Raw genomic sequence first — 121,896 nt, 5'->3', positions numbered from 1 at the left:
TTTCTTGGTGTTGTGTTGATCTTTCAGAAACTGGCTCTGACGCTTATTTTAAAGGTTTCGAACAGCAGGATCCAAAGCTATTTTCATTGTTTTGTTCCCTCAGATGCTAAGACGAGCTCTTTTCAAGGGCATAGGGTTGGGGGTTTTTTCCAGAAGCTTAAATGCTACACACTTCCATAAGCTCACCAGTCACTACACAATGTATTTATTTATATACATTAATTAGATGCAACATATCTCATTTTTAGCCCAGAACATGGAGTTGGACAGGGACTAGCTCAGAAGGAAGCAGAGGGGATGGAAAACACTCTACCTTGGCCCCAGCCTCCTTGCTGAGCTGCAGCTCCCACCCCGCAGCCCCCTCCATTCCTCTGGAGCCTGCGGGTAACTGGGGGCAGCTGGAAGATGCCCATCAAGTCCTCACGAGCTGCTGCTGGGCAGCACCCCTGCGGCCCCAGAAACCTATAAATGCGAGTGCTCCCCAGCCCACCTCCCCAGAGCAGGGAGGCTGCTGGGATGGGACAGAGCTCTGCCTGCAGGATGGCTTCAGGCGATGGCAGCAGAAGGTAAGGGTCCCCTCTGCGGGCGAGCTGGGGGATCTCGGGGGTACAGCACGACTGCTGAGCAGTTCTACGCGCACCCTCAGCTGTGGCAACCACCTCAGTTCTGCGGGTGGAGCTGTTCCCCCTCCCCATTCTGCTCTGAACACAGAATGACCAGGCTCCTCCCCTCAAAAAGCTCTAGTATTCCACCTGAATTCATGTCCCTATCGGCTCAACACAGCATTCGAGACCTTTCTTCCTACAAGGAAGGAAGCAGCTCTTTAGCAAACCCTTCCCAAGAAGCTTTGGAGGAACGCAACCAACCACACAGCTGTAGGTTGTCCTAAAAGTTTATTGCTGCCCAATTAGTACAGGCGCTGGGGCTTCCCCATGGTGCTCTTGATATACAAAGCACGGACATTCTGCCAGTTCTTCTTCAGCAAGGACACCAGAAAGTTGATGGCCAGGTGGATGTTGTAGACGAGTTCATCCTCTGTCATCTTCACGTGACCGACGGCCACAGCCAGACAGAGCACCTGGGGGACACGGACACCAGGGTCACTCGTGCAGGTAGAGGTTTTGTGGGAACATCAAAGATTAGAGCCAAGCGACTGACAAAACAGCCCAGCGCTGACCTAAACTCATCAGGCTATCAAATGATCTCACATTCTGTCAGCTGGACATGACTTCTCCAGCTTATCCATGGGTGTTTCCACAGAGCTCATTCTATTTGGCACGTGGCTCCCATGAATGTGTCTGGTAGCATCTGGATGCCATCTCTGAACATCAGCTTGCTTCCTCAGAGTGCAAAGGTGACTGAGAGATGGGGAAACCAGGAAGGATGTGTAACAAGCTGTGCTGAACTGGCGCTGGAGCGGGAGCAGACCTCTGGTTTAACTCCGCTCCCACACCCCGCTCATCAGGCGGTGTTGGCACGTGCCCTGCAAACCGCTAACCCAGCGCAGCACAGATGATTAGCTCCAAACTTCACTGCTAAGCATGGCGCCAGCTTCACTTTTTGTTTTAGGCACCAGCCCTTTCTTTCCGCATATAACACGCGGAGAGGCCAAGCCCCTGCCTGCCAGCCTCGCGGAGGAGCTTGTAAGGCGATGTTCCCCACAGGCTGAAGACAAAAGGATTTATGAGCGAGCTGACAGGCGAAGTGTCAGGACATCATTAGCTCAGTTACTTAAAACACTCCAGCATTTGCAAACTATCACATTTGCTGTGTCCTCCCAGTTGTTGTGCCCCCAGGCCCAGATCAGCTGGAGTCCAAGGATGCACCTCAGCTAGCAGAGCTGTTAATTCTGAATAATACCCATGAGTCACATTTAGACTGCTGACACGAGATTCAAAATGCCTGAACAGGGTTATTTTGGTTTTAGGGAGTCAGCTCGCCTTGACGTCTCTTGACAGCAAGAGCCACTATCTGCAGAGCTGCTCCGAAGTTCACTTGCAGAGTCAAGTCCCAAACTTGCCTCTGGCAAAGCACTGCTGCGTGCACAGACCCACGGGGGCATGCCTGGCCTGCAGGCCCCACCCTGCAAGTGTCACCCACTTACTGGAAGAAGTGTTAATTATGACTGATTGTGCTCAGGATTGAAACATCAAGATCATCTCCTAATCATCTGCTCTAAGCTCTTTCAACCACAGATAAATTACACCTCCTTGCCAGCTAGCAGCTGAATGCTGCGGGTACTGCCTCCCTTTGCTGCAGAGATTGTCACCGGCCACTGTTTTAGGAAGATGCTCGAGGGACACCTACAGCCCAGACCCGAGATGGCAGCCACATACAAGTGACCGCCCCCTCACAAATAACCCTCAGGTATGCAGCTGCCTTGGAGAAGAAAAGCCCTGCTTTACCTTCTTCATCTGAAATTTGATGGTAGATTTGACCTCATCAACCTTGGCCACCAGGTTCTCATTGTGAGTGAGGAGAGAAGGGAATTTGCCGGCTTTGTTCAGACCCGGACCCAGGATTCGAGGAATTTGCTTGATCAAGGACTCGGAAGCCAGGAAGGCATCGTACTTCTTAGCTGCCAGGAGAGAACCAATGTAGGTAAGGACAGACTCTCAGCTCCTACACTGAGCTTGAAACTAACAGCTCAGCTGGGACTGCGCTGCTCCGTTTCCTTCCACACGTGCATTTCCACATTCCCAGAGTCCTGCCTAGCTGAACCTAAACTGTTTTTATTAATATTATACTAGAAATTACTCCTGCAACAAGTCAAACCCACCAGAACCCAGCTTCACATCCTGACAGCACACTCTTAACTCTATACAGTTAATTTCACTGAAGAAACTGCCATTTGTTGAGCCACAGGTGACCAACGCTGAACTCCAAGCTCTACCAGGAGCCTCCTACCACAGCCCGCATGCATGCGGATGGATGGATCACAGATCTCGGGGAGGTTTAGCTAGCAGCCGTGGTATCCTCTGTCATTTCCTAATTGCGTATGGTTCCATGGCTAATTATGGATTGAGTGGGAAGTTTTTCTTGTCTGCCTAAGGTATGTATCAAAATCACTTTGGCTTTGCAGGGAGGGAAGGGTTTTATCTCTTACCAAGTGAAAATAAGCAAATTTTCTTCTATTTGTTTAAGCACAGCAGGACTAGATCAAACTTTTGCCTTCAGTTTTACTTGGTTTTTGCTGCACTCCAGCTCCCTGATCAGTCAAGTGAGGAACACCAGCCAAGGGTGGAACTTTCAGGGAGACAGGAACAATTCTCCTATATCCCTCCCTTGCGGGGGACAGCAACCAACCTCACTCCTGGCGGGCTGACCTGTCAGATCTTCTGCACTCCTAACAGGTTTTTGGCTCTTCTGGGTAGTTTCTAGACAGATACTGTACTTCAGGCTGACTCTGGTCAGCTTTCTATTCCCTGCAGTTAACCATGACATGGAAATCTGAGCACAGGGAAAACTGTCCTGCTTACCCAGCCCTCCCAAGTTAGCCCGGGTACTCAGAGCCTGATCCACAGCCCCACTCACCCAGCTTCTTCACCAGCTTCTTGTTTTTGTTGAGTTTCTTCAGAGCCTCTATGTCCATGTGAGGGATGTCAACCGCTTTGGCCTCATCGCAGTGCTGCTGGTCCCCCAGCAAGCAGACCGAGAACTTGGGCCGTGGAGTTGACTTCAGCCTGGGGACGGAAGGTCTGAATTACCACTAACCGCCAGCGCCACACGGATTTCCATGGGAGCCATCGCGGAGATACCTTACCACAGCGCCTGGCAATCTTCCTCCACAGCTCCTAACCTGCCTTCTCCAGCAGGTCGGTGGGGACAGCACAGGGGCCTCCCACACCTCCCCTCATGTTTTAAGACCCAGGGTAGGGGTCCGTCCAGCCGCACCCACTTAGCCGGGGTGGTCTGAACTACCCGAGCGGTTCAGCGCTGCGTCCTCCTGCTGCGGCAGCCGGCCTGCCCCTGCGGCAGGGCCCGGCGGCAGCGTGGGGGCACAGGCCGAAGGCTGGGTGGGAGCAAGAGGATGCCGAACCTGACGGTGCCGGAGAACCGCTTGTCTTTCTGCGGGTCGTAGTTCTTCAGGCTGATCTGCAGCTCCACCGTCTCCACAAACCTGAGGGAGGGGAGAGGAAAGCGGTGCAGGTGAGGGCCCAGCGGGGCTGGGGGAGAGCAGGACCCCGGCCAAGCGCCGGGGCCTGTCACAGGCCTGGTCCCGCCATGGCGCAGGGCTCTTACTTGCGCTTCTTGACCTTGCTGCCCTGCAGCACCTCCTTCACCGCCTCGTACAGCGTGTCGCGGGAGACCTTGCTGCTGCGGGGGGGAAGACAACGCGGGCTCAGGGCTGACCCTGCCTGGGCCTCCTGCAGGCCGCGGAGGGGGGGGGGGGACAAGGCCCCGGGCCCACCGCGGCCCCTCCGCGCTACCTCGCGACCGGCCCCCGCTGCCCGCCCCTCGCCAACCGCTCGGACCGCCCCGCGGCCGCCCGCCTGGCGCGGATGGAGGCGGATGGCGCGGCGGGCCGGTACCCACCTCATGGCGGCGGCTGGTCGGGACCGAAAGGGCGGGCCCGCCCCTTGCGCGCTATAAATAGGGGCAGATCTCGCGAGACTGGACAGCGTGGGGCCATGCTGGGAGCGGCGGAGTGTGGCACGGTGTGTCCGCCATGTTGGGAGCGGCGGAGTGTGGCACCGTGTGTCCGCCATGTTGGGAGCGGCGGAGTGTGGCACGGTGTGTCCGCCATGTTGGGAGCGGCGGAGTGTGGCACGGTGTCCGCCATGTTGGGAGCGGCGGAGTGTGGCACGGTGTGTCCGCCATGTTGGGAGCGGCGGAGTGTGGCACGGTGTGTCCGCCATGCTGGGAGTGGCGGAGTGTGGTGCTGGAGGGCTGTACCGGCTTCCCCGCCTCTCGGCTCCGGTCGGCGGACAGTTCCCTGTCCGCATCTCCTTCGTTGTTAAACGAACGGCTGTGCTCTCTTTGCCTCCTGTCTCAGCCTACCAGGCCAGGCGCTCCTCCATCCCTTGGCAGCGCAGTGATGAGGGTGTGCATCCCGGGAGCCCCGGCCCCACATCAGCAGCCGCCGGAAAGGAGCCGGGACGCAGCCCCTGCGTGAGCCTTGCTGCTGGGACAGGTTCCCCCTCTTGGGCCTCAGTGCTATAAAACCTCGTTATTAAGTTTACATGCGCAGGGACCCGCTGAAGGCCCGCGCTGCCCGCCGGCTGTGAAGGGCCTGCCCCAGGGCAAAGCCCTTGAGGGCGAGCTAAGCCTTTTGGCTTCAATGTGGGTACTGCGCATGCGCCGCTACGCTGTGCTCATGCGCATTGACTGCCCAGCGCCTCGCTCTTCCTAAACTGGCCTTGCTAGCCCAGTTCCGGGGGGCGGTGCCGCGGTGCCCCGGAACCTGGATGGCGGGCGGGGGGCGGCTGAGGCGCGGCGGTGAGCTCTGTCGCTATGCGGGTTGCGGGGCGGGGCGAGCAGGGGCCGGGCCCCGGTGCATGGCGGTCAGGCGGCGGACTCGGCTCTGGTCGGGTTTCCTCAGGTCGGTGTCAGTGGTGGTGGGGGAGGCCGGAGGGGAGGGGGGGAGATGGCGGCCGAGGGGCAACCGGGCTCCGGCGAGCTGCTGCCGCCACCTCCCTGGCTAACAACTCGGGGAAGGGCCCGCCACGTCTCCCCGCCACCCCCAGGGCACCTGGGCCTGCCCCGCCCCGCCGCTCCCCTCAGGGCTCGCCATGGCGCCGGGCCCTGCCCTGCCTTGTCCCCAGCTCGTCCTGGCGCGGGAGGCACCGTCCCCTGGCACCCCCGGGTGGCTTCACGCCGCAGCTTACACCTGGCTTTCCTCAGGCAGCGCCTGCCCCATCCCTTCCAGGGGGTCGCGGCCCCTCCAGCAGCGCTGACATGGGTTTGCATGGCAGCCATAGCAGCTGAAAGGGGCCCTACTCCCCAGCGACCCTGCTGGGATGGAGCCTTCGCTGAGAAACGAGCTGCAATGCCCCTCCGGAGGTGTCAGCCCTAAAAGCAGGCAGAGTCTGCTGCAGCTGGGGAGGAGCTGTCTGTCGGGTGTAGGGAGCACTTGGGTAGAGGGCACTAAGCGTGGCACAAAGCCTGGCTGCACCCCTGGGTGCTGCAGTGACAGACAGAGCGGTCAGGCTTGTTCCTTGAAATCAAAATGATAAACTATTAGCCTATCTCAGGGGTTACTCACGAAGAATCCACTGCAGCTGCTTTTAAAGGTAATCTGTCAGCAGAGTGCCTCTTTAGCCACAATGTTCTCGCGGGGGTGTGGATGTTTTAACATCATCTGCTTATGGCCCGAAATTCTGTTCCTCAGAAGGCCGGAATTAGACAGGAAAGGGAGGAGAGAATGAGGATGCTTCCAGGGACAAAGCTCATCATCCTGCCTCTGTCTCTTGGAGCACGGAACACCCTCAGCCTGTAGGTTCAGACTTTAAAGTACTCGGAAACCTTTCCTGCAGATTATTTGGAGGATGGGAAGGGCTTGAATGTGCCGTCTACACTATCTCTAAAAAGCATCTGTCAGTTCACTGGCTTGATAAGCTTTATCTTATATTTGTCTGTGGAATAGATTGTTAGCCCTGCCTGCCATTGGTGTGGGAAGGGTGCATCTTTTGTCCAGTTTATAATCTCCAAAATAGTTTGCCATTCAAGCCTTTCTTAATGTACAAAAGTGAGTATGCATATGTTGGGAGAAAATAAAATTTGAATTGTTCTTTTTATTTAAGGCTTGCAACAAAGAAGACAACCCGCTGTTCCACAAACCTCTTGCTCTGGGTCCTGGTGCTCTCTGCGAGCACGCTGAGTAAAGTGAACTTCATGTCTGAGGACCAGTCATTGGGGCAGGATGGAGAGTTTGGGCTTGCAAGCAGTGACCCTTAGTGACGGGACGACAGCCTACATTCAGCAGGTTGTCAAAGGTAACAGTTCCTTTGGGCTGTGAAGTCTAAAAGTCTCTTGATGATTGACCCTGTGAAATTAAAGTCAGACTTATCAGAAGTGCCCTCATGGCATGCGAGCTGTCATACGTCTTGTGCGGTGGCTTTGTATAGGAAGCTAGCAGCTATCTGTTAGATTTGCACAGAAGAGTGACGCAGCAGAAATAAAACATTCCTCTGGTTTGGAAATAAAGCTTTGGAGATGGCAGAGCTGTTGCTGTAGAAAATGAAGGTTCTGCTCAGACTAGAGTGAGCCCTGGTCTTTCCAGGGTGACTGGGGAAACGGAGTTCACGTTATGGCCTGCAGGACTCTGTTCAACCAAAACTTCCCCTGAAGCTAAGCAGGATGTTTTACTTCACTGAGATGCATAGAATTTGGTTCACAGTAGTGCTTTTCTCGCTCAAAGGGGTGCTGAGCTCAGCGGTGGTTAACTGAAGTGATATCGGTGTCAAATTCAACACCTGCCCTTATTTTGGTGTTTGTGAGGTGCTGCTTCTTTCACCACCCACTGTTCCTGAGAAAAGGGACACGCTGTTTCCCAGCCTGCGGAACGGGATAGTTGAGTTGTGAGGCTTCATGTCCTGGGGATTGCTCTCTTGCTTTCTTTTCTGTGCGAACTCACTGCAAGTTAATTCATGTGTGGGGTTGGACTTCCTTGAAAACCTCTAGGTTTTGTGACCCGCCCCCAAACATTGTGCACCAGGTGAAAGCAACCTGGATTCCTCATGTTCAGTTGGGATAGAGCAATGTCCTCTCTGCATCAAAATAATTTGGTAACTAAAATATTATAGGGTCACTCAGAGTTACGTTATTTTAAGAGTCCAGTCTTCACGACCCATCGAGGGTTGCAACACTTGAGGTCCCTTTAGGTCCTGTAATTTTTCTCCAAGAGTTGATCCTCCACCAAAGTAGAACAAAATAAATCTTCAGGCCCCTGCTGATGCCGTTAAAAGCTCCCAGTTGAATTTTTCTCCAGCACAAGCATAATTGCTTTCTACTTTAGATCCAAAACGCTTGGCGCACATCATTCATTCTGCTTCTTGGCTTACAGGGCTGTGAAGGGCAGCTTGTAAACAAGTGATGACTGAGGTTCTTTGTCTTGTATCCTCCTGTCTAGGAAAGGGAGGCTCCAGCATTTCTGGGAAGTTAAGTGCCTCTGTGGCTATTCAGGGGAAAGCTTGATAAATAACAGCTTATAAGTAACGGTTTCACTGTCTTCTGTGGGACTGGTTTCCTTGTGAAGATGCAGCAAAGGGGACAGCTTGTGGGACCAGAAAGACTGGACTCTGCGGGCAGTGCTGATGACATTTTTTTAACTGTTTCAGGTGAAAAACTGATTGAAGGACAGGTCATTGAACTTGAAGATGGGACCACCGCTTATATCCATCAGGTGACAGTTCAGAAAGGTGAGGACTGTAAATTCACCTCTTTCTTTTTAGAAGGACGTTGTACATGTAACTGCAATTGTCTGTGTTCCAACAATCGGGCTCCTCTATTAGCTCTAGCTTTAAGAAGTCCATATAGGTGTAGGGTTTTTTCCCTTGCCTATGGTTTTGAGACTGGATAAGCAAGGACATAGAACATGTGATTTCCTGCAAATTTTTTCGCAATCTGACAAGAAGGCAAATTTGCTGGTGCTGTAAGCAAATGTTTGTTAAGTGTTGTTTCACCTGTGGGCTCTCTCACAGTTGTCAGTCTGACAGATCACAAGTCTACAGCAAGGCCAGTAAGCTGTGTGATATGTTTGTGCCAACTACAGAGCCCAAACAAAGTGGGAGCAGTTGGACAGGAATTTCCTCTGAACTATGAGATAATATATTACTTCTGGACTAGGTGTTTGGGGGAGGAGGGAGGGCGTTGATGGAAGAAGTGTCACCTTGGTTGTTGGCCCATCAGCCAATGTCACCTCTGAAATGAGGTGACACTAATCTGAGAAGTGATGGGAATTCACTTCACGTGAATCCTCCCAGCCACGATAAGGTGTAAAAGGGCAAGTAGAAAGAACTCCGTTGCTCTGGGCAGTCCTCCCTTCGCCCTTCCAAGTTCCTTGTATGCCACCTCCCTTTTCTGTTTTTAAAAGGTTGCTTGAAACCCACTGAGACTTCCAATAAGGTGTGTGGATTTTTTCTTTTCTTTTAGAGTCTGTGGCTTTTGAAGATGGTCAGCCAGTAGTGTTGGAAGATGGCAGTATGGCCTACATACACAACACAGCTAAAGGTAAAGCGTGTTCCCTGTTTTTCCCTTGGCAGCTGGAGCAGAAGCTGCTAAAGTGTTGCAGATTTCCAAGGCTCAGGGAGATGAAGAGTGCCTCGCACTCAGCAGCTCTTTTACATTTGATTTTATTGGTTTTCTCTTGCAGAAAGTTATGACCCCAGCACCTTCGAGGCCGTCCACCTGGAGGATGGCTCCACTGCCTACGTACATCGTCCTGTCGTCATGCCACCTGGCAGCACCATCCTGGAAGTGCAGGCAGAAACTGGGCTGGAGGAGTTGGCTGGAGAGGAGGAAGATGATGCCTTTGATGTTGAGACTATTAATGCATTAAAGCAATACGCCAGTAAGGTGAGGACTCAACGCTTCTTTCATGGTCTGCCAGCAGCTCTGAGGGGCTGGTATAGTAGCCCACGTTTTGCCTGGGGTTTCAGTGGCCTCCCTTCATTAGTACTTCTGTATATTTGTTTTGCAGCAATGCCAGCTTTGAGAAGAGAAACTGGACAGGGCTCCTGTCAGTGGTGGCACTTTCACAGGTGGCTGACAGTTAAGGACCTAGAACGGGGCAGTTTACTGCTGGACCCTCTAGCTAGTTCCCGGCTAGTGCTGGGCCTTTTACTCTTAACCTGCTGCAGGCACAGATTTGGGAAGAGCAGAGAGCTGCAGTGATACAGCTTGGATCTTTTTCTGGCTGTATATGTCCCTCCTTGAAGGTGTTTTCTTGCTGTTTGCTAGGTTTCTCATAATGCCACCTGGGTATGATATTTATTCTCTTCCACAAACGATTCAGGCAGCAGATCAAGACAACCTTTTACGTGTCAGGAGTGGCTAAGTTATGGCCACTGTTTCCCATGTTGACAAAGGCCTCAAAAACCAAAATAGCTTCAGATCCTAACGTGTTGTCACTGCAGTGCTCCATCTGAATGTCTTTGGTGCTGCCGTTTTCTCCCATCTTCATGGTGTTGTGGGAGAAGGGGCTACCAGGAGTGTGCCGATACAGTGCCCAGCTGGGCAGCATTGAGGTTTGCCGATGGAAACCTTTCTGCTGTGGTAGGACCAGCCCCCTCTCGCTCTCTGGAGAAGAGTGGGGTGGCACTGCTGATGTGAATGCCTTTCTGCTTGGGTTGCTCACCTGCTCCACGCTGTACAGGGAGGTATGAACAGTCCCCATGCCTCTTTGCTTGTAGGTGTCTGATGAGGAAGAGGAGGGAGTGACAGACACCTGCCATACGAAGAGTGAGGATTCCAGCGATGTCCCTCCCCAGGTCTGGATTTTTCAGTGATGCATTTCTAAAACTAGGCTGAACTGCCTTTCATGCAGAGCGCTTTGCCAGCTAGTAATTAAAAAAGCTCTGTGGCTTCTCTGCAAGGTTAGCAAATATATTAGCTGCAAGTTTTAGAAATGAGCTAAGTGAAGCACAGAGAGGTGAGTTATGTGTCTGAGAACACCCAGTGAGTTTGGAGGTGGGAACAGGAAATCCTGGTTCCTAGACCCCTGCTCTGTCACCTGGGTTTTACCATATGTGCACAAGCTGTGTTTGTAGGAACATGTTTTTGTGAGGATAACTGAAGGAGTGCATATGTATGTCAAGGAGGGAAATGATTTGTGTGGGCTTTGCGAAGCCTGCTGTAGTGGTTCGCTGGATTAATTTCCATTCATCTCTTGGCAGGATTTGCGGGAGGAGGAAGTGCGCGGCAATGAGAAGGGGCAGCAGGTCAGCAGTAGAGCTTTCCGTTGTGGGTACAAAGGCTGTGGCCGCCTCTATACCACCGCCCACCATCTAAAGGTAAAGCAGGTGACATGCAGTTACGCAGTGTGCAGACCAGACATATCCCCGTGTTATAGTGCCAGATCAGAATGCTGCTATACAAAAGGCTGAGCTGTGTGCTTGGCTCTCCGCAGGGAAAAGTTCAGGGCAGCAGCACATCACTCTGCAGTGAGTTTCTGTCTCAGGTCTTTGGGGAGATGCTTTCAACCTTGAAGAACCAGGAGAAAGCATTTGTAATTTGGAAAAAGTCAAATGGAATATATCAGTGAGAAGAGGCTTTGACCCATGAGAGATCCAGATGTGTTAATTAGCCGAGGTGAAATCCAGCAGAGAACTTCAGATTCTCTCCGCCAGCTAGATTTCTCCACACTGTTTTCCTTCCTCCTTGTCTTGCACCTCATTTTAGGGACCTGTTCTTTCTTTTCCAGGTACATGAACGTGCTCACACAGGTGACCGGCCATATACGTGTGACTTCCCAAGCTGTGGGAAAGCATTTGCTACAGGTAACAATTTCTCTTTTGAGCAAATTTTGTTTTCTCTCCAGTCCAAACCATTCTTGGGTATTAGCCCTGGCTTTTTTCCAGCAGAGCACAATGAGCATAGCCTTTAAAGCCTTCTGAGAAGGAATTGCAACATGGGAGACTGCCCAGGACTTGATTGATTACGGACAGATGAAAGGGGTTACAGGAAGAAGCTGAGTTGTCAGTGGTGTTGTGAGGCTGTTTGGATATTTTTTTCCCCTTCAGCTTTGCAGACACAAGACAGCCATTCAAAAATGCATGAACTGAGAGGTGATACACAGCTTGCCACAATATTTCCTTCTCGTTATAAAATGTAATTGTGGTTTCTTTCCTGGACAGGTTATGGGCTGAAGAGCCACCTGAGAACCCATACTGGTGAGAAACCGTACAAGTGTCCAGAAGATTTGTGTAGCAAAGCCTTCAAAACCTCTGGGGATCTACAGAAACACATCCGGACACATACAGGTGAGCAGTACAGGAGAAGAACTGAGCTCCCTGTCAAAAGGGTCTCCAAGATAAAGTACTGCTTCAGCCTTTGTCCGGGACATGCCTTTTTGTATCTTGGGTGAGGCAAGGCAGAGCTGAAGTTGTCTTCAGACAGAAGTACATGGGTAGTAGAAGCAGTACTAGGGATTCTCAACTCAGTTACGAACAGCAGAGTAAAAGGAGTAGGGATGCCAGTGTTGCTAGTGGAAATGTGCCAGCAGTTGGATCTGATCTGAGGTCTTGTTCTAATACTGTGGAGGAGTAAAGGGATATAGGTGTCTGTGTTGTAGCAGGACTCTCATCCACGTTACTCTCTCAATGCAGGTGAGCGTCCCTTCAAGTGCCCCTTTGTGGGCTGTGGCCGCTCTTTTACCACATCCAACATCCGCAAGGTTCACATCCGAACGCACACAGGTGAGCGGCCGTACATGTGTCCGGAGCCCAACTGCGGAAGGGGCTTCACCAGTGCCACCAATTACAAGAACCACATGAGAATCCACACAGGTAAGAAGAGGAGAGGGTGAAACGCAGACAGCTCCTCCCCAGTCATCTGGCTGCACTGACAGCCTGTGGCAGCAGGGAAATCTGTGGGACTGAAATGGTCATTTCCAGGCCCGGCATTGCAGGGGAAGATCTGGGGGTAGCCAGGGAGTTAAAGGAAATAGGAATTGCTTTATTGGGCTGATTATTGTTCCAGTGGTCTGTCTTCCCCTGATGGGGAATCCCTTCCCAGAGCACGAGGAGAGTGAGTGGGTTAAACTCTGCTCTGCGGTCTCTGCCCTAGGAGAGAAGCCGTACATGTGCACTGTGCCAGGCTGTGGAAAGCGCTTCACAGAGTACTCCAGCCTCTACAAGCACCACGTGGTCCACACGCACTGCAAGCCCTACACCTGCAATAGTTGTGGGAAGACCTACCGCCAGACCTCCACGCTGGCCATGCACAAGCGCAGCAGCCACGGTGAGCTGGAGGCCACGGAGGAGAGCGAACAGGCCCTCTACGAACAGCAGCAGCTGGAAGGTGAGCAACCACTCTGCCATCACCTGCGGCAGGCTTGGGTCAGGCCGTGTGGCAATGGGGAGAGAGGTGACAGCAAGAGCCTGCAGCCGCTCTCCTCTCAGACCAGGCTGTGCCGTGGCCTCCTGCCTCCCCCATCAATCCCAGATCTGTGTCACAGACGAGAGTAAAGGGCTTCCCATGGTCCTTGCTGTATGTCAGGGGTTGGGAACAGACTCCTGCCCATTCTGTAGCACGGGGAGAGGTAAAGAAAGACTCTTCTTCCCAGGCCAGTGCTGGGCTGTTGTCATCATGATCTTGTGCTCTTCGGTGCTGGCCCTTCAGGGAACAGGCAGGTCCCGGGGTCACGCGTGTGCTTTCACGCTCTGGTTAGCACTTCTCTCACCCCTTTTGCTTTTCCCCTTCTGTGACTCAGCTGCTGCTGCTGACAGAGGCTCCCCTCTGAAGAGCCAGCATATTGCTTTCCTGTCAGAGATGGAGGAAGATGAAGAGGAAGATGATGATGGTATGCCTACGCAGGTCTCGCTTATCTCTCAGGATGGGACAGAGCAGGTATGGACACTGACACCCTGGGGCACAGCAGTAACGGAGTAATTCTGCCTCTACCGAGCCTTGGCGTTCTCTTTTAAGGCTTTTTTCAGCATAAAACAGACACTGGGGCTTCATGGGCTCTGTCTGTCATGAGGGCTTCCTCCTTACAGCCTTACCCCACTGCTGCAGTCTTGATATGGAGGGTAAAGAACGGGCCTCTGGTCCCCGACTCGCCTTCTTGCTGGACGGGGTCTTGCAGGCATTTGCCCAGGCTTGCGTGCAGTGCCTGGCAGCCCTCGCCTCCCGGCCAGCTGTCGAGAGGCAGCTCCCAATCTCTGCTGACACAGGCTGGATTTGGAGATTGGTTTTTTCCATCGTTTGTATACGGCAGTGCTTTTCTTGTACTTCCCTCCACCAGCTGCCCATGTGCTGACTGGGAAAAACTCCCTTCTGTGGCATGGGGCAAAGGAAACAGCTGCTGCGAGTAACACGTGTTTCCTCTTGGTCTGAGATGCTGCTTGCTGCAGCGATGCGCAAGCTGTCGCTTCAAGGCCTGGAGAGAAGATGCTGAATGGGAGGTGTGGTAGAAGGGGGAGGGCTGGAAACCTGAGGTCTGTGAGTTCTCCATCGATTCTGTCCATGACCCTGGGCAAAGCCCTTGGAGTTTTCTGTGCCCTAGGTCTTGCATGCAGAGGCAGAGAGAATATTTCATCCTTATTGAGACCTTTGTGTTGCTAAACTCCGGAGTTGCATAAGGCTTCCTGAGGAGCCATCCTGGCTGAGAGCATCCGCTGTTATCCTGCCCAGGTCAGTTTGTCGCAAGAAGACCTGCAGGCCCTGGGCAGTGCAATCAGCATGGTGACGCAGAGCGGTGCCCTCGCCGTGCCCGAGGAAGAGCTCGCAGCTAGTGACACGCACACCGTGACTGTGGCCAACACGGATGGCACCGGGACGGAGCCGGTACGGACAAAACTGGGATCTTCCCTTTTCCCTGCAGAGAAACCAACTGCCTGCTAGAAGGGAATTGCATTTTCTTTTAAAACACGATTGGTTTTTGTCTTTAATTTTTCCTAGGTTACCATAGTCACTTCTGGGGCAGTCATGTCTGAAGAATCGGCCATCACATCCCTCCGTCATCAGCAGGTGGCATTGCTGGCTACTGCCAACGGCACCCACATAGCAGTGCAGGTACCACGCAGCTCCTGCTGCCTTCCCCTTCGTTCCCCTGTCCACCCGCTGGCTTCAGCACTTGCCCTCTTGCTCTGCCGCATCTGCTCTTGGCCAGGGTGCTTGCTCCTTAATTCCCAGGTGCCCTGTGTATAGAGGAGAGCGGAACTGGATTACAGAATGCTCCTTTGTAAACAGCCTTTCCCCATCGTAGCCGTGTCTCTGCTTTGCCCTGTCGCTTTCTCCCTGTGTCACCCACTGCCAATCCCTCGTACCTCTGCCCTGCTGGGGGCTGCCCTGAGCGAGCCTGCGCCTCCTGAGCCCACTTTTTGGGAGGACAGTGTTATCTCTCTCCCTTTCCTCCGCTAGTTAGAAGAGCAGCAGAGCCTGGAGGAAGCCATCAGCATGGCCGCAGCAGCCATCCAGCGTGAACCTGTAACGCTTGACGCAGCTGTGTCTGAGAACGGGTGCTGAGACCCTGCAGAGCCCCCCAGCAGGCAGAGCCGGCAGCCCCAGCCTGTTCTCCGTGGGGACGGCGGGAACTGCAGGAACCGGGCCAGCTGGCGCGCAGAAGAGGTGCGGCGCGCAAGCGAGGGAAGGCGTCCGAGACCAGCGGCCAGCCTGTGCACCGCGCAGGCGGTGAGAGCTGATGCTGGCAGCGTTGGGCTACCAGAGTGACCCTGTTCCAAGGGCCCTTCTCTCTGAGGAGGGATGTCAAAGATACTTGGCTGCTGCCTTCTCCTGGAGGCTCCACTGTTTTCCTGGGCTCTGAGCAGCAAATTTCCTGCTCCCTGCCTTGGGCACTGACTCCCTCTGGCTGGAGGAGATGGCAGATTGTGTCTTCTAGTATTTATTTCTTCATGGCTGAGATTTCTAAGACCTGCCCGTCTTCTGCAGTAGAGGGGGAACTACAGAGATTTCAGCAGGCTCTGGGAGTGCAAAATATTTTTGGAGAGGCACTTCCTGCCCTCTGCCTCCAGGAATGGTCCAACAGCTCCCCTTTCCTGCCCACCCTGCCAGGGAAGGGGCAAGTGGGCAGCATGTGCACAGAAGCGATAAAGCCCCATCAAAGCAAGCCCAGGCTGTCCTGGGCTCCATTCTGGAGTGGTGACGAGTTCCTGATGCTGGAGCGAGCACCCGGGCTGGCTCCGGCAGCAGTTCTCCCATCTCTTTATCACACTCTGCTCTCGAGCAAACTTCCTTGGCAGGCTCGGCGCTGTGGAGCAGAGCGAAGCGCTCCCTCCACCAAAGCCAACCAGCACTTGTTGTGGGCTGAGCTAGGCTTGGATGTAAATACTGAGTTGAAATAAAAACAAATTAAAAATTTTCTTTTTTAAAAAAAGCACCTTTTTTCTCTTTCAGTCCCTGGGCCAGTGGCTGGCAGAACGTGGGATGGGTGTTACTGGTTGCAGATGAAAGATTAAGGAAGTTCGGGAGATTTGTTGAATTGACCGAAAGTGCCCTGCCAAAGCAGTGATTGTCCAAAAACAGCATTGAGGAGGGGTGCGAGCAAGAGAAGTTGTAGCTTCTGAGCTCTCAGCGTTGTCTTAGAGTGGCTAAGAGCTGTCTCCTGAATCTCAAACCAGGCCTTGGCTCTTCCAAGGGCTCTTGCAAGCCTAGATTTAGGGAATTGTGTCACTTGATACAAAAAATGTGTCTGCAAACACATCTTACAACCCTCTGAGCTGGGGAGAGACCTGGGCTGGCTTCCTCAACCCAGCAGGAGTCACCTCAGCCCCTCTCCTGCGTCCCTCTGCCCCGGGCAGTTTGCAGACAAAGCCAGCGCAGAGAGCACCACAGAATCAGGTGGTTTATTTTTTTTATATACCCGAGGAGTTTGCAGAGGAAGAGGTTTCTGCAGGCGAGGAACGGGTATAACCTGGGAAGGCTGCAGCAGGCTCGATCTCCGAGTGCCTTCCTAGGTGCGACTGATCCCAAAACAAGCAGGGCTGGAGCCTTTCCAGAAGGCATAGCCCGTGCTCCTGCTGCGAGGGGAAGCTCCTCATTTGAATCCCAGAAGCAGAAGCTGCTGTTTGAGTCAGGGAGGGGATTTCTCTCCGTAGAACACAAATGCCGTGAAAGCTTTTGATCTCTAGGCTGAGCTAGCAAAGGGTTACGGATCGCCGTCCTGTTTGTGCTTGCTCCGTGATTGTGCTTCCCTGGGTGCGGGGGATCTGTCCATGGCAAGGAAAGACCTGCAGCCCAGGACACCCGTGGGGCCGGGACATGGCCCGTGGGGCCAAGATGGGGCCCGTGGGCTTCTCCGGGGCGCGCCCAAGCAGATGGCGCTCCTGCTTCGCGCGTCCCCAGCCGCCCAAGGCTGTCGAGGCAGGCGGTTTCCTGGAACCGGATCCTCGGCCTCGACAGAGCCGTCTCTGCCATCGCCGCCTGTAGCCATGGACCTGCGAGCGGAGCTGCTGAAGTCCATCTGGTACGCCTTCACCGCCCTGGACGTGGAGAAGAGCGGCAAGGTCTCCAAATCCCAGCTCAAAGTGAGTCCTCGGGGGGGAGCTCGGACGGCCATCGGTGTGGGGTTGGCGGGTGGGCTGCGAGGGGCAGAGTGGGTCCAGGGATGCTTTGCACCCCCCTTGGGTTTCCACGGAGGAATTGTTAAATATTAAGATTAATAAGACCTTGCTGTCGCCTCCACGCTGGTTTTGGTGAAGTTCTCTGGCTCTGCCTTGTCTCCCTTTAAAAAAAAAAGGTGGGGGGAGTTAATTCTCAAATGTATTTTCCAGGTGAAAATGAGGAGAAATCTCATTTTCAGTTGTTTTCAATTTCTTGTGCTTTTTATGCCCAACTAACAGCCCAAACTCGGTTTATATTTTCTTGCTTGCCGGAGCACCCGCGTTTCTGCTTCCTGTTCAGCCAGCGGGTCGGTAGGTAGAGGCAGACCATTTTTAAACTAAAACTCCTCGGTGGTCTGGCCAGAAATAACACAGCGCTTTTAAAAAATCTCTGCTTTCCCCTCTCCCCCACCCCCTTAGCAGCTTTGCAGAGGGCTCCTGCGTTCAGCTCTTCGTCAAAACCATCGTGGCTTTAAAAACCTTTTTGTCTGTCTCTGGGACGGGGTCTGGTTGAACCCGCCAGGTTGTACCTTGGCTTTCACAATAATTATTGATTTTTTTTTTTCTTTTCCCCTTTGCAAATGATGGGACTCCTTTTTTTTTGCCGTGTAAATGTCCTGTCGTGGTTCGTAGGCTGGCACTGGGGTTGGAAATGTTGGCTGGAGCAGGGGGCTGCGATGCAGAGGAAAGACCTGAGCTAGAAACATGCAAAAACACGGGGAGATGTTGCGTCAGGACTTGGCAGCTGCTGCCAGTCTGCGAGATGGGTTGTGAAACGCTGCAAAGAAACCTCTTTTCCTCTATTCCCTCTACTTTATAGGGCTTCCCCCGGGACAGACTGCAGGGAAGGTGCTGGGCTGGGGGCGGGGGGGTGTACTTTGCCCAAAAATTAAGAGTTTTGCTTGCAGGGGTCTGGAGGAGAAGCAGTGGGAGCTGGGCTCCTCCTGCCCAGCCGCTGCCTCTGCAGCCGAGAGCCTTTGGCTGCTCCCTGGAAACTCGTTGCACGTGTGCTCTGCGAGCCACGCTCGCTTACTTAAAACTGTAGAAATATCTGAAGGAATTAAGGAAAAGCCCAAAGTAGGCCAGAGCCCAATTCCCCTTGCTAATCCCCGAGGGCTGCTGTGCTCCCCTCGCAGCATCCCCTGCACCGGGCGCTGGCTCCTGAGCCCTGCCCAGGCGTGCTGCCGGCCCCCAAAGCGCTGGCGTGAACACGTGCAGCGCTCGTCTTGTGAGATCTTTATCGCCAGCAACGATGCTGAGGCCACAGAGACCCTAATTTTAACGGCTATTTCCTAGAGAGTTAGTGCGGGGGGGCTGGGGGAGCTGCAAACCCTCGTGCAGGGGCTGCGGGGATGCTGGGGACGGCGTCTCCGCAGTGGCTTTGCCCAGGGTGACATTTCAGAAGGGAAGGGAGATTCGCCCCTTGCTATTTTTCTACCCGCCAAGACAGGACGGTGGTGGGTCGGGCTGCACTGTCGCACGACAAATCTCAACTCCAGATAACTTTCCACTGGCATCGAGGCCGGGGAGAGCTCATTTCCATTGTCCGTTGCTGCCAAACGCTGGTTCGGGTTTGCCCCAGCCTACGCAAGCCAACAGCGGAGTTTCTGCTCGTAGGTTCAGCACAGAAGAAATCCAGGGTCTCGAAGGTTTGAGCTATAACGCGTTAAAGCCGCGGTGGCCGTGTCCTCTCCAAACTCCTCCTGGGCTGCGCGAGCCGGGCTGCGCTCTGCTCCCTCACCCAGGCGTGTTGCTGCAAGAAGGGTCTTGAACAAGGGTGGGAGAAATGCCGGTGTTCACAGCATTTCCACCTACAGAAACAAAACCAGCCCCAGGAGCTGGGGTGGGATTTTGCTGGTCGATGAGCAGCGTGGGCAGGAGCTGGGTGCTTAACTCCTCTGACCTCTCTCCAACCAGTTCCATAAGTAAATTTAGCAGCATTTCAAAGTGTGATGGTGAAGCTGTAGGAAGCCGTTGGGTTCCGCAGTAGAGTTCTTTGCATGGACACTCCTATGTGCGCAAGCGTCTGCATATGTTTGTGTGAGTGTAGGTGTGTATCTGCACAGGAAGGAAAGACTGTCTTGTGGTCGAGTGCTACGCCTCGAGTGATGTTGGGTAGTTCTGTTCCCAGCCTGGGCACGCACCAGCCCTGCTCTTGGATAAGCATTTATCCTCTCCGTGCCATCGCATTCCCCCTGGCCGAGCCGGGGGAGCTACTCCCCATCTCTGCGGATACTGGCTGGGATGCGGGATGCGGTTCCCGCAGGCAGGGCAGAGCTGAGCCCTTTGGGGTGGCCGAGCCCGGCTGGGGCAGGTGGGTGGGAGCCACCGAGCGCCGTCCCGGTGCTTTTTGGCACCTCTGCTCCGCTCCTGACCCTGTTCCAGAGGGAGAGGAGCGGTTTGCTGAGCGGAGCTCCGTCTCCTGAGGCTGCCCGCTACAGCAAAGCCCTTGGGAGTGGAGAGGAGAAGGCAGGGGGACCGGCGAGCGATTTAAATGCATGTCGGGGGGCACAGGGACCCCCCCACCACCTGCGTGGTGTTGCAGGCTTGGGGTGCAAATGGCAGGGGAGGTGGTTCTTGCTCACTTTTGGAGAAAGAGCCCATAACCCGTGCGGGTCTCTGGCTATAACTGGTGCCTGGGGGGGCTGAGTTAGGGGAGCACAGCCAGTTTATGGACCCCCCCGGGGGCAGGAGAGAGATGCCTGCCTTGGGCTGAAACCTCTTCTGCTTGTTACATACACAAAAGGCTCTTTGCACAGGCTAGTGGGTCCCAGTTTGGCCAGTAACAGGTCTAAGAGCAGCTCCTCCATTCAAGCAGGGAGGAAAGCCTTCCCCACGGTGGGAAGTCGACGGTCCCGGGGCTGGACTTGAGCCAAGGGGTCCTGGCTGATGGGGTGGTGAGGCAGCCGTCCCTGCTCGTGTCCTCCTCGCTGCAGAAAATGGGCAGCTAAAGGGACCCTCGCTGCTGGCAAAGGCTCCCGGCGCTGGGGTTCCCCTGGGACAGGACTCCCTGCACCCCCAGCTCCAGGGAGGCTTTGATTTTCTCAGCAGAGCCGGTCTGCTTGCACATGGGGAAACTGAGGCAGCAGCACCGCTCCCTGCGTGGCTGCAGAAGCCTCAATCCCCCCGTTCCTGCCCGCTGAGGCCAGAGGGGTTTCTGTTTAACACGGGGAGCCAGGCTCCAGCCTGAAATGTCACCCCCAGCCCTGGCATCGCCCCCAGCATCTCCCACAGGGGAGAGGAAGAGGGGCTGCCATTCTCCAGCAGCATTAAATATTCCACCCCCGGCTCTGGCTGGCGTCAGCAGCGGCCGTGGAGGGGTGGGAGTGGGGTGTGACGGGGACAGGAGAGCAGGGGAGAGGGTGGAGAACAGCATCGGGGCTGGTGCTCGGAGGGATTTGGGGTGCTCGGGGCTGTCGGGCAGACCTCTGCCCCCCCAGCCATCCCCTGCGTGACGCAGGAGAAGGATTGCGTCACTAAACCGCTCTCAGAGCATCCCTTCCCTTCTCCCCCCTCCCCATTATTTTCCCTTCCTATCCCTCGTTTCAGAGCCGGGGGGGTTCCCCACCTCTCCTCTCTCCGTGGGGTCAGGGCAGCCCCAGCCCCACACACTCCGCCGTCAGCCTGGCCGGGGCTTTCCTCCCCACATTGCCCCACTTTCAGTTTGTAGGTGACCGCTCCGGTGAGCGGAGGTGCTGTGGTTCCCAGCGTGCCAGGGCAGATGGAGGAGCTCAGGGTGCCGGCCATGGCCGGGGGCACATGCAAGACCTCCCAGGGCTTTTTGGGGTGCTGTGAGAGGAGGTGCGAGGGATGGGGGACGAGGCCCCGCGTTGGAAACGGGGAACGGCATGCGATTCCCAAACTTTCAATCCATCCTGACAGATTTGTTAGCTATCCCGGAGGATGCCCAGGGTGTTCCCATCCCTCTCCACCCCTGTGCGGACCCCGGGGCTGCAGCGAACCCCGAAAGGCGCAGCAGTAGCAGCAGCACTCAGGGCTACAGCCCGCTTGGTGTTTGAGTGCTGGGTGGAGTCCTGCTGATAATATCAGCCCAGAGGGTAAAAAAGAGAAAGAAAATCTGGTTGAGCAAGAACCGTCTCCAGCTGCAGCAACCGGCACGGCCTCCGGCTGCTCCTCTCCTGCCAGGAGGAAATTTCCAGCCCTGCACGGAGAGGAGCAGGGATGCCGCACGCCATCTCCTCTAGCCCGTCTCTTGAAACCTCGGCAAGCTGCATCTGCAAACCCCACAAGCCGTCTCTGCAAATCCTGGTGCAATGGGACGGCATCAGTTTGGGACACTCGTTTCACCATCTCCTGCTTGCTGGGAGGTAAAGACAAGGAGACAACCGCCTGCCCGGCATCATGAGCTGGAGATGCTGGTGGTGCTCATGGGCAGCCTTACTCCGGGCTCTGGCTGCTGGCCCGGCAGCGGCGTGGGCTTTCCAGCATGTGGGAAATTCGGGAGCTTCAAAAGATGCTTTGTTTTGGGGTTGGATTTGAGCAAAAATGGGCTGGTCGGTGACGCTGGCAGACTGCTTCTGGAGACGGTGCCTCTCCAGATCACCCTTGTCTGCTTCCATTCCAGACAAAACCTTTTCTTAGTTTCTTATAAATCTTTTCTTATTTTCATCTTTGCGTCTTTCTGTGCCCCGCTGGCAGAAAGCAACCGCTGCCAGGCTGGGCGCCGTCGTTAGTTATGTTTTCAAGAAATTGCTAAGGCCAGTTGGCAAACAGCAAGGCTTGGGGTGCCTTATCATCTTCTCTAGATCAAAGCATGTCCTGTTTGCTCTGTAACGTTTGAAACAGCTTTTTTTTTTTCTAAATAAAAAGTTCCGCACGTGCCAAGAAAGAAAAGAAACGAATGTGGAAAAATCCTCAATTTTTGCCTGTTTCTAAATGATTCTCCGAGGTTTAAATTGGGGAATAGTCCCCTGTCCCTCTGCCAAACCCAAACCATGCCTCGATGCCGTGGCTGCAGGGAGGTGACGCTGGGCAGGACACGGTCCCCGGGTGGGCGGGTGGCAGCGTGGGGATGTGCTGGGGCAGGGTTGGAGGTTGTTCACCTTCTTCCCGTCGCTCGTGCTCCCAGGTGCTGTCTCACAACCTGTACACGGTGCTGTGCATCCCCCACGATCCCGTGGCGCTGGAAGAGCATTTCCGCGATGACGACGACGGGCCGGTGTCCAGCCAGGGCTACATGCCGTACCTCAACAAGTACATCCTGGATAAGGTGAGCTCCTTGGCCATCCCCCCGACCTGCTGCGTCTCGGGTGGGGACACCACGGTGCCTGGGCTGCTCCCGCATCCCACGGGAGCCCCACTGCTCCTCTCCCCTCTGCTCTTGTAGATCCCATGCCTTGATGGGTGGAAAAAGGATATAAAGAGTTGGGGAGCACTCGGGTGAATGCGAAAATGAGTGAGAAATGTTGAATACTCAACATTTCCTTGGCAAGGATGAAGTCAGCCCTTTCCGTCAAGGTTCTGGATGGAAGTGCATCTCTGCCTACATTTCCTAAAGGGCTCAGAGAGAGAAATCTGCACCTTTTCCTCTCCGCCCCTGTTCAAATTTGAGGTGTGACCTCATTTGGCAAAGAGGAGGAGAGGGAGTAGGACGAGGTGCCGGGGCGGGAGCAGAGGTTGGGGTGGGCAGAGGCTTTCTCCCTTTTTTCCGCACGGCTCAAAGGCACCTTTGTTTGGCGCAGCGAGAGACTTTGCGGCTGGGTGCTCATTTCCTCCAGGCATGCGAGGAGAGGAAAAATGACTGACAACTTTCTTCCACTGTGTGCTCGAAAGAAGGGGGAGCCCAGCGCTGGGTGTAGTAACCCTTCCCTCCCCTGCCGCTTCCCCAGGGCTGAGCCCTGCCTCTCCCCGGCATGCCGTGCTCCGTGGCTGTCTCCGTGCCGGTCCTTGCCTCGCCCTGAGCTGGTCAGGAGCTGCCCAGCCTGGTCCAGGGATGCTGATCTGAGCTGCAGGGATCTGGTCTGCAGCGAGCGAGGGCAGAGCCTTCCCCAGCTCCCTCTGCCTGGGGCAGGCAGCTGCCCAAGAGCGGCCAAAATCCTTCCAGTTTCCCATGTGGTTCTTTGGGAGATGACATTTAAACCCTTTTCTTCTGGTTTCACCATGGCTAATAAAATCCGAGGTGGCCTGAGAAGGGGAAGTGGGTTTTCCTAGTAAGAGGGGCTTTCAGCTTTCCACCACCCAAAGGTTTTTCTCCGCTGCTGCAGGATGCAGTTTGCCCTCGAGCTGGCGGTGCACGGCTCACGCAGCTGGGACGGAGCAGCCAGATGCGGCCGGGCTCCTTTGGTCCCCATCACAGTTCACCAATGCTGCACCAAAATTGCCGCGTGAAGCGGCTCGCGATGCCGGGCAAGCGTTCACAGAAGCTCGTGGACAGGCAGCGGGGCCAGGGTTGATGGAGGCATCATTCCTGCCTCCGCTGCTGCCTGCCCATCACTTCCCTTCGCTGGGCCCCAGTTCCTCTTTATGGTCAAATGGGATAACGAGAGCAACCCACAGCCGTGGAGGCGTTAGGGGGGTGGGCTTGGGAGAGCACTACGGAGTGCTGGGTGTGCTTCACCATGGGGTTTCTGCTGGTGCTCCAAAGCCCGGCAGGACATGGCTGAGCCACCGTGGCCATGCCGCGGTGCCCAGGCACTGCAGCGGTCCCGTAGCATCTTCTCTACCGGCCGGGACGCCTTGCTTGCCTGCGTAAGGGACCTGTGCTGGGGACACGTACTCTGGCATCATGGGTCAGTGCCCGCTTACACTCTAGTTGTAGGTCCTGTGTATCAATCACCCCGTGCTTCTCACTGGCAGGGACAGGAGATGTCAGGTGTGAGGGTTTCTTCCCTCCAGTGCTTCCCCCCCAGAAATCTCCTCCCTAGCCCTGCAGCACCATGTTCACCCCCCTGACTCCTGCCCGCAGGTGGAGGAAGGTGCTTTTGTCAAAGAAAACTTTGATGAGCTCTGCTGGACCTTGACGGCGAAGAAGAATTACAAGCCCGACCGGAATGGGAATAGCGTTGTATCCCACCAAGATGCCTTCAAGCTCTGGTGTCTCTTCAACTTTCTGTCTGAAGACAAATACCCTCTCGTCATGGTGCCAGATGAGGTAGGACCTGCCTTTCCCCCCCGTCCGTGTCCTCCCAGGGCTCTGCACACTGGCGAAGCCCCGTTTGGGGATGAGACATCCTGCTATCGCTTCCTGGCATGTCCCACCACATCCTGCGAGACGTGGTGCTCCAGGGTGCGAGAGAGAGCAGGCCAGGGGTGGGAGGAGGGGGCTGTCTGCCCCAGGCACCCCCCACTACACCCATGGCCACCTGCGCTGCCCAGAGAGAGGGGAGGTGACCTGGGAACAGCTCGGTGGACCCCTCCGAAATGCTGAAGCCTCTCAAGTATAGCCATCTTGGAGGATAAAGTGTGGGCTGGTCCATAGTGCTCTTCCATGGTCCAAGCCTACACCAATGAGATCTTTTGTCTGCTGTGAAATGAATGTGCCACTTCTCAGAGCCCCAGCCAAGGAGCATCCACAGCTCAGCTCCTCCTGGGGCTGGTCCCTTGCCTAAAGCCCTTCCATCTCACCCAAGGGTTGAGTTGAGCACGGTGTTGGAGGACTCCTGATTTTCATGGGGGAGAAAGAGAAGATGTCAAGAAACCCTTAAAGTCTGGTGCAACAGGACGTTGCTCCCCATGAAGTTGCTGTCAGGCTGGACAGGCTGTGTCCCTCGTGCTGCTCTCAGCCCGTGTCACCACGAAGGCAGTGGCAGAGCAGACCCAGTTGTCCCTCTCCGTGCCTGCTGCCACCAGATGCTCACCCCCTGCCCAGCATCCGGAGAGTTAAGAGCTAGGTTGCCCTGGCTGCCCTGCAAAGCTGCTGGCAGTAATCTCCAAATCTCCAAATTCCACCTGGCATTTGGAGGGGGAGGTTCTCCCTTCTCCGGGGGTCAGATCAAACCCCCATGAGAAGGGGGGCAAATCTGGGGAGGGAGGGAGAAGCTCAGAAGCCACGAGCGGCCTCACCAGGAGGAGCTCAGCTGGGCAAGCAGCTGCCATCTGCTTCTACACCATCAACCTCCTGAGATCAGCAGAAAAGCCAAAAAAAAAAAAGTAAAAGGGCAAAAAAAGACGAGAAGCACAGTGCTGCGCAGACGTGGGAGGGTGACCGCACTTCCTGCTCCCTGGGAGAGGTGTTTCCTGTTCCCCAGACCATGACAAACTGAATCATCTTTCTGCTTACAGGGTTGAGCTTGGAAAGAAAAAAAAAAGAAAAAAATCAACGCCATTAAATCCTTGCCCTTCTCCTAGTTAAATGATGTAACAAAATCCAGCTGAGTGCAGGGACTCTGCTGTGTTTCACCTTTCTGCGTGGCTCTCCGTAGAGTCACCACCCTCCTTGGTCCCTAGATCGTAGGTAGAGGAGAGCTGGCAGCAAAACTTGAGCTGAAATAAGTCTTCCCAACATCACGTCAACCAATTTAGCTCTTTCTTAAAGCAATTTATTTACAGTTTCAAAACAACGCTCATCTCCTCTGTAGGGACCTCTTCCCCTGCTCCTCTCCAGCGTTTTTATGATGTCAGCTGGAAACTAGAGTGGTGCTGAGGTCAGGGCTGTGGTCTGAGACACCTGCCTTGCGGCTGGGTGTGGGGGACAGCAGCGTTGGTTTGTTCTCCCTCAGGAACTTGACTTCTGCAGAGCTTTCTCAGTCTGCAGACAAACAAGCCAAAAACATCTCAGCCTTGTGGTCAAAAAGGAAAAACCTCCCAGTAGTGGTCAAGCTCTAACCCAGCGTCAACCTCCTGAGCCTGTCTGCTGCCTGGAACAGCTTGGCCATGACCATCAACCATCGCAAGGGGTGATACCTCTGGGATATGGGTCCCGCATCTCCAGGCTGGAAGGAGATGTGGTCTTGGGCTCTCCAAAATGGGTCGGTGGGGTGGGGATGGCTCTCACTTCTCCCCCTTGCTGAGCTCCCCATCCTCGCAGGTGGAGTACCTGCTGAAAAAGATCTGCACGGCCATGAACGTGGAGCTGAACTCCTGCGAGCTGGATGACTACCTCTCCCAGGAGCCACAGGGGCAGGGGGGGCTGACGGTCTGGCAGTTCCTGGACATGGTGAACTCGGGGCGGTTCCTGCGAGGCATCGAGCAGGAGGCCGTCAGCATGGCCGTGGAGGAGGTGTACCAGGAGGTCATCGAGGATGTGCTCAAACAGGCAAGGAGCCCACATGCCCTGGGCCACAAACCCCGTTCTGCCCCCCACCCCATTTTTGATCCCCATGTCTCTCGGGCACAGGGCTACCTCTGGAAGAAGGGCCACCTGAGGAGGAACTGGTCAGAGCGGTGGTTCACGCTGAAGCCCAGTGTCCTGTCCTACTACATGAGCGAGGAACGGAAGGAGAAGAAGGGGAGCATCGCACTGGACAAGCACTGCTGCGTGGAGGTATGGCCCGGGCCGTGCTCAGCTTGGGGACAGGACACCCAGGAGATCCCCTTCAGACCCCAGGAACCCAAGAATACACAATTTCACATCCATGAGCATGGGAGAGCCAGTCCTATGGCTGAAAAAAGTGGGGATAAGGTGGGGTAACGCCGTTCTGTGTCCTCTCCCTGCAGGTACTGCCCGACCGGGATGGGAAGAGGTGCATGTTCTGCGTGAAGACCTCCTCCCGCACCTACGAGATGAGCGCCTCTGACACTCGGCAGCGCCAGGAATGGACGCTAGGTCCGTGCCCACCCTGCACCCCCTTCCCAACTCCCCCGTGCCCCCCACCATGTCCCCACTGACCGTCCCTTTCCCTCCCCAGCCATCCAAATGGCCATCCGGCTACAGGCTGAGGGCAAGAAGTCCCTGCACAAAGACCTGAAGCAGAAGCGACGGGAGCAGCGGGAGCAACGGGAACAGCGGAAGGCGGCCAAGGAGGAGGAGACGCAGCGGCTCAAGCAGCTCCAGGAGGAGAAGGAGCGGAAGCTGCAGGAGCTGGAGCTGCTCAAGGAGGCCCAGCGGCAAGCAGAGATACTCCTGCAAGAGGAGGAGCAGCGGCGGAGGCAGCAGCACGAGGAGATGCAGAGGACCCTGGAGATCCAGCTGCGGGAGGCTGAGCAGGTGGGTGCATCCTCATGGCGTGTCCTGCCACAGGGCTGCGTCGCTCATGGGGTGGGTGCTTCCTTCCTCTCCCCTTGCCCGTGGCAGCCCAGGGGGTTTGGGGGAGCTTTTAGGAGCACATCCCGCTCTTGCAACGATGCTGCTGCCACCCATCACCTCTGGGCTCCCGGGGGCTGTATGTGACCCGGGGATGAGAGATGGGGGGGTCAGCACCGCGGTGAGTGAGATACCTGAGGAGCAGGAGATGAGGACAACCTGCTCCGGGGATGTATGAAGCTGGGGGGCAGGTGAGAGGCGAGTGCTAGTGCCGGGATGGCCAGGGAGCCCATTTCTGACCTTGCAGCCAGCGCTGGCTCCAAATGACATGGTGTGTCTCCTGAGCAGGGAAACAGCCTTGCTTTGGAGCTCTCTCCATGGGCTCTCCCTGGTGTGGGAGATGTCTGGCCCCATCCACCCAGGGATGCGGGGGTAAGGGGGTCCTGGGGACGGCAGCGGTGGCTCTGCCAGCCGCCCGCACTGATAGCTCCTCTCCCTGCCGCAGGCTCGCGCCTCCATGCAGGCAGAGATGGTGCTGAAGGAGGCAGAGGCAGAGCGTCAGCGCAAGCGCATCCTGGAGCTGGAGGACATGCAGGAGCGTCTCCAGGAGGCCCTGCAGCAGGAGGTGAAAGCGCGGCAGGACGAGGAGTCCGTGAGATACGCGCAGGCCAGGTAGGACCAAGGCATCCCTGCCCCTCCACAACCACCCCACTCCCCAGGGCAGTGGCTGGGTGTGGGCACACGCTCCCCAGGGGCAATGCAGGGCTCCCCGGGGTTCTGGGGTGTGCTGGTGACTTCCCAGTATGCCGGCAGGGATGGGGGAAGCTGGTGGATGAAGTGGCAGAGGAATGTCCTCACGTCATGCTCTTCCTTAACAGGCTATTGGCTGAAGAAGAGGAGAAGCTGAAGCAACTGATGAAGCTGAAGGAGGAGCAAGAGGAATATATCATCAAAACTCAGCGGGAGAAGCAAGTCCTCAAGCAAGAGATGGAGAACAAGAACAAGTGTCTGGAAGAGGCGCAGAAGCAGCTGGAAGAAGTGAGAGTGAACAGGCAGCGGGTGGACCAAGACGTCATGGTGAGCATCACATCGGTGCCACATCCCTTCACGCTGCGAGCCCCAGGGGACTTCCCGGCCCTCCCTGAGTCACCTCCGCTCTGGGGAGGACCCAGCAGCTTTAGGGGCAAAGCTGGCATTGCCTTGGGGGAGTTCTGAGCTGTGCCATGCACTGGCATGGGGTGATTCAGTGGCCGAGATGGGACAAGCATGTCCTGTCCCGGGGGGACAGCGCTGGTGTCCAGAGAAATGTCGACAGTGGGAGCATGTGGAGGGGGGAGGATTGCAGGAGGAGCAGAAGACCTAGAGGAGGGTGAGCTGGCTCTCCATCCCAGAGGGAGCCTCCAGTCCAGGCTTACTCAAGGAAGGGAAACTCCTGCCCACGGTCCCAGGTCAGGGGCTGTCGGGTGGCCAGCTCACCCTTCTCCTCCGTCCCCTCCCAGGCGGCCCAGCGGAAGCTGCGACAGGCCAGCACCAACGTCAAGCACTGGAATGTCCAGATGAACCGACTGATGCACCCCATCGGGCCGGGAGGTAGGAGACCAGCCATCACACCCTCCCCTGCCCCTCCTGAGCACGGATACGCTGGGGAACGAGCCCAGTCTCCCACCCATTTCCCCTCTTTGGGGTCATCTGGGGGCTGGAAGGACACCCATCTTTCAGAGAAGATACCCCAATGCCTCTGGCAAGGAGAGACCCCGCACTCCTTTTCCTTAGCTGAAAGGTCAGTTTGGACCCAAGTGAACAATCCTCTTTTTCTGTCCGTCCCCAGACAAGCGTACAAACGTGAGCAGCGGAGGCTTCGCTGGCTACCAACCCCTCCTCTCCCAGAGAGATTCCTCCCTCAAACTCAAGCAGAAAGTGGAGGATAAAGGCAGTGACCCCACGAGGGACAACAGCAAGGAAAACGTGAGCAACGGTGGGAACAGCGGCGTGCCACCATCTCCGGATGCGGACACCATGGCCACAGAGCCCGCCAACTAGCCCAGCAGGATGGCAGAGCCCAGCGGGGAACTGCAGGGCCCAGCACGTCCCTCTGAGCGGACACAGTCAATACGGCCGTCTCTGGATGGAGACAAGTGGGGACCAGCACAGAGCCTATAGCTGACTACATATAAGGCAGAGATGCTCCCATTTTCTTCAGGGAAGGGCTGCAGCCACGACGTGCCAGGAGGCTCAGACAGCCCAACATTGGGGAGAAGGCAGCGGGGCCATCTCCTCTGGGCTGCCCAGGTGTGGGACGCGGACTCAACTCCCCAGAGTCTGGTTTTCACCCTGCCTGGAAAAAAAAAAAGCCAGCGGTGGGTCTGGACCGTGTGGCCCAGGGCTGCAGTTCCCCCTTGGTTTCTACCAGCAATCTTTCTGCATCGCCCGCTGCGCCTCTGGGTGCGTTGCCTTGAAACAGTGGCTGCCAGGGAAGCCTTGGCAGACTGAGAGATGCCTTCTCGCCACCCCCACAGAAAGGTCGGGGTGTCCTTAACTAACACTTGCATTCCCTGAAGGTGGTTGTTAGTCACTGGAGTCACGTAGATGTTAGCAGAAGCCAACAAGCAATAAAGCTTTTGGAGCCGCTGGCCCACAGACCTCCTTCCCCGCACATCTGTGACCCTGCAGGCACCAGACCTCCCTCCTCGGCAGTGCGGGGTTTTGATTCCCACTGCACAAAAGAGCCCATTAAAAGAAATCAGACACCACCCATGGAAAGAGGCTCCACCGGTGGATTTTGGGTTGGTCTGTGGAGGGCCAAGAGGGACACAGACGCTGGTGAACTGGCCATAGACGATGAATTCCCCTCTGGGTGGCAAGGCTGGCACAGGGGTATCTTTTGGGAGGGCCAACACCTCTATATGATTGATTAAGTGCTTATATAGGAAGGTAACGGTGCTCTGGGCTTTGTTTAGGTCTTTGCCCTTGGACTGCAAGACTCCTCACGCCAACATCGGGGTTAGTTTTTCCAAGCACTTCTGTTTGAATACAGTCCCATTCACCTGTGACTTTGGTGTCTTTATTGCCCGGGGCACAGAGCCCCCGATCACATAAGGGTCCCCTCTGGAAGCAGGCACTGGCAGCAAGCCCTGCATCAAACCCCGCTTCACAGTTGCTCACGCTGATTAACTGCAGTTCGTTAGGGAGATTACCATCTATTTCCTACTCATGCGGCTTTCAGCGTTTGCTCACACAGCTCTTCCCCCCTCTCCCTCCCCAGTTTTTACAGTGTTTCTTTTTTACAATTATTTTTCATTGTGCCTGACTGCGAGAGAGACCGTTTCTGCGGGTGCCAGTGGAGCAGCACAGCTGCCCCAGAACAAAGCGGCTCTGTGTGCCCATGAGGGTGACTGGGTGGCCCCGTGCCCCGGTCCCACGCAGCCGTGCTGACGCACAGGGAGGGCACGGGTGGCTGCAGCCTTCACGGTGATAGCCATGGTGGCCCTGGCTCTGCAGGGGCTGCAGGTCAAATTCATCACCTCTCCTTCTCCTTCCCACTGCACTGGGATGCAGCAGGGTGGTTCTGAGCAGTGGTGTGGCCCCTACAGCCCCGTGTGGTCCCCATGCAGATTTGGGGTCCCTGCCTGGCCCTGTGCCATCCTGGCCAGTCCTCTTGAACACGAGATCCCTCCATTCTGCACAGGTTTTCTGCTGGAGCGAGACCTTCCCAACATACTGCACCAGAGACTGGGGCCCTGTTTTGCATCGAGGCGTGGGGGGGCCACGGTACGAATCGCCGCAGCGTACCAGGGTCACCCTGGCAAAGCTGCTCATTGCGATCCACAGGCAGAGCAAGAACAGGGAGGGTGCCAAACGCCAGTCTCTACTGGGAAGGAAATGGGCTGGGTGGAAATGCAGTGATGGGAGACAGCATCCTCCCTCGTCAGCTTCGTTAGCTCAATCTCATCCCTGATCAGGCGTCGGGACAGGTACATGCCACGCCACACCCAGACGAGGAGGAAAAGGGCCACCTCCACCCGTCTCCGTGCCACAGCCTTGTTGCAAGGGCTCTCATCCCATGTGCAGCCCCCGGGAGACGTGGGGCCACCTCCCTGCCGGTGACAGTGTCATCGCTTTTCACCAACTCCGGGGCTGCATCGTCCCTCCTTCAGTCGGCTCACCAGAGCGTGGCTTTTGCTCCTGAGAGCCAAGTTCCCATGCGGCAAAAAGCTATACATGAATTGCCACAGGCAAGGACAGGCGTGGAGGGAACAGCCGGAACCAGTGTCAGCACCTGCCTTTGATCTGCCGCCAAGCCTGGATGTGCCTCGATCTGTCTCATCCTCCTGGAGCAGCCGACCGAGGGCTGGTGCTTACCTAAGTCAGCAGCGGACGCGCAGCGGCAGCGTGTGCCCCGGCGCCTCCAACTAAGAAAAACTCCTGCAGCAGGATCACAAGGAGAGCTCAGGGAGGCGTTGGGGAAGAGTGGCTCTCTGCTGCTCTCATCATCCCACCCAGCGTGGGTGCTTGCGGGGGCTGCATGCCCGTGGGGTTCTCCTGTGGGAAACCTCCTGGAGCTCTCTGTGGGATAACGTCATGTGTGTGAGCATTTGCAGAGTCAGGTACAAACGTTGCTGCTCTCTATGTGACTCTTCTGTGGCCCCAAGCCCACAGCTCTGCCCAAACTCCGCTGTCCTGGTGTACTGGCCCGGGTTTCCATGTTTTCAGGAAGGACAAGCCAAATCCTAATTGTGGCTACATCTGCATTAATGAGGGGCATCATCTGAGCTCTGTACTGCTCCCTGAGTAACCACAGTGGGAACAGGACCTGTGCTTTTTAAACATAACATCACTTACCAGATTAGCCACTGCTGTGGTTTACCTAGCATGTGAAGGTGTAAAATTAGCTTCAACCTAGACCTCAATTAACCGCATCGACAGCAGAAGGCTTGCAACACCCGCGGCAGGCAGCTTGTCTATCCCTGGGGGGTGGAAAGCAGTGAGGGGGTCAGAGTGGGAAGGGGAGAGGCCCAGAGTGGCACCTGGAGTGGTGTGTCACAGAATCACAGAATCACTACGGTTGGAAAAGACCTGTAAGATCATCAAGTCCAACCATCAACAAACACCCCCATGCCCACTAAACCATGTCCCGCAGTGCCGCATCCACATGTTCCTTGAACACCTCCAGTGATGGTGACTCCACCACCTCCCTGGGCAGCCTCTTCCAGTGCTTCACCACTCTCTCAGTAAAGAAATTTTCCCTACTATCCAGTCTAAACCTCCCCTGGCGCAACTTGAGGCCGTTTCCTCTTGTCCTGTCACTCGTCACTTGGGAGAAGAGACCAACACCCACCTCACCACAACCCCCTTTCAGGCAGTTGTAGAGAGCGATGAGGTCTCCCCTCAGCCTCCTCTTCTCCAGACTGAACAACCCCAGCTCCCTCAGCCGCTCCTCATCAGACTTGTGCTCCAGACCCCTCACCAGCTCCGTCGCCCTTCTCTGGACACGCTCCAGCACCTCAATGGCCTTCTTGGAGTGATAGTCCCACAGCGTCCAACAAAACACCTGGCCTGGCAGAGCTGGTGTCGCCGCTCTTCGGACCTCAGGTCCCAGTTTCATTGCCTGAGACAAATCCCTATTCCCTCCCTGTTCCAGCCCAGCGTGGGTTGGAGCATGCTGGTTACTGCCAGGCCTCCTGCCCAGGGCTGCCTGGTGAGGGCTCAGCAGCAGACACCTGGCTCCCTTTCCGCTCCTGCTGCGCCAGGGGAGGTTCAGGCTGGATATTAGGAAAAATGTCTTTACTGAGAGTGGTGAAGCACTGCAATAAGCAGCCCAGGGAGGAGGTGGTGGAGTCACCATCCCTGGAGGTGTTCAAGGAACGTGTGGACGTGGCACTGTGGGACATGGTTTAGTGGGCATGGTGGGGTTGGGGTGGTGGTTGGACCTGATGATCTTACAGGTCTTTTCCAACCTTTGTGATTCTGTGTGCCTCCGGACGAGCCACTCCGCCCGTGACACAGAGCTCCGCGCCACCGCCGGGGCTTTCCTCTCCGAGCCACACCCCCCCTTACAGCCACGAACTGGCCTAACCCGGGAGGGTTTAGTGGGGAGGTGCGCAGGGAGGCTGCCGTCCCCTCTGCCCTCACGTCTCCAAGCAGGATACACGTTCCCCCACAGCCCGCGCTGCACGGACACGGCCCTCTCTCCCTCCACGGCAGTGAGGGCCTGGGGGGAAGGCTTGGGCCCAGCGGAGGGTCCCGGTCAGCCGCCGCATGGCAGCCCGCAGGCGCTGGGACAGGGGGGCCGTGATGCCGAGGGGGAACAGGGCCCACTCAGGCCTCCCCGTGCGCAGGACACCCGTCCCTGAGGGAGCCCGCGGCAGAGAACAACCGCCACGCGCCGCCATTTTGTGCCCCCGCCCTCCCTACCCAGCATGCCCCGCGAGCAGCGCCTACATTTCCCATGAGGCCCCGCGCCCTCCGGGACTGGGGCGAGAGTGAGGCCCGCGGCCGCCAGGGGGCGCCGCGCTGCCCGGCGGGGCGGGGCGGGCTTGGGCCGTTGCCGTGGTGATGCGGTAACGACTTCCCGGCGGCGGCGATTGGCTGCGGGGCTCTGGGTATGCGGTGGCGTCAGGGCGGGCGCGGTGACGTGCGGGGGTGGGGGGCGCCGGCGGCGGCGGCGGCGGGGGGAGCGGCGCCGCGGCGGGAGGTGAGCGAGGCCAGGCCTGTGGGTCCCGGGGGGGGGGGGGGGGACGCCGGACGGAGGGGGCTCGGGGGGGGTGTGGGGGTCGGGACACGTGGGGGACAGGGGCGCGGGGGGGGGGGGGGCGGGACAGGGGGTGTGGGGCAGGGGGTGTGTGGGGGACAGGGACACGGGTTGTGGGGCAGAGACAGGGGGTGTGGGGCAGCGGGGATAGGGGTGTGTGGGGGACAGGGACGCGGGTGTGGGGCAGGGACAGGGGGTGTGGGGCAGCGGGGATAGGGGTGTGTGGGGGACAGGGACACGGGGTGTGGGGCAGGGGATATGTGGGGGACAGCGACAGGGAGTGTGGGGCAGGGACAGGGGGTGTGGGGCAGCGGGGATAGGGGTGTGTGGGGGACAGGGACACGGGGTGTGGGGCAGGGGATAAGTGGGGGGCAGGGGATAAGTGGGGGACAGGGACATGGGGTGTGGGGCAGGGACAGGGGGTGTGGGGCAGCAGGGATAGGGGTGTGTGGGGGACAGGGACACGGGTTGTGGGGCACGGGATAAGTGGGGGACAGGGACACGGGGTGTGGGGCAGGGGATAAGTGGGGGACAGGGGGTGTGGGGCAGGGGATAAGTGGGGGACAGGGACATGGGGTGTGGGGCAGGGACAGGGGGTGTGGGGCAGCAGGGATAGGGGTGTGGGGGGGACAGGGACACGGGGTGTGGGGCAGGGAATATGTGAGGGACAGCAGGGATTGGGGTGGAGGGGGACAGGGACACGGGGTGTGGGGCAGGGGATAAGTGGGGGACAGGGACACGGGGTGGGGGACAGGACGTGTGGGGCAGGGACAGGGGGTGTGGGGCAGCAGGGATAGGGGTGTGTGGGGGACAGGGACATGGGGTGTGGGGCAGGGGATATGTGGGGGACAGGGACACGGGGTGTGGGGCAGCGGGGATAGGGGTGTGTGGGGGACAGGGACATGGGGTTATGGGGCAGTGGGGACAGGCCTATGTGGAGGACAGGGCAGTGGGGTGTGGGACAGTGAATGTGCAGGGGGCAGAAGGTGGGAGGCAGGGTGTGGGGTGGAGGGGCAGGCTGTGCTGTGGGGTGGGGGATGAGGCTCTCTGGGGGTGTAGGTTTGAGGAGACGGGGGTGCGCGGGGGCTTTCTGAGGGGCTGGGGTGGCAGGGGCAGGGAGCTCTGGTGGCGTGGGTCTGAGCGTCCAGGAGGCAGGGAGGCATTTGGGGGGCAGTGATTTGGAGGGGGCTGGGAGGGCAGGGACACGTGGGTGACGTTAGCGTGCAGGCTCTCCGTCCTCCTTGGGAAATCAGGGAAGACGGAGGATGGGACGTGGCCCAGATGGGGGAGGCTGGGGGGGCACTGTCTGCCTTTCTTCTCTCCCAGGGGTGGGGTGGCAGAGGGGGAATTGGCGCGTGGTTTTAGGGTACCAGTGAGGGGCACTGCTGGGGTCTGGGGCTGGAAGGAGGAGAAGCAAGAGGGTCAGGATGGTCCATCAGCGGAGCATCGGGGGAAGGGTTGCTCGAAGAGAAAGGATCTGAGAGTCCTTTTCTCGTCCCTTGTATGTCCACATTCTGTTCTTGCTTTCCCAGAGATCCCAGATAAAAGATGTTTACTTCTTGTGCTGCACTTTTTCCACCTACAAAGTAGAGGTACTACCACCTTTATTAAATACTGGCTCTAAAGCACTTGAGAGTTCTGCGCGAGGTCGCTTGTCCCGCACCGCGAACGCTCGTAGCTGGATGCAGGAAGGTGGTACCTGCATGCTGGCGGGGTTGAGTGTAACTCTTAATTAGCTTTAAAAGCTCTTGTGAAAAATCCCAGGTGAAAGGTAAAGGAGCGTGCAGAAGTAGGTGGAAGGACCTTGAAGCAAAAGACCTAATTTTCTTTCACCTCCTGCTTCCCTCCTTTGTTTTGTCCTACCAACCTGTTGCATTTTTTCCTTCCTCCTTGGCTAGCTCCAAGCTCTGTTATTGTAACCAACGAGGATCCTGTTGTTACATTGAACAGTTCCTCCCCAGATGAGTTTTGACCTCCCCTTTTTCATGTGGTTAAAAGACCTCTTGGCCTTGCTGTAATTCCACAAGTTTGTGTGCACTGACTTCACCTCAAGTGATGTTTAACAGCCCTATTTGTTCATGATCAGAGAGCCCCCAACCTATTTACAGAAGCCAGTGAATTAAGGTTCAAAACCTGTTTACGCGGTAGGTGTGGTTTAGTGTCCCTGGATGGAGAATCAAGGCGCAGAGAGGAAAAGCAGCTGAAGATGCAGCTTGTCAGCGGAGCAGGAGCGAATACGCACCCTCTGTGACAATCCTGTCTATGTTTTTCCCAAAGCATCTGTCTGTCATCTATTATATTGTATCTGCATGGCTTCAAACAGCATCCCGGTGTAACTTATCTCAGCCTTGGCCACCTTCCCCTTCGACAGCTGTGCTGGGAGGCCCCTTGCACGCGAGTGACGATCGTGCTTGTGGGAAGGAGTCGGTCTGTTGAGCACCCACGTGGTGGGAAAGCCCCTGTGAATGGGCCGTGGGTGGGCAGAGAGGCAAGCAGGCGTTGGACGTGCCATAGGGTCCGGGCAACGTCCATCGTGGCGATGCAGAGGGATCTGGATCTCAGCATGGAGAGAGGATGCGGTGGCGGCCACCCCATAAATCGGAGTCCCAAGGCTGGTAGCAATGTTGATCTCTTGAAGCGGTGACCTGTTGGTTGAAGCAGCCCACATTCCGTTTCTCGTTTCTGCTCTGCTTGGCCCTCCTCCCGTCGTCTCTCTTCATGCAAACACCCTTGCTGCCTTCAGCGGAGAATCCCTTTCCCCTCCTGGTATGAATGTGCTCCAGGCTGTGCTGAGGTGGGAGTTTTCTCCATGACTTACTGTGTGTCAGCCAGGGATACAAGAGGAAGCTTTCAGGAGGGATGTGCTGGCAGGTTCCCTCCGTGCCCTGCTGAGCTGGTGCAAGTATTGCCTTGTGTGTGATGGTGATGGGGCATGCCCTGGCATTTGGCTGTGAGCAGGATGAGGTGAGCCAGTAATTTAGTTTTAATTCTCGGCTTTCTGGCAGCAGCAGCAAAGCGCTCTGCTCTGCAATGGGAGAGAGCTCAGGGTGTGATTTGTGCACTCCCGGCGTGTGATTCATGCCCTCATTGACAGTGTCAACGTTACGCTTTGTTACTGAATCGGGGATGGGCTTTATTGCTGGTGGAGATGAAGAAAGCCCGCTCCTGATGTGCCAGTGGGGTTGTAATGACTTTATTATTGTTCCTCATCAGGAAGGTTAAAGAAAAACTTTGTTTGGGGTGTTTGGAAAATCTACCTTCCGTTTTGGGAGGGAGGAGATGAGAAACCTGCTGGAGCTTTCATGTCCTGCTGTGAAAGTGAAGTTACTGCGTGCGGATTTATGGCCCCTACTAAAGCAGAGGGCTGGGCACTGGATCTGCGCTCCTTCCCTGGCCGGCTGATCTTCCGGCAGGCTTGTCTCAGCTCACGTCTCAGCCCCCCTGCCTGTAAACCGAGGGCAATCGCTTTCTTCAAGGGGGGCTGTGATTTTTATTTCGCTGACCGCGAGAAAGAGCGATCCTGATGTGATTGATGCTCCAATCCAAGGGGGGGTTATTCTTTTGGATCTTGCATTCGTGCCCTCCCCTGGAGGTACCTGGCCTGCTCGGCGGCGTAGGAAACACCCTCCACACTCATGCTAGTGTGCCGGGAGCCTTGGCTTTTCAGGCAGGGGATTTGCTTTCTGATTTCATCCTCTTCTGAGCAGCTGCACCCGGTGCCGTGTCAGACCCGGGAGGTGCGGGAGGGCCTGCAGCACTGGGTGGGATTCACTCTCTGCCCTGAATTTGCCGGCTTGCCTGCCGAGCAGCCCCTCTTGGCGGGGGACCGGCCATTCCAGGTTCATTGCCGGTGCTCGGCTGCCTTGCAAGTCATGCCGTGTTGGAGGTAGCAATACGAAACGGGGCTTTTCCATTGGGATGGGAGGAGCAGCTAAGCCTGGGTAATGTCAGGGAGGGTACATGGGTTCAAGTAGCATCATGTTCACAACATCTTTGTTTAATATGTTAGTCCAGTTAGTCTGCATAACTGTGTCTAAAAATAGAACATATTTTCTCCAAGTCCTCTAGTTCAAAGCCTCATAAGCCATTTTTTTACCAGCATTGGTCTCTTACTGCTCTCCTGAGCCTGAAATTCATACAAGGCTATTTGCAAAGTTATCAGGAAAACCAAGAAGGGTGAATGAACTCTGTCAAATCCTTAAGTTTCAACCACCCAAGAGGGAAGTTCATTAAAGTTGCAGTAACTTTCTGGCAGCCTCTTCAAGGTGGATTAAGCAAGCTGAGTAAACAAGCCACCTTATGGCCACCATAGACCTTTTTCTAGCATCAACTTCATGCACTGTCATAAAAGCTCGGGGTCATCGGCCTCTGGCTGCGGGTGACATAAGGCAAAGGTGACATCCTGATGCTCAGAGCCTGGCGAGGGGTCAGGGCTGTCTCTGTTGGAACACTTGGGGGTTTGCTCTACCTCCCGGTTCGCAGAACCTTGCCCCAGAGCCCGGGGGAGTCGGCTGCGATCACATGCGGCGGCTGCCCTCCCGCCTCCCCGTGGCACGAGGGGAGTCACCCCAGCTGATGGTTTCAGTGTGCGGTAGAGGGAGTGTGTGTTTAAATTTCAGCGCTGTCGCTGGATCCGGCCCAGTTCTCTCAGCGGCATAAATATCTGGCCTTCAGCTCAGCCGTGGAAATTCGTGTTGTGTTCTCTTGCAGATTACTTCAGTTTTCAGCTCTCTGTGCGGACATGGTAACTGAACAGTGGCTTTCAGCGACGGGCAGACGGGGACAGCTGCTCCGGAGAGGTAACCCTTCCCTTTTGCACGTGGGCGATCTACCAAAGCACTTATCCTACCTATGTTTTTAAAAACTTGGTATAGGGAAGAGCCTAGGAAATGTGGCTTGTTTTCAGGAAGTTTAATTTTTGTCCATGAGCTTAAACTTTCTTAAATTTCTTTTTAAATTTAAATTCTCTGCCTTATTTTTGTTCAGTTTTTGAATACAATCTGTATGGATTATGCTTAGGAGTATGCTGTGAGTGTCATGGTCTAATCCTGTTCGTCTAAGCCAACTGTTACCTTTAAAGTATAGGAACATAGTATTTTATTATTTCACTGGTTGGGTTTTTGGTTGGTTTTTTTTTCCAACTGAAATTGGGTCCTCTAGATTGGGGAGGGCACATGAGATCAGGGACTGTACTTGGGTAAACAATCACCTAACGATCCGGACACACGATCTAACAGCAGTACCGATACCTTCTATCGCTACGTAACTGCCTTACTCGGGCAAAGCTGAGCGGGTTACAGCCGAGCTGGGACAGGGGTTTTGGGGAGGTGGTCGACTCGGGCTCGGGGAGATGTTGTCCTGCCTGTAGACCTCTGAAGCGATACCCGAAAGTCTTCACTGTGGTCGCTCTGCTCCCAAATACTGCATGTAGCTTCTAACAGTGCTGTGGCTGTCTGCACATAGGGGGTGGATTTATTTTTGCCACAACACACGTCTAAGGTGTTTAGCTGGACAGAGATGTGGTTTTCTCTGTCAAGTTTGTGCAACTGTTCTGCTGTCTCTGTTCTGGCATTCGAGACACGGACTTCCAGGGATCTTCGCAGCGTGCGGAGAGGGTTTTGTAATGAGCCACATGAGGCTTTGCTGATCAGAAGAGCATTGTTGTACAGAATTGCTTACTGATGTTAATGGTCTCTGACTCTCTAGCATGTTGCCTGTTGACAAATGTGTGTTTCTGTACAGTACATCTTGATGCTTTTCAGGGAATATTTCATCTGTGGCTATTGAATTATGAACTGGGAATCTGCAAATGTTCTTGGAGACTGAGGAATTAGCACGACAAGAGACTCTTGGGCTCCTTCGTGCAGTGGGACCTGACATGCAAATGATTTTTTAATTGGGTGAGATGATGTTACAGTGCGTATGCCTGAAAGGTTATTTGCTGCCAGAACCCAGCCTGGCTTGCCCTAACAATGAAATTTTGGAGATGTTGGTTTATTTTGTGATTTGTATTGGCTCCCGTGCTTTATAGCAGGAACAACTGCCCTTGCTGATACCCACAGGTTTGTCAGGCTGTGTAGCTGCTTTCTCATCAGGCACTGCAGAGCAATCTCTGCTCTTCTAGAAGTCTCGCTATTCAGAGATATACTGCTTATCACTGCTGCAGTAATTTGGGAGACTCTGGGAAAGTCTAGACAAGCAGAAGTGATTTCCATAGTGAGTACAAATAAGATTTTTCTGTAGAACTAATTTTTTTTTTTTTATTTTATACTCTGAAATGCGCTTGCATTGGCAGAATGCCTAGGAAATCACTTTCCCAAAGCAGGGTTTAAAGTGGAACGATTGATGCCAATATGCAGCCCTTTTGTCAAGGAGACTGTGAAATGCATCTTCCCCAAAGTAAATGTTTTGGGATGACGTTCACTGGAGCCCTGCTTGATTGCAAGAAGCGTTCGGGGCAGAACTGACTCGAGATGTATCTTAGTTTCAGGGTGACTTCTTGAAATGCTCTAATACTCACCGCTATGATCATAGTGTCTGGAAAATGTCTGTGTCCTCCAAGGCTTAGCCAAGAGCTTGTGAACATCTGAGATCATTTGGGTCAGGTCTTTCAAACTGGCTTTGCAACGTACGTATGTGTGTCAGGGTGCTTCCCTGGGGTTCCCCATGGACAGATGCTGCTCGAAGGTGTGGGTTTTGCGGAGGCTGTGGTTTGCAGGGAAATCCTAACCAGGGAGGAGGTGGCAGGATGAAAGCACAAGCCAGAAACGCGAACATTTCTTGTGGTGCTGGATCAAGCCAGAGCACAACTCTGAGGCTTGTGGATAGCAACAGCCAGATCATGTCCGTGCTAACCAGAATTGTTGCCCTCATGCTGCATTTTCTGGTTTGCCCTGGTCTGGGAACTGGAACCTGGAACAGCAAAAACCAGAACATGCACGTTCAAGCCCATAATAGAAATGTGGGATGGAGATAGGGAACAGTTCTGGTGGTTTAAAAGGGCAGATAGCTTTCCTACCTGAGCTGAGAGGGAAGCATTTCTGTGATGGTCTGTTAAGACAAACTTTACTATGAATCATACTACTGCCTAATTAATGCCTCATTAGGAAAGGCTTTGTCAGGCCAAAGGGAGGATGGGTGAGATAGCTTCAAAATAAGCAGTGTTTTGTGCAGTCACCTTGGTGATGGGAACCTAAGCTCAAATCCCTATCCTGCCTGACTTTTTACAAACTTTTTTTTTAATGCAACTCTTTATTTCATCTTAATGCAAATCTGGAATATTTCTGAAAATGCCCAAATCTGCTTTTCACCTTTAAGTAGATTATAGGGATTCTGCTAGAGCTGTTGGACCTTGAAAGCTGTTAACCCCAGGAGGGCTGATGGTCGGAGACCCACATCTCTGAAAAAAATCTGTAGGTTCTCATGTCCATGAGGCAGGTGTTATGTTGTGGGACTTAGGGACACGGGGATCTCTGGAAAAGGGTTGTTGGTGAGCGTGAGCTTGGGGCTGGAGCTGGTGGTGCTGAGCTCCCAGCAGCTGGCTGTGCCAGGAAGTGGTAGTTGTTGGCTCGCTCTCTACCTCTGCTGCTCTCTCCGTACCCCCAAGATGGTGCCAAAGACGTGAGGATGTTATGAAAGGTGCTAATGCTTTGCCGAAGCGTTTTGTTTTCTAGGGGCTAAGGTGGAAATCTAAATGGTGAGAGCATGCAGCGATCCTCTAATTGGCAGAGGAGTCTTGGCAGGATCACGCTGACATGATCGCTGCTCGTATCGCCGCTGAAAACACAGAGAAACCTCTATTCCTCCAGTCAGCTCTTGGTGTGTGAATGTGGCCAAAAATAGTAAGGAAACATTATTCCCCTCTAGTTCCCTAAGAGGGTGTTGAACTAGTTTGCGTAACAAAGTTATTCTAACATTCTCTGGAGTTTTCCATACGGAGACAGATGCAGTCAAACTCAGACTCCCTCATTTTTCCTGTTCTGTGGTTGAAATGGAGATGCGGCGAACATGGTGATTTGTTCTAACCGTTTCGGTGCGTACGTTCCCAGGCCCTGCTGAATCATCTGAACTTGTGCCTGGGCATAATCGCTCACTGTCAGCTGCGTCCTGGGATCAGAGCGGCATGGCTGGTGCCCAGGATATTTTGCTAAGGTCTACAAAACCAGTAGCACTTTTCTGGGAGTCCAAGTGTAAGCATAACAAAACTTACAGGCTGGTGGATTTTTTTTTTCCCCCTGCTTATCCCATGGGGTCTAAAATCTCTGTTGCTGCAAAGAGGAGAAGACTTACTACTGTTTCTGTGGGCATTTTCCTGGATCTGGGAGCACTGGCAGCCGAGCAATAAAACTTACTGGCCTGCTGGGTATTTGGCTGCAGACGGCAGGCTGCATGCACGTGTGTACGATCCAGAACGATGCGTTGGCCTGCTGCTACTTTTCTACCCCTCATTGCTTTTTGGGGGAGCTGATTGCCCCATCCAAAGCAGGGGTGACACTTGCTGGTGTCCCAGTGACACTGAGACTTTGGGGAAAACTAAAATGGGTCCTGGCATGCGCAGCGCTGCCAAATGATGGCCTTACTCGCTGCCAGCAGTGCTCCCGTTTCCAGTGACAGCTTGTTCCACTTGCCGCTTTCCTGGTTTTCCATTTAAATGCTGCTCTGAGTCTGTAACACCCTGTGCCCACTGTTTGCCTTGGGAAGTGCTGTTGCTGTTCCCGTGAGCTCCTCCCTCATCAGCCCTGTTCTATAATTACTGATGTTCCTGAAACCAGATCCTTCCACGCGTCCTGCTTAGGTTCGGGAGGACAACGGGTCCGTAAGCAAACCAAGCACCCTGGAGTAACACGTGGGACAACTTCAGGAGTTTCGGAAGGCATCAGCTTACAGCGGTTCGGTGGGTTCTCTGAGCCGCCAACCTCCTCGCCTTTGGCATGGTAAAGGAAAGGGGAATATATCCCAGACAGCTTCTCTGGCGCTTGCAGAGAAGAAGCAGGGATGTGAAAGGTGGCACTTGTGGAGCAGCAGTGGAGGCTGCTGGAGGAGCACAAATAGGAGATGCAGGGCTGGGCGGCGGGTCCCTACCAGGAGATGGGAGCAAGCCTGTGGTTCAGAGTGTGTCCCCTGTGAACACTTAACCATCTCTGCAGCCCTGTGCAAGCTGCTCTGTGCCTCTTTCCCAGCAGCGTGTGTCCTAGTTTGCAGCCGTGTTCCCAAAGCATTGCCACGGCTTCACGGCCGCCTCTGCTGTGCACTGGGGTGCAGTGGGGATGATCCTCTCTCCTTACCAGTCTTAACGATCCTCCCAAATAGCAACACTTCTATGCTGTTTCCAGCTCTGAGAAGCCCCGGTGGTGTCACCTTTCTGGTACCCGCTTGTTTCATGGCTGTGGTCCTCATTCCAGCGGGTCAGACCCACGTGGCCCCCCTGCCCTTGGGTGCTCTGGGCTGTCCTGAGTTGACAGCAAAACACAAATATCGGTCAGCAATTGCCAGGATGAGACGTGCCAGTTTATTTGCTGAAAGTAATCCTGAAAACACTTTGTGTAGGAATGTACAACGGGAGAAGATGGTCACGAGCAGTGTGGTGTGCTGCCCTGGGGCCGGGGAGGCCAGACTTGCGAGCGTGACTGCAAACAGGTGTCAAAATCCGTAATACGGGAATAAACAATGACGCTTGGCACTGCTGTATTCATCCGTGCTTCCAAAACATGCCGTCTCTGTGAGCTAATGCCGCAAGGAAAGGATCAGGAAGGAAGCACTGTAAAAGTCCTGGGTTTGTTTTTTTGGGTGCTTTTTTTGTTTGTGGGGATTTTTTTTTTTATGATGAAGGAAATGGAGGTATGGGGGTTGACAGGATTTGCCGAAGGTCATGAAACAGGACTTCAGATAAGAACTAACAACTGCTTAGCTCTTCACTGCCTGCCCTGCTGTTACGCCTTCTGCAAAAGGCAGCCGCCGAGCCCGGATCATCAGACACTGAAGAGGGCAGGGAGTCCCTCCGCTGGGAAGGTGTGTAGGGATGATTCTTGTAGAAGCATTAACCCTCTCCCAGTATCTGCCATCTCAAGATTTCAGAGCACATCTGATGCGTGCTTGGAGCTGCTGAAGCCAGGGACATCTGCAGCTCCTGGAGGATGAATTGAAAGAGAAGAGCAGCCTGGCAAACCCTCCTTTTGCACGTGGTTGTGAGTTCATTGCCCAAAGTCTGAATTGCTTCTGTTTCTGCGATACCTCTTGCTCTCTGAAGAAACCCAGCACAGGCGAGAAAGCAGGAATTTCCTTTTGAAGCAAAATACCGTGACCTGGTTTTGGGGAGAGTGTCAGTTGTGGTATGAAAGAAGAAGAATCCGGCGAGTTTTGTAACCTTTTTAATTTTTTTTTTTTTCCCTTCAGTGTCCAGGAAGTGGGTGAGTTAAAACATGCGGTAGATGTGTGATTCATTTTGGCAAGCCTGACTGCTCAAGGCAAGCGGGGGAATCTCCTGCACTCTCTGTCACATGTTCCTGAGTAATTAGCAGCAGCATGGTAATAGCAGCTCTGGCAGCACCCTGCTGCTTGGTCGGCTGGGCTTGTACTTGGTGAAAGGCAGATAGTCTGCGCAGAGCAGTGTTGGAGAGAAGATCACGGGACTGGACTGGGGCATGGTACAATGGCTGAGCGGATGCTTCAAGGGGAGAATCTGGCCCTGACTGTCAGCGCTGGCCAGGGCTGTGTGGAAGGGCTCTTCCTTGCTAGCTCTGGTCGTTTATTTCTGCGTGTAGCCTGCCCTGCGGCCAAGCGTAAGGGAGGAAGCACTTGGGTAGTAAGTGCTGCTGAGATCTCATTAGCTAATGAGGGGGTATGTTGATCTTTCAGGAACAAAAACAAACATGTTTTCAATATTTGTCTCTCTTGTTTTGTGCACTTAGTTACCTTTCCTGTATTGCAGCATCTGCTTAGCTCTTATTCGGCTTTTATTAGTAGTAGCTGATGTGTAGGAGGAGGAACAGAAACTAGTACTTGATCAACAGTTATCGGAAGCAGTGACACAACACAAGGGATGTCTGCAAATGATGGCCAACAAGCAGCAATCACTTTTATGGATTCAGTTCAGTTTTTGTTTGTGAATTCAGTATGTGCTGCACGTCACAGAAAGCGCTGCCATGCAGAGGGCTGAGTTCTCATCTCGCCCCTTCCAAAAGGATTCACTTCTGTTGACTGAATTTGGCTAATATTTTTGTCCAGAGGAATAAAAATGCAAGCCAGAAGTGCTCCCAAGGTAAATTGGTTTCCTTTCGCAATTCCTGATGACCTCTTTTGCAGTAACTTCGAACAACAGCTTTGAGCGGATCAACTCTGGGACTTGGCCCTTGGGAGGTTTGGGCCTTTTTTTGGCACTTCACTTTGCCGGGAAACTCCCGTCTTCCAGGGAGGGATCTCGTGTGGTGACACTCCAGACTACAGTGGGGACTTGGTCAATCCCATCTGTATAAATATATTAGAAACAAATGTATGCTCTCCTGGAGGGGAACGGGGGCAAGGCGTCCTCTCTCCACCCCCGTGAGCATGCTGAAATTACCTCTTGTTTGAGCTTACCACCAGTGAAACTACACCTGGTTTAAAAATGAGGTCTTTCTAATTACGAGCACTTCCTTGCTTTTATTTTGTGGCTGTCTGGCTGCCAGCGCCTGGGCGTCTGTGTTGAAACACACGTCCCCTTCTTGTGACGCTTCGCTCTGCGTGTGGGACTCCAACACTGGTGAGAAACTGGACTTCTCCGTCACATTGCCCCATCACCCCTCCTGCGCACAGGCCGCGGGGCAGCGGGCACTTCCTCACCAGTTTGTCAGCTTCTGCTTCTCTGAACTTGGCTCCGAGGTCCACATGCTAATCAGCGCTGAGGAGCTGTTGCGCCAGAAGGGTACAAGCTGCGGGTTGATGAACTGGAGGCTTGGATCTTGGTCGGCTCCGGAGAAGTACTGCCGCCTTGCAGGGAGTCCACACTGAAGATTTGTCTCCTTTTAACTTTTATTCCTGGTTTTTTCCTCCTCTCGTTGTGCCATGTCTCTTCCCCCCCATTCGCACCGTATGGTTTCACTTGGCATAGATGCCGGTCTCTGCTTCTAGTAAAGATAAACCTGTTGCCCATGCTGTTTGCAGCAGGGGAGCGGGGCAGCCAGCAGGCATCTGCCCAAGCCTGGAGCCAGCAAACAAACCCACTCTCCGCCGGCTGCAGGCTCCTGGAAGAGAGGCTGCTGTCTCAGCCAGCGTTGCCGAAGCTCCTTGGAATGGGGATTGAGGCAAGGGCAGAGCAAGTCATGAGATGCTTGCCCTCTTGCTCGTTCCCATCCTGTGGGAAGAGGAAGGGAAACAGCTTTGCTGGATTCTCTGGAGAAGCTTAGGAAGGAATTCACGGTCCCCATCCTTGTTTCCATCCTCTCTTTCCATTGCTGCCCTGTGACAGCTGCCAAACGGAAAAAGGGGGCGGCTATGCCGGGCAGGAATCTCTGCCCTTCTCCCTGCAGCTTGAAGCTTGTGCGCCATACTCTGGTGGGTGGCTTTTTAGCCAAGGGGAAGAGACCGAGTTATCCCTCCTCTCTGCCCGTTCAGCAGTTGGATGTGGAGGCACAGCTACACCGCCATTGCCAGTGCCATCCCACAAAGATGCAGGGCTGTGACAACCCTGCCCATGGCCGTGCTGGCAGGTCCCTCCTCGTGCTCAGAGGAACAGAGTTCAGACAAACCTCTGGGGAGCTCCAGTTTCCCAGGACACCCCACTCTGAACCGCAGAGCTCGCAGGGGAACGAAAGAGCATGTGTGAAACCTTGGCATATCTCTGCAGTCTCTGCATGCTGCTGCCCCTGGCCCAGAGGAGAGGGCTGGGGGTCTGTGTCTCTCCAGGGACCCTGCCAAGCCGGCTCGCTCCACGCCAGGGTGCACAGCCGCAGCCGGTGCCCTGCCTTTCATCTGGGCGGCGGCTGCCTTGGCCTTTCATCTGCCGAGGGCACGGGGTGCAGCCTGCGGTGTGAAATCAATCCCTTTTTTCCCCCTCCTCTCCCTCTATCTCTGTTGTTTAGAAAGCAGGGGCACGGCTAAGGGAAAGGCAGGTGTGCAAACAGCTCCCGCAGCTTCCCTCTGCCCAGGCCCCTGTACTCTTGGCCTGCAAGGAGATATTAAAATAATACATTCAGAGCCTTCTGCTAAAAGCTTTTCTCTCTCCGGCTCTCCAGCCACTCTCGAAGGGTGAGATCCGAATCCTTATCCTTCCCATAATGCCTGCATACACATGGGGAGCCTTAGCTGGAGCCTGGTGTTGCTGTCTGTGTGCATCTCGCCCTCTGCTTTCCCGCTTCTCAGGGCTGCACGCCCATCTCTAACCAGACTGACTCCAAGCGCAGTTTTGGGGTTGCTTTGGTGGGTTTTGGAGAGCAAGCTGCATGTCACAAACTTGCTGCTGCCCTGGGAGTACGCTGCCCTGAGTAGACCCCACGGATGGAGGACAGCGTGCCAGGGATGCAGCTGAAGGAATGTGCCCATGTTATTCCAATGGCAACATGCCATGAGGCATCTGGGGCGAAGCAGAGGGCTCCATCTGCACTGGGTTTAAAGCAAGTGGCCTGTGCTGGATGCCAGAGACAAAGGAGAGCTAATAAGAAGCTCGTTAAGTTACTGCTGGATGTATTTTCCACTGTAGATTAGTTTCTCCTGCCACAAGCTTCCCCCACTAACTGCTGTTCCAGGCAAAAGCATTTTCCTGATGCTTGTACATTCATTTATATATAGCCTTCAAAACGATCGAGCTCGTTACCCTCCATCTCCGATGAATAGGTTTTCCTGCCTGTGTGCCATGTCCCACCGCGCGGGATGTGTGAGAGGAGGCCAAGGATAACACAGCCCTTCAATGGTCCCTTAGTGCTCTTGCGGAGGCACGGGAAGGGAGCGCTCTGCCCTTGTCTAAGCACCCCTCTGCCTGCTCCTGCTGCAAAGGAGAGCAGGGCAGTCGTGCTTGCTAGTTGTCTCTAATGTACCTCTCCTTGAAACAAAGCCATCTGTACTGCACTCTGAATTCCCAGCGTGGAGGGGAAAAGCAAAGCCCCCTTGCCCGCGGGAGACCCAGGCTCCAGTGCCGTGCTGGCTCCGGGGGGTGACTTGTGTCCTGGCTTTGCGAGGTGTTTGCATTCAACCTCCCGCTTGGAGGTTTTGTCCTTTCCCTCGGCTGTTCGCTTGATCTCGCAGAGAGCTCTGACCTTGCTCGGCGCTGATGGCTTTCCAGTGAATCCAAGGAGCTGGCTGCAGTTCAAGTTCAAAGTGCCAGGCATGAGGGTCTGCTGCGGGAGGGAAAATGAGCCCAGGGAGTCCTGGGTCAATGCTGCCCTCCCCCAGCGAGCCTTGTGCTGTGGCGTGGGCTTGGGCATGGGTCACAGACCATCCTAGCGCTTGGGGCTTGCTCTTGTGCGAGTCCCCTGCGAGTAGCTTACTCACTTCACTCTGATGCGCGCTTGAAGGTGCTGCATCAGTTTAAGTTGTGCCTGCAAATTGAGGCTTTCCTGGTGAAAGCTGGATTTCAGTGGCTTTTCTGATGGATATTTCTTCACTTAAAAATAGCTCCTTTAAGGAATTGGGTGCAACTCTACGTAAACTGGGCTTGAGATACTAGTTACTCAAGCAAGAGTCAGTTTAGGAATCAAGATCTGGAGGTAAATGAGCGCCAGGATGTTGCAGTGTCAGCTGGATGCTTGAGCAAGATCCAGCATGGTTAGGAGGGAGGTGGGAACGGCTCTGCGATGGTCACGGTACCGGCGATGCATCGCATGCTTGGCTTAAGTTTTTTGTGGGCTCTTTGGGATGGACTAAGGCAAACAAGGAGCGGAAGTGCCTGGGGGGAGGACGGGGCTGTTCCTCCCACAGGAAACCCAGGATTAAGACACTAGCTGGATTGTGTGGCTGTCGCGATCACGCTGCCGGACCCCGTGGCTGAGCACAGCCCGGCAGCTGCGTGGAGCAACAGCAACACGTTCAACCCAGCGGCTCTTGGCAGAGGAGCCGGAGCCAGTTACAACACGAGTGAAAATAAACACAAACGCTGTAACTGGCAGCGCTGTAACGGGAAGGAGCGTGAGTGCAGGGGCCGGCAGAAAGCCATCAATCTTGCAGATGGCTCGCACAGGCCGGGGGCTTTCAGCCACCGCCTGCTGCTGCACCGAGCCCTGCTCCCCCAGCATCTCTCAACATGGGCATGGAGCCACTGCGCCCTCATCAGCCACTGCTCTCACCCTGAGCTCTGCCTTGACTGGCTGGGGATGGAGGGTGAAGCTGGCGCTGCCTTAATCTTCCTGGTAGCGTTGGCTCTGTCAAACCCCGGTCTTGGCTACCTCTGTGACATCCCAGGGCGCTAGTGGCTCTGGGGGACATTGTCTGGGGCAGTGTTACCGCCATGGGACTTGCAAGCTGTGGACTTAGGTTCCTGGGTGGTATCTGGGCTGGTTTGTGGTCTGGGCTCTGTCTGCTGGGCTTTAAATAAGATTCCAGTGAGCTTTTGCTTCCTTGCGTCCTACAGAGTGTTTATACCAGAGTGCAAAGTGACCTTTAAAAGGCCCCGGGTTCTGCTTTTCTCCCTGGATAAGGAGAGAAAGCAGAGCAGGACTAGCGTGGTTACACACCACCCTGCCGCTGAGATGCTCTGTGTGGACGTTCAGAGCTGACACCGCGCGTTTCTCCCTCTGTCCCGCAGGCTAGCAGGAACAGCCTGGTAGGGTCCATCTCGGATAGACGCGGATGATGCCAGAGCTATGACAGGGATTGCAGTCTTGGCACTGAGGGGTGATCAATTATGGAACAACTACAGGAGGAAGTACCTGAGGTCAGGGAAGAGGAGGAGGAAGAGGAAGAGGCAGTGATGGTGGCAAGCGGAGCCTCGGACCCAAGTGGAGGACCAGACAGCTCGCTGCCTTCGAGCAGTTACACAGGTGAGTGGAGCCACCGGAGCTTGTCTGTCCCTGGAGCATCCAGGCATCCACATCCTCCAGGCAGCATGCTCAGCTGCAAGGGCAGGGGACCTGCCCATGAATGGAGTTTGGCTTGTTTTAATCTCTTCCCTTTGTGAAATAATGCATCGAGAGCCAAGTTATGGAGAGGCTTATTTCTTCCTCTGCGGTCACTGCACAGCCGTTGGCAGCAGGTTGGGAGATGGGATTTAAAAGGACAGGCAGGTAACCTTGTGCCCCAGAGTGAGGGGACTCCCAGGGTTCCTGAGAATGCTTCCCTGCCCACTTCTTGAAGTCCTCAATGCAAACTGATTGTATGAGCTGGAGGAGAAGGTTTGTTGCTGCTGAAGAGGCTCCTGCAGAGCCCCAGGCATTCCAGCTGGGCAGCCCTGTGCCAGCTGCCTGCCAGCTGGGGATTATAAAACTTGCTGGTTGGGTTTCTTTGCCTAGACATGAATGCCAGAGGGAAGAAATCAGCATTGATGTGGAGTCTCTCAGCTGCTGGGCGCACTGGGGGCACTCTTGGCTCTGTGCGTTGGCATCTCCCTGCAGCCAGTGCCTGATCTCAGATGTTAACTGCCCAGATGCAATGCCAGTGGCAGGCTGGGACAGTGCTGGAAATCCCTCGTCAGCCCCATGGCTGGAGGAGTTAGACGCGACGCTGGGCTTGTGGCTACTACACGAAAGGACATATCGCTTTGTGTGTTTGCAGACCTTTCGCAAAGCTCCTCTCCCTCCCTGTCGGACCAACTGCAGATGGGCTGTGAGGAGGCGGCCTTGGGAGCCCTGAACGTGGAGTGCAGGGTCTGCGGAGACAAAGCCTCGGGGTTTCACTACGGCGTGCACGCCTGCGAGGGCTGCAAGGTACGTACGCCCTGGGGAGGGCTGGGTTCAGCAATGCCAAGCAGAGGTTAGACCCCAGGGAGCACGCCATCTCTTCAGACAAGCAGGTTTGCAGCAAAGCAGGGATGCAGGATTGAGTGATTGTAAAAAAATCATTTGTAACCTATCCAGAGAGCGTGGAGTGTAGAGACAGGCACACAAATACTGTCCTGGGGGAGGCAGCTGAGGTGCGTATGGCCCAAATCTTGCCCCGTCATGCTTTACTTTGTAAGGCAAATCCCTCTATTCCCATGGGGACCCCAGCTTTGCTTTTAAAGATGTTTTCTGTGCTGCAGATCAGCAGTGAGCTGTGTGTTTATCCCCCTGGGATCACTGGCCGCAGCTTGGATGTGGCTCTGAAATTCTTTCCCCCACAGCAGATGCCAGCAGGGCTTCGTTAAGGCCCAGGTCCTGCCAGACATTCCTGCAGGCTGGGGCCAGCCCACAGCTCGTTCCTCCATCCCTCCCTGCTGGCTGCCTGCAGTATGGCACACGCGGTATCTGGCACCGGACCGTGGGCTGCCCTCCGTGGTTCCTCCTCTGCAGCCCCCTTCTCCCACCGCAGGACCTCTCCTTGAGAGAGAGACTCTGCTTGTGTCAAAGAGACCCAAGGCTCCTCCTCCCCACCTGGCTGAACCTCCATGAGGCTCCTGGGGGTAATAAACCAGCCTGGTCCCAAACCACAGGTGCTAACAGTGCTGTTACCTTGTCCCCCTGCTCCGCGTCCCCCTCCGTGCCACCTGCCTGCAGGGTTTCTTCCGCCGGACGATCCGCATGAAGCTGGAGTATGAGAAGTGCGAGAGGAGCTGCAAGATTCAGAAGAAGAACCGGAACAAGTGCCAGTACTGCCGCTTCCAGAAATGCCTCTCACTGGGCATGTCACATAACGGTGAGTGTCACCGCTGCCCACAGGCCTCTCGGGCTGAGGAGGCCGTATGTAGCTTGCTTTATTCCATGTCTCTCTTCTTGCTAGGGGATCATCTTTCAAGCCCAGTGCTTTGAGCCTCTGACTCTTCATCCCCTTCTTCTATACGAGAAGGGGCTGTTCATTCCCACCGTGCAGGCTGGCTGTCGGCACATGGCTGTCCTTTACCCAGAGGGAACTAGACACAGATTGTTCTTCTGTGCTGGGATTTTTAAACTTCAGGTGTAACCATTTTGTTCCTGACCAAGCAAAGGTGTTTCCGTGGGAAGCAGGGTTTGTGCGAGAGCCCAGAGGAGTGGGGATGGGAGCTTAGTGTGAGGCTGTGTTGGCAAGGGTAGCAGAAATGGCTGGTTCATGAAGGTGTCGATGCCGGAGGAGCTGCAGCCCTGGAGAAGCATTGTGTTGCGTGGCTGCAGGTGTTCACCAGCAGACCTCTGTCTGCGGTGGCAGAGCAGACCGCTGCCTGCCTGGATGCATCTCCTGGGGTCTTCCCCAGTGTCCTGACCTGCTGGTTTTGCCCCCCCGACAGCAATCCGCTTTGGCCGCATGCCAGAGGCAGAGAAGAGGAAGCTGGTGGCAGGGCTGACGGCGAGTGAGATCAGCTGCCAGAACCCTCAGGTGGCCGACTTGAAAGCTTTCTCCAAGCACATCTACAACGCCTACCTGAAAAACTTCAACATGACCAAAAAGAAGGCGAGAGGTATCTTGACCGGGAAGGCCAGCAGCACCCCAGTAAGTTTCCTCCCCAGGGCAGGCGGGGTTGGCCATGAAACAACATGGGAGGCTCTTCTCTGGGAGATGCTGCACATCTCTCTCCTGCTGTAGCTGTTCCACGTGCACCAGCTCCCACTGCAGCCAGGTGGGCTCCACACATCCTGCCCCTCGCTGGGAAAATTCCCATTGCTCTGCAGACTTGTGCTGTTGTGGGTGGGTGCATATTGCCTGGGCACTGACAGACAAATGTGAATGTCCTTGGCAGATCTCGAGTCCCTGCGGCAGGTTCCTAACTGCTTGCTTCTTTTTCAAGCAGCCTTTTGTGATCCACGACATGGACACCTTGTGGCAGGCAGAAAAGGGGCTGGTCTGGAAACAGCTAGTGAATGGCATTCCGCCCTACAAGGAGATCGGGGTGCACGTCTTCTACCGCTGCCAGTGCACCACGGTGGAGACTGTGCGGGAGCTCACCGAGTTCGCCAAGAGCATCCCCAGCTTCATAGACCTCTACTTGAACGACCAAGTGACTCTGCTGAAGTACGGGGTGCACGAGGCCATCTTCGCCATGCTGGCCTCTATCATGAACAAGGATGGGCTGTTGGTGGCCAACGGGAACGGCTTTGTGACCCGTGAGTTCCTGCGTAGCCTGCGCAAGCCCTTCAACGAGATCATGGAGCCCAAATTTGAGTTTGCTGTGAAGTTCAACGCGCTGGAGCTGGATGACAGTGACCTGTCTCTGTTTGTGGCTGCCATTATCCTGTGCGGAGGTGAGCGGGCGCTCTTGGCCATGCGAGTGTCAGGAAGAGTCCTCCCGTACTTAGAGGTGGTTTGGGGTGGGCTGGGGGACCTGAGCTGCAGCTGGCCCTGGGAACACCCAGGCGTGTCTTAGGGGGATGAGAGAAGAAGCAAAACCAAATCTTCTCCGTGGCAGTGACGCCTAGCAAGCTTGGGCCAAGAACAAGGAGCATAGAAGTGGCATCTCCTTCTCGTATGCTGCTGTGGGATATGTTGTCCAAGGGCATGCTTCTCCCTTTGTCTAGCCGATGAGGTTGGAGTCACGGTGGGTGGGTTACAGTCCCCATCTCCCTTTCCCCAGGAGGAGCATGTGCTTTGGAGGGCTACACCATAACACTACAGCTACCGTGCTTCCTCTCCACAGACCGTCCTGGCCTGATGAACGTGAAGCAGGTGGAGGAGATCCAAGACAACATCCTGCGAGCGCTGGAGTTTCACCTGCAGTCCAACCACCCGGATGCCCAGTACCTCTTCCCCAAGCTGCTGCAGAAGATGGCCGACCTGCGGCAGCTGGTGACGGAGCACGCCCAGCTGGTGCAGAAGATCAAGAAGACAGAGACAGAGACATCTCTGCACCCACTTCTGCAGGAGATCTACAAGGACATGTACTAAGGACCTGTTATTTATGAGAATGAAGCCATGGATTCCCATCAAGACTCTTTGTACAGAAGCAAAACCTTTCCCCATGTCTTCCATTTCTTCTACTGGAAACTCTTTTCTACGTGACCCTGATGTACGGTACATAGGGCAAGATGCCGTAAGATTTTGCAGCCACCACCTGCTAAGCCAGGGCTTCCGTTAACACACACTAACAAATTTACAAAGGCGAATCATAAGCTACTGTTTCCGTTACTACGGCCAAGCTCTTCAGCTGCTCCCCAGGGCCTCTGGAGCAGCCGGCCAGTTTACGTGGCCCGGACGGTGGCATTCCTGCGGCAGCTTGGGAACGGTGGGGGATGCTCGGGTCGTTAGGAGACCTGAGCGTGGTGCGGGTATCCGGCGGAGCCAGCAACAGCACTTACAGCGTGTCTTTATTTTCTTTTTTGTATTGCACTCCGAAGACGTAGTCCTGGGCTGTGAAGTCTACGACAGTGTAACGAAAGGAAGTTTCTCTCTTTCCCAAAGAAAAGCCAGAGAATTTGAAGACAGTTAAGGCTGTCCTCGCTCAGCTGCAGCCCTGCTTTGCTGTGCAGCGTATTTCTGTCTCCCAGAGGGATTGTGTGATCTCTGCCTTCCCCTGAGTGCCACGTGGGAGCACTTGCTCCTGTTACCCCGTTTCAGAGGGGGCCTGCTCCTCTGCACCTCAGTATGAGAGAGGGAGGGATGGGGAGGTGGGAGGGAAAGGGTTTGACTCATAAAAATCCACCTTCAGAGCAGAGGCCGGAATCTGTTTGCTTCCCCAGGCTTTTCTGCGCAGACATGAGTTACCAGAAGGTCTGTGCAGGGCCAGGGGCAGGCCTGGGACTGGTTGGGGTTTAGGTGGCAGGGCTTGCGGCTTGTCCCGCAGCTCCTTTCCCAAGCCCCAGGGGGGCTCGGGGGGTTTTGCAGGGCAGTGCGGGCAGCAGAGGCTCCCCAGCAGCACGGCTCCCATCAGCACTGGAGCAAGCAAAGCCTTCAGCAACACCAGCAAGGGGAAAGCAAACCCACGGCCAGCCCGCAGCGCTCATGATGCTGAAAGGGCATTGACCTGTCTGTTAACTGCCCTGCCTCAGTTTCCCCTCTGTGAAAGGGAGCTGAATTGTCACCTGCTCTCTGCTCGGAGGGGGAGCATGAGGGTTAATTAGTGCATTGGTTGCAAAGAGCTTTGCAGCTCTAAAACACAGTATAAATGCCAAGTATTTATAAAAGGGGAGGGAGAGGGTGGGATGCTCACAATGAGCAGGAGCTTCCTGGCGAGTGCGGCTGGGGAAGCTGCCCTGCCCTCCTCTGCCACCATCCTGAGCGCAGGGACAGCTCTGGGCTTCGGGGTCTCCCTGAACCCAGAGTCGTTCTGGGACTTTACCTCGCAACTTCTCGCAGCTGTAGTGAAATGCCACGGTGCTGCCTGTGCCCGGGATGGGACCCCTGCGTGGAGAGCTGCGTCTCCCAGGCTCTGGGAGAGAGGACTCTGGGAAGGGCTTGGTCCCCTCCTGGGTGATGGCGTCTGACCTAAGAAGCGGCATTTGCCCGTCTGCAGCTTGTGGTCCCGCATGTCCCAAGCAGCCTTATTAAAATACTGATATTCCCAAGGAGGGGTTGTGGGAGCAAATTAGTCGGTTTTGTTTTATTTTTCTCCTCTTCAGGGTAGCAGGTTTCCCTGGCGCAATAATTCCTTTAAAACCCGAAGGGGAAGAGCACCGGGCTTCCCCTCCGTGTCACAGGGCTGGCCGGTCCCAAACCTGCCCCTGCTGCTGCCCTCCAGCTCCTTGCTGTGCCTCAGTTTCCCTGCCCTCTGCCCACCCAGCCCCTTCCCCTCCCTACCTCGCGGGGGTGTTATGAATTACTGTTTCTAAAGCACTTTGAAGCCCTCTCGGGGAAGGCACCGGAGACGTGCGTGTGCTGGATGGAGCCCCGGGGGATTTGCCCTTCCCGAAGCCCCTGGTGGCATCCCCCGGCATGTGGGACTTGCGTGCTCATCACCTGGGGAACTTTTTGCTCTTCCCTCCTCGACAGTGTAACAACCCTCAAACTGAAATGTATATTTTTGCTAGAAGTACAAACCTCCAAGTGTTTTTAATAATATAAATAGTGTCCACAAACTGACTTGACTTTAAATAAATCTGAACTAAATATTTAAGAACCTTTTAGCGACCAACCAGCCTTTCTTAGTGGGATTTCTCTCGGACCCCGAGGGGGCTGCCCTTGGGAGGGTTTCCAGCAGGGGTGATGGGATTTGCTGTGGTTTTCAGGGATTTGCCATGATTCCCAGGTCTCTGTGCTTCCCAGGTCTCAGTAGCTGTTGTGGTTTTCCTGCCTGTGTTTCCCATCAAACCTAAAGGCAGCGAGAGCCGGCCGGCAGCGGGGTCCCAGCCTCAGAGCCGAGGCTGCCCCGAGTCTTTGCCGTGGCCCTTGCTGCGGGGCAACGAGCTGAGCCCGGCAGTAGCCACCCCAAGACGGGCGAGGATGGGCTCAGGGACACCCAGCCCTGCGCTGGCACCCCGGGCTCTGCTCTTGGCCGGCTCTGAGCACCCGAGAGTTTGCGGGGCGCAGCTGCAGACCCCCAGGCTTCCCTCTGCCCCCCCCGTTCGAGTGCCCCCGGGGGAACCGTACCGGTGCCCCCAGCCGTTCCCCTGCAGCTGGGGGCACAGAGAGCCCCAAAGGTCCCGATGGGTGGGGGGAGCGGCAGGGCGAGGGTTAAGCCGCTGTGCCTGCCGGGCAGGGGACGGTTACCTGGGTGGGGACCGGCTGCGCCCACCGGCCCATCCAAGGCCATAAATAGCCCTGGGAGGTCGCCCAGCCCTCTGAGCTGCCGGGGAGGAGATGGAGCCGGGCTCGCTGGTGGCATCAGGGGCGTTAAGGGCCCGGGGGGGCTGTCTGAGACCCCTGTGCAGGTAGGGCTGGGGGGGGGCGGCTGGGAACAGCTTTTGGGGGGGATAGGCTGGAGAGGGGGCTGCGAGCCCCTCGCTGTGGGGGCAGAGGGTGGTCTGTGATGCTCTTGAACCCCCCCACCCGCCCCTTTCCCCTGGAGGGGACAGAGCCCGTCCTTCTGGCTGCCCCCGCTCCGGAGCTGGGGGTCCCCGGCAGCACCCTGCCCGGGCACCCTCTCCCTGCCAGCCCCAAGCCGAGGCCTCCTGCCCCTTTCCAGGCCCCCCACGGGGAGCCGGGGGGGCTGCCCCAGCCCTCTGTACCCCCGGTTTGTCTCCATGCTTCCCCCAGCCCCGGGGAGAGCCCCCAGCCTTGTGCTGCGGTTGCTGGAGCCCCCCCGGCTGGCCCAGCCCTGGGCTTCGTTTGCTTTGCAATTAGCCAGGAGATAAGGCTGGATGGGGCAGGGAGAGCCCTGGCTCCCCCCTGGGGGTCCGAAAATATGGCCCCATCCAGGCAAAGCTGGTATCCGGGGGGGGGCTGGAGGGGGGTCTGACCCTGGCCATGTGGCTTCTCCGGCTGGCAGGAATTTTGCCCGCGGATCCTGTCGATGGGGCCAGAACTGCCGCTTCTCGCACGACAGAAAGTCAGCCCAGATCTGCAGGTACTTCCAGAGCGGGTTTTGCAGCTACGGAGAGCGGTGCAGGTAAGGGGCGGTGAGGAGGGGGCCTGATGCCACGAGGATGGGCTGGGAGCCAGGAGGTGTCATGCTGGGCTGACGGGACCCTCTGTCTCTCTGTCCCTGGGCTCCTCCAGCTACCAGCACATCCTAGAGGAGCCGGTGCCAGTGGGGACCCGCTATGGCCCTGTGCCCCCCGGCCGCTGGGGCTCAGAACCCGGCAGTGTGCCTGTGGCAATGGCCCGGGGCTGGGGGGGAGCCCGGCATAGCTCGGCCCACCCTGTCCCCGGCGTGACGCATGTGGCCTTCAAGTTCCCAAGTGTGGAGGTTGAGGAGGAAGAGAAAGACAAGGAGAACATCCCAGTGCCTGGTAGTGGCCCCTGTGGGGCCATCTGCGGAGCATCTGTCCCTCCACGGGCTCAGGGTGCCTCAGGTAGGTGCTAGGGTGCCTGGGGACCAGCGGGGCTGAGGATACTGGGGTGGTCACGATGGAGAATCCTGTGCATGTGTCTGCCCTTGACCCAAATCCTTCTCCCTCCATCTCTGGGCAGGGCCCAGCTGGGGCTGTGAAAAGCTCTCCTAGCAGCTTTTTTAGGCGGAGACCTTAACTGCTAAGCCTGTGCCCTCTGAGCAGCCAGCCTGCCTCTTTGACGATGGGGCAGGGTGTGCTTTTCCCCCCTAAGAGCTCTCCTGCCTGCAGGCTCCCCACCGCGAGGCCTGGGACTGGATCCAAATTCTCGTGACCCCAGAGAGGCAGTGGTGGAGACAGCGACGTCGACTGACCCTGCAGAGGTGGGCTTGGGGGTCTTCTGTGGCTGGGCAGTCCCCATCACCCCTGTGTCGGTCCCCTAGGCCGGGGCAGTGATGGAGCCAGGGGGTTGCAATGCCGCGCTGCTCTGCTTGCAGGTCCCCACGGAGCTGGGCGCTGCAGCAGCCCCGCTCTCCACCGCAGCACTGAGAGCCCGGAGCGAGGCAGTGGTGTGTGGCATCTGCATGGACCGGGTGTACGAGAAACCATTGCCAGAGGAGCGGCTCTTTGGGATCCTCCCAAACTGCAGCCACGCGTACTGTGTGGGCTGCATCCGCAAGTGGCGTCGCAGCCGGGACTTCCAGAACGCGGTCATCAAGTGAGTGGAGATGGGGACATGGCAGGGTGGTCACCGTCACCCCTTCTGCACCCTGAAATCCTTCCTTGGGTTTGGTGATGTGGCTTTGGGATTGGAGCAACTTTCCTTCGGGAACAGGCGTTTGGGACCTGTGATGGGGACAGGAATGCTGGATGAGGCAGTGGTGGTGGGACCACCCATCATGGGCACTGAGCCCATGCTCCCTGCTCCCTTTTTGGGACACCCACCTACACCCCTTACCTTCACCCAGGGCCTGCCCGGAGTGCCGGGTCACCTCCAGTTACTACATCCCCCACAAATACTGGGTCTCGGATGCGGGTGAGAAGGAGAAGCTCATAAAAACCTTCAAGGCGCGGACGAGGTGAGTGTGAGGCACCGGGGGCTGCGGGCTCTGTGCTGCTCCAGGAGCTGTGCTCCCAAGTGTGCTTTGAATCCCACAGGAAAATCAGGTGCAAGTTCTTTGTCCGGAACCGCGGCCACTGCCCGTTCAAGTCAGACTGCATCTACCTGCACGAGCTGCCGGCCAGCTGGCTGCCGCGGCGCAGACGGCAGCGGCCGAGGATGCCTGTTGTAAGTGGGGCGGCGTGTCCTGGGGGGCTGAGGCATGGTATGGCCGTGCAGTGCGGCTCGAGGCCGGGGCTCATCCTCTCTCCTGTGCTGCAGGAGTTCGGCCCTTCTCCCTCAGAGAGCTCTGACGAGGAGGATGAGGAGCTCTGCATGCTCGAATGGGCTTTCACCCTGGCTCTGATGGAGACGGACTTTCGGTATTCGAGTTACGGCCGCGAGATGCTCTTCACTGACTTCAGCGACTCCGACTAAGCCATGGGGTGCCCCACTGGGCCCGGGTGCTGTTGGCGGCAAGGAAACGTCTTCTGGGAGGGGGAAGCATCTGCTTTTGACATCTTTAACTGCTCCCAGGATTGGTTTGGGGTGGCTCTGAGCACGGAGGGTGTTGCAGGGGTGGGGTGGGATGGGGAAAGAGTCTGGCTGGTATTTATCAGCCACCCCCGTGTCGATGGCTGAACCCCCAGCAGGTCTCATGTCCCCGCTCCCCCCCAGGAAGCTGGGGGGGTGACAGAGCTGCAGGGGTCTCAGGGCAGTGGGGCACAGCCCTCCCCTGCTCTTGCCCTTGCCTCCTTGGTGGCGCAGCGCTCTGCACCCATGGGAGACTTGGCGGGAGCTGGGGCGGGGGGCTGGGCTGGGTGCTGGGGGGCAGTGGGGGGGTTTTAATGCACACGGGGTCGGGGCAGCGGGAGCCAGGCAGCTGTGGGGCACAGTTTTAAACTGCTTTTAGCCAAATCTGGAAATCATGCAATAAAATGGACTGTGTAAGGTAACGCTGCCTGGGGTCTCTCTGCTGGGGGGTGCGGGGGGATACACCACCCCCCCGGGGGCTGGAGTGGGGGGATGTTAGGGTTTGGCTTTAAGGCTTCATTTGCATAATGCATAAATTTTCCACGCGGGGTTGATTTGCATACGCGGCGCGCTTTTCCAGCGGGGCGGACCCGGAAGCGGCGCGCGTGCTGCCGGTCCCGCGGGTGGCGTGTGCGGACACCGGGCCACCGGCACCGGGCAGTCCTGGGGGGGGCACCGGGCACCCCGCCCTCCCCTGCCCTCCGTCTTCTGCCCCCAGTGAGGGGCCGCCCGGGGCGAGCGGCTGTGCCTGGCCTGGTTTGCCGGGGGACGGGAGCGGGTAACCGGGGCGCGGTAGTAATCGGGGCAGTGCACGGCCAGCCCCGGGGCCGGGTGGGTGCGGGCCCGGGGGGGGCTTGGGCTGGTCTGTTCCCGGAGGAAGGGGCCGCAGTGGGGCGGGGGGGGCCACCACCAGCAGCACTTCGGGGTTTTCCCTCTCGGCCCCCCACCCCCGGGAGGGCAACGTGGGGAGCGTTGAGCTGGTGATGGGGGAGCTGTGAGCGAAGTGGTTTTAGAGGGTTCAGAGGAGCTCCTGCTCCTTTGGCCCGGCTGTGATCCTCGGTGATGCTTCTGCATCCTCGGGTGATGAGGATAACCACGGACCCTGCTGCACACAGGTAAGGGCAGCCCCCGAAACTGCAGCCGGCGAGGGAGGACCCCAAGGTTTGCTCCAGAGCACGGCTGGCTGGGTCCTGGATGTGCCGATCCTCCCTGCACCCTTCTCAGTGTGACCTACGTAAGTCTCACCCCGATTTTCTTGCAGGCAGCTGTGAAGCCCCCCCCAGCAGCAATGGAGTCCCCCTGCCTGCCCTGGCTGCAGAGCTTTGACAAGCCGTGCCGCCTCTTGCTCCACACGCTCGCCTCCGGTTCCTCTGGCACACTGGCTGCCCTCCGAATGCTGCAGCGGGTCCAGGCCCATGAGGGACCAGGGCAGGTGTTTCCCTGGCAGGACTTCACCGCAGCCCTGTGCGCCGAGGAGCCCACGCTGGAGGGGCCGGAGGGGTCCCTGGCTGTGTGAGTTGGCTGCGTTTCCAAAACTTGGTGTTTTATGGGAGGTTTGGCACGTCAGGTGCCCAATTTGGCACCATGTCTCTTTCCCCCGGTGCAATGGTCTGTACATGAAGTCAGGATCATAGCAGAGACCTGCTGGCCTTCCAGCTTATGTCTGCAAAAGAATTTGCTGCCTCCTTGTGCTTCCTAGCCCCGTTAGACCCTGCTCCGTGGGGCAGGTTGGCAATAAGGGCTCAGGCCTTTGCTTTGACGCGTCGCCTTTCCCTGTTCTCCCCTTTTCCAGCAAACCCCGGCTGTTGCTGCTCCCTGTTGTGTGCCAGAGAAACCTTTTCTCCCTCCTGCATGTGGTGCAAGCCGTGGTGCCAGAGGGCTGCCTCAGCCAGCTCCTCCAGGCTGTGGAGCAGGATTCCCGCGTGGATCCCTGGGTGCGGACGCTGGGGGATCTGCTCCGGCAGGGACCAAGGGGAGAGGAGCGCTTCCCACCTCCCGCTCCCTTGTCTTCCACGTGCCAGCAGCAGCTTAGGTGTCTGTGCCAGAAAATAACCCAGAACAAACCAGAGGGGCGAAGAAAACTGAACTGGTGCTTCAGCAAGCAGCCTGGTGCTGCTGGGGACGTGGCTGACTCCATGCTCCAAGGTGGGAAGCGCAAGAAAGTGTCAGAAGAGAGCCTGGAGTTGGACGAGGAGAGAGAAGGGAAGCAGTTGCTGCTGGAGGAGGTGGTGTTTGACCCCCCGGGAACCCAGGAAGGTGGAGATGTGGCAAGGGTGGAAGAGGAGGTGCCTGAGGAGACTTTGGGGAACAGATCTGCTCAGAGCCCAGCCGGAGCTGCTCTGGAAAGCTCCCAGCAGGATGCAGCTGGGGAGCCCAGGAAGGTTTCCCAGGCAGAGCTGGCAGCGGAGGTCCAGTCCTTTCTCCAGGTACTGGGCTGGGTTTGCTTTCCCCTTGCAGCCAGTGAGCTTTTGCAGTCTGATTTCTGTTCCTTCACCTTATTTTCCGCAGGTGCACGGACCGAGGCTGAAAATGCTGCTGCAGAAGGAGTCCAGCGTAAGTGCTTGCTTCTGTCTCTCTCCTGGAGCCGATGGTCTAAAGGGGGTCATGCCAGGGCCTCCAGAAGGGATGGGAGAGGAGGTGGGTTTCACAGGGCCGACTGGAGGGGGATAAAAAGATGGCCCCGCTGCCACCTCCTCTGGGCTTAGATACTAATACCTGCCCCCACCTCGCAGGGATCTGCTGTATGATGGGCAGCCTGCAGGGTCAGCGCTGGCCAAAGCGGGGGGTGGTAGGGAAGAGAAAAGCCCTCGAGCTGTATTTTGTGCGTTGCTTTATTTGGTCTATTACTCAAGGACTGTGTTTCCCTGCAGCACTCAGAGCTGAGCATCCCGCCCGAGCTGCATGTCCTGAACAACTGCTCTCCTGGCCAGGTGAGCCTCAGTACCCTCACTGCAACTGCCAGTGCCGTGGAGGGCCTGCTGCTGTCCCTAACGTCCCTGTCCTTGTTGCCGTCCCCAGCTCGAGGGGCTGTGTTCCTTCCTCCAGCTCTCCACGTGCCCAGAGCACCTCCTGGTGCGTTTCTGCAGCTGGCTGCTGGCTCTCACCCCAGACCTCAGCTACACCAGTGCAGTCATCCTGGCAGAGCAGCTCTTTCTCCGGCGAGTAAGTGTGGTGGCAGATGTTTCCTGCACTCTGTGTCCCACATCACCATCCCCATCTCCTGCTTTTTCTGTCTGTAGGTCCTGTCCCTCACCCAGCCGCCCTCCCGCCACCTCACGGCTGCCCTCGCTTCATTTTGCTCCAAGTATTCCCAGCCCTTCTGTCGAGTCCTGGTGGCTGCGGTCCTGCGGGAGCCAGGGGAAGGTGCGATGGGCTCGCAGGAGGCACAGCTTCTTTTGGGAGCAGCTGAGGGAGCTGGAGAGGGGCCATGGGCTGCATCCAGCAGGAAGGGAAGCCCCAACTGCAGAGTGTTGTCTGCTGGAAGGCATTTATCACTTAAAATTTGTGTTAGGAACCATGGAGGGATGGTGCTGGTTTTATCTGGGCAGTTTACAGATGCCTGAGATGGAGAGGGAGGGGAGGCCAGGCTGCTTTCCAGCACCAGTTCTCCCAAAGGAGAGCTGCCATCACTCCATGGACTAGAGGGTTCCTGACAGTGATGCTGGGGCCAAAACTGCACCAGGGTGGCTCTACAGGCATGAGAAGACAGTCCTGCATGAATCCCTGCCACAGTAGCATCCCCTTTTCACAGGGACTGGTGCTAATTAAACCCTTGCTGCAGATAGGTAAAGGAAGCTGGATTATTCTGAACAGTAGAAGGAGGCACTATGTGGTTTCTGAGTGTCCTGACTGGGATGTACCCCTGTGTGAAGGGTGCCAGGAGGGGTCGGGCACATCCCCATGGATTTGGCAGCCTCTGGAGGCTTTCCCCTTCTGCTTTGCCCTTGCAGGTGCTGAGCAGACCAAGCTCGTGTGTGAGCTTGTGGAGGAGTGCCTGGAGCCAGACTGTGTGCGACTGGTGCTAAGGTAAGAGATCACAGGGGCGACAGCTCTGCTTCAGCCCTCGTGCCTGCCTCGATGGGTCTGACTGGCTCAGGAGCACCAGCGAGGCCATGTGAGCATCGCATCTCCTCTTCACCTTCCTTTGCAGCCAAGTCCTGGAGGTGCCTTTATCAGAGAAGCTCCTGCCAGTGGTGCAGGCTGTGCTGGGGCGACAGGTAAGGGGACCCTGCCTTGTCTCCCCGGGTTTCCTTGCCAGCTCCAGCACCACTGGAGCAAGGACCAGCTCTCCTCACCACTCGTGGCTCTCTTCCAGGAGGCGCTGCCCCCTGAGCTCTTCGATCTCCTGGTCCTGACTCTGTGCCGGCAGGCCCCAGCCTTTGCCACGTCACTGAGTTATGCCAAGCTGGTGACAGCCGTGCTCACCATGTACCAAAGCCAGGTGAGTAAGAGCAGGCTTGGGTCCTGCAGATCAGCTGGTGAGCTGGCAGCCGGGGCTGCAGCTGACCCAGGACCTGGCCAAGGGGTCTCAGGTGGGCTCCTGGCAGTGCAGCTCTCTAAGCACCTTGCTCCTCTCTGTCCCAGGTCACCCCAGCCCACCGGAGCCGTCTGGCTGCCGCTCTGGATCGGAGCAATGCGGCTCTGAAGAAATCGTTGCAGGCCATGCTGGAAGGAGCCAGGTGAGATGGATGCTGTGCTCGCTGGGCTGGGCTGGGGTCTCTCTTGTGGGGGACAGCAGCCTCTGTGCTCCCGATCGGCCCTGGGTGGTGGGAAACTGCCGAGTGCCCCCAGAAGCTGTACCGGAGTGCGGCTGGTAGCAGAATCTGGGCAGGTTTCCCTTTTCTTTACTTCTCTCCTCTTTCTCCCTCCTCCTCCCAGGTGAGCACCGAAGGGAACCACAAGGCAATGGCTTCCTTGGGCGGAGGATGCGCATTAGGCAGTGGTAGCTGCAGCCCAGTCCCTCACTGGCGTTCGCTGCCGGTGTGATGGAGACGTCAGCGAGCACCCCGGCGAGTGTGGGCTGTGGGTACGTGGAGCACCCACCCTCTGCCCCAGGCCTCGCAGCGATGCCTTGTGCTCGGCTGGCCTGGTTTGAGGCGTGCTGTCGCTGGGTGACGCCACCCCAGCCCCACGCACGCCCCAAGGCTTGAAGATGAGGGTTTTCTTGGTTAAACAATGAGTATGTTTCCAGTCAGCTCTGTGTCTGGTCTGTCTCCGGGCCGCCTCAGAGCCTGCCGCCATGGGCGCATTGCCACGCTCAAGATGGCGCCTCCCGCCTTCCCGCCCTGCCACGCTCAAGATGGCGCCTCCCTCCCCGCCTCTCCCAAGATGGCGGCAGAGGAGGAGCTGTGGAGGGGCCGGGCCGCAGGATAGCTCCGGGCGGCGGCTCTTCCCTGTTCTGCTCGTCTCCCTCTCCCACTCTCCGCGGGTGCGGGCACTGCGCAGCCCCGGCTTGCCCCACATCGGCACTGGGCCCACGGGTGTGAGGGGTGGCGGGGCTGCGCATCGCCTGGAGGGGGGTAATTGCAGAAAGGTGACTTTCGGAGATGGTTTGTGCCCAAAAGGTGGCTTGCTTTAATACGGAAAATGAAAAATCCAGTAGTTTTGCATTAGCGATGGAGTCATGTTGGCACACAAATGCTTGAACGGCTCCTGAAGGCAGGCGGGGCGATGCTGCAGCGGTGCTGGGCCCAAGGCTGGCTGTTGCTCTCCCTCGGAGAGGAAATGTTGCCCATTTTCCCAGTATGTTCCCTTAAAAAGGGTTTTTCATCAAGCAGGTCCCCTCATTACCCAGTTAGAGGTGAAACACTGGAATAAGCAGCCCAGGGAGGTGGTGGAGTCACCGTCACTGGAGGTGTTCAAGGAACGTGTGGACGTGGCACTGTGGGACATGGTTTAGTGGGCATGGTGGGGTTGGGGTGGTGGTTGGACTTGATGATCTTACAGGTCTTTTCCAACCTCAACGATTCCGTAATTCCCCAACCAGGCAGTGAGAAGCTGCAGAAGAAGCAGAAGCCCCTCTCTGCTTTCATCAAGCCAAAGGGGACTGGAGCGTGCTGGATGACGCGATGTCTCCTACCCTGCACCAGCACCTCTGATAACTTGTAAATCTGGAGAACTTGACTGAGCATCCGTGTGTCTGATCAGTCTGGTTTGCGGGTGTCCCTACTTGTTTTAATCAACTTAGATCCACTTTCTGTTAAAAAACAGAGCAACGCGGCTGCAGTATTTCCTGTGCGTACCCTTGGTTTGTTTCTCGCAGCTGAGAAGTACAATGCCTTCCCGGCGTCAGCCCTCAATGAAGCAGGTTGCTCCTTCACGGCTTCACCTGGCACACCTACCTCCCTTCGCTCCCAGTGGCAGCCTGGTTCCCAGGGCAAAGAGTCATCTTGTCCAAAATCTTTGTATTTCAAGTGTTGCGATGGCCTGCAGCGCCTGGCAAGCAATATTGCATGGAGTTCACAGGTCCTTAGTTCTTAATGCCCTCAACACATCACTGAATCAAGACATAAACTGATTTGAAGCTGTTTGAAGGTGGCAGTTCTGGACTACACTTAATTTGACCATCGTGATTTTATCTTGGCTTGAAGGAGCCAGGGCACAAGCGGTACGTTTTGTGCACATCAGCCTTTCTTTCCAACAGCTAAGCTGATTTTTGGGTGATGCAGCAATGATCTGTTGGGTTGTTTATCCGGTCTGCTGGGATTTACAAATCTGAGGATGCAGGAGAGTGGGGTTTAGATGAAGAACTGGTAAACTTGAATTTTCCACTTTAAATCTGCCTTTTTTTTTTTTTTTGCTGGTGCCCCTAAGCAGCCCTGCTCTGTCACGTTTTTAGTTTTCCACGTGGCGATGATGGCACTTCTCATTGCAAGGTATTTAGTGATACAGTAGTAAAAAGTGCTTCAATAGCATGACTGTTTCCAAATTTCGTGATAACAGTAGTAAAAAGTGCTTCTATAGCATGACTGTTTCCAAATTTCTAACCTGTATCCTTGAAAACACCCACTGGAAACCTCATCTGGGCACCTTTTGGTCAGAGGACTGGAAAGATAAGGATGGGAGAGAGTGGATGGACTCTGAGGGGAGGTAGTGCTAGAGTTTTAATGGAGGTTTTGAAGCATTGCATACTTCAGCAACTATTTAAAAATTCATAAATATTTACATCTACAAAGGGAGAAGAGGGATTAAAACATGTAGGTGTGACATGTTACTGTTTCAAGTTTGCTCATTAATGTTTAGATCCAGCCAGAGGAATGAAACTCTGAAGCATTAAGTGATGCTCTTAATGCTGAGAGCACAGATTTCTTTATAGTAAGAATCTATTAAGCTATTTTAGGTGACAGTGGACTGATGAGGCTTCAAAGTCTATATTAGCTGGAGGAAAGAAACCTCCAGAGAGCCAAATTGTTGATGTATTTGCATACCAGTGAGTTAGTGGCTGAGTATATTGAAGCTATTGTAGGGCTGCCCAAAATATGACATAAATAGAAATTGTGCCCTGATCATCAAGGTCTGAGCCTGCTGTTCTGGCTTTATTAGGTAGCAGGCTGCGGTCTTTGCAGTTTCCCTGCAAAGCTTCTACCAAGTGACCTCGGTGTCCTTGTCCCCAGTGCTCTGTCTGGCTGTGGCTGTTGGTCACGTGAAGATGACTGAGGACAAACTCATCTCCAAAATTCACCTGCTCGTCAGCTTCCTGGTGTCCTTGCTGAAGAAGAACTGGAATAACATGCGTGCTGTGTATATCTAGAACGCCGTGGGGAAGCCCTGGCATCGCTATGGACTGGGCAGCAATAAATGGTTTGAAATCTCCTGGCCGTGGTGTGCATCCTCCTCCCTGATGGATGTTTGGTTTTGTAACTGCTTACCGGTTTCGTTAGGCAACGGTCTCATTTTGACAGGCTGTTCCTGGCTGCTATGTGCCATATGCAGCTTTCACTTCAAACTCATCTGGATAAACTGGGAGCTGTGTTTTGGGCCAGCCTACGTGGTGTTCGCAAGCAACAGTAGTCAAGCAGGGATCAGCTTTGCAAACTGCAAAGGGGGGTTCCTGTTCTTTGGGGAAGCATTATGCTGACTTGTGGAAAGAGACTTTTTAGCCCTGTTCTTGCTCTTGGCTGCAGCTTATCATGTACTATGGATTCCTCTGGGGTGTACGTGCAAGATAAGTCATGTTAGGAGAACTGGAAGCAAACCCTGGAGACACTAGACATGCTGGGTGGAAGACTGCTTGTTCGTGGTGATTGATAGCACCTGCACGGAAAACTTTACTTTTGACTCCTCTTGACCCTCTCAAGAACTTTAAAATCCAGCCTGAACAGTGCAAAGAGGTGGACTTATCATAAAATGTCAGTCAGATTTTATAGTTCAGTAAACTTTATCCAGGAGCGGAGGGAGAGCCAGGGCTGGGTTTGTCCTTGTCCTGATTTATTAGCAGTGTTGGCAAAGTGAAAGATCTGAAGCTTTGTCTTAAATGTTTCCTAGGCTGTATATAGAAGGCAGTGTATAATTTTCAGCCAATTTACCTGGGATATTTGACAGTCGTTCCTTATCTGCTTCCTCTTCTGTCTGTAGAGCTTTACCTTCTTCATGGTATGGAGGGGAATTCCCTTTTTGGCCTAATAGGAGTGGGGTTTTTTTAAGGAAATTAATTTTATGCAATTGCATGGGTTTATCCATCCACTCTGCTGCTTCCCCATCTTTGCATGCTGATTTTTGAACCAGTTTCATGACAAGATGCTCGCTCCACTCCCCAAGCGGCATCTTGGTGCCATGATCAGGCAGCAGAGACCCTCTTTTGGGTGGGCAGACGTGTGTGAACGCTGCACCCATGGACGTTAAACACCAAACATCAGAGCCGTGTAGGAGCCAGACTGCCTTGGTCCATGCAACACCTTGCTGGAAAGGGCTGAAACTCAGCTGCTTTCCTGAAAATGATCCGTATCCATCCCCTGAGGGGCTGCCCCTTTCCAAACAGGAGCTGCAGGTATGTCCACGTACTTGCTGTGTCCCCTCCTGCAGCAATGCTGGGAGCTGATAAAGTCACCCTGCTTCTCTCTGGAGGTAACTGCATTTCAGTGACAACCTGTTTTAATCACATGCATGTAATCCCCAATATGCTGATCCAGTTTTGCATGGAAGTTTGGTGGCTATGACCCTCCAGATATGAGACTGAACAGCTCAGGGAAAGGCTCAGCAATCTTCTTTTTTCAACCTGGAATTTAAAACTGAACCAAAAGAAGCAAACCCCCTCTTTCTCGTCTGTTTTTTTTTGCCAACAACCGTTTAATCATAATAAGAGAATCATGTTCTCCCTTGGGTAGTCTGGTGGCTGCCAGGTCCCTGTCAGCTGGGGAGTTCAGGGCCACACGAAGATGAATTTGCTGGAGGGCTGGGGTGTTGCTTTATGGTTGGACCCCCTGCACAGACCTATTAAATCATGTTTTTGCTGTATCAGCAGTAGCAGCCGATGTCGGTCTGAGCTGCTTTCCTCCAAGAAGTGGATAATCCAGATGACCACAGTCTCTGCAATCTGAGCTGTAAATTCAGCTCATCTTCAGGAGGAGCCCTGGCAAGATGCTGTCGCCGTAGGCTGCTGCATCACCGGTGGGACCTTGCTGGAAGGAGACACGAGGGGCAAAGCCAGAGCCCGCAGCAGCTTGCTGCTGCTCACCTCTCTGGGCTGGAGATCTCCCAGCAGGGTCTTGTTCATCCCCACTGAACAGGTCTGTGCATGGGGAGCTGGGCTGCTTTTGCTTGTTTGAGGCCCTAGGATACCTAGATTGTAATCCCGATGCTCCCAGGTTAAAAATAAGAATACATAAAAATCCCTGGGTGCTTTTAGGAAACGCTTTTAGAGGCTCTTGTAATGGTATGGTTTGCAAAGAGGGGCATTGCTTCTTATTGAACCCCTCAACACGTCTGTGTGGGAGGCAGTAGAAGAGTTTTTGAGCAGAAAAGCCTATTCTGGTGTGGGGAACCAACGTGCTTTGGTCTTAGCAACATGCTGCAGCCGTGGGCCTGCCAGGACACTACAGCAGAGCCTACAGAGCCTGATCTACTGCCTGCCCCGTGCCAGGCTGCTGCTCTCGGGGAGGAAGCAGGGTCTCTGTAGGGACGGGGCTAGCAGGACCAGGCTGTGTTGATGGCAAGGCACTGGTGCATGCAAAGGTGTCTGTCCTCCATCCCCTGCGCTCGCCAGCCTCTGCCCCTGCACTGCCCATCCTTGGGGGACCAGCTGGTTTTATACCCTCTGTCTGCTCTACGTCATGCTGTGAAGGTGCTTTTACTTCCATGCTCTGCAACGGGAGCCTTGGCTGCTGGCTATCTCAAGGAGAGGCCTGTGCTTGGCTAGAAAAGCGCTTAACAGTAAAATATAGAGTTTAGACCCGTGTGCCCAAGCAGACCCTCATGTAATGCGGACAGGGGGAGGTCCTCAAGGAGGGGAATGGCATCACAGCCATCGGATGCTGGGCTCCATCTGCTGAGTCTCAGCCCAAAGGAAGTGTCTTCCCCTCTGCTCGGGTCTCCCCTTTCTGAAACTAAGGGGTGCCCAGAGGGGAGTTAGCCCAGTGATGGGACTGGCAGTGCTAATGCAAACCTGACTTCGTGCCTGGAGAATTCACTTGCGTTTTGAGATACCAGCCAGCTGGGAAACTTGCTGAGCGGCTGGGAAAGCACTGGGGATAAGGGGCAGGGGGGTCTGCTGCTCGGGGTTAGCACTGCCGCACAGCACCCAGGGCTCAGCTGCCTCCGGGTGCACACGCATGGATGTACCCACCTGCGGGACAGATCCAGCCCTGCCACTGCAAGCCCTGAGCATCCTCTCAGGGCTCGAGCCAGGCAACCTCTGTTCACTCCGGGAAGCGTGTCTTGGCAAATCCTTCTCTGAAAAGAAGCCCAAGTGGTCAGCCCTTGCGCCTGGAAACTTTTGGAGATGGACAGCAAACAGAGGGATGGGGAAGAGAGGAAATCCTGGGGAAGATATCTTAAGCAAAGGCAGAGGATATATAAGAATATAAGGCAGAGGGTGACAATGCCAGTCTGCCTTTCAACATGTCTGATGTCTTCCTGGTGCTGGTGGTATGAACATTGTAAGTGCTAACTGCCTTTAATTGGTGCTAATCATGCATACCACAGCTTGTGGTGCTAGGTATGTGTGTTACAGGGAAGACAGCACGGGAATTTGGGGCTATCCTTCCCCTAAGATGACTCATGATTTCTCAGCAGCTCTGCTTTTGGGTCAGGTCCGAGCAGGGGGTGTTTGCCCCAAGAGGGAAAAACCCATCCCTGAAGCTTCAAGGGTGTTTGAAATCCTGCCCTGGTGGGGACCATTGTTGATCGCCATTTCCAAAGCCTCATCCCACTGTGGCACAGCACAGCTTCTGCTTCAAAGCCACGAATGGGCTCTCTCAGCCCTCCCTGGCTGCTCCCTGGAGCTGGGGTCGCATCCTGTGCTCTCAGCAGGTGGGCATGAGGCTGGGCCAGCCGTGCCCTGGGGCTGGGAGATGCTGTTTGCTGGCTGACCTCTCAAGGCTTGTGAGATTTGCAGACCCCAAGGACCTGCCTTGTTCCTCATGGTACATCAGGGTCCCCAGGTGTGTGTGGGGGCCACCAGCAGCTGCCAGCCTGCAGCCTGGTCCTCTGTAGCGCTGAGCATCGAGTCTGACTCCATGTAAGCTCATTAGGGGAAGAAAGCGGCTTTAGAGGATGTGATGGATTTGAGCAAAGGGGTCAGGCAGGGGAAGGCACAGTGAGGGGGATGGCTGGGGGAAAGTGGGGCTGCTGAGAGGGGCAGGAGGGATGGGGGTTCTGGGCAGATCGGCTTCCCTGCATCATCAGATACAATGCTACAGGGCTCCTCGTCAACCATCCTGGTTTAGCCTGGTGCTGTGCCTCCCATGAAGGCATGGGGGGATCCCCCATCTCCATGGAGGTCCTGAGTGCCACCGCCCTGCCCTGAGCCTCCTGCCAGGGAGATACTGAGACTCAGGTCTGCTCTGCTCTGCAGACACCGGGCACAGAGGGAGCAGCCGTGGTCTCTCCCAGCTCTGGGTAACAGCTCTCACCTCCAAAGAGTGGGTGCAGGATCCGGCCCCTCACCGAGAGCAGAGGTTGCCTGGCCACCTGCAAACCATTCAGCCCGCCCCAGCCCCGCGCAGGGAGCTCCCAGCCGCTCTCATGCATGTCCTTTAAAGGCCTTCTCGCATCAAGCTTTTCCCTGGCAGCTTTTTCTGCCGCAGATGCGGTCGCTCTCCCCTCCGGGGAGAATCTGCCGCCGGCAGCTTGCACCGTGTGGGGCCCCGGCACCCCTCAACCCACCGTCTGCCGGCCGCACCGCATCCCCTGACCCCCATCCTGGGTCTGCTGGGGACGCAACAGCGCCGAGTGCCGGGTCCGAGCTGGGTGGCCCCAGCATCTGCCTTCAGCTGCTTGAGACAAGTTCAGGCAGGTAACGACCCGGGGAGCGTTTGGTAAAGTCGCCGAGCCGAGGGAAAGCGCTCGGTCTGGCTTCCCGGGGGGTTATTTATGCCATGCTGAGCAAACAACCTGCGTGCCTCCGTATTTCCATCCGTAAAACAAAGATAAGGTGCGAGTGTCTGTAAGGCTGGCTGAGCTGTAGTAAATCAGCAGGCTGCAGGGTCTGCCATGGCTATTACGGAGCGAGTGTTTTGCAGCAGGGACCAGCCCTCGGGAAAACTGATGCTCGCTGATGTGATAAGTTTGCCTGATCCCTTGTGGCTGGGGGCTCCCGAGCCCCTGGGTGGAGGTGACAGGGACAATTTCCAGTGTATAGGTATGAAATGGGCTTGTTTTAACAGATGCCAAGGGCTGTTTGCTTTTACACCACCATCAGGGCTGAGCAGGCTCCGGGAGATGGGTGATGGCCCCACTCGGCATGGGGGCAAGATGGGTGATGGCCCTGCTCGGTGCTGGGGTGACCTAGACTGAGCTTGGCCAAGGCTTTGCACAGGCACGCAGGGCTTCAACAGTCCCTGCTCTCTGTTCCCTTAAATCTCTGCTGCATTTCCTGTCCCGGCCAAAAAAGAAATGTCACCCTCTGCCCCATATCTGCATGTCTGTGGGCACAACTCCGGAGGAGACCTGTCCTTCAGGGGAGTCCCTTCTGCACAGCGACTTTACCCTGGGCTGGGAGAGGGACTCTGTGGACTTTCTGCCAGCTTCCTCTGATTTTTAAACATTGCAAAACAACTTAAATGAGATGTCCAAGCTCCCTTGGACTCGGGAGTCTCTTATATTTGTCTATGTGGGAGCCGGCCAGGCAGGGGGATGCTCAGGGATCAGACTGTCCCCTGCCTGGGGTACAGCGGGTTGCTCCTGCTCTGCACTGGATGCTCACACTGGTAGGTGGGTGCAAACTTATCTCCCCCCACGGAGATGTCCCACATCATGAGCCCCAAGCGAGGATCGTCTCGTGGGAGGGAAACGGGGGCGGCGAGCGGGAAAGTCCACCCTCAGCGCTGCACAGAAATGGGGCTTGTAATAAACTCCTCATTCGCCTCGCTCCATGCCCGCCTGAATCCCAGCAGCATCCTCCTGAATTGCAGCGGGCCTCCCCACCTCTTTTCCCACAGATGCCTCCACGCTAAGCAGAGGAGCTTGGAGCTCCTGCTGGGTGAGAAAATGCTTTAAAAATATAACATTTAGAGGCGTTCTCCCATCTGCGCGCAGCTAATATGTGTCTCTCATGATAGGTGTGCTGGTCCTGGAGCCTCCGCGCTCTGCAAATGAAGCCGCTTGCAGGGACCTCGCTGGGAGAGGGGGAAGAAGAGGCGCAGGGACTTGCCCAGGGGCGCCGACGGCAGCAGCGGCAGAGGACCAGTTGCAGACCCAGCCCCTCGCCTCGGAGGTACGTGCATGAAGGGTTCGCCCCATGGCTCTCAGGGTGCTAGTGAGGATGGGATGGGGACGGCGGTGCCAGGCAAGGGGGGATGCCGGCTGGAGCATCACCCCGCTCTGAGGTACTGAGCATCGTTTCAGCACAGCAGCCCCTTCTCCTGCGGCCACCGCTCCAGGGGAGCGATCCCCATGCTTGCAGGGAGGAGAGGGAAGAGCCTGTTGTTGTAGGCCTGTCCAGAGCCAGGAGCAAAGTTTGGGGGTTCAAACCCTTTCCCAGGTGGATGCTGAGCTCCAGCATGAGGCTGCAGAGGGCTGTTTGCACAGCAGCCCCTGTATCTCCATGCACAGGTGACTTGCAATCCCTGGCATTCTCCAGCATCCCTGGCCCCAGTAAGCAGGGATGCTACAGACCTGCCAGACTTCCTTCCACCCAGGACAGGGTTTTGGGGCGGCAAGGCCATCCTGGTGCAGTTTGGGGGGGGCCACGCGTGTATGCCAAGGCCTGCCGTCCCCATGGCGGTGACGTGAGATGGCGCCCAGGCTCTGCCGGCAGCCGGGTTTGTTGTGGTGCCTGGGAAGAGGCTGGCTCGCAGCAAGGTCCGCTTGGCAGCCAGGGAAAAAAAAAAAATAATAATGTGCTGAGGAGAAGCACGGCCGTGGGCCGGTGACTCATTGCTGGCTGGAAAAGGCTTCGGCGGGCTCCTCAGTGGCGGCTCGGTGGCGGCTCTGCGGCGACCGCGAGAGCGGAGGGGGCAGCTGCGCCCGTGCCAGGGAAAGCGGGGACAGGGACGGAGACAGGGACGGAGCGGGCTGCAGAGGATGCTCGGAAAGGACCCAGGTCTGGAGCAGCATCCCGTCGAGGGGTGCCGTGGTGGCTGGGGGAGGGCAGAGGGGGTGGGATGCTGCCTCTGCTGCCGGAGTTTCTTTGGGGTTTACCCAGGCTTCTCTCTGCAGGGAGCAGCAGGCAGAGCTGGCCAGGCTCCCCGCATCTCCAGATGAAGGTAAGGGCAGCCTGGGATGGGGATGGGGGGAAAGGGGTGGTTTTTGCACCCTCCCTCCCTGAGCAGCATTGCAAGGGTCCAGCAGAAGGGCATCCCCTGGCCTGGCAGCACCTGCCTGAAACCCCACACCCCTTCCAGCCCAGGGACCCCAACCCGGTCCCCTGGATCTGCCTTGCCAGCTGTAACCCACCCGCGGCACCGGACCCCTCACCCTCCTCCCCCTGCCCTGGCCCAGCCTAGCTGCAGCTCCCTTAACCCCGCAGGGGTATTTTGGGGGGCACCTGCCAGCCCATGCCCCCTGGGAGCCTGCAGGCTGCAGAAATGCCAGCAGTGTTTTCGGGGGTCTCTCTTGAAAGTGGTGTCAGGCTGGGGAGGGGATGCTGCTGCCCAGCTCCCACCATCCTTTCTGTCCCCAGGGAGGATGAGCAGTCCCCAGGGGCACCCAGACGGCGTATTGGCTGGGAGCAAGCAAAGCGTGGAGCACGCCGGTGAGGTGAGAGGGAGGGGAGGGTGACAGGTTGGGGGGGCCCTTCCTTCCCCAGCCCCCTGGGCTCGGCCGGACCCCCAGCTGCTTGGTGCTGCTCTTTGCGGGATGTGTCCAGTGCCAGGGAGGGGTTTGCTCCGACAGCGCCCTTGTGCAACCCCCCAGGTGCCAGGCACGGACAGGCAGGAGCTGGCTGTGCCCACTGGAGACAGTGACAGGACTGAGGAAGGTGGGTGAGTCCCCATCCCACATCCCATCGGGGTCCCCTTAGGGGAAGGCTTGAAGTAGCTGGGGACGAGCATGGGAACAGCGTGGCCTGATGGGGGTCGTCTCCCTTGGTGGGGACTTGGGGAAGGGGGGACTGACCTGGGGAGACCTGAAGCCCCACTGATGCTGGAGGAAGGATTGGGATGGTCCCACACCATGGGCACCTGCTCCCTGCCGGGACAGGGGGGCAGAGGGAGAAAGAAAGGCCAAGGAAAAGCCTTCACATGTGGTCTCTCCCGTGGTGTTACTGCCTCCCTGCAGATGCAGAAACCCCGGAGGAGCAGCTGCTGAGTTTCCCCAGCGAGCTCTCAGTGCTGGAGAGACTGGGCTTGCACAGGTAAGACCAGCGAGCGCCCGCCTCCCTCCAGTGGCTACAGGACAGGGAGGTCCCAGGGCACTGCGTGGTCCAGGGATTGGACTTGCCTCCTTTTCCATGGCACAAGAGCCGCGCTCCAGGTGAGGGGCACTTGGGTCCCCACTTCTGGTGGTGGCTGGCACCCCTGGGAGTGGACCAAGGGCATTTTCAGCGTGCAGTCCTGGTGGTGTCTCCATCTCTGACAGCATTTCTCTTTTTGCAGGGTGGCTTTGACAGAGCAGGATGTGGAGGTGAGGGCTGCTGGGGGCCGCGGGTGGGCTGGGGAAGGGGGACAGAGGGACGGACGCCTTGCTGGCTCACAGCCCTTGGACTGTGTCCTGCTCCTGGTCGCCCTCCAGGCACCGCAGTCCCCTGGCAGCCGCCTTACAAATCCCTTTCCCGGTGATGCTGTTGGCATTCAGAGGCAGCTGCATTTCCACGGCAAGACAAGCCTGTCCTCTGCATGCCCAGCAATCCCACAAAGTGCTCTGCAGCTCGCCGAGAGCGGCCTTAGCCTGGGAGGTGGCGGAAGCCATGCTAATAAAAATAATTTTCCTGCAAGTGCCAGGGCTGAGTCAGGCTTCGCTGTCAGCCAGGACCTGCAGCAAGAGCTGGCATCTGCCCGGCGCGTGCCCTTGCCAGGAGGGCTTGGGATTTCCATGTGTTATCGGCTGCCTGGGGGACGTGTCTTGGTCAGGCTGGCATCTCATGGGGACCGTCCCCAGCATGCAGCAGCCTAACGGGTGCTGAGGCAAAGCAAGTGCTAATTATCCTTAGCACTGCCCTGCTTGGTGGCATGCTAGGAGGGTCTGTCTGTGCCTTGGGGACAGCAGCGCATGGCCCTGGTGGCTTCCCCTTCACCCTGTGTCCCACCTCTCACCCTCCCACCCCGCAGGCAGCCTTTGCCCACCTCGCCCTAGCTTTTCGCTGCGACGTGTTCACCCTGCAGCAACGGGTGCAGGTGGAGAAACGGGCACGGGATGCGGCGGAGGAAAACATCCAGGAGGAGCTGGGGCAGTGTCGAGCTGCCCTGGAGGTAGGTGGGCACCAGGGCGGGGGGCTGGCACAACTCAGAGTCCCAGCTCCGGCAGCTCCATCCTCCCCCTCTCCCTCCACAGAGGCTGGGCCCATCCTGCTCCGACGCGGGCTGCAAGGAGATGCTGGAGCAGCTGCAGCGCAGCCTGGCTGTGCTGGCGGCTGCTGTTGAGCGGGCAACCAGTGCTGCGGAGAAGCTGGGGGCCGTACATCAGGTCTGTGCATCGCTTGGGGCTCCCCGCCAGGGCCGGGAGGGCCAGTGTGCTGCAGCTGGGCTTGGGGACCCATCCCTGGGCTTGCTGGGGTCTGTCCCTCCTCCTCCCGGCACTGGCATTGATTTCATGTTTGCACGTACCAGGGTGCAAGGGATCTGCCCGCCCTTGGGAGCAGGAAGGGGATTTGCATTTGCACCCAGTGGGTGGAGGCACCGTGGGATGCACAGTGAGGGACTGGCAGGAACATGGGTCCTTAGGGACTGGGAGCTGGGGGGCCTGATCCCCCATCCTGCCTGGCCACAGGAGGCCCGGATGAGCCGAGCAGCGGAGGTGATGGTCCAGCACGTGGAGAACCTGAAGCGGCACCACATGCGGGAGCACGCGGAGCTGGAGGACATGAAGCGCCTGATCCAGCAAAACTCCCGCAACCGGCAGCTGGCGGAGACGCAGGGTGAGGTGGGCTCTGCCGCTGGGGCCCACGCGGGATTTGCACGGGGCGACCCTGCGGGATTTGGTCCCAAACCCCCCCGGGGGGTCAGTGTGACCCCGTGCCACAGAGCCGGCGGGTTGTGTGAGCTGGGGACTGGGGGCGGGTGACAGCTGGGACCCGATGACAAATGCGGGTCGGTGTAACAGCAGACGCAGCGTGGGAGCAGGTGCTGGTGGCCGGAGAGCCATCATCCTGTGGCCCAGCTGGGAATGTGGGGCAGGGGGGCACAGGGCACACAAAGGACGCTCTGTCCCTGGACGCCAACCCCCACGCACGCCATCGCCGTGCATGCAAGCAAGGTCCCCCCGCCGAGGCACCCCTGTGACTTGTGCCAAGCACAGAGCACGTGGCCAGGACAGCTTTCGATGGGAGGGAGGTTTGCAACCATCTGTGCACCAGCCCTGTCTTAATTTTGGGGGATAATGTAAGGCTGCTTATCTTTGCTCCCAGATGACACGGAGCCACGGCTGAGGCCTCATCCCCTGATGCGATCTTTCCAGCAGGTAACTGGTCCCAGTTCGGCAGCCCCGGAGCCACTGCCTCCCTGTGCCCTGCTACTCTCCCTTGCCCGGCAGTCCCCACACACCCACTAGTCCCTGGGCAATGCCACTCCTGCCAGCTGCTTGCTGCGGGCAAGGTCTGCTAGAAATGCTGGGGATGAAGCAGAATGTAGGAGCAGCCTTGGAGAGCTGCGGGGAGACAGGGTGCCTGGGGTTGGGCAGACAGGGTGCCCAGGGTTGGGGAGACAGGGTGCCTGGGGTTGGGGAGACAGGGTGCCCGGGGTTGGGGAGACAGGGTGCCTGGGGTTGGGCAGACAGGGTGCCCGGGGTTGGGCAGACAGGGTGCCCGGGGTTGGGGCCTGCTTATCTAGGAGAGCTCAGGCAGGTCCCTCTGCATTGCAGGGTCATAGCATGAGAGTCACAGGCTTGGCCATTCTCTAGTGCCAGCTCGAATTCAGCACTGGTTCCCCTACATCTCAAGAGGTAGGGGAGCGCTCGGGGAGGGGGTTAGGCAGCCCTGCCAGCATGGCTTGAAGCAGTAAGGACAGGCGCAAACCTCTTGGCTTTGACCTTCCCTCATCTCACCAGCTCTCTGGCTTCCCCGCTTAGCGCCAGGGCCAGTGGGAGGCTGGCAGCGTCTCTTCTCCTCCTCGGTGTCCCTTGCCTGTGCTGGGGAGGTGATGGGGAAGGAGGGGATGGGGAGCACGGGGAGGCAGCCGGTGCAGTGCTCACCTCCAGCCCCTCCATTGCAGGGGTCTGCCCGCCGCAGAGTCAGCATCGCCGTCATCCCCAAGCAGCTCTTGGTAAGGACACGCGCGGGGGGACTGAGAGGAGCTGTGCCCCGCCGTCGGACATGTGTCCCCAGGCTCGGTGCTACCGGGGGTCTGGGTCCCCACTGATGCTCCCACCTTCGGTGCCCAGCCAGGTGCCAGCCCTGACAGCCGAGCAGCTCCGGCCAGCGAGCCGGAGAGAGAGGGGGCCCAGCGCCGGCCCAGCACCCAGAGGTAACCGTGCTGGGTGGCGGGGAGGCCATGGCACCAGCTGCTGCTGGCTCACGGGGCACGGCACAGCACCCCGTCCTCTCCCTCCCCAGGAGCGAGCTGGAGCTGCAGGGCCAGGGCAGCGCTGTGACCGGGGAGCCGGCGGCTGAGGCAGATGCCAGAAGCTCAAGTGCAGGGGATGAGGAGCCAGAGCAGCTTGAGCTGACGTGAGCAGTGCCCTGTGTGTGCCCAGCATCCCCGCCGTGGTCACTGGACCCTCTTTGGTCCTACAGTAGCCAACATGTGGGAAACGGGCTGGGGGATTTGGTGATAGAAGGCTGGGATGTTGCTTGGCTGCCTTAGCTTGACCCTGCTCTGCCTCAGTTTCCCCCATGCACTGCAGGTCACCCGTGCCCTTCCTGGGCTTGTTTCATTTGGGTTTGCAAAAGGGCCAGTGAGGTTTGGGGTTGAGTTAAACAGCCTCCTCAACCCCAGCTGGGGCGGGGGTGCGATTTGCTCTCCCCCCCCCCGGATGATGAGTGTCCCCGGTTGCCTTCTCCCCAGGTCCAAGGGGTCCCCAGCAGACCTGTGGCGGCCGTGGCTCTTCCTCCCGCAGCACTACTGGGTTTTCTTCTGGCTGCTTCTCCTGAGCATCGCCTTCCTCCTCCTCGTCCGCGTCCTGGAGCTGCAGCGGCTGCAGCCTGCGGCACCACCCAAGGCCTAGCCGGAGTGGGGAGGGGGAGGCAGCTGGGAGACACCCACTCTCCATCGCTGCTCCTTCCCCATGCCATAAAACACCAAACCCCTAGAATAATAAAATCAGAGGAAAAATGGGGAATTTTTAGTACTGGAGCAGGGGGGAACATCTGAGGTTTGGTTGGAGCCAGCTTATAGGTGTGAAGGGCTCAGGGAGCTACAGCAGCCCTCATCAATGCTATGAGTTTGCCTGTTCTCTTGGCACACCGAGGGATGCAGGGATGCCTTCCTGCTGGGGACAGAGACCGAGCTGCCAGCGCGTTTGCATTAGAGCCGTGTCCCACTGTGCTGGCCAGGCACCCTCCACCATGGCACGACCTCAGTCCCTGCTGCGTGGAGAGCTGTAATTAAGATCTAACGCTCTGTTGCTGCTTCCCCGGGGACAAAGCTGGGGCTGGAAGGAGCGGGTCAGTGTTCAGACTTTCCCACCGCACCACAAAGGGCTCACAAACAGAGGGAGCTGTTTCCGACCGCTCCGGCACCTGGGAAAATCGCCTGGTTTGACGCAGACGCCCCATTTCCGCGTCCGCCCCGGCCTCTCGCAACCCCAAAACGCGGGTGGGCTCCGCTGTGCCCACACCCAACAGCTTTGCAGGGGGCTGGTGGGCTCAAAACACCCTGGCCGAGCTTGTGGGGGGCCGTGGGGGGGGGGTTCTGCACCACGACCCCCAGGAAGAGGCCCAAGGGGGCCACGGGAAGGAGGGATGGAGGTGCTGGGCTGGCCGGCTCCACTCACCGTGGCCACCGGCCGTGTCACGGGTGACTCACAGGCGGCCGACGTAACCCCCGCCCCGTATGCCAGCTCGCCCCGTGTCCCTGAGTCACCGTCCCCAGACTCGTGGCAGGTTGTCCCTGTGTGTCACCGGCCCACGAGCCCCTTTGCCGTGACGCCCTCCCCGGCACGTGCCAAGCGGCCAGCAGCACCCCGAAGACGCCGCCATCAGAAAACCCCAAAAAGCGCCCGGCCAGGAGCGATCTTCGGTGACCCCGGCGGCTCCATCCTCTGCCCCAAGGTACCTTCACCCCACTGGGCCCATTCCCACCCGGGGTGACCCAGCTGGAAACATTATCCCAAAAGTTTCCACGAGGGCTGGGGGGGTCTGGGACACTGGTGGGGGCCCGGGGCTGGCACTGAGTGGGTCCCCCCTGTGCCCGCGCCTCCCTCCTGGCTTCTATTTCTGGCTGCGGGGGGAAGTACGGCGCAGCAACCAGAGCCGGGGCAGAAAGCAAAGTTGTTTGGTTTCATCACCCGGATCTTTTAGTTTGCTTTTTGCGAAAAGCGTGGTTTCTCACCCCAAAATTTAAGAAAAAGCCAGCCGGGGTTGTGCTGTGCCTCCCCTGCTCCAAACCTCCCGGCGCGGCGTGGGGAGGGCAGGGTGCCACTCGCGGGGGGGGGGGGGGGGGGGGGTGTCAGCCTCCAGCACTGCAAAAAAACCAATTGCAGCAACATTTGCAGCGGCACAAAGCGCCCCGGGGGCTGCCCCCCCTCCTCCCAGAGCCGTCTTCCAGCAGCCGGGACGGCTGGGTGCCCCTGGCCGCGGGGGAGGGGAGGGGAGGAGAGGGGAGGGGAAGCGAAGGGAGGGGAGGGGAGGGGAGGGCCAGCCAGCAACCGCTTGCGGAGCAGGAGCCCGTTTCCTGCTCGTCCTCGCCCGGCTGCAAGCAGCCCTGAGCCCCTCCCCACCCTCCGGGCTGTGCCTCAGTTTCCCCCTGCCAGAGGCTCTGAAGGTGAGTGGGGGGTGGGGATGGGCAGAGCATCCCTGGGGGGTGGGGTGGGGGGTGTCAGGGTCCTGCTGCCCCCCACCCCGTGTTTCCCCCCCCCGCTCGGGTGCGGGCAGGGAAGGGACAGCATCCCCCGGCGGGCCGGTCCCCTCCGCCGGCGGAGAGCATCGCTCCGGCCCCGCCCTGCTGCGCAAGCTGGGGATGGGAGGGCTGCCAAACCCGGGGGGTGATTTTGGGGTGCTGGGGGCGGGCGCTCAGCCCCGCCGTGCCCGTGCCCTCCGCGTCCCCGGGATGCCGAGCGGGGATGCTCCGCGGCGGGGTAGCGCTTTGTCTCCGGTTGCCCCCTCCCCAAAGCCTCTCCCGGGGGGCAGCGGGGTCCCCCCGCCCCATCCTCAATGCTTTTCCCCTCCAGCCCCTCGGCTCTGCTCCCCCCCCCCCCCCCGGGACAAAGGGAAAAGAGAGCAGCCCCTGCTCCTCCTCCTCAACTCCATTCCCAGTACCACCAGTGCTCCCAGTGTCGAGTGGGATGGGGTGGGAAGAGCTTTGCTAAGCGCTTTTCCCCCTCCTCTCCACCCCTCCACCCGGTGCAGAGGGAGGGGTGCTCCGTGGGCCCCCGGGAGCGAGCCCCAGCTGGGGGTTCGGGGCTGTGCCCCATCCCAGGGCTGAGGCCGGGGGCCACGGTCCCCAGCCCCGGTGCCTGGGCTGGATGAAGGCCCCGGTACATTTGGGTAACCGAACCCGGGGTTCACCTCCATACCCCAAGACACGTCTCCTGCTGACCCCGTGGGGATGACTGTGGCTGGGGGCGAAGGAGAACCAAGAGGAGGAAAAGGATGCGGGATGCGAAGCCTGGCTGTGGGCAGACTTCCTCCCACATTGAAATTCAGCTGCAGGAGGCAGCTCCCTCCATGGGGCTGGTGCTGGGCAGGGGGGCAAAGCTGAGCAGCCAAAATAGGGGCGGCAGGTTTGCTTCCCTGCCCCCCAAGTGTTGTCTCAGGGCTCCCTGGGATGGGGCCGGGCTGTGGCTTGTGGATCCCCTGCCAAGGGCAATGCCGAAATACCCCGGAGAAGTGCCCACTTCTGCTGCGGGCGGCTGCAGGAGCCCAGGCTGGGTCCTGCACCTCCGAGGGGGGATTTTAGCATGTGCTTTCGGCTGGGGGGGGCAGTTCATGCACCCTCGAAGGGGAACCCCCTCCACCGTGACCCCCCGTCCCTGCAGCTGCCAGCCTCTGCCCTCACCAGTGCCGGTGGCAGGTTTGTCCCCGCTCCTTAGCCCTTCTCCCCGCAGCTCCACGCTGGGGGCTTGCTAAGAGGGGGGCTCAGCCGGGATGTGCCCGTGCACCCACATCCCCAGCTCAAACCAGAGGAGCTGACAGGGATTTTCCCCTCCCTCCAAGGATTAAAAAACAGCCAAATTAGGGCAGGTTTTCACGGGGTGGGCCAAGGCGACCTCCCTGCCCAGTCCCACGCCTGGGATGTTTCTCCTGAGCGCAGTAACGCTGGGAAGAGCAGCGCCCGCCGCCTTCGCCCTTTCCCGGCACCGGCCCGCTCAGCCAGCGGTCGAAAGCAGGGTCTTTGGCCAAGCCCTTGGATGGCCACAAGAAATCCTCCATCCTGCCCGCCGGCCTTGGGGCCATCCCTGAAGTTGCTGGAAGGACTTTCCCAGGACCCAGCTCAGCAGCCTGGCCCGGGGGTCTCCAGGCTGGATCCCAAACCCGGAGCAGCCTGGTCCATGCTGGGAGCTGGCACAGCTCAGCTGGAAGGGGATCTGCTGCTGCTGGGAATCCGGCTTTCATTAGCTCCGTATGGAGCTGTGTCCTTTCCCACCCCATATCCACGTGCCTGGGAGACATGTGAGCTCACCAGCAGCCCAGCACCCCCCAGGGCTCCCCCCAACATTTCCCAAGGGGCTGCTTCTCTCTGTGCAAGGGCAGGAGGGAGATGTAAGGGCAGGAGGGAGATGGGGTGTCCCCGCTCCAGGGATGCTCCGCGTGCGCCGGTCCCAGGCGATGTCCCCGTAGGCTGCACGTCTGCAGCCACCCCAACCAGAGCCATCATGAGCTGAGTCAGGGCTGGCTGCAACCCCCCCACCTCCTCCCTCCGGCTCGCAGGAGCAGTTTTAAAGGAAGAAATGCAAAAGGCGTTCACGGGGAGAGCAGAGCCAGAGGCAGCCTGGCCCAGCACCATGACCCTCTTTGCTGGCACTGCCTTTTGTGGGCTGAAAGCTGTTTGTTCGCATCAAACCTGCAGGAACTGAGTATCTGGGGGGGGTTTCTGTCCTTACTTGCAATTGTTGGGGGGGGTTGACCATGCCAGAGGGGATGTGGTGTGCTGGCATGAGCATCGTTTCTGTAGGAAACTCGGTGTAACACAAGTCTTGTTGTTCTGCCTCCTCTGAGCCTCCCTGCCAAAGCGCATGGGCTGGAAAGTTTTCCTGGGCAGTGTGCTTATCCCGGCATCGTATCCAGTGGGAATCGAAGCCTTAAGATGGTTTTTTTTTGGAGCCAGGGGTTGGTGATGCTGGAGTGGGTGCTCCCAGCCCAGGCAGCTGCCTCTGCTCCACCACCCCAGGGCTGCTGCATGGTGGCCTTGGCAGGCGCCAGCGCCGTAATGTGAGCTCCCGGGGGGAAAAACCCATCGTGCCGGATGGCACGGGGCACTGGAGCCCGTCAGCCACCATGGCTGCCCAGGCAGCCTCCCGTGGGAGGAAGGTGAGCAGTTGGTGGGACAGTATGTCTGACCTCTCCGGTGAGGTTTGCAGCGCTGCCTCAGTTTCCCCAGGCTCCTCATTCTGTCCCGGTGGCAGGGCCAGAGGGCTGGCACCGCTCGGGGGAAGAGCAGAAATCCATCCCCGCGTCTCACAGCCGCACTACAAATGCATCGATCGTGTCCTCTGTCCCCATGCTGCCACTTTGGGGACCGGTGGGTGCTCTGGCCTGGCTGGATGCTTTATCCTTGAGTCTGCCCAGGAAGGAAGAGGTTAAAATGCCAGGATTTCCTGGCTGTGATGCTGGGGAGGGAAGGTGACCTGCAGAAGCTCTTTGCATCCTCTGTGGTTCCAGCTGGCCTTGCAAAGTGCCTTGACAGTGTCAGAAGCTGCTGGAGCAAGACCGAACTTGAAACCCAGCTAGAATTTGGGCTTTCCAGCCAGAATTTAAGCCCAGGCTTAAACTCCTCCTTGCAGCTGCCCCACCGAGGGCAGCTTAGCTCGGACGCAGCATCCTTCCCCCTCCAGTGTTCCGCTGTGGGGCCGGCTGCCGCTTTCGGGGTGCTGCTGCGTGCCCGGCGGTAACACCGAGCGGTGAGAGGGCAAAGAGCGATGGTTCAAAGGTAGGAGCGCTCCGGTTTCCCGAGCTTTTCCACCGGTTCCTCCTTGGCAGCGCCGCGTCTCCGCTGGCTGCTTTGCCGGGCTGGGGGAGGCTTTCCCAGCGCCGGGGCTTGGCGACAACGGCTGGAAAAGGCAAAGCTTTGTGCTTCGTGCTCAGGCGGGCAAGACAGAGGGTGGCATTGGGATGGTGCTGGGGGGACGGTGCCAGGAGCAGGAGGTAGATGCAAGGAGTGCTGGTCCCCCGGGAGATGCCGGGGCAGGGGGGTTTTGGGGTGCCCGTGGGGGGATGCGCTGCACCCCTCCTCCCGCTGGTTCCTTGGTGTGACGGGGCGGTTCGTATGGTGGTTTGGCTTTTTTTTGGTTTCCGCACCGGTGCTTCCTCTGTGCTAATCTGCTTCCGTCCCACGTCCCACTCCAGGGGTGACAGAGGCGGAGGTGGCGGGGGGGGGAAGTTGCCCCACTCTAGCTGCAAAAGCCAGGCTGGCAGGATGGGCCCAATCCTGCTCCCTCCTTCCCCAGGGCTGGGTCTTGCTGGTATTTGCTGCCGTTTGTCTCTGCGGCCGGGACCCCCCTCCCTGTCCCTCCCTCAGCGAGGCCGAGGGTAAAGAGGAAGGAAGCAGTGTCTGCTCCAAAACACCTCGCTCTGCTCTCAGCCGCTGCAGGTACGCGCCATATGGAGGAACCTGCTTGCTGCCACTGCGGCCCTCTGTGTTCCCTCCCCTGACGTCACCGCGTCAGGGTGACACCGTGGCTCACTGGGTGCAGCACCCGGCGGAGGCTCCACCAGCCACTGCCGGAAAGGGCCCCCGATTTCGGTAGCATCGTCACCCAACGACACCCCCGGCTGGGAAACCTCACGCCGAGACACCAGGTCTGGTATCGGATTGGTTTGAGGATGGGGGTCCAGGAGGGTCCCCCCCCTCCACTTACCTCTGCCGTCCCTCGCCAGGCTGCCGGGTGAAGCAGGATGAGCGTGCCGGCCGACGAGCCGGGCAACCCAGCCCATGCCGTCTTCGAGAGGTTCCTGCGTGCCGGGGAATGCCGGGAAGTGCTGGGCTGCTTCGGGGAGCTGTGCCAGCGGCTGGGGCTGCAGGGCAGCGGGCTGCAGCTCTACCACGGCCTCAAGGCTGCCCTCAACTACTGGAGTGCCAAGGCCCTGTGGAGCAAGCTGGATAAGAAAGCCGGGCACAAGGATTACGACCAGGGCACAGCCTGCGCCAGCACCAAGGTACCAGGGACATGGGGTGCGGGGTTTGGGTCTCTCCTTGCCCTGTGTCCTCGTCCCTGGGGTGAGAGCATCCCTTGGGGCACCCTGGCCCCCACCCCAAGAGGATGCGGGATGTGCTGGGCGGGAGGTTGATGGGGTTTAATGGGACAGGGTGTTAATTAGCGCCGCTCCCCTCCCCATGGCGTGATGCCACCTCGGTGCCACCCAGCCAGTAGCGTCCTTCCTCCTCCTCCCTGGGGACATCCCGTGGGGGGCTGCAAAGGGGCAGAGGGACCTGCCGAGCCTTTTCTGGGGGACAGGAGCATGCTGGGGGACCCTATTTCTGTCCCCCTGTCCCAGAGCTGATGGCTTTTGTCCCCACTGCTGATGCCCCATCATCCCCCCAGCCTGTGCAGGGGCTGGCAGGAGATCCAGCCCGAGTCCTGGTTTTGAGCCTGTTGCTGGTGAAATCTCCCCGTTCCCGGGCTGCGGCAGGCAGGAGACGTGCGCACCTTATCTCGCTGAGTGCTTTAATTGCTGCCATTGCTCCGTGCAAAGGCAAGGTTCAGGCAGGCGGGGAGGCGGGGGGCACCCCACAGGGCCCCCTGCTTTGCAGGGAGAAGCAACGCTTGCAGCCTGGGGGAAAAGGGGAATAGTGGGGAGGGCCAGATCCTGACCCGGGAAAAGGGGGAGATGCTGCCTGTGGTGATGATGGGCTCCCTGGGGAATTACCCCATCCCCAAACCCCTGTTCTTGGGGGATGCCCATCCCCTTCACGCCGCCCGTGCCCTTCGCAGTGCCTGGTGGTGGGGGCCGGCCCCTGCGGGCTGCGGGTGGCCATCGAGCTGGCGCTGCTGGGCGCCCGCGTGGTGCTGCTGGAGAAGCGGGACTCCTTCTCCCGCAACAACGTCCTGCACCTCTGGCCCTTCACCATCCACGACCTGCGGGCGCTGGGAGCCAAGAAGTTTTATGGGCGCTTCTGCACCGGCACTCTGGACCATATCAGTGAGTTTCGGGGGGGGACAAGCTCTGCACCTCCGGGGTCCCCCCACTGTGGGGAGCCCAGGGGCCGGGGGGTGCAGCCCTGAGTGCCCCCTCTCCCCTCCCAGGTATCCGGCAGCTCCAGTTGATCCTGCTGAAGGTGGCTTTGCTCCTGGGGGTGGAGGTGCACATCAACGTGCAGTTCAAGGGCCTCGTCCCCACCGTGGGCAGGGCCGGGGGACAGGGTAAGGTATCGCTGCGGGGCGGGTGGCATCCCCGGGGACAAGGACAGGGCTGCATGTGGCCGCTCTGAGCCCCTCAGTCCCTCTGCTAGCCTGGGGTGTGCCTTTTTTTGGGGGGATGAGGTGCAACCCTCTCCCCCTGCCCCAGAGCAGGTCCCAGCTGAGACCCAGCACGCTCGTGACAGTCCCTCTCCCCGCAGGCAGCTGGCGAGCTGTGCTGCAGCCCAGCTCCTCTCCCCTCAGCCACTACGAGTTTGACGTCCTCATCTCAGCTGGCGGTGGCAAATTTGTCCCTGAAGGTGACAGCAGCGGGTCCCTGCACCCCTGGGACCAGTTTGGGGGCCGGGTGGGGGCTCACGCCTCTCCCTGCCCACAGGGTTCAAGCGGAAGGAGACGCGGGGGAAGTTGGCCATCGGCATCACCACCAACTTCATCAACCGCCACAGCCGGGCCGAGGTGGAGGTGGCCGAGATCAGTGGTGTGGCCAGAATCTACAACCAGAAGTTCTTCCAAAATCTCTACAACAAAACAGGTCGGTGGTTCCGGACCTGGCAGGGGGTGTTCCCCAGGGTCCCTGTCCCCTTCCAGTACACCTGGAGGCTCAGCCCTGGGATGTCCCCTGCGTGGTGGGATGTGTGTACCCGCATGGTACCCCATTGCAGGGGACATTTGGTGGCTGAGCCCGATGCAGGGGCTCCCCATGGCCCTGGCTCTGCCCCGTGGCTCAGCTCAGCCCCTTCCCCATCACCAGGCATTGACCTGGAAAACATCGTCTACTACAAGGACGACACTCACTATTTCGTCATGACGGCCAAGAAGCAGAGTCTGCTCAAGAAGGGGGTCATCCTCCAGGTGAGGAGGGCAGGATCAGGCCCTGGGATCCAATAGCGATGGGTCGATGAAAGCCTGGAGGGTGGGATGCAAATCGTGGGTGCTGGTCTGACCGTGCACCCCTGGGATGGTGGGGGCTTCAGCAGACGTTGCCTGTGCCGGGGGAAAATCTCCTTTTGGGGGGCTCACAGCCCCACGCCTGGTGGCACGGCTTCACCCCAGACCTGGCTGCACCCGGGCTGGGGGGCAAACACCGCCTCCCGCATCCCGGCCAGCTTCACCCCATCCCTGCAGGACAAAGCGGACATCGAGAGCCTCCTGTCCCCAGAGAACGTGAACCGGGACGCTCTCCTCAGCTATGCCAAAGAAGCCGCCAACTTCTCCACCAACTACCGCCTGCCTGAGCTGGAGTTTGCCCTCAACCACCGGGACCTGCCGGATGTCGATATGTTCGACTTCACCTGCATGACGCGCTCAGAGAACGCGGCGCTGGTGCGGGAGCACAACGGGGCCCGTCTGCTCCTTGGGCTGGTGGGCGACTGCTTGGTGGAGGTGAGGGTCCAGCTCGCAGCACCACTGTGTGCCTCGGTTTCCTCTCTCCCTGCAAGATGCTTTGGTTGCAATATCTTGCCCCTCCCTGAGTGCTTCTCACCCCGGCTGCCCAGTGCACCCCATCCCTGGGAGCAGGCTCCCCAAGTGCCGGTAGTGGGATGCTTTGGTGGGGTTATCCCCTTCCCCAGCCCCGCCAGAGATCTGGGGTGGGTTCAGGGTGGAGGAGCAGCCCAGCTCCTCCCCAGATGCAGCCGTACCAGGGAGGGGACGGCTGCCCATCCGCTCCCTGCGCGTCCCGCTGCCGCTCCCTGCTTTCATCCCCGGCCAAGCCCAGCAGCTCCCAGCCTCCTCCCAGCCGCCCCGACCGGCTGTGCGGCTCCAGCTCCATCTCTCTCTGTCTTTCCCTTCGCAGCCCTTCTGGCCGCTGGGCACCGGCGTGGCCAGGGGCTTCCTCGCTGCCTTCGACGCAGCGTGGATGGTGCGGCGGTGGGCGGCCGGGACCCCCCCACTGGAGGTGCTGGCTGAGAGGTGAGTGTCCCCGTCCCGCTGGGCTGGTCCTGGACCGGGCGAGGGTGGCGGCACTGAGCCCAGCCCTGTCCCTTGCACCCAGGGAGAGCATCTACCAGCACCTCTCGCAGACCTCCCCGGACAACACCAACAAGAACATCAGCCAGTACAGCATTGACCCGGCCACGCGCTACCCCAACATCAACCTGCAGGCCATCAAAGCCAGCCAGGTACCCGGCCCAGGTCCTGCCAAGGGGCAGCCATGCAGCCCTGCGTCCCCGGCAGTCAGGGTGACACCAATTTGCCCGGTCCCCTGTCCTCAAAGGGTGCGAGGCTGAAGCTGTTGGTTCCCAGGGTGTTTAATGCCTTGGCCATTGTGGATGTGGGTGGTTCTGGTGAGGTGTGGGGGTGTCCGGGTCTCCCCCTTGCCAGGGCCAGCTCCCTGCGCGATGTCGCTGGCTCTGTGCAGGTGGTGACCTGCCACCACCATGTCCCCATCGGCAGGTCCAGGACCTCTACCTTGTGGGCATGGTGGAGGTGGACCACAAGAAGAAGACCGACAACCGTCTCAGCACCGGTAGGAGCAGCCAGTCCTGCCCCAGCCCCCCCAGCGCCAGGACACCCCGTTCCTCCTGGCAGCCCATGCCAGAGCAGCTCCTGCCCTGATTTTTCCTCCCCATCCTTCTTTTCTTGAGTCCTGGCCGGTGTCCAGTCGGCCGCCTCACTCCTCCCAGCAACGGCTCTGTTTCCGTCCCCGGTGGCACCGCTGGTTTCCATTCCCTCTGCCCACGGCCCCGTGTGGACACAGCCCCCCAGCTGCCTTCTGCGGGGGGGAGGCTGTCCCCCTCCTCCTTGCCCACACTGATGCTGAGCCATGAAATATTGACAGATGTCTTATCAACCCATTTATTGAGCCTTGGGGGGTGGTTGCATGGCGGGGGGGGCGTGTCTCGCGTAACTCCCATGGGACCCCTTCCTCTCTAAAGCACTGATGCTGGGAGGGGGGAGCAGGCTGGGGGCGTTGTCCCCCGGCTCTTTGGGATGGGGACATGTGTGCTGCCTCACCAGCGGTCTCCGGAGACGCCTACGAAGAGCTGCTGAACTGGTGCCAGGCCAGCACGGCCGGCTACCGTGGCGTGGCAGTGATCAACTTCACCACCTCCTGGACCAGTGGTTTGGCTCTCTGCGCTCTCATCCACCGCTTCCGCCCCGACCTGGTGTGAGTGCCTGCGACCCCCTTGGAGCCCCCACCCTGCAGAGCCCACCCTCATGGCACCGTGTCTTCCCACAGGGACTTTGACTCCATGGACCCCCAGGATCCCATCCGGACCCACCAGATGATGCTGGACACGGCGGAGCAGGAGCTGGGCATCCAGCCGGTGCTCTCCAGCACCGAGATGGCCACCATGGAAGAGCCCAACCGCCTCGGGCTCATCACCTACCTCAGCCAGTTTTATGAAGCTTTCAAGACCTCTCCAGGTATGAGACTTTGGGGGGTTTATCCCACCCCAAGCCCCACTGGGTTGGGTGCCCCACCCCTTTGTAGGGTGGGTCCCACCAGCGTGGCCATTTCCCCTCTGTGCAGAGGTGGAGGAGGTCAGCAAGAAGCTGCTGTCTCCCCGGGGCACGCGAGGGGCCATCCTCTTCCTCAGCAAGCTGCAGAAGAGCCGGAACCTGACACATAAGCGCGCCCAGGTGAGGGCCACCTCCCCCCAAACCCTCAAGACACCCCCCAACCATGCTCCCCCCCGCCTCCGTCCTAGCCACCCCCTCTGCATTTGCAGGACAGTGCCCAGAAGGATGCTGAGGCCAAGAGGAGCCGCAGGGATGCCGAGGTGGGTCTGCCCCGGGCACCTTGAGGGGTGCTCTGCTGGGGTGCAGCCAAGCCGGGGGAGAGTGGGGGGCTGACACTCCCCTTGGCTTGCTCGTAGCTGGACACGGGGCTGGGTGGAGACACTCTAGACAGTGCCCATGAGCCGCCGCAAACCGCCACCATGGACGCAGGGCAGGTTGGTCCTCGTGTCACCCTGGGGTGGGGGGTCCAGCTCTGGGTGGGTGGGTGCTTGGGGGGGGGTACCAGCGGCTGGTGGGGCTGAGCCAAGGGCTGGGACCGGGGCTGGGCAAGCGAACGCCCACGGGCTCCCGGCTCCTCCCTGCCTGTTTCCTGACCCAACTGGTTTTCCGGAGCCAAGACGTGCCGCTCCCTTGCTGGTGCCAGCAGCCCTGTCCCGAGCACCCAGACCCAACTCTGCAAGAGGGGCAAAGCCCACTCCCCCGAACCCCCTGGCCTGCCAGCAAAGCCCCCGGGCAGGGTGGGTGCCAGCACCCCAGTGCCACCCCAACCTGTCCTCTCCCCCCCACAGCTACCTGCCCGTGGGGAGAGCAGCGACGCCTGCTACTTCTGCGGCCGCCGCGTCTACATCTTGGAGCGAGCCAGCGCCGAGGGACGCTTCTTCCACCGCGGCTGCTTCCAGTGCCGGCGGTGCGGGGCCACCCTGCGCCTGGGCGACTACACCTTCGACGAGGAGGACGGTGAGGCGGGTTTTGGGGAGAGGGGATGCTCGGGGCAAGGCTTCTCCACCTTGCAGGTCGTCACACAGGTTTGCCCCCCCCAGGTCATTTTTACTGCTCGCTTCACTACCCCAATCCACCCGGCATGGACCTGCCCCAGGACGAGCCCCCGGCGCTGCCCGATGGGGTAAGTCACCGTAAATCCCCAGAGATGATGGGGGAAAGGCAGAAGGTGGAGGGGGGATGCTCGTGCACAGCCCCATGCTGCATCACCCCTCCGCCGCTGGCTCTGCCCTAGGATGCTGCCGCCATCCACCCACCCTCAGATGCTGGGAGCCCACGTGTGTCCCCCAAGGAGGGGGCACCCAGTCCCCTACAGCCCCCACCAGCAGCCCCATGGCCGGGGGGATTGTCTGGGGCAGCAGAAGATGCTGCGGATGCTGGTGACATGGAGGAGCAGGAGCTGCCGGCACAGCCCAGGGGGGATGCAAGGGAGGAGGAGGGTCCCAGACTGGAGCCCCAGGTGGTGGCAGAGGAGGGTGAGGAGAGTGGGGGCAGGAGGAAGATCGTTCTCACGCCCCTGGAGAAGCTCAAGCTGTCCACGCTGAACCTCACCAGCGAAGCAGAGGCTGAGCCGCCACCGAAGCCGGCTCGTCTGCGGCTCCAAGCAGCGCCCGAGGCCCTCCCTGCCCTGTGGCAGGGACAAGGCACCTGGGAGGAGGAGGAGGAGGAAACGGCTGTGGAGGAAGGTAGGTGGCTGCAAGCTGGAGTCTCCAGCGGAGCAGGGCTGTGGGTCCCTCTGGTATCCTGCCGTGCCCCATCTTGCTCGTGAGGCACTGGCCTGAAATAGCTCTTTTCTTGTGGCAGCTTTGGAGGAGAGTGACAGCGAGGAAGAGGAGGAGGCGGAAGACACAGACCTTGGCATCGTGGCAGAGTGGGTGAGTGCTTTCCCCACGCCGCAGTGGCCCCAGCAGCCCAAGTGGCGGCGGGGGCTCTTGCTGGTGTCTCCTCTCACCGAGGCATTGGGTCTGGCTCTGCCATGGCTGCTGGGGCAGGAGGAGCTCGGCGCAGGGACTAACCCCCCCTGCCCATGCCACCGTCCCTTCGCAGTGCCTGGACCTGGGGGAAGAGGAGAAATACCCCACCTGGAAGCGCACGCTGACCCGCCGGGCCAGGGAAGCCCAGATGAAGCGGTTCTGCAAAGCCCAGGTAGCCCCACGGGGGAGAGCCAGGTCCCCAGCCCGGTGCTGACCCCCATCCCGCTGCCGGTGGCCACATGCCAGGAGGTGCCGGCCCATGGGCGAGCGCTGCCCTTCCCTTGCAGGCCATCCAGAGGCGGCTGGAGGAGATCGAGGTGACCTTCCATGAGCTGGAGCAACAGGGCATCAAGCTGGAGAAGTTACTCCGGGATGAGGACGGTAAGGCCGGGGTGGACGGGGCACTGTGATCCCCATGTCCAGGGGGTCTGTGCCCCGCTCATGCCACTTCCGCCGCCCCCCAGGCACCCCGGTCAACCAGAAGACACAGTGGATGAACCAGCTGCTGTACTTGGTCCAAAAGAAGAACAGCCTCATGTCCGAGGAGTCGGACCTCATGATCGCGTAAGGCTTGGGGGGGGGGATGCTCCCCGGGCGGTGCGGGGGCTTAGCTCACCCCAGCGCCCCCGAGCCCGGCACCCAGCACTCCCCTTCCCTCCCCACAGGGTGCAGGAGCTGAAGCTGGAGGAGCAGCAGTGGCAACTCGACCAGAAGCTCCGGTGCTACATGAACAGGGAGGGTGAGTGCTGGCACATGCCAAGGCGGGGGGGTCCCTGTGCACACTGTGGCCCACCCAGCCCTACTCCATCCCCCTGTTCCTGCAGAATCCCTGAAGACACCCCAGGATCGTGCGGCCGAGCAGGAGATCCTGGTGCAGCTGCTGGAGGTGGTGAACAAGCGCAACGTCCTCATCCACATCGAGGAGGAGAAGCGGCTCAGCGAGCTGCAGGCCTGATCCGTGTGGCCCCAGGACCCGCTGGTTCCTCCCTGGAGGGGGACAAGCGGTCCCCCCCCGACCCCGGCTGAGCATCACCCTGAGCAGCTTCTGAAGGTGGTGATGCCTGAGCTGCCCCCAGGCAGCTGCTGCAGTGAATCCAGGTCCCCGCTTGCCAAAGCCTGCCGTGGAGGGGCTGGACCCACTGGTGGACACCCGAGTGGGGAGATACCGAGGAGCACCCCAGCTTTGGGGTGCAGAGAGGGCATCCCCGCTCTTGGCTGGATTGCCTTTGCCTTGTGCTTGCTTGAAAACAAGATTTGCCCCCCCCCCACGGGGGCTGCAGTGGCTCTGCCCAGGGTTTGCTGCAGGAGGAAGAAGCCTCACAGGGAAGTGGGGTCTCACCCAGTGCAGGATGTCCCACAGCCGTCACCGCTTCGAGGGGACACTGCCCAGAGGCTTGGCCAGGGCATTGAAAGCGTTTTGTCCGGCAGAGTCCCTCGGGCTGGAGCTGCACCACTGGGTATCTCAGGACAGGCTCCTGGCAGGAGAGGTGGCTCATCGCTACCCAGCCAGCCCCGTGCTCCCGGCACCGAAGGGCTTCGCTCCCGGCAGCGAGGATGTGACTGCGGCTACCACAGGCGAGTCGCAGTGGGGATGCCACATGTAGAAGGGCAGCGTCAGGAGTTGCCCCTGGAAGCCACCCCAGGACATCCTTCCCAGCTGGGGACGTCCATCCTAACCCAGGACATCCCTCGCAGCCTGGAATGTCTATCCTAACCCAGGACATCCATCCCAGCCTGGGACATCCATCTCTTCCAGGGACATCCATCCCACGCTGGGACATCTGGCTCTACAAGTGGGGTCAGCGACAGACAGACTGATCCCGCCGTTCTGCATCACTGCTTTTGGATGCCACGTCCACACTGTCCCCGGCTGCAGGAAACGGGGGTCAGAAACCTCCTTGTGAGGCCCCAGAGCCCGGGAAGGGGCTTTTTGTCCAACAACTTCCCAAGAGGATTGTGCCCAGGGCTGGCACTGTGTGACGCAGAGGACAAGGGATGCCAGCAGCTGTGTCCTCCTTGCTCCTTTGGGGTTTCTCCTGCTTGGCAATGCCACACTGGCCTTTGCACAGACCTCTCCGACCTTTCCGGACTCCCCAGTTGTTGCGGGGTGGCCTCCACGGCCAAATGGTGCTTAGGGCAGCCCCAGCCGTCTCGGGCATGGGGGTCCCCGGTGCAGGTTCCTCTGTTAGTGATACCCGACCCGCGCTCAGCCCTCGTCCTGCCGCTCCCTTCAGCGACTCCCCACACCCTCCCTGCTTTTCTTTTGTACCAGCCCTACTATCCTGCTGCACCCCCCCTGCCCCCATCCCTTCAAATAAAGCCTCCCCGACCCGGTGCCAAGGGCTAAAACACAACCTTTATTTTCTATCTGAGTCAAATTTGGTTGCCGGAGCAGTTGCCAGCATCCACTGGGAGCTCCCAAGGCTGCCCCAGGCAAGGGGAGGCTGAGCCTCTAGAGCCTCCCAGCCACGCCAGCAGGTCCCTCGGGGGAGAAAGGGTGTATTAAAAAAACCAGCAATTAAAACCTGCCTCCATCGTGGATCACACGGGGGCGAACGTGACAAATCTGCCCCAAAAAAATCTTAATTTCACCCGGTGAGGCAGCTGTCAAACCTGTGCTACCCAGCCAGCTTCAGCGCTGCTCACCTAAAACCAGACGTCAACTAGAAAAAGGGACTGAAAGGGGCCAGGATGGGGCTGGGGGACATCGTGGGACACCCACAGCCCCGGCTCAGCCGTCGCTGGGATGCTCCTGCAGCACCCGCAGCGCCATCCGCAGCTGCTCCTCGGTGCCCTGCAGCATCTTCACCTCGATGGTGTGGAAGAGGTGGAGGCCGGTGGCGAGGAGGAGGACGCCGATGGCGAGGAAGGCCAGCAGGGAGAAGGAGAGCTTGGGGAAGGGCTGCTCGGCCGCCAGCCCTGCCAGCGCGCCCAGCGCGGCCGCTGCCTGCAGCAGCAGCAGCAGCAGGGCCAGCACGGCCATCCTGCCCGTGGAGTAGCGCTGCCGCTGCGCTGCCCGCAGCCCCACGCCCACCTCCGTCCGCGCCTCCGTCACCACGTCCACCAGCATCGGGTCTGTGGGGGACAGAGGCTGCTCAGCAGGATGGCGCCCCCCCTGCACCTCTTTTTCTCCCCATGTCCACCGCTCTGACGTGTCCATGCACCCCTCCACAAGCAGCGCCCCAAGGAATGCCCTAAGCAAGGGGAAACATCCCCAAAACTCCATCCAACACCATCAGTCCAGCCACCAGCCCCCCCCGGCACGTGAGGGACCACGGCAGCACCCCCCCACCTTTACCAGCTCTGCCGAGGGTGGCACCCGCAGCCTGTCCCTGCCTCTGGATGTGCAGCGTTGCAATCACAGCTTCGTGGTCCGAGAAGGGGATGTCCATACCTGGGGCTGTCCCCGTGGTGGTCTTCAGCTCTTCGCACTTCACCGTGAAGCTGGAGACGGCCTGGGCGAGGGGACGGGTCGCACCGGTGCCTCCCCCCCCGCCACCCACAGCCAGTGGCCGAGGGCCCCCCCTTACCTTGTAGAGGATGTAGTCGATGCGGATGCCCAGCGGGAAGGGCAGCAGCTCTGTCTTGACGGTGAAGCAGTTGTCGGGGACGAGGGTGCAGCCATCCTTGCAGCCCTGAGAGCAAGCGCCTGGGTGGGTGGGGGGCTCTCGGTGTGCTCCGGGACCCCGCTCACACCCGGCCGCTCACCTCAAAGCGCGTGGCCTCGGTGAAGGCATCCCGCAGCCCCGTCCAGCCGCGCAGCAGCCGGATACCCACGTCTTCGGGGTGCATATTCAGGTCCCCTCCCAGCAGCACCACGTCGGCTGCCTTCGAGGTGTGTCTGAGGGGATGGGGATGGCTAACCCCCTTCCCCGCCCTGCCCCACGTCGGACTGGGATTACTGGGACCCCCCCCGCCCTGAGCGCTCCACAGACATATTTCTGACTGGGAATGGTGCAACTGGGAGCTCTCTACAGTGCAAGCCCCAGGGGCAGGGGTGACCGCGCACGCCCCGGGGACCTGCAGTGGGGGGACCCTGTGGGACACCCCACGGCTGCTCACCGGATGAACTGCGCCAGCTCCCAGGCCTGCACCAGGCGGTGGGGCAGGTAGGCGTCCTTGTCCCGGCAGTACTCGGCGTGCAGCTGGAGAGAGGTGGGGGGGCCAAAGCGGCTGTGACCCCCCATGCCGGCACCTGCCCGGCTCCTAGGCTCCCTGCAAACCCACCCAGCCCCTCTAGATGGTCCCTTTGGGATCTGGCTGACCCCTCTGTCTTCATCTCAGCCGCTCTGGGGACAGCCTGGGACACTCACCCTGCTGCACAGCCAGGTTGTGGGTCCCTCCCCCCACCCCCAGCCCCCCTCCAGAGCGATATTTCAGTAAATCAGTGCATAGTCCCAGGAGAGATGGTGCAGAGCAGTGGTTAAAGCAAGGGGACAGCGAAGGAGTGGTACGGCCACTCGTCCCCCCCTCCCCATCTTCCCCCCTCCACCCCGTGCCAGGTCCTTCCTCGGGGCGCTCACGTGGGTGACGTAGACGTTGAAGATGATCTCAGAGATCTTAATGATGACGAGGCCAACGGACTTGCCGCAGAACCAGTCCCCGTGCTGGAGCTGCCGGAGGGGAAGAGGAGCGGGTTGGGGCCGGTGAGGCTCCGTGGGGCTGGGCAACACCGTGCCATGTGCCCCCCGCCCCGCTCACCATGTAGGGGTACCCGTTCAGCGAGTACTGGTAGAGGAGGGTGTCCAGGATGGGGAACCTGGAGAAGACGCAGAGGCCGCTGCCGATCACCCCACTGCGGGAGGGGAAAAGCACAGTGAGGAAGCGTGGCCCCCCCCCCCACCTCTGCCTCCCCCCAGCCCTGAGCCAAGGGGGCTCCCCGGACGCCTGGGTCCCAGTGTGCACCCATGAGCATCCCACTCTCCAGGCATGGGGTCTGCCACGGTGACAGAGGTGACCTACAGCACCCGTGCTGGTCTCTTCGTGTGGCGAACACCGAGGACACACCACAGCCCTGCCACTGCCCCACGGACAGCCCCGGGGGGGTGGCTGGCCTGGCCCCTCTCACCTGCGGAAGTAATGGGAGAAGGGGTAGCAGCCTCCCAGCTTCGCTTTCAGGTCGCTGTAGTCCTGCTCGCTCCACACCTGGAGAACAGTGGGAGGGGCTTGAGAACGGGTGCGCTCATCTCATGGGCCGAGAACGGGCGGACTCGTCTCAGCTCACAGGCTGAGAACGGGCGCATTCGGCTCACGGGCTGCCCTCACCTCCTGGAGAAGCACCAGGTCAAAGCCCTCCCGGCGCAGCATGTCCCCGATGAGCCGGACGCGCTCCTGCCGCCGCTTGCTCAAGTAGCGGATGGCCCTGCCGGAGAAGGGTGGCGGTCACAGCGTGGGGGGGACGGGGTGACAGGGGCTGTCGGGGCACACCGGGACCTGAAATGGGGGAGAGAGGGCTCCGGCACTGGTATGGGCACACTGCAAACTTGGGGCGGTGGGAGGGGAGGGAGAAAGGGCCATGGGGGGCCATGGGGACAAGCGGGAGGTGCAGGGAGGCTGTTTGGGGACTGGTTGGGTTCCCTGGTTGGGTGGAAACGGGGGGCCCTTTTCTGGGGGAGCAGGCACACCAGGGACAGGGGACACTACCCAGCCAAGCGCCTCATAACCCTCTGGGGCTGGGACAGCGGTGTGACCCCGAAATGAAGAGGACACGAAGGTGACCCCAGGGGGTCACCCGGCGCAGGTGTCCCTGTCCCTAGCTGCACAACCCACCGCAGCCCCGGTGAACTCCGGACTCACCAGCAGTTGAGGTCGAAGACGCGGAGCCGCAGGGTGGGCTCTCCCTCCATTGCTCACCGGGGCTTCGTGGGGGCTGGAGGGCAACGCCGGGCAGAGGGGGGGTCCTGCGGGGAGCGGGTTGGGGTGACAGCCCCAGGGAGCTGGCGCAGGGCACAGGGCAGAGCCCGGGAAGCCACGGCCGAGGGAATAAGCCGAGGCAAAGGCCGGGAGGGAGGAGCGCTCGGGGTGCTCCAGCGTGGCCCGCGCCGTCCCCTCCTCTCCCACCTGTGACACCCATCCCCAACCCCAACTTGTCCCCAGACAGGGACCCGTGTGCCCAAACCACCCAGGTGAGCGCTCCGTCCTGCGGAGGGGGACACCGGTGGGCCGGGGATGGGGTACAGGGCCCAAACCCTTTGTCTGTCAGCGAGCCGTGTTCCTGCGTGGACTTTAACCCTGCGAGCCACGGGCGTGGGACACCCCGCCACCCACCTCCCCTCGTGGGGAGCCCACGGAGGCTTCTGAAGGCCCCCAGACCCCGGAGGACCCAACAGCCCCCGGAGCAGCCCCCGGGGCTGTTTACCGGGCGGCTCTGCCAGCCGCGCTCCCCCCGGGGAGCCGGTCCCTTCCCGAGCGGCGACGGAGCAAAGCGGCGGCTCCAGGATGCGGGCAGCCGGGCTCTGCCTGTCCCGGCGGGACCACCGGCCGCCTCATCCCGCCCCGTGCAGTGTCCCACCCCGGCCCCCCCCCCCCCCCCCGGCCAGCTCCCGCGGGACCGGGCGCAGCGGAGCCGGGACGGGAGCAACAGGCGGAGCGGGGCGGGGGAGCGGAGCCACGGGCGGAGCGGGGCGGGGGAGCGCGGAGCGAGCGGGGGGGGACGGCGGGGGAGCGGAGCGGGGCGGAGCGGAGCGGGGAGCGGAGCGGAGCGGAGCGGGAGCGGACCTGAGGCGGGCCGGGAGCGGCGCGGGGCCGCGGGACTACGCGTCCCGGCAGGCAGCGCAGCGTGCGCGGAAGGGGAAGGGGAGGGGAGGGGAGGGGAGGGAAGGGGAGGGGAGGGGAGGGGAGGGGAGGGGAGGGGAGGGTGCCGGGGCGGGCCGGGCCCCGGAGGGCGGTGCGCGGCGGAGGCAGGGGCGGGCGGGGTGCGGTGGGGAGTGGGGAGGGGTGCGGTGGGGAGGGGTCCAGTGGGGAGGGGTCTGGTGGGGAGTGGGGAGGGGTCCGGTGGGGAGGGGTCGGGGTGCGATGGGGAGTGGGGAGGGGTCCGGTGGGGAGGGGTGCGGTGGGGAGTGGGGAGGGGTGCGGTGGGGAAGGGTCGGGGTGCGATGGGGAGTGGGGAGGGGTGCGGTGGGGAGGGGTCCAGTGGGGAGGGGTCGGGGTGCGATGGGGAGTGGGGAGGGGTCCGGTGGGGAGGGGTCTGGTGGGGAGTGGGGAGGGGTCCGGTAGGGAGGGGTGCGGTGGGGAGGGGTCGGAGTGCGGTGGGGAGTGGGGAGGGGTGCGGTGGGGAGGGGTCCAGTGGGGAGGGGTCTGGTGGGGAGTGGGGAGGGGTCCGGTGGGGAGGGGTCGGGGTGCGGTGGGGAGTGGGGAGGGGTCTGGTGGGGAGGGGTCGGGGTGCGGTGGGGAGTGGGGAGGGGTGCAGTGGGGAGGGGTCGGGGTGCGGTGGGAAGAGGGGAGGGGTGCAGTGGGGAGGGGTCGGGGTGCGGTGGGAAGAGGGGAGGGGTCTGGTGGGGAGAGGGGAGGGGTGCAGTGGGGAGGGGTGCGGTGTGTGTGTGGGGGGGTGAATGGGGACAAGGATGGGGTGCGATGGGGAACAGCGTGGGGGAAATGGTGGGGTGCGATGGGGGGTGTAATGGGGTGCGTTGGCAGGCCGGGGGGGTGCACGTGGGGGGTATGTGCACCCACTGTGCTATCCCACTGGCGGGGGGTAGCAAGGGTAAGGGCGGCTTCACACAGCTCTTTCCCTGGGGATGGGGATGCCCCGTCACACACACACACACGCACCCCCCATGCACCCCCCCCACACCCCCATGGCAGGGGTGTGTGCAGGGTCCTGCCCCGCTCCGCACCTTCCCAAAGCAGCCCCAGCAGCTTTCACCTATTCAGGCTCCCCTCCCTCCATCTCCTCGGAGGCCTGTGGGATCCTCCCCGACATCCCACTCATCCCAGGACATCCTCTCCCGCTAGCTCCCGAGTCCCAGGTCACCTTAGGAGCACCCCCAGCCCTCCCTGGGCATTGCCCCCTCTCTGCTCCCGCTGCTCCGCCTGTCCCGGAGGGAGCAGGTCCTGCCCAGGGGCCCAGGCTGGGAAAGGCGGCAGCTGCCCAATATTGGGGCCAGCTCTCCTCCTCCAAGGCTTCCTCTTTCACAGCCCGGCATTGCACACGCATCCCGCAGCCTGTTCCCGGAGCAGTGGTGTCCTCAGCAAGGGCTGGTACCCACGGGATGGCAGCGAGCCTGACTGTGCTGTCGGGGACTCTTTTAGGATCCTGCATGGGTGTTTTTTCCATCTCCCAGCCTGTCACCCAGGCTGGATTAGCCCCACAGGGAGCCTGGTTAGAAATAAGTCTCTCGGATGCCTTAATGCCGTGCAGGACCCGCGGCGCAGAGCAGGGGAGGGGGTGGCAGCAGGAGGAGCGGGGCTGCGGGTCCCCCGCTTCCTTTGGGGACACCATCCCAGGTCCAGAGGGACAGCAGCAGGACAACTGTTTGCTGGGCTGGAGCGTGTTTAGCAGCGGCAGGAGGATTTGTGTATCGGTGCTAAAGCAACTGAGGCTAGAGGTGTTTGGGATGTGCCAAGCCATCGGCCCTAATGGCATCGGGGTTCGGCCGGGGTGCCATGCTCTGCCCTTGGGGCGGTGGGAATGGGCACCTAAATACCATGGTTTGGCTTGCAGAAAGGCAAAAAAAGTGCTGCAAATGTGGTTGGTGTTAAAACATGTCATCTGCGTCCCCTTGTCCTGGGGCGGGGTGGGTTGTGGTGAACAGCCAAGGCGCTGCGAGCAGAGCTTTGGTGGGTATTTCTTACTGGTAGGTCAGATTCAGCCCTCCATCACCCGATGCCAGCGCGGGCAAGGATGTGACCCCCTAAAATATGCGCCCCTGAAGCCAGCGATGCTGCAGGGCAGCGTTTGCCATGGGGTGGGTTAACCCAGCAGTCACCTTTCCCAGGCAAACCCATCACCAGTGACACAAACCACAGCACAATACTGCCGGACGCGGCATCCGAAAGCCCGGAGCTGGGGTCCCGGGAGAAGCATTACCTGGCCAAGGGCTTATAGCCCTGGCTGTCACAGCAAACCTCAAGAAATAAAAACCCCAGGAACTTCAGGAACTGCTTGAGCCAACCCATGAACAAATAATTTTAATGTTGTTTTTTTTTTTTTCAGCAGACCGTAGTTTTTTTGGAGCTCCACAGTCTCCTCTCTTTGAAGTTGGACAGATACAGTAAACACAACAAATATATGATACAACCCATCACAGCTGGATTAAAAAAAAAAGTACACAAAAAATATAATACATAAAAAAATGGATTTTTAACATTGTGGACTGACACAGCTCTAAAAATGGTGATTGTAACCCTGGTAAGCTTTACAAAGTCTTTAAAAAAATAAAACAGTACTTCATGTGAAATTCATAAATACACTGGAGGAGAACGGAGGGACTGGGGGGGGGGTTGGTTGAGAAAGTGTCTCTGGGATCGTGACTAAACCCCAGCCGGAGCTGGGGGGGCCCCGTGTGCGTGGGGTGCGGGTGGGCACCCCGGGGCTCGGTGCAGGCGGGATGGAGGGATGCAGGGATGGAGGGAGGGATGGAGGCACAAACCGGTCCAGTTAACGAAGAGCATCGTCCCCCGGCGGGGCCGGGAGCGCGGCACGCCTGTGTTTTACGATGGGGAAGTTTTGAGTTTTTATTCCCAGAGTTTTAGATCAGTGAGTGAAACAAAAGAAAGAAAAAGAACCACGAAACAACAAACAAACATGCTACATATGAGAACTTGGCCAGGCAGCCCTGGCACAGCCCTGGGATGGGATGCCGGTGCCTTTCCCTGGATTTTTCCCTCTCTTCACCCCCCCTGCTCCAGCCACCCCTGCTCGCTGTGGCCGCCTCCATCTATCCCCACCGCCGCATCCCTACCCGGACATGGGTCCGGGATGGCTCTGCCCTGTCCCATGGGGATGGGTGGCTTCTCCCAGCAGCGAGCGGTCAAAGTCCCCGTGCCTCGCGGGACACGTGGCATCGCGATGGCAGCCAAGGCCCTTTCCTGAGCTCCGGGGCTGCTCCTGCTCCTCCGTGCCCGGCAGCATCGAGCCTAAACCCCCCCTGTCCCCCCCATCCCGGGCTCCAGCACCCCTCAAACTACTCCTGCCCTCCCGCAGCACCTGGCTCCGCACCTCTCGCTGCCTTCGCTCCCCCGCCGGCACCGGACACCCGGCCAGACCTGCCCATCTCGGGCTCCCCGTCCCCCTGCCACCCTCCTGCCACCCTGCTCCGTGCCACCGCCACAAAACCCGACCTCTGTCCCTCCGCGTCCCCTCCTGCGCCCTGGAGATGCTCTCCCCGGGCTCTGCCCTTGCAGCCGCTGCCTCGGGACCGGGCAACGCTGCCTTGGCTTATTTTGGGCTGCAGCCCCAAAAATACCTCCAAGCAGACCCAGTCCCCTGTCCCGGCACCAATCCTGTCCTCTGTCCCCTCTCTGTCCCCTCTGTCCCAAACTGCCCGCTCGCAGCCTGGCCCTGCATTGCACAACGTGCTTCTCCCTGCACGAGCCGCCTCTCCGGCCGCTTCCCACGGGATGCAGGCGAGCCGGCCGGAGCGGCTGCAGGGAGCAGCTGAAATCAGAACAGTCAACATAGAAAAAAGGCAAAAAGGGGGGGGGGGGAAGATGGAAAATGTACATAAGCAAAGTAAATCAGGCAAAGCCACCCTCACTGCTCTCTCATTGCTCCTCGGCAAGCGATCACGAGGGGGGGGTACATTTAGGCTGGGCCACCCCCAAGTGCAATCCCTGAAAGCACACGCAGAGCTCCGGGGATCCCGCTGCCACGTCAAAACCAGCCTCCGGTCTGCAGGGACCCTGGAGAGATGGAGACACCCCCCAACCCTCCCTACGCAAGCCAGCTCCCCGTGCCCGGCAGCTCTGCTGCGCGGCTCCGAGCCGGCAAACTCAGCTGCGTCACCTCCTCCGGTCACCGGCATGGTGGGGGTGGCAGGGGAGCAGGTCCCAGACACCGCAGAGGGGCATAATCCTGATTACAAGCATGGTGTCTTTTTAAAAAGTATTAAAAAGCACTTTAATTTAAAAAAAGGAAAAAAAAATGAGCCATAAAAAAACACGGTTTGCATCGTCGATGCCCTCCCACCTTCAGCGCCACCGGCTCCCGGTGCCCCGGCCGGGCACTGAGAAGCATCCCGGGTGCCGGTCCCCGGGGACACGGCAGCATCCCCCTCCGCCACCCTGCCCTGCCCTGCTCCCGCCTCGGCACCTCCGTCCCCCCGTCCCTGCTGCCACCCGGGCTCCGCCGGGCAGTACCGCTGCCGCGGCCGCTGCCATGCCAATCGGTTTTGGACCAGACCTGGCACGACGCCGCGTCCTCCAGCCCGTCCATGCTCGCTCCTCTCCGCTCGGGACCGGGACCGCATCTGAGCGAGGCCGGGGGGGCAAAAGGAGGGGTTGTCCTCCGCTCTGACATCCCGCTGCTGGTGGCGGCACGGCGGCGGGCTCCCAGCCTTCATCGGCGACACCGAGGGCCAGTCTCTCCCCATCCAGCGCCGGATGCGGGTTTCCTTTCTCCCTACACTTCCTTTCCCATTCTTTTTTTTTTTTTATTTATTTAAAAAAAAAAAAAGAAACTGTTCCTAAGTAGAAAACATCTGCGATCGCAAGTCAGTCTTTTTTGGCTATTGTTTTTCTTCCTCCTCCTCCTCCTCCTCCTCTCTTCAAATGACTTCTCACGAGGCAACGGGCACGGGCGGCTTTTCTGCACGGCCCCCTCCCTCCCCTGCGCGCCCCTCGTGCCCCCCCGTCCCCGAGGGCCCCTAGTCCTTGACCAACTTGTACACGTGGTGCTGGGCGCCGTGCTCGCTGGTGGAGACCTCGAAAACGAAGGCTATGCAGAGCAAGGTTTCCTGGGTATCCCTGTTCGTAACAACCTGCGGCAGAGCAGAGAGCGCGTTAGGAGGGGGCCGTGCCCGCGGGGAGACGCTGTTATTTGAGGGACGGCACGGGCTCAGGCACAGACATTGAAATTGCGGACCTTTTCGTTGCACCATGAAAAATTTGCTACCCAATTTTTGGGGGGTTGGCACTGGCTCAGACACAGCCACTTTAGTTGCACCATGAAAAATTTGCTACCCGTTATCTGGGGGGGTTGCACAGGTTCAAGCAATGTAACTGCACCACCAAAAATTTACTACCCGTTATTCGGGGGGTTGCACAGGCTCAGGCACAGGCAATGTAACTGCACCACCAAAAATCTGCTACCTATTTTTTGGGGCGGTTGCACAGGCTCAGGCACAGCCACTTTAATTGCACCATGAAAAATTGGCTACCTGTTACTTGGAGGGGTTGCATGGGCTCAGGCACAACCACTTTATTTGCACCACCAAAAATTTGCTACCCATTATTGGGGGGGGGTTGCTCAGGCTTATTCACCACGACTTTAATTGCACCACCAAAAAAATCTGCTATCTAGTTTTTGGGGGGTTGCACAGGCTCAGGCACAGCCACTTTATTTGCACCACCAATCTGCTACCCATTTTTTAGGGGGGGTTGCATGGGCGCAGGCACAGCCAGTGTATTTGCAATGCCAAGGCCAGGTGCCGCGGGGCCGGGCAGCGCTCAGCGGGAATGGTTGGGTCAATGCAAGCATGGGCACCACGCTCCTGGTGGGAAACACTCCCTGGAAAAGGAAGGGAGGTACCTGCAGGATGGTGAAATTCTCCAGGACGCTGTTCATCATGTACTTCTCCGGGAGGTGCTTGAGTTTGTGGATGAAGTTGATCATGTACTCACACATGGGAGACCGGTGGATGCGGTAGACGAACCGGCCGTTCTCCAGCCGTGCGTACTCCGTCTGCGGGGCACAGCAGAGTGAGCGGCCGCCCCGTGGGAGCCGAAACACCGTGGGGAACGTGGGCACGGGCGGGTGGTGGCCAACTGGGACATGGTGGAGATGTCCTCTCCACTCCACCCATGGACAGGCATGCACCCATGTGTCCTACACCCAACCCCGGGGCTTTCTCCATCCCGAGACCCACAGCAGACCCAATTCCCACCCCGTCCCAATGCAGCGGGGTGCGGGACTCACCTCCACCTTCTCCACGACCTGCTTCCCAAAGGAGCACACCTTGGTGGAGACCGTGATGGTCATGTTCTCTGCACTGCTGTACTGGCTGCTGACACCGTAAAAAGTCCCCGGCCCGTCCTGGATCGTGCTGTTCAGATCCGCCTGGAGAGATGAGGGCGGGGAGAGGGTCCCGTTAGGTGCCATCGCACCCAACTCTCCATGGGGACGGGGGACACCAGCTTACGGAGCTGCCCAGGATGCTCCCGCTCCACCGGTGGGGTACCGCAATGACCCCATGGCTCAAGAACAACCCTCCCCATCCTCATCCTCCCAGCGTCGTACCCAAAATTTGACGAGGAAGAAGGAGTTCTGGGGCCCACGCTCATAGAGCTCCTTGAGGCCACCTTTCTTCTCGGGGAACTTGTCATAGATCTGGCGGATGTCCACGGCCTCCAGCAGCGGATCGCTGTACGAGGGGTTCGTCTGGCCGATGTGCACGAAGAGGTGTTTGCTGTACTGTAAGGACCGGGGCGGGGAAATTAAAACGAGAGGTCAGATGAAAGCGAGGTGCCACCAAGCAGAGGGACGGGCACCATCCCACCCAGGTGGTGGGGACACAGAGGGGACCGTTACCGTTTCGGCGTCCCGCGGCACCTCCATGAAAGCGGAGTACTCAAGGAGCCGGAGCTTGGCGGAGGCGATGGTGCGGTCCTGCCAGACGGGCACGGCCGAGGCGGCTGGCGGGAGCGGAGCCAAGGGCTCATAACCTGGGGCGGGGGGACGGGGTGCGGGGGGGCAGCTGTGAGCCGGGACGAGCCCTCCCCTGCACCGCCACGGCTCTGCTGTCCTTACCGCATCCCCCACCCTCCCGTATCTCCCAGCATGGGGGTTTTCCCACGGGCTGGCCAAAACATAGGATGTGCCGGTCACGCTCCTGGGTGGAACGGGACGGGGAGGGGGGGACACAGCCAGGAGCAGCGGGGTCCCGCTGACCGTGGGGCTTTTGGCTGGGTTTAAACCCAGGTTTTTCCCCTGGCAGGGCTGGGGAGGGGACCGCAGGTGGGTGGCACTGCGGGTGGGAGGGTGGCACAGGACAGGTGACAAATAGGACCTAGCAGGGGTGCAGCGTCCCCTGCAAGGGGGCAAGGACAGCACTTACTGGCTAGTGATGGAGGCATGGGTGGCTGGATGGGGTAAGCTGGCTGTGCAAACGGTTTAATGCTGGAAAGGAAAGAGCATCGTTAGGTTAACGAAGCCCGGGTGACCCCAGCCCCTCACCAAGGGGGGGTCCCGCCCGGCGCTGGGCAGTGGAGGGGTCTCGTACTTACTCCTGAGAGGGTCCAGGCTGTCCTGGGATAGGCCCACTCCAAAACTGGGGAACAGCACAGGGAAGAGTCAGCGGCTTTTGACCGGCCCCAAATTCCCCTCCCCACCGGCTGCAAACCGTGGGGACCCCCCAAAGCCCCCCTTGCATTGCCACTATGACCAAGGGGCCATCGAATATCCCCTCCCCTCTCCCCTGTGCACCTTGTGCATGGGGAGCCGTGTGTCCCCCCACCCGGGGTGTCCCCGTATGGGGGGGCGCGGGGCTGTCCTCACCCTGGGGGCAGCAGAGAAGACGGCCTGAGGAAGAGGAGGAGGGGGGCTGAGCTTGTTCTGCAGGACGCTGGCCGACACGATCTGCGCGGAGGACATGGAAGCCATGCTCTGCAGAGCCTTATCCTTCGAGACCTGGTCCTGGGGGGGGGGGACAGGAGGGAGACAGAGGTTACACGGGCAGACTGAGACACCCCCCCCTTAATCTGAGTGTGCCCGGCAGGTTTTGCAAAGCCCGGAGCTGGTCATCCAGCCTGGCCAAGGGACCGGGGTGGGTGGATGCCCCCCCTCCCCAAATGCACCCATGACAATGAATGCTTTAAGCTTGCAAACATCCCCTGGGCAGGAGCTGCTGGGTCTGGAAGGTGTCCCCGCTCCCCCGGGGACGCGAAGGGTTTAGCCCCTCCACAGGAGGGGGGGGAAAGGCAATGGGGAACAAAAGGCATCACAAACTCAAGCTCAACTTACCAAGTTCATGGCCTGTCCACAAAAGAAAGGGGAAAAAAAAAAGGTTAGAGCGTCGTGGGAGCCTGCGGGCACTGTGTGCACCCCCCGCCCCAAACTGTGTATCCCCCAGCCCGGCTCATCACCACAGCCCGATTTGGGAAGCAAACCCCCCGACCCGGCTGGTTACCGGGGGACGCACATGGTGGGCACCGATGCCCGGACTTAATCCCACCAGGAATGGGATACCAAAGCCCCTCGCTATTTTAGGGGGTCGCTGCGGTGAGCCAGGCCTGCGCCTTTGTTGGCTTTTTAATATCCTTTAGAGCCTTTAATATCCTTTGCAACCTCCTCAGCAGCCCCCAGTACTTGCAACCAGGGCAGGGAGAGGAAGAGCCGCCCGGCTCCTGCCCTGCCCAGCCACGGGCACCTGCACCCAGCTCCCTGGGATCTCGGCACCAACTCCCCTATAGGCACCGCAAGGAAGAGCCTGGGCACAACCCCGCTATGCCATGTGTGCATTTATATAGGAGAGTAATTATTTTTCCTTTTCCCTTTTGATCCGGAGGTCACAGCACCGCTGGGCAGGAGCGGAGGGCTCCGAGGTCTTGCCACAGCGCTGCTCCTCCACCTGCATTGCTAGGACATGGTCCCACCGCACACCCTCTCTTTTCCCTCTGAACCTTCCTCAGCGATCAATCGCTTCATTTATTTTCACCTGGGGCAGGGCAGGAGTGTGGGCATGCAGCCACACGCCAGGCAGCCCTAACACGCACGTGACTGCAGCTTAAAAATATATATATTGCTCACGGAAGGGAGTTTCCATTCAACAGGACAAGCGTTGGGTGAGGGCAGAGGGCTGCCTGCGCCGGGCTTTGCCTCCCAGTATGGCTGGGAAGGGATGTTTTGCATCCACAGTGTATCGCTCAGGGGGATCTCTGCTCCGGCTTTTCCCTGCCAGATTCTTTCAGGCAGCGTGGCCGGGGATGGAGAGGAGAGCACAGACACAGACGCCAGCCTCCATCCCTGGAACCCCCAGGGTCTCTCCTGCCTCTGACTCCCCCTTGCCCTGTGCCGTGCGGCAAGAAATCCTATTTTATTTTATTATTTTTTTTGTGCAAAGGCTTCTGCTATTGCTGACCCTGCTGCCTCCCTCTCCGGCTGCCCCACTTGGGGTTGGGAGCTGGGTTTAAGATGTACAAGTCCAGAGGAGCGTCCCAAAGCACTTTCGGGTGCCCGCTCCTGGCTTTTCCCAGCAAACCTGCCAAGGCGTGGGCACCCTCCCGGCACCCTGCTCACGGGGTCCTTGCTGAAGGGCTTTGGAGGTGATGGCTTGGTGGGCTCCCAGGTAGCGTGAGCCGGGGCTCCTTAAAGCTTTGGGGACCAAAATGCCAGTGCCAGCTCTGACGGTGGCCCCTGCTGCCAGCCTCAGTGCTGGAGACTTGGACACAGCACCGGGGACAGGGGCACAGGCACCTGGCGATGCTTTTGGGACCGTGAGGTCATGGCAGGGGGTTGAAAGGTTTTCTGGGCTCCCACACCCTCGGCAAGGCAGCAGGTCCCCCCCCTGCCCAGATCCTGCCCAAGGAGATGCTCGCCGGTGTGACGGTGCAGGGATGAACCCAGGAGCATCCCGGGCTGCGCAGCCCAGCCGGGAGCCGGCTGTCCCCAACGGGTGGTCGTGCAGTGGGGACCGCTCTGTCCCCCACCTTCCACCGTATGGGTCCAACCCGAGCAGGGCTCAGTCCTTCGGCGATGCCCCCATCCTGCCCACACCACCCTCCCCATCATCGCCCTCCCCACCACCGCCACGAAGCTCGGTGGGAACAGTTACGGAAGGGTTAGTCGGGCTCCAGTTAGGAGGAAGGAAGGAAAGAAAAGCCAACCAGAGAAGAGAGGATGATCCAGTTTTTCCTCGCTCGGCTCCCTTGGCCCCTGGAACCACGGGCTGCCCCGGCACTGCCGTGTCCTCTCCCCGGGACTGCTGTGCCCCTTCCCCAGCAGCACGGCCCCGTCCGGACCCGCTGCCACCCACATCCCTGAGGTGCCACCTGGGCCGTACTCGGACCCTGGTACATCACCAGCTGCCGGGCTGGCAGCCTGCAGGGACCCCCCAGGACACCCCTGCTTCTGCCCGCATCCCACCGGCACCCATCATGAGCGGGGCCGGGTCTCAGCTTGCGAGGGGAGGCCCCTTTGCACCCCTTGCTTGAACCTCACTTTGCCTCGCTGGCTGCTCTGGGGGGGTCCTTCCCCTCCTGGGAGAAGCCCTGATGGCTCAAAAGAGGGGGCAGCCCTCGAGCATCACTGGAGGCGGGTTTAAATCCCCATTTCCCCATGGTGACGTCCTTGCCTGGGCTGAAGAAGGGGATTTGGCACCCAAATTCACCCTCCTGCAGGAGAGGGAAGGGCTCTGGTGTCCCCACCCAGCCTTCGAGCTGGACCCCCCCCTTGCACTTCTCTCTGGGCATCCCACAACGATGCCACTAAAAACCATCTGGTCCCAGGAGCCGAGGGAGGGGGAAGGAAAAAAAAAAGCACCAAAAAAGAGAGGTATAAAAGAAAGCAAGCGGCACACCACAGAGCCGAGTGCGTTAGTCGTCAGCGGGCGGGGGGGCCAGGCGGGGCGGGGGGGGGGGCGCGTACCTTCAGCTTGGACTGAATCTCACGAGATTTCCGTCGGGCAAGAACCTGCAAGTGGCTAGAGACCTGCAGAGAGAGAGCAGAAGGAGAGGGGGAACAGCAGAGCCGTCAACCAGAGGAAAGGAGGAGGAAGGAGAGGGGCTGCCCATGCTCACAGAGACACCGCCGCGGACACCTGGGCAAGGGCGCCAACGTACCTTGATGCCAACCTGGTACTCCCGCACCTTCTTCCGAGCTAGAACCTGTATGTGGCTGGACACCTAGCGCCCGCCACGCCGTTCGGAAAGGAAAATACAGAGAGCGTGAAGATACGTTCCCCCTCGCGAGGTGGGATGCTCTCCCCGGGGAAGGGGAGGGAGCGCGCGGGGCTGCCAGGGTGATGCTCCTGGAGATGGCGAGGGTCCTGCGCCCGCCGCGAGCTGGAGGAGGAAAATTGGGGGGGACCCCGGCGCTGTGCTGATTGATGCTGGTTTGTGTCCCCCCCCGGTTGCGGTGAAGCCTCCTCAGGGTGAAGCTGCTGCAGTTGAGGGGTCCATGTTTACCCTCTCTTGGGGCTTCCCGGACAGAGAGATCCCCCCCGGCCCCTGCGAGTGCAATGAGCTGCTGCTTACACACAGCGCTGAGGATACGGCCCGGCTGGTTTCGGGTGCCCCTGGGTTACCCCAGGTGAGGCTGCAGTGGGACTGCCGGTCCCGAGGGAGATCCAGGAGGGACCGGCTCATTCCCCTCCAGGGCTTCTGCTGATTTTGCAGGTGGGAAAGTTGAGAAGTGGGATTTTTTTTTGTGTCCAGACCCCTATAGGGGTAGGATCCAAAGAAAAGGGGCTGATGTATAGGCAGGAAAGGCGCAGCGTGGCTGGGGTGCCTGCCCAAAGCCCCAGGCAGGGTGGGGGTCCCTGCACCCCTGGGGCACCGGGGCTGATTTCAGTGATCTCCTTCTCCCACCAGCACCAGGCTGTCCAAGAAGGGACCCCAGGCTGTCCAGGACACGACTGCACAGAGGGGACAATGCCACACGCACTCTCCCGTGTGCCTTTCCCAAGTCCCCCCGGAGCATGCTTTCACCCAACGCCGCATCCTTCCCCCCATGGAGGGGGTCCCGGGGCGTCCGGTTAAGGCTTTAAGCCAGAAATAAAGCGCTGCTCAGTGCTCAACTGAACACAAGGACGGTGGCCAGACCCTGGTCCCTCTCCCTCCAGGATCGGTCCTGGAGGGATATCCCTCGTAGTGCCTGGGGACCAGTGTCCCTCCCTTGCGGGGTCTTGTGGCACAGGACAGTCCCAGCGTAAGCATCCCCATGCCCCAAACCTGTCCATCCCCCTGCGGTGGGAGATGCACCCGCGCCCCACCATCCTGGGCCACCGGCTCCGCCAGGACAGGCGGCACCACGGAGGGGAGGGAAGAGCCACCGGACGCGTGACAAACGGACACGTCCCATCGAGGGCTGCGGCAATCTGGTCCTCGGACAGGTTTGGTCTCTGGCACGAGGGTGCAGCGAGGGCTCGCAGCTGGGATGGATGCGACCCTGCCCACATATTGTGCAGGCAAAGGAGGACTACTGCATGCTCCCTGCCCTGCCGGCATCCCTGCCTGCACGCTGCTGGTCCCAGCATCCAACCGTGCAGGACAGCGAGGTCGGGGCAAGGGCTCTGCGCTACCTCCGGGCCCCCCCAGGACCAGCGCCGCAGACCCGCACAGCCTGTCCCCCGGCCGGGACGGGGATGCCTTGCTCTCAGCCCGGGGGCTTTGGGGGTGCCTTCACCGTGGCGTCTGGCACAAGCGGCATAAAGCCCGGCAAGGGGCAGAGGTGGGAACGGTCTCCGGATCCAGGCGGAGCAGCGAAGAGATGCACGCAGATGCACGCGGACGCACACGCTGCTCGGACGGAGATTTCAAGGGCTCCTGCCACCCATGGGGTGACCCCAGCCAGGCAGGGGGGGACTGGGTGCTGCCTGCCCCCGCGCCCCCAGTTTCAGGGCATCCCCAGATCAGGCTGGGATAGACCAGCCCGAGGGTGTTTGTGCTCGCAGACAAAGCTCCTCGCAGAGGATGAGGGTTCCGCTGCCAGCAACGGTGGCTCCAGGAGGGAACACAGAGGATGGGTGACGCAGCCTGGCACCCGCTCCCCGCCCCGGGCTTACCTGGCACCCCCCTGCCGCCCCCCCCCAGGCCCTCCCAAGAGAAAAAGCAGAGCGACGGCCTCACCTGCTTCCTCGTCCGTGTCTTCCCCGTCCGCAGCTTGATGTACCGGGCTATCAGTTCGTTACGACCTGCCGGCAGAGCCAAGGGGTCAGCCCCGGCGAAACAGGGGGATCAGCCCCAAAAGGCGCCTCTGGCCCCCACCCCGTCCTGCCCAGCCTGGTGTGATGATGCTGGTCCTTAATGAGGCTGGTCCTTAATGAGGCCGGTCCTTAATGAGGCTGGTCCTTAATGAGGGAGGCACTGCCAGGAGATGGCGCTGCCATGACGGCTGTCCGGCCCAAGGGGACATTGGGGGTGGCTTGAGGGGACATCTGGGGTGGCCTGAGGGGACACGGGGGTGGCCAGCCCCCCGCCATGCCAGCGGGACGCACCCCACCCCACCGGGTTTGGCAGCCCCCAGGCACAGGGGGCTCGGGGCGGGGGTGACAGCCACCAGGGACCCCTGCCACAGCGGTGTCCCCAAACACGGGCAACCACAGACCCCCCAAAAGCCATCCCAGCTGGAGCACCCCCGGGGGAGCAGATCAACCCGCTCCCCGCAGCCCTTCCCACAGGGGTCCTGGGGTGCCCCCCTGGCACCCCGCTTCCCCTTTGCAAGCCGTGCTGGCCTTTCCACCAGTATTTCCTAACGTCCTGGGTCTAATTCGAAGCAGAAGTTGCTTTTGCGCCACATTTTAGGGGCCAGCTGTGGCCAATCTACGTTCAAACGTCAGAGCAGCTGGGAGCTTTCTTCTCCCGGCCCCGGCCCCGGCCCCCCCGCCGCCGCGCCCCCCGCGCACGGGGGCGGCCAGGCACGCCAGATTTATTTTAATGGACCAGATGGTCGCGGTTGGAACTTGTCGAAATGCCCTTGGAGCGGGTTTCGGCTTTAAAAAAAAAAAAAAAAAACACCTCTCTTTTAAAAAAAAATATTTCCCCCCCCCTTCCACCCTGACCGGCCCCCTCCCAGCCCCAGAGCAACTGGGCGCTCCTGGGGGGGGGACACACATGGGGACAGACAGAGCCAGGTGCCGCGTGGGGATGGTTGCGCCTTGGGGTGCCCGCGCCGGGCAGGAGCTGATGGGTGGGCGGCCGGGGCCACCGTGGGTCCCTGCACCCCTGGAAATGGGGCACCCCCTGTACGGCCAGCGCGGCACCCTGGTGCCACCCCGAAGCGCCGAGCATGGCTCCCATCCCTCCTGCCATCCCCAGCCCATGACAGCTCCTGGCCTCGTTAGCGCCTAACGAGGGCCAGGTCACCAAGGGTGTTCTTTAAGCCCAGGTGAGACGATGCCCACAACAGGGTGCTGCCAAGGGGTGCGGGCAGAGGCGACCCTGGTGCCGAGCCCCGGTTCGGGGGTACGCCTTCACCGAGCGCCGCAGCATCCCCCTTTGCACACCCGCTCCCGAGTCCCGTCCCCTCCCTCCCCGTACCCAGCCCTTGGGAAATAAATACGGGAAATAAATGTGGGTGCCTTCGTGCACCCCGGTGGGGCAGTGCCAGCCCGGCACCGTGCCTGGCACCTTCTGCACCCATCCCACCTCACTCCATGTCCCAGCCACCACCCTGGGCTGCACCCTCCAAGCCTCCCCACAGCCGTCCCGGTACCCGTGCGCCCCGTCGTCCCTGTCCCCCATGATTCACCCAAAACTGTGCCATTCCCTCCGAGAGGGCACATCCTCCTCCAAATTACCACATTCCCCAAATTCCTCTCCCCTGACACCACCACGTGAACCAGTTGGACAGGCTGGGTTAAAAATAACCCAGCGGGCAGCGAGCGAGAGAGCGGGGGCCAGCATGCCCAGCCCGGCCCCCCGGCTCCCACCTGCTCTGGGGCACGCGCCCCTCGCCCGGCCCCTTCGCCACCCCCGTACCGCTGGCATCAGTGGGGCACGGGCTGGTGTGGCCATGGGCATCCCATGGGACCCCCCCCAAAAAAAAATAGTTGGGTGGTGGAGAGCACTGGCACGTCTTTATGTCATGCCGGCATGGTCTGTGCCGCCGGTGGCCCTGGGGGTCCCGGTAAGCTCGGCACCTCCAGCTTGGGGGTCCCGGGGGTCCCGGTGGGGAGGTGCCGGGGAGGGTGGGGGGGAGATGAAAGGCAGCCGGCCGGGGCCGCTGCCTCTTTAAGCAGCTGCCAGATGTCTCCGAAAGGCTGGAAAAACCGGTCGGGGCTCGGCGTGCTGCGGAGGGCCAGGCTCCCGGCGGCACTTCAGCTATTCCGGGAGAAATCCAAAAAATGCACCCGCTTGGGAAGCCCTGTGCTCCCCGCACGGCCTCCAGCCCCGACACCCCGGGTTGGGGGCCCTGGCAAGCGGGGTGGCACGGGGAGCCGCCGGCGTGGGGACGGGGACAGTGGCACGGTGCTCGCTGCAAGGCCTCGGCGCCTTTGTCCCCCTCCGCCAGCGGTGGGTGAGCCATTGCTGGTGACGGTGACGGCAGCATGCCGGGTGGGTGTATTTTGGAGGCTGGGGATGGAGGGGCTGGCCCTGGTCCCTTCGTCACTGCGGGGTGACAGTAACGTGGCAACCGATCCCCGGCTCTGAGGTCACCAGCCCTGGGGGTGACATCGTGGGAAGTGGAGGAGAGGAGGGACCAGCCCCTACGCCAGCAGGGAAGGGGACACCATGGCACCTTCCACCGCTTTGGTGGCACCGTGAGCCCTGCGCCAGCATCATCTCCTGCCTGCATCACCCATCCTCATCCTCTTCCTCCCTGTTGCAGAGAGCCACCAAGACAGAGGTGTTTCAGAAGACACCAGGAACTAGGCTGAGACCCTCCCCAAACTCATTGCACCAGTGGGGCCGACCAGCCCCGCAGCTGCCAACAAAGTCACCAAAAGCTAAGCCGGGTGCCAGTGTCTCGGGGTGAGCGGGTGGCCCTCGCCACCGGGTGCTCCCTGTCACCGGGTCCGGTTGGGGAAGGTTTGGGGAGCGATGCGGAGGCGCGCAGGAGCGGGAGGGCTGGCGCTGGCCCCGTGCTCCCGCGCCCGCTCCCTGCCCGCACCCGCTCCCTGCCTGACGGCTTCACCAAACCAGTCGGTCCGGCAGGGCCGAGAGAGGGAGGGAGTGGGAGGAAGAGCCAGCACAGAGGGAGGGGACGTGGGTCACTGCCACCTCCCTGGTCCGGCTCCGGGGTGCAGCCGGGGAAGCTGCTTTCGGGGTTGGGGGTGGCTCGAGGGAGATGCCCTGGTGTGGGTCTGGGGCAGGAGGTTTTGCTTCACCCCCGGTCACCCCATCCCGGCCGGCAGCACGGTGCCCTGCCCGCTGCCTCCATCCTGCCCCCATCACTCACCGTACATCTTGCCCTCATCCGAGAGGATGATTTTCCGCCGGCCGCAGGGGGGATAGATCGCCAGCGCCTCCTGGAAGCTCTGCTCGATGTCCGGACTCCACACGCCCTCGGCATCATTGTCCAGACTCTTGTCCATGCCGTCCTGGCCATCTTCCCGCCCCTCCCCGGGGCTGCCGCTGGCGTTCCAGCTGTTGGACGCTATGGTGCTGGCTGCTCTGGGCTCCGACCCTGAGCCCCCACGGACACACGACAACCTGCCGGGACACAGGGGACACCCATCAGGCTCAGAGACCCTTGCTCCCGCGGAGGGGCCGGGGGCTGTGGCCACCCCTGGCCGTGCTGGGGGTACGGGGCTGCGGTGACAGCCCGGTCGCAGCGTGCTGGCCCTGTCCCCGCTCGCACCCAGGGCTGGGAGCAGCATCCCGATGTGGGTCATCAGAAACACAAACAGGCTTTCCTTGGGGACGGAGCCACGATTTCCACGAGTACCCCCAAATCCAAGCCACAAGCAACCACGTAGGATCCACACAAATGAAGTTTGGGAAGGAAACAGCCCGGATGCTCTATTATCCGTACGAGGAACTCAGGCACACGGTGCCTGCGGGTGACACCTCGAGCCCTGACCCTGCACCAGCGCCTGCTGCCACCCAGCCACCTCCTCGGGCAAGCCAGCCCCGAAAAGCCCCCCCTGCCCCAAAAATCCCTGCTCCGCCACGCCTGGCAAAGGCAGAGCCGGGATTTGAAGGGAGACGCTGGGCGGCTCCAAGCCAGACCCCGCTAATGGGAACCAGGTGGCCGGAGCCCTCCGGCAGCCCTACCCCTGGCACCGGGAGAGGCCCCCCGTCCCGAGGATGCTCGGCCAGGACCCCGGGCACTCCCCGGGCCAGCGGGCGATGCCGGGGAGCCTTCAACCCTCCTCCTCCTCTTCCCTTCGCCCAGCTCCCGGCGCAGTGTTTTGCAATAACATGTTTGGCGGCAGCTGCCGGCGGTGGGAGCGGAGAGGTGTCTCCTGCGCCGCTGCGCTTCCCGGACGGGCTGGGAGTGTACAAAGGTCTCCGGCGCAGACATCTCCTTTTAAAGGAACTGCAGCAGCCCGCTGGCTCAAGCGCGCTGCGAGGCCTTGTGTTGGGTTTGGGTTTTTTTTTTTTTTTTCCTTTTATAAAAAAAGAAACTTTCCCCCCCCCGCCCTCTCCCCATCTCTCTCTCCCTCGCCGTGATGTGATGTCAGCCCCTCCGGTCCCCGCCGCCCGCCCCTGGCTGCCGTCCCCCCCGCCCGCCGCTCCCCCTCTTGCCGAGCACTGTGGCCAAATAAGGAGAACTGGATTGTAGGATCGAGCCAGCCGGCCAAGGGAGGGATGGCGGCAGCGGTGCCGGACGGCACCCCGAGTCCCACAGCGTCCTGCGTCCCCCTGAGTCCCACGGCATCCCGGGTCCCGTGGCACCCCGAGTCCCGCGGCATCCCGGTTGTGCCTGCTGCCAGGGTGCTCCGCAGAACGGCCCCCAGGAGGGATGCGTTGTCCAAACCGAGCAGGGTGTCGGGGACGGGAGGGCGGGGGGAGGCCGGGATGAGGCGCCGGGCAGGGAGGGCGAAGCTGGCACGTGGGGATGGCCCCGCCGGGACCCCCCTGCTCCCCCCCCGCAGCCCAGCGAGCGCAGCAGGGCTCCGTCCCAATGTGGCGCCTACGATGGGGTGTGCGGCTGCCTCGGCCGGGTGCTGAGCCCCAGCTGCACCGTGGCAGCCCCAGACCCCCCAGCAGCCCAGGACCCCCCAGATGTGGGGGAACCACAGACCCCCTGGCTGCCCTACAGCAGCCCGAGACCCCGCAGCCCCCACAGTCCTGCTGTGACCCCAGAGCCCACAGGAGCCTGGGACCCCACGGCAGCCCAAGACCCCCAGCTGCACCGTGGCAGTTCGGGACCCCCCAGCCTCGAGACCCCGCAGCAGCCGGGACCCCGCAGCCCTACGCCAGCCGGGGACCAGCACCAGCCACCCGGCACCCCACGGCACCACGGGGCTGCCGTCAGCTCACCCCGAGAGGGGAAAGCTCCAAGAGCTGGTGCCAGGGGGTGACTTTGCAGGGACCCACCGGCCCCCCTGCCCTCCCCAATTGACGGGTGCTTATGGGGCCAAGGGCGAAGCTACAGGGCCAAGGACGAAGCTATAGGGCTGAGAGCAAATCTATAGGGCTGGCTGCAGCACTGCAGGCAGGGTCCTGGAACAAGCAGCGGGACCAGTGAGCGCCCTGGGTCACCGTCCCCGTGCCGGGCACTGCACACGCAGGCAGGGTGCCGGCTGCCCGCACACCCTACCTGCGACACACATCCCCCCCTCCCCAGCACCCTCCCACCCCACTGCCCCCCCGGCAGGGAAACCCCAGCCTAGCCTTTTCGGAGAAGCTGGGAGAGGAGGGAGGGTGACTCCGGGGCCCCGGCCAAGGTGCGAGGAAGCAGCTCCTCCTCCTCCTCCTCCACCAAACCTGCTTTTGGCCAGGCCTAGACATTGGATTTCCTGGAGGGAGGGTGCAAGGCACCACGCTGACGCAAGGCACGGCCGAGCGCCGCGCTCCACCCAGCCCTTACAAAACACCAACAACAGGAGCAATTAGGAAACCGGCATGGCTGGACGGCCTGCGGAGGGACCGCCGGCCAGACCTGCTCCGGGCAGGGAGGGGACCGGACCTGCCGGAAAACATGTCACTGGCTCCTGCCTCCCGGCTGCTCCCCGGGGACCAGGGGAAGAAGCCCCCTCCCATGGCGCAGGCATCTCTGCAGGGCTTGGGGACCCCAGGACCACCCCAGATCCGCAGTGGGGATGCTCGCCCCCCATGAGCAGGGATGCTCGCTGGAACCCATGCCAGGAGGGAGCCCCCGCTCCCACCTCGCTCACCCCTCTGCACCCTGCCTTTGTGGGGTGCCACGCACCAGCCCAAGGCTTTAGAGGGTGCTGGAGGGGGGACTGCACCCTTGCGATGTCCCCCAGCGGGTGCGGGATGGGTGCCCGCAGCGGGCAGGGGAGGATGCAGCCGGGGCCGCCCTTATCTCCCTGCGAGGCCAAGGCTGCGCCGGGAGACGGGGACGGCGTTCCCACGGGCTCACAGAGCTCAGCCCAGGCACCATGTGCGGGGGGCGCGAGGGACACCGGGGGTTTGGGCAGGGCTGCAGGCAGCTGCCCGGTTGGCGAGAGCTGCTTGGGGCTGGAGAGCCTGGAAAAGCAAGGAGAAGCCTCTTTAAATCCTGCAAGAGCAAAGAGGAGGGTTGCAAAGAGGGAGGGGTGCTCGGGAGACGGGTGTTTTCTGGTGGGTGGGGAGAAGGAAAGATTTTGGAGGCAGCGGCTGTGGTCGGAGTGGCGCGGTGGGCACCCCGCTGGGGCCGGGTGCGGGTGCCGAGGTCAGGAGCAGGGTGCTGCCAGGACCAGCACAACCAGCAGCGATAGGGATCAGGCTGGGGTGTGTGGGGCGGTGCGGGGGAGAGGCCCAGGGGCTGGGAGCTCAGGGACATCACTGCTCAGGCTGCGGGGCCGCGATGTGGGCAGAGGTGCCTGTCACCCCCGTGAAGCCCCCGGGGAACAGGGTGGCACCTCGTCCCCATCCCGTGCTGCCCCAAACCCCTGTGTCGCGGCTGCACCAGGGCACACAGCCAAGAACCGGGGTCTGCCCAAAGCGTCAGGGCAATGCCCCGACACCCGCCCGGCCGAGCACCCCACCACGCCACCCAGCCCTGCCTTGGCCAGCGTCACGGCACAGGGCCCGATGCCTCTCGACATGCTCCTTGCTGGCCCCGGCCACCCCTGCCCTCCCGGCTGGTCCCACGGCCAGCGGCGGTGTCACCCCTCCCCGGGTGCAGCCCCCGGGCTGCCGCTCTCTCGCCCTTTGCAAACTCTGAGGGGGTGGCTATTGCCGCAGCGTCCCCCCGAAACGCCGGGGATGCAGGGCACGGCCACCGGCACCCGCTGCACGAGGGGGCCTGGAGCAGAGTCTGTCCCCAGCTGACACCATCCAGGGGGACAAGGTGTGGGGCAGAGCAGCCCCAAGGTCCCCTCCCTACCCAGGGCTCCCGTGACCCACGGCGGGGCAGCACCAGGACCCCACAGGATGAGCCCCCGTGGTGCTTGGGACACTGGGGGGGCCAGCAGACCCTGCAAAGGGGAGGTCCGGCTCCATCCCAGCTCCATCCCGCCTTCCCATGCTGGGGGCCCGGGGCGATCCAGCCCTCCTCCCTCCCCCCCTGCACCCGGACCCCACGGCAAAAGGATAAAAGTTCACCAACAAGCCCGGGCCGGCGCGGCACAGCGCGGTGCTCAGCCTCACACCGGCACAAGCAAAGCACCACCGCCCGCGCCAGCCCCGGCGGGGGGACGCACGAGGCCACTGTCCCCCCCTCCCCATCACTGTGACCGGTGGCACCCGCACTGGGGGGAGGAAAGGAGCCCCCATCCTGCCCCGGTGCTGAGCGTGCAGCCCCCGCCGGGGCCGGCTTGGGAGGGGGGCCGGGAAGCCACCGTGGCCCTGCTGCGGTGAGGTCCCGGTGACAGCTCTCCTGGGGGGACACCGAGAGGGGCTGCTCCGTCACGCAGCAGGCTCTGCAAGACCCCAAATGAACAAACCCCAAAGCCGAGGCTCCCGGGCACCCCAGTTTCTCCCCGTGCCCACCCCCAGCACATCAGGGCTCAGCGAGAACATGGTTGGGGGTCCAACAGCAATTCGTAGGCACGCAGAGGCCTTCGCTAACATGCTCCTCATTTCTGGCAGGGGTCATGAACGTGCTCCTTGTGTCGGGCAGGGGTTGCTGGCCGGGGGCAGCGTCCCCATTACCGCCTCTGCCCACCGGGTAATGGGGCCAGGAGAAAAGCTGCCCGCACCATGGACATGGCCACTGGCTCCAGAGAGCCCTTTGAAGCAAACCTGAAAGCTTTGGGGGTCCCAGGGGACCCCAACAAGGCCACGCCAGGGAAGATGCTGCCCCGTCCGCTGACGACCCCAGCACTGCGCAGAGCTCGGACGCTCTCGGCTCCATGAGGCTCGACCCTACAGCACTTGCAGTAGCCAAGAGCCTTTCACAGGAGCCCCGTATCCCCGGCAGCTCACCCGGGGACCCTTCGGGAACGCCCTGCCCCACATCCCGCCCCAGCCCCTGCCCCGATCCTGCAAGGGACACCGTCCCGGTTGGCACGCAGCTGTCCCGGGGACAACCAGCACCCACCGAGGCAGGCGGCAGCGGCCGAGCCAGACCCGGCTCGGCAGGGAGGGCGGTGGAAGGAGGTTTGTTTACATCGTGCTCCTCTTCCAAACAGCTCTCGGGCTGTGGTGAGGGATTCCCCGGCTCAGGAAGGGAAGGGAAGGGAAGGGCGGCCGCCCTGCTCCCTCCCACCCAGGTTTGCACCTCCCTGCCAGGGAGGATCGGCCACCTCCTCCCCGAAGGGTCCCCCAGCATGGACTGGGGACCCGGGCGGTGGCAGAGCCCCCCGTGCGCCCAGCCGGCTCCCCGCGAGACAGCCCGACTAATTTCCTCCCCTCTATCGCTTCCTGTCCCTTCCGGCTTGGCAGGCGGCTCAGGAAGCAATCGGAGCGGGGAAACCGCATGAGGCCACGTGGCAGCATCCCACCAGGGTCCGTGGCGCTGCCAGGGCCGCCCCGGGCACATGCCCCCTGCTCTGGCCGGACCCCCGCAGCCAAAGGGTCCCCCCAGCTCCCAGCGAAGCCCCGAGCCCCTGCCCGGCAGGGATGCGGCTGGTCTTCACTCAGCGGCACGAGGCCAAGGGATGCTCAGCCCCGCATCCCGAAGGGTCACGGCCAAACGAGAGGGGAACTTGAGTGATTTGCCCAGAGAAAATTTGGGCAGGGAGGAGGGAGGGGATCGAGCAAACCCCCTGAGCCCCACCGATGGCCCCGCTGGCCAAGATGCTCCCTCCTAACGGCAAAACCACGGGAGTGCAAACCAACCCCTCCATCTCCTCCTCTTCCTCCAGCCCCGGCAGGGCAGCAGAGCTGGGTTTCGGCTGCTGGAGGACCTGAGCCGGTTTTGCTCAAGCCTCCAGGTCCAAGACCTGAGGGCAGGGGACAGACGGACACCGTAACCCGGTCTCCCTCCCTGGCCCAATTACGGCCGCCCTGCCCAGGCAGGACGGGGCGTTTCACCCAGCAGCGCATAAATAGAAAGCTTTTGCAGCATTAATTGCTCTCTGCGTTATGAAACGAGCTGGATGGAAACAACAGGGT

General features: G+C 59.4%; 9 protein-coding genes across 14 annotated transcripts in view; 6 read left to right on the top strand and 3 right to left on the bottom strand.

Moving 5' to 3' along the window:
• Positions 1-876: 876 nt before the first annotated feature.
• RPL10A (ribosomal protein L10a) lies at positions 877-4,565 on the bottom strand. The gene is made up of 6 exons (XM_059831179.1): positions 4,537-4,565; positions 4,243-4,317; positions 4,040-4,120; positions 3,535-3,683; positions 2,406-2,578; positions 877-1,078 (listed from the first exon to the last, which is right to left on the bottom strand). Exons 1-6 carry the CDS (start codon positions 4,539-4,541, stop codon positions 908-910), a joined length of 654 nt encoding a protein of 217 aa, XP_059687162.1. The 5' UTR covers positions 4,542-4,565; the 3' UTR covers positions 877-907.
• A 945-nt stretch (positions 4,566-5,510) lies between these two features.
• On the top strand, positions 5,511-15,972 carry ZNF76 (zinc finger protein 76). Its single transcript, XM_059831139.1, has 14 exons — positions 5,511-5,542; positions 6,744-6,935; positions 8,280-8,360; positions 9,094-9,171; positions 9,314-9,516; positions 10,836-10,952; positions 11,363-11,438; positions 11,796-11,921; positions 12,267-12,446; positions 12,727-12,960; positions 13,373-13,509; positions 14,296-14,448; positions 14,563-14,676; positions 15,025-15,972. Exons 2-14 carry the CDS (start codon positions 6,863-6,865, stop codon positions 15,127-15,129), a joined length of 1,677 nt encoding a protein of 558 aa, XP_059687122.1. The 5' UTR covers positions 5,511-5,542; positions 6,744-6,862; the 3' UTR covers positions 15,130-15,972.
• Positions 15,973-17,051: 1,079 nt separating this feature from the next.
• Positions 17,052-29,403, top strand: DEF6 (DEF6 guanine nucleotide exchange factor). The gene is made up of 11 exons (XM_059831257.1): positions 17,052-17,147; positions 22,312-22,452; positions 24,148-24,333; positions 26,209-26,436; positions 26,518-26,664; positions 26,838-26,946; positions 27,029-27,327; positions 27,869-28,035; positions 28,242-28,440; positions 28,863-28,953; positions 29,192-29,403. Exons 1-11 carry the CDS (start codon positions 17,052-17,054, stop codon positions 29,401-29,403), a joined length of 1,875 nt encoding a protein of 624 aa, XP_059687240.1.
• Positions 29,404-34,027: 4,624 nt separating this feature from the next.
• On the top strand, positions 34,028-54,697 carry PPARD (peroxisome proliferator activated receptor delta). Of its 2 annotated transcripts, none has more exons than XM_059831066.1 (8): positions 34,028-34,054; positions 38,822-38,910; positions 49,821-50,055; positions 50,786-50,937; positions 51,706-51,844; positions 52,410-52,612; positions 52,911-53,361; positions 53,754-54,697. In XM_059831066.1, the coding sequence occupies exons 3-8, from the start codon at positions 49,920-49,922 to the stop codon at positions 53,999-54,001; spliced, it is 1,329 nt and encodes a 442-aa protein (XP_059687049.1). In that variant the 5' UTR covers positions 34,028-34,054; positions 38,822-38,910; positions 49,821-49,919; the 3' UTR covers positions 54,002-54,697. The 2 variants fall into 2 exon arrangements, with proteins under 2 accessions (XP_059687049.1, XP_059687048.1); XM_059831065.1 differs by having other exon boundaries at positions 52,908-53,361.
• LOC132319709 (probable E3 ubiquitin-protein ligase makorin-1) lies at positions 54,142-59,515 on the top strand. Its single transcript, XM_059831029.1, has 8 exons — positions 54,142-54,146; positions 57,477-57,596; positions 57,707-58,002; positions 58,270-58,361; positions 58,476-58,696; positions 58,947-59,057; positions 59,137-59,311; positions 59,384-59,515. The coding sequence occupies exons 1-8, from the start codon at positions 54,142-54,144 to the stop codon at positions 59,513-59,515; spliced, it is 1,152 nt and encodes a 383-aa protein (XP_059687012.1).
• Positions 59,516-60,882: 1,367 nt separating this feature from the next.
• On the top strand, positions 60,883-64,294 carry FANCE (FA complementation group E). Its single transcript, XM_059831261.1, has 10 exons — positions 60,883-61,123; positions 61,404-62,037; positions 62,120-62,164; positions 62,482-62,541; positions 62,630-62,773; positions 62,851-62,974; positions 63,562-63,637; positions 63,762-63,828; positions 63,927-64,052; positions 64,196-64,294. Exons 1-10 carry the CDS (start codon positions 60,900-60,902, stop codon positions 64,292-64,294), a joined length of 1,599 nt encoding a protein of 532 aa, XP_059687244.1. The 5' UTR covers positions 60,883-60,899.
• A 20,933-nt stretch (positions 64,295-85,227) lies between these two features.
• Positions 85,228-93,721, top strand: MICAL1 (microtubule associated monooxygenase, calponin and LIM domain containing 1). The gene is made up of 25 exons (XM_059831122.1): positions 85,228-85,263; positions 85,551-85,829; positions 86,606-86,813; positions 86,918-87,034; positions 87,232-87,330; positions 87,408-87,563; positions 87,783-87,883; positions 88,157-88,414; positions 88,827-88,942; positions 89,025-89,151; positions 89,426-89,498; positions 89,990-90,140; positions 90,213-90,400; positions 90,507-90,616; positions 90,706-90,756; positions 90,853-90,930; positions 91,285-91,453; positions 91,537-91,619; positions 91,731-92,181; positions 92,300-92,370; positions 92,543-92,641; positions 92,757-92,850; positions 92,934-93,033; positions 93,135-93,208; positions 93,294-93,721. Exons 2-25 carry the CDS (start codon positions 85,569-85,571, stop codon positions 93,422-93,424), a joined length of 3,366 nt encoding a protein of 1,121 aa, XP_059687105.1. The 5' UTR covers positions 85,228-85,263; positions 85,551-85,568; the 3' UTR covers positions 93,425-93,721.
• A 1,085-nt stretch (positions 93,722-94,806) lies between these two features.
• SMPD2 (sphingomyelin phosphodiesterase 2) lies at positions 94,807-98,344 on the bottom strand. Its single transcript, XM_059831200.1, has 10 exons — positions 98,266-98,344; positions 97,735-97,831; positions 97,538-97,614; positions 97,171-97,264; positions 96,993-97,082; positions 96,532-96,614; positions 96,178-96,310; positions 96,000-96,104; positions 95,768-95,924; positions 94,807-95,544 (listed from the first exon to the last, which is right to left on the bottom strand). The coding sequence occupies exons 1-10, from the start codon at positions 98,313-98,315 to the stop codon at positions 95,201-95,203; spliced, it is 1,230 nt and encodes a 409-aa protein (XP_059687183.1). The 5' UTR covers positions 98,316-98,344; the 3' UTR covers positions 94,807-95,200.
• A 5,929-nt stretch (positions 98,345-104,273) lies between these two features.
• The window catches only part of TEAD3 (TEA domain transcription factor 3), a 23,986-nt gene continuing 6,363 nt past the window's right edge, over positions 104,274-121,896 (bottom strand). The window contains exons 2-14 of one of the 5 annotated variants that reach the window (XM_059831129.1): positions 115,682-115,935; positions 112,411-112,475; positions 110,404-110,466; positions 110,210-110,272; positions 107,588-107,599; positions 107,123-107,260; positions 106,852-106,895; positions 106,683-106,744; positions 106,157-106,290; positions 105,866-106,039; positions 105,545-105,685; positions 105,158-105,310; positions 104,274-104,387 (exon numbers count right to left, since the gene is read on the bottom strand). In XM_059831129.1, the coding sequence (XP_059687112.1) occupies positions 104,274-104,387; positions 105,158-105,310; positions 105,545-105,685; positions 105,866-106,039; positions 106,157-106,290; positions 106,683-106,744; positions 106,852-106,895; positions 107,123-107,260; positions 107,588-107,599; positions 110,210-110,272; positions 110,404-110,466; positions 112,411-112,475; positions 115,682-115,817 (1,299 nt within the window). In that variant the 5' untranslated portion in view covers positions 115,818-115,935. Of the gene's footprint in view, positions 104,388-105,157; positions 105,311-105,544; positions 105,686-105,865; positions 106,040-106,156; positions 106,323-106,678; positions 106,745-106,851; positions 106,896-107,122; positions 107,261-107,587; positions 107,600-110,209; positions 110,273-110,403; positions 110,467-112,410; positions 112,476-115,681; positions 115,936-121,896 lie in introns of those variants that run through there. The other 4 variants (XM_059831130.1, XM_059831125.1, XM_059831126.1 and 1 more) reach the window with 4 other exon arrangements.

Source organism: Gavia stellata, chromosome 30, assembly GCF_030936135.1.
Source record: "Gavia stellata isolate bGavSte3 chromosome 30, bGavSte3.hap2, whole genome shotgun sequence".
In the NCBI taxonomy this organism is placed as follows: domain Eukaryota; kingdom Metazoa; phylum Chordata; class Aves; order Gaviiformes; family Gaviidae; genus Gavia; species Gavia stellata.
This window is presented reverse-complemented; position numbering and strand designations above follow the sequence as displayed.

Excerpts from the sequence above, each read along its gene's own strand:
- RPL10A (XM_059831179.1), bottom strand. Across the intron at positions 4,121-4,242 it reads AGCAAGGTCAAGAAGCGCAA|GTTTGTGGAGACGGTGGAGC; the intron begins GTAAGAGCCCTG and ends CCCCTCCCTCAG. Across the intron at positions 2,579-3,534 it reads GAAGCTGGTGAAGAAGCTGG|CTAAGAAGTACGATGCCTTC; the intron begins GTGAGTGGGGCT and ends CTCTCCTGGCAG.
- ZNF76 (XM_059831139.1), top strand. The coding sequence starts at position 6,863 with ATGGAGAGTTTGGGCTTGCAAGCAGTGACCCTTAGTGACGGGACGACA. Across the intron at positions 11,922-12,266 it reads ACACATCCGGACACATACAG|GTGAGCGTCCCTTCAAGTGC; the intron begins GTGAGCAGTACA and ends CTCTCAATGCAG. Across the intron at positions 14,677-15,024 it reads GCACCCACATAGCAGTGCAG|TTAGAAGAGCAGCAGAGCCT; the intron begins GTACCACGCAGC and ends TTCCTCCGCTAG.
- DEF6 (XM_059831257.1), top strand. The coding sequence starts at position 17,052 with ATGGACCTGCGAGCGGAGCTGCTGAAGTCCATCTGGTACGCCTTCACC. Across the intron at positions 26,437-26,517 it reads TCGAGGATGTGCTCAAACAG|GGCTACCTCTGGAAGAAGGG; the intron begins GCAAGGAGCCCA and ends TCTCGGGCACAG. Across the intron at positions 27,328-27,868 it reads AGCTGCGGGAGGCTGAGCAG|GCTCGCGCCTCCATGCAGGC; the intron begins GTGGGTGCATCC and ends TCCCTGCCGCAG.
- PPARD (XM_059831065.1), top strand. The coding sequence starts at position 49,920 with ATGGAACAACTACAGGAGGAAGTACCTGAGGTCAGGGAAGAGGAGGAG. Across the intron at positions 50,938-51,705 it reads ACGCCTGCGAGGGCTGCAAG|GGTTTCTTCCGCCGGACGAT; the intron begins GTACGTACGCCC and ends ACCTGCCTGCAG. Across the intron at positions 53,362-53,753 it reads TGCCATTATCCTGTGCGGAG|ACCGTCCTGGCCTGATGAAC; the intron begins GTGAGCGGGCGC and ends TCCTCTCCACAG.
- LOC132319709 (XM_059831029.1), top strand. Across the intron at positions 57,597-57,706 it reads AGCTACGGAGAGCGGTGCAG|CTACCAGCACATCCTAGAGG; the intron begins GTAAGGGGCGGT and ends GGGCTCCTCCAG. Across the intron at positions 58,697-58,946 it reads TTCCAGAACGCGGTCATCAA|GGCCTGCCCGGAGTGCCGGG; the intron begins GTGAGTGGAGAT and ends ACCTTCACCCAG.
- FANCE (XM_059831261.1), top strand. The coding sequence starts at position 60,900 with ATGGAGTCCCCCTGCCTGCCCTGGCTGCAGAGCTTTGACAAGCCGTGC. Across the intron at positions 62,038-62,119 it reads AGGTCCAGTCCTTTCTCCAG|GTGCACGGACCGAGGCTGAA; the intron begins GTACTGGGCTGG and ends TATTTTCCGCAG. Across the intron at positions 62,975-63,561 it reads CCTGCGGGAGCCAGGGGAAG|GTGCTGAGCAGACCAAGCTC; the intron begins GTGCGATGGGCT and ends TTGCCCTTGCAG.
- MICAL1 (XM_059831122.1), top strand. The coding sequence starts at position 85,569 with ATGAGCGTGCCGGCCGACGAGCCGGGCAACCCAGCCCATGCCGTCTTC. Across the intron at positions 89,152-89,425 it reads AGGCCATCAAAGCCAGCCAG|GTCCAGGACCTCTACCTTGT; the intron begins GTACCCGGCCCA and ends CCCCATCGGCAG. Across the intron at positions 90,931-91,284 it reads CCACCATGGACGCAGGGCAG|CTACCTGCCCGTGGGGAGAG; the intron begins GTTGGTCCTCGT and ends TCCCCCCCACAG.
- SMPD2 (XM_059831200.1), bottom strand. The coding sequence starts at position 98,315 with ATGGAGGGAGAGCCCACCCTGCGGCTCCGCGTCTTCGACCTCAACTGC. Across the intron at positions 97,265-97,537 it reads TTCTCCCATTACTTCCGCAG|TGGGGTGATCGGCAGCGGCC; the intron begins GTGAGAGGGGCC and ends CCCCTCCCGCAG. Across the intron at positions 96,311-96,531 it reads GAGCTGGCGCAGTTCATCCG|ACACACCTCGAAGGCAGCCG; the intron begins GTGAGCAGCCGT and ends CCATCCCCTCAG.